This window comes from Paramisgurnus dabryanus, chromosome 2 (genome assembly GCF_030506205.2).
Source record: "Paramisgurnus dabryanus chromosome 2, PD_genome_1.1, whole genome shotgun sequence".
NCBI lineage: Eukaryota > Metazoa > Chordata > Actinopteri > Cypriniformes > Cobitidae > Paramisgurnus > Paramisgurnus dabryanus.
The window spans coordinates 8,684,328-8,828,506 of record NC_133338.1 but is presented as its reverse complement, the minus strand read 5'-3'; the positions used below and the strand labels follow the sequence as shown (position 1 = coordinate 8,828,506).

Genomic DNA, 144,179 nt, shown 5'->3' with positions numbered 1-144,179 from the left:
CTTGTTAGAAATGTCATATTTGTTTGCATAAGTGGTTATTTTGGGGTAATTTGTGAAATTATAGGTAATCATATTTTAAATGAACGAAAAGAACGAAATGATTCAAAAAAAGATTCGTTCATTTTGATGAACGAGATTCAAAGATCAGAATCAGAAAAATTATCCGAACTTCCCATCACTAATGGTTTCACAGCTAAAGTGACACAGATATGCCTATATCAAAGAGAATAGGCCTATTTCACAATATGGCGGCAAAGCAAAACAAAACGGAATTAAGCAAAACAACGTTTAATTGGGTCTGAGTCCAAAGTGTGCACATTTGGAAAAATACTTACACATTTTACTAATTTTTTAGACTGAATAATTATTTATTTTCCAATTCCAAAGTATGCGACCTGATGATCTAATCATGGTGTGTGCTATTTCTTGATTGCTTGCATGCATTGCTTTACTTGCTTGCTGCGTTTAAAGTATCACTGCATGAAAAGTGGGATTTTCGTCACCCGTAAGCGCCTGTAGGCTCCCGAAAATCTCCCTAATTTTTCGGCAGCTTTCCTCAATTTATAGGCAGCAAGCATCGCGTTTGTCTGTGTCAAAAATTGTCGTAAACAAACCATGACGTAGGTGGAGAGCCCCGCGCGGGTGCGATGCCTCTATTTAGCATATGAATAGCAACGAAACCTCTGCCGGCCAGGTAGAGCGTCTCTGGCCTAGGTTAGCATGTGTATAGCAGCGAAACTAGAGTAACGGCCCACTTGAATGTAATCACTCAGTATTGGCTGAAGCCACAACTTTTAAACAAGTAAAATCCCCCGTGAATGGTTGGCAGATCACTTCAAACCAATCACAAGGGATTTTTCTTGTTTAAAAGTAGTGGCTTCAGCCAATACCTAGCGATTAAATTATAGTCGGGCCGTTACTCTAACCACGGATTTCCACCTACTGCGGAACGGCTGTGGATCCGCTGCGGAACGGCGGCAGAGTCAATCGGTTTCCATTCAAGTCAATGTGTGTATTTCCACTGACTGCGCTCCGAATCCGTCACAGCTCCGGCCATCCGCAGCCCTCTATGGGATTTAAATCCTGCCAGGATTCAAAACTGAAAATAAAGCTCTGAAAGGTTGAAAGTTAGTGTTCAAAAACTCAAAATCTTAAAAAAAAAGTTTTGCAACATCGAAAAATAAGATTTGCAAGCTTGCAAAATGTAAAAAAATAAAAATATATCTGCAAACATTATGTTGTTTTTGAGATTTCCTTTTTCGGAACCGCAACATCTTTTTTACGATGTTGCGCAAACAATTTGTTTCAAATTTGTCAGTGTTCTCCCACTGTATAGTTTGTTTTCCAGGTTTGAAACCTTGTAAATGGTGATCTGAAAACTGGTGTGCAAATAGGTTAAAAAAAAGTTTTGAAACTCTGAAAACTGAGGTTTGAAAGGGCGAAACGTATTACATTACATTACATTTGCACTCCTTTGCAGACATTTTTTTCAGAGCTAAGTTTACAACACCCACTTTGCGGAGATACGCCCACAAAGTTGCGAGCTTGCGACTCACGTGATTTGTGGCAGCGTTGTCACGCAGCTCTGCTCTGAAACTCTGAAACTCAGACTTAGCGAAAATGACCCCTCGCAACCTCACAACTTAAAAAAAAAGCGTGGAGGGAGGGCCTTCTGCTCTTGGCCAATGCTTTGCTGTCTGCTGACGTACACAAGTCGTATTTACTGGAAAGGTGGGATTGACCGACTTCTCCGCCAATGATGAAAGCGCACAGGATACGCAAACAGGATGCACGGCTCTCTGGCCACAAATCGGTCAATTAACGCCACTAAACAAACCAATAAACCCATTTTCTTCAATTTCTATATTAAATAATAAGATTTTAAACATCTGTTTACTCTTGTATTTGTAACTGTGTTGAACTGTGTACCGCTGGTTGTGGTAGCCGAACGGACTGCGTACGTGAGCCGCGAAAGCAGCGCGTTAAAGTAACTAAAGGCTTGAGCCCCGACAATACATTTCCGCTCTTTTGTATCATTATTCTAAGGTATGTTCTTTCAATTTGGGAAAACTAATATGTTGCTGATAACCGATGAATTAAAAGGAAATCCGTATTGCTTTAATACATCATGTAACAGCTGAGCTAAGCCTGCTTGCTGTACTGTGGCCATTGTGGATGCGTTTTTGATTGTTAATTAAACAAGATTGCCCATACGATTATTTTACTTATACTGTTTACCCTGCACTTGCATGCTAGCCTAGACTATTTTTATAATAGAAAAATTGACCTTATTCTTTTAACCAAAGAAAGGAATGCTGAATGAATGCTTAGGTTCCCTTTTCAAAAGTAGATAGATAGAGATCCAGCCTCTTATGAAGACCTTAGATGAGCCATCACCTGGGGAGAGATGACGCCAGCCAAGACGAGAACTCAAGATGAGCGCGGATCTGGCCCATATAACTGTCATATTAATAGACATCTTTTTAATCACACAGTAATTACTTTAAAATGCACATTAATTCTGGTAACCGTATGGTATATTTTATGTACTGTGTAACGGCATCATCTTTTTGGCAAGCCTTAAACATTTAGCGATTTTAACCCTAAAACATAAGGCAAATGCTAAATCCCTTTAACAGTAAAATTTTTAAAAATTATACATTAATTCCTAAAATTGTATGTTGTTTTTTTCACAGGTCATGCATTGCCCCAGAAATAGAAGAAATTAGACATTTTTTGAAGGTTTCCTGCATACTTTTGCACTTTGTCAAATAAAGTATCATTATTTATCACTCTTGTTAGAACTCAATTACTACTGCTGATACTGGTTCAGATTGCCCCCAGCTTAATGTGTTTCTTTTGTTATATTTGTTTATGCCATAAGTCCTAAAGGTGTCTTTACATATTACGTACTATGGTGTCATTTTCATTTGTAATCATTAACACAGATAACATTTCCTAAAGTAAAACTTTATTTGGTCACACAGAAGAACTATATACATAACTGCACATATCCCTATTTAAAAAGTTTGAGCAGCTATGCCTGTCTAGGAATAAATCCCCTGTACTGGCCATTAGGGTCTGGGAAACGGTCCCTTATGGCCCACACAACGCGGCTTGGAATCACCACCCTATTCCCAGCACCCAGAGTCCCACACTGCCAAGCAACATCTTCTCCCTCCTCTGGGACATCTGCAACTGCACGGAGGTCATTCAAAATGGTTTGGGACAGGCGCAACACCCTCTCCTGCAAAATATATTGTTCCATTTGAGGTAATGTGGAGATACACATGTCGGGCTGTTGGTTGCAGCATTTCATCTCTACAAGCGTGGCCATTGCTCTGCACCTGGTGCAGATGCACCAAGTTGGTTGCCCAGAGACTGAAGGTAAAGGGTGAGGGGTAGGGCTGAACGATACATCAAATTTTCATTGTCGTCGCGATATGAACTCACACGATGAACACATCGCAACAGACAGCCTTGACGCGATGAATGAAGGGAAAACGGTAAGCACATGTAATGAACGTTTGACCCATCAGGTTTAGTCCTGAAGACATTCCCTGCGTCCCAAACCATATACTTCCATACTATATAGTAGGCGAAAAGCACTACTTCTTAGGCCTGTCGCGATAAACGATAAATCGATTAATCGCACGGTCAATAAAATGAGCTCGATCATTTTTTTAGGCCACGATAATTCACATTTGCATGCTTGTTTGTTTTCCTTGTCTCTCTCTCTCTCTACCAAAGAGACTGGATGACCGCTCCGTGCAACGAGTGACAAGGAGTGAACCCTCGTCAGTCATTTGTCAGTCGCATGATCTGTGTGGGGAGGGGGGACTCCTGGCGTAGCCTATCACAGTAGGAGTACTGAGGAGGATGAGAGCCGCGTGAGAAGTGTAGCAGGAGAAAACACTAGTTAAGACGAGAGTTGGAGAAAAAGATGGATTTACTAGAGGCTGTTTACACTTGTCATTAACATGCGTTTTTATCGATCGGATCACAATGTTTTACGTCTTTTCTGACTTTTCTGACACAAGGTGAACAGTGCTATTTTAGCCTTTCATTGATAAACTAAAGCGGGTGATCTCCGCAGTTTCATTTTGCAAGCGTGTGAAAGTTGCGCGATCTTATTTCATCAATTGCGCTGAAAATTCAGAGAAAGCTCTAACATATAAACGTACAAAATACTGTGCAGGATGTATACTTGCTAAACAAGCAGCGGACTCCGACATAATATTAGTTTGCGTCCATATAAACTCATAATTACTCCCGCTGGCGTTCAAATGACAGCGGAGAGACTCGCCCACCGTCTCACGGACCGTCCCCTCACAGTATTCAGCACAGAAGCGGTCGAAAGTGGACAAAAGAGACGGATTTAAATACCAGGTGTAAATGTGATATGTCTCTCTCGTCCACTTGTGATCTGATCAAAAACACATCTTGATACCAAGTGTAAACAGCCAAGTTTCAAAACCAAACGCTACAGCTGCAGTGTGGGAGTACTTTGGATTTAAACCTAATGACCGAGGTGAACCACTAAACCTGAACGAGCCGTTATGTCGCATTTGTGGTAATAACGTAGCACTTAAAAGTGGCAACACGACAAACATGCATATGCACCTAAAACGCAATCATCCTGTTATTTTGTTCATTTCTTGTGGATATTTAAAATGTCTTCCAGTTCCAGTATTACTTATTGTTTAGAAATAAAAGTTTATAGATCTTTGAAAAGGTGTATCTGCATTATTATAATGGTCCCGGAGCATCAATGTTATCGCCTATCGCGATAAATTCCGAGGCAATTTATCGCCTAGCAAAATTGTTATCGTGACAGGCCTACTACTTCTCGTACTCTTGGCTTATTATTTAGTATGGAAGTAGGCAGTTTGGGACGCACGGATGGTTTGCGCGTTCATGCTATTAGGCCAATCAGGGGAACCCCCAAGTCAGCTACGCTCAGATTGATTTGTGAGATGTCAGTTGCGACGCTGTGCCTGTTAGCAAAAATGATGGCGAGGAAGGAGAGAAGAGTGAGGAAAATGTGTTGTCAGACGAAGACCTTGTGGTGAAAAGGAACAGCACTTCAGCTGGAATTATTTTGAATTTAGGAGAGATGACGCCGCAAACACAGGTACTATGGAAGGGGTGATTCACATTTTGCGTCTATTGCGCGCTCAAGTTCATTATTTCAAATGTATGTGCGCTCTGGAAGCGCCGTGATCGCGAATCGCACGTGGTGCGACACGCTCATTATTTCCAGGTATTTCAAAAACATTTAAACTTTTCAGAATGACACAAGCGCAGCGTGCAGGTCATGTGACAACAACCTACGTGTCTAGCGTTTTACACGCATTTTTAGGCGCGACATGCGAATGGCCCCAAAAAAATGAATTTTTTTTTTATCGCAACTTACATCGTCATCGCAACATTAAACAATGTCATCGCACATCGCAACTTTTCCTCACATCGTGCAGCCCTAGTGAGCGGCAGCAGGTAATTGGCCCATCACATCAAATATGAGGCTGGGGTACCGTGTTAAGCACCTCTCCAACACTTTTTGTGCCTGCACTGGGGTCAGTCATTGAATTTGAGCCTAAAAATAACAGTATGGAGGGAGAACAAAAATAAACAAGTAAAATGTGTATGATGTTGAATCAGTTGCTATGTGTTTAGAGATAAACATTAATGCTTATATGGTTTAACCCTCCACTCAAGTGAAACACAAAATTTGTTAGTCTTTGACTTATAACTACTATGTGTGTTTTAGAAATAAATATTACCTTATTTTTATGGGTTTCCCCATAAAAAAGTATTTTTGACTCTGCAAAAATGTTATTACATACATTATATTTTAAAATATTTAAAAAAGTATGGGGAGACCCATAGAAGTAATATTTGCTAAAACACACAGTAGTAATTAGTCAAAGACTTTTACTACACTTACATGTTCAAATTCTATTCTTTGCAATCGCAAGCAATTGACCCGAGCCACTTTCTCCTTGTCCAGGTTTGCTTGGTTATATCTTAATCGTCGCCGTCTGCCTGGTCCACCGCTACCTCCAGCAGCACCTCCGCGGCTATGGCTATTGCCTTGATCCGTCCGCTGGATAGTAGTGTTTACTCCACTGCAATAGAATTGAGCACTGCTTCTGCTGACTTGCCTGAAAGTAAACATCATACAATACTACAAAAACAATCCAAAATCAACAGTTATTTTTTTAAATCGTCTTATTACTTACTTATTACTTATTAGATTTGTTTTGACACCATGCCACACATCGAGGGAATGATGTACTCCTGCATCTCTCAATTGTCCCTTGTCTGAATCTGAAATAAAAATAAATGCTTAGAATTTATTATTTATTTATTGAGCTGACGATTTTGTCCAAAACGACTTACAATTGCTATATATGTCAGAGGTCACACGCATCTGGAACAACTAGAGGTTAAGTGTCTTGCTCAGGGACACAATGGTGTGTCACAGTGGATTCGAACCCGGGTCTCTCAAACCAAAGGCGTGTGTCTTATCCGCTGCCCATCACCATTTGAAAACAAGCATAATTGTAAATTGCAATCAAATTGTAATACAGTGATATGTTTTGGCGTGTTTATGCAACATTGTTAGCTGTACAGTGAATATTAGAAGTACTTACTGAAAAGTGCTGAAATCTGGTTATGTGCATCAGTGCACATTTCCGTCAGCTTGACCTCGCGTTGTATGGTATGAAATGTTCTGAGAAAACATTCCTTTTCCATGATAATCAAATTTCGTGCAGTCTCCCTTTGTCGATGTTTGTTATGTAAATGATTTTCTTTGTATCATTCTCCATGGCTGTATAAGTGCAATATTTAGCACAAAATCCCGGACTGTCTATCCGACCATCACATGTGTGGACAGATTTTTAAAAATGCATATAATAAACTTTCTGTATATTGTTCGATAGCACCAATCCTCTGTGTCACACAACTAATGGAATGCATTTGTCACAGGAGTGACGATCTGTTAGGCGGAACCAAAAATCAGGAAAGTTTGGTTCCGCCCGGATGTTTCCGCCCAGACCGGTAAGAGAAAACACCGGACATCCGGTAGCGTCGCGGACGCTGAAATCAGCCAAATTACACACAGCTGGGAGTTATTAAGAGGAGCGCCGGGTGATTGGACGAAAGGGACATCAGGAGAGTATTTTAGAACGATGTAAATCATAGGTTGGTGGTTACGGTGTGTTGTTGTGTATCGTAGTGCCGAGTTGGGCTCGCCAGATACGCTGTTTGGATTGCTGTATTGCTCTCTCTCTCGCTTGGATCATTGATCTATACGAAGGAAGATATCGACGACCTTATAGGTGGAATATTAGACAGACACTGACGTTGGATGAAAGAAACGGAGGAAGAGGAAACCTTACTGTTGTGAGTACACACCTGTGGAAAAGTGGTGTTGGTGGCTGGAAAACGCCTCGTTTATGCAACTGGAGTCATTACAGCGTGAAGTCCACCTAGGACGAAGGGAGACCGAAGTTGTGAGTAAATACATCAATTGAAGTAGGTGTTTTATATGCAGTTGATTTCTACAATCGTTTTGGAGTGTTTTCAAGAGAGAACGAGTGGCCCTACCCCTGTATCAGCGTGGTGGGTGAGCCGAAGGGTTTTTGTGTAAACAGCTACAGTGACGACAATAAACAAACACTAGGCCGTTTACCATCTCCCTATTCTCGCCCAGAGCAAAGTGGAAGAAGGCGGGTGTCATTGTGTGCACTGAGCGTGGTGGGTGAATCTTTTGGATGTAGACATTTTCACTTGAAGTGGTGCTGTGTAATGCTGTGTTTTGCAGTGAGAGTGCTGTGTCTTGTCTAACGTAACCCTGCCTTCAGTCACTTGTCCCGGGACGACGAAGAGACGGCGCTAGAGAACATCTGTGAAATTATGCTGTAGCGTGTTTCAGTCTGACAGTATTACAGAGTGGCGGTGAAGAATCGTACGATTGGCGGTGTGTGTGAGTATTACATTACGGTGGTTGCTTTACCTGTGCTTTTCTTTGCATCACTACAGAGTAGAGGCAAACGAGATCCGCCGGCCCGAGGTCTCGACGAAAGGGCGCCCCAGTCCAGTTTTCGATTGACCAACGGGTCTCGAGGAAAGGGCAGCGTTCGACCCGGTGTGCCGGCGTGACGTTCTCGCTCCTCTGTCAACCAACACGAACGCCGAGTGGGCTTTGGTCCCCAGCGTCCCATAGTAAACCACCGTCCAATCGACGCTTCGCATAGCCAGCCAGCGTTAAGCCCGCCACCCGTAGCCGTCTCTGAGATATTGAGCTGTGGAAAGAGAGCTATACCTACCGAAAAGCTGTAATCAGCACAGAGGTGAGAGTAAACCTTGAAGTCGATTCACTGTGTCCTTATATCCCAGCAGCCGCCTGTGGAGAGAAAGAGAGCCAGCGTGAGCACTGAGATATTGAGCTGTGGAAAGAGAGCTATACCTACCGAGAAGCTGTAATCAGCACAGAGGTGAGAGTAAACCTTGAAGTCGATTCACTGTGTCCTTGTATCCCAGCAGTCGCCTGTGGAAGGAAAGAGAGCCAGCGTGAGCACAGAGATATTGAGCTGTGGAGAGAGCCATACCTACCTAGAAGCTGTAACTCGCATAGAGGTGAGAGAAAACCTTGGAAACGATCCACTGTGCCCCTGTGTCCCAGCAGAGTCTGTGGAGAGAGAGAGAATAAAGAAGAAGAGTGAGTCAACGAGCAAGGAGCTGTGGGAGATAGGCGGCGAAACGCCGTGCGCTGTTAAAGGTACACTGACTAGAAAAGCCCATACCAACACTCATCGTGATTTTATTCTGCCTCCAGGGAGGAAGAGGAGCGCGCCACGGGCCGAGGGAACCAGAGGCAGGAGCCCGTTCCCCGACGCAAACCCCCCCCCTTGGAGGACAGATCCTGACTTTAGTTTTAATTTCCCTTTCCCCAAGCCCCCATATATTTTAACTATTTAAATAAATAAAGAATATTTTTTATACTTACCTGTACTCGCTGTTGTCTGGTCATTGGGTTGGTTTTGGGGACCTCCTCTAGGTGGAAGTTTAGAAGGGGCGTGGCTTAAACACTAGCAGCCAGCCCCTGGCTTGTGACAGATTTACTGTAAAATATTTAGGAAACTAAATGTACTAAACAAACATGTTGATGTTGAAAATGCAAGCTTACACAGAACAACAACACTGTCTTTAGACTGAAGCTGGTGAATGCTTCCTTCTCTTTTATTATCCCAGAATTTTTAAATTGAATCCACGCAGAAGTGGTCCTGTATCTTGAAGAATAATGTCCTGCTAACCATTTTCATGTTGTTCTATTTGTGACCAGTCACGGAAAGTAGTGACACAAGTCAGATCTGGGGCATTTTGAGTTATTCACAGATTCTGAAAGTACAGTTTCTAAGCTTTACAATGATGTGTAACACATGAAAATCTGATAAGATTTTGAGAAGTTGTGGCCATTTGAATGTAACACATTCAAAAAAGAGAAAGCCGAGAAAATAGAGAAAGAAAGATATACTTTTCCCTGCCGGGAGAGACAATAGGGCTCATTTACATCTCATTTAGCTAAGCCATACCCCCTGTAAAGCCGTTTTGAGAAACAGATGTTCTAGCATCATATTTAGTATTTTGTGAAACAAGTCCGGGTGACAAAATGCAAAAAAAAGTTTTTACCTTTGTGGGTATCACAAGTCGAATCCAGTCTGTTTTGGATGTGTGAATCATCCAATGACCATTTTTGTCCACAAATGCGTATAATCCGTGAAATATAGATGTATAGTCCAGGGACGTGCACAGACATTTTGAGGGGCAGGGGCTCAAGTGAAATAAAGGGCACTTCTCATAATTATGTATATATTTTTCTTTTTTTAAACAAAAAGTATATATTAACGCAATTCTGACTTCCTTAAAAAAAAAAAAGATTAAAAAAGTTAATTAATTTTATCTTCCTCAAACTAACGCAATTGTTTAATTTTCAAAATATGTCTACAAAATAATCAGTTCACACAGACACCATGGTCTCCTTAGTAGTCTAGGTTTATAGAGCAGCAAAGGAAGCCAATGTGCATGTTTTGAAAACATTAAATTACACATTAATTACAAATTTGTTAAAATGCTAAAAACAAAATTACACATTAATTACAAATTTGTTAAAATGCTAAAAACAAAGTTGTGACTGCTGAGTTAGCGGTACATTCCAATAAATGCTATATCATATGCTAGCGTTTAGCTGATTAGTTGTTAGTTGTTACTCAAAATGTATTTTTGTCAAAATGTTTTTTTGTTTGTTTTTCTAATAAGGGCTCAAAATATAAGGTCTGTTTACTAATGTGAGCTGGCATGAGCCTCAGAGCAGAGCAATCAGAGCAGAGCTCAACATTATTATTCATGACACTTTCAAATAGGGCAAAAATAGACCATTTAATTAAAATGACAAATTCTAGGGTTGTAAATAGACATGTAAAAACGTTTCTGGATAATTTTTGCACTTAATAAAGCAACATACATTCTATGTAATTGTCAAAGAACAATTTAACATATTATGACAACACATCCTATGGCACCTTTAATCTGAGGTTTCATATTTATTAGGGTTACACATGTCAGAAACATAGATTAGGCCTATTTTATTTGTATTTTATATTTTACTTTTTTGTGATGTCAGTGAAAATTCAGACTGGGCAAGTAAAATACTGAACCATCAGATTTCTTCCCAATCTACTCCAGCTCTCCACTATATAACACATTATACTTATTTAACAGCCATTACAAAAAACGCAAACAAAAAAAGCTTACTACTGCAGTTAGCAATTATATTATTGTTTGTGCTTTATTATTTTATGAGCAGTCTGTTTAAACTACATACACTTTACCGATACAAGTTTGCAACTCTTCAGGTTAATATGGGATTGCCATGGAAAACAATGTCCCTGAATCGTTATGTGTAACAACGTGTCCCATATATTGTGCATAAAACTGTTAATATAAGAATGCTTTCTTCCTCACACACTTACCGGTAGCCTGCCTGCATAATCATGCACATGATCGCGTCTCGTTCAGGCTGAGCTTTGTCGCTTGAAGCGCGAAAGATGCAGCACGAGTGTTGACAAACCAATCATAAAGCGAAATAAGTTAGAGAGGCGGGACTAAGGAAAGGTAAAGCCAATCATATTAGCGATGTGAATTTTGGAGGCGGGACTCATCTGTTAACAGTTTGTGTGCCACAAATAGCGCTAATTTTCTTTATATAAGAGTTTAAATCTCATTTAAATGATTCCTGAATAAATTCATGTAAATTTAAATAAGCAACAAGTAAAAAACACAAGAAACAGACAGACATCAGTTGTTATATGAATAAAGATCATATTATAATTTTTTTTTTAAAAAGCACCCCAGAAAAAGGGCACTTTCTCTCCAGAAATAAAAAGGGCAGGTGCTCAAGCCCCCTTTGATGTCTATGTGTGCACTAGCCTGGTATAGTCTGTTGTTTACATCGGATTTGGCATAAACGTCTGGTAATAGAATATAATACACAATCTGAAGACTATTTACATCATAACATGTAAGGGTATATGAGATTACACTCCGGTAATTTACGTTCCATTAAACACATGAACCCGCCTTCAAAGTTTGTATTTAAAATAGGGCGGTAGTAAAATAGGTAATCCAAACAGCGCCGTCGAAAACGTGATGTCCTTTAGAGATGTTACCAATAGCTCGCTCGCTCGCAATAAATGACTTCATTGAAAATATTGATAGACAAAACATGTAGCCAATTATATAAAGAATTCAATGATCTCTGTGTACTTATATGTGTTTGACTTCATGCTGCGCTGCAAGAACTGACAGTTCAGTCTAGTGAACCCACGTAAGGATGCCACCATGTTAGCGCCTCTATCTGTGACAAAAACAATTTTCTTTCCCAAAAGCGAACAATCAATTCCAAAGACTCTTAAGTTCTGAAATAATAATGCCTGGATAATTTCACCTGTCTTTGAAGTGCATTCTTCAAATGGGGCAGAAAATAGCACTAAATTGTAGTCTGAATCAATGTAATGTATGGTGGCTGACAGGAAAGAGGTTTTGGGATATGTTTCCGTCCAAATATTAGTTGTCAAAGCACATCCATATTTCTCAATTGTCTCAGTCATGTCATCGACAACAGCCCGTCTAAATCTGTGTGCCCTGTCATCTACATGGCGTGACACAGTTGTTGGATAAGGCAGAATATCTCTGACATCATATCTGCCTATTGTGGCTGCCGTGTCTACCAAATGTTGCATCAATTCAATGAATCCCTTACCAGCAATGCTGTCATATGGACGGAGGTCAGCAGAAACAAAGTTCACACATTTGTCTATTGTCTTCTCCTTTAGAGCACTCGACACTTTCGAGGTGTTTCTCCTGAACTCCAACAATCTTTGTCCTTTCAACACTGTACATACATGACGCTTCAAGCCTGATGTTCCAGATTTGTGTCCGTTGTATGTTAACACCTTTTGGCATTTATCGCAACAGGTAGTTGCTTCCCCTCTTCATCATGCACAACCGAAAAAGACTGCCAAATGTCTGATTTGAGGTTTCGTGATTTTTTGTAGTAAATGTACCTTTCTTTAGAGAAGTACTTACATCTGCAGCACTTATGCCTATATCTGAAGCACTAGATGAGCTCTGTTGCTCTTCCATGCTGTCTGTTTTCGAAGCTTTGTTTCGAACACGACAGAGCAGCGGGAAAGAATTGTTTCTAAACACGTGTGCGTGAGATACCCCAACTTTCGCAAGTTTAGGCTGCTTAAAAGTTTTTATTGCTACCCAACAGAATCTCCCTTCAGAACTACAAATTATTCACACTACTTTAATTATTTAATAAATTTTACTTTACACTGTAAGGGTCCAAATATGGCCCAATCCATCCGTTTGGCCCAACGACGGAATCCAAACGGCATGGCCGGTTTATAGCGCATTTGGTCTTTTCCGGTGCTTGTGGATGACGTTTTAACATTACGCAACTTACATCTGACTCCAAAGATATAAAACTTATTGTAATATGAATCAAATTGATATAGATATAGAATTTGGATAAACGTTTGATCATTCTATTTAACTCATCGTTATATTGACTCGTTCAAGTGGATCTCAATTGTCGCTTAGAATCCTTGCATCAGCTGCTGCAGGTTCACGATCACAAACTCGACCATATAACTAATCAAGAGTTAAGAAGTTCGTCATACCTTATAATTAAAGGCAGTCGATTCGTCGATGCTTAACCTTGTAGTTAAAATTAAGTGGTTCGTCAGACCAAAGGCAGACGATGCGCCAAACTTTACTCTATTGATAAAGAGTAAGTAGTTCGTCAGACCAACATAGTAAAAGGCAGACGATACGCCAAACTTAACCCTATTAAGAGTAAGTGGTTCATCAGACCAAAATAGTAAAAGGCAGACGATACGCCAAACTTAACCCTATTAAGAGTAAGTGGTTCGTCAGACCAAATAACCAAAATACAAAATGGCAGACAATACGCCTACTTAATCCTGGTCGTAGATTTGCGGTAACAAAGGATACATTAATTTACTTGTAGTCAATAATTCAGAGTTAGGCAGAATAAATGCAAAACGTTACAATTTATTAACCAGGTAGGTAAAACATAATTCAGAAGCCAATTTACAATCCAATTGAGATATGAAAGAATAAAAAGAAAAACCATTGCATACCTGGTAAGAGTGAAGATCTGTTTACAGATTCCTCAAAGTAAAATGAAATACATGATGCTATATCAAAGATACAGCATCATGGGGGTGCATTTCTAGATATTGAAAGTCCCGCCTGAGTCTTCTACACATCTCCTTAAATAACCAGAAAACAAAGCATATAGGAGTTTGGTACCGATTGGTTGTTCTAAAAATCAGGGGTGTAGCCTAATATACATACAGTGGGTGATTGGTCAACATGTCTAAGTTAGGAGTTGTCTCCCAACATTAGGTTAAGTTTACTTATTTATTGTCACAGATTAACATTGAATCCTGTTGTCATATTAATAAACCCAAATGTACCACTTGCATTAAAACACTTCATATAACACCAAACAAGACCAGTTTCAGATACATGTGTTTGCAGAATGTAGCATTCCATATACAGTTGGCTTGAGAACATGAGGAGAGGGGGATGAGAAAGTGTGGTAGGGTGTCCCACACCATGGGGTAACTGTCTTGGGGGGTAGATGTGAATTCTTTGAGAAAGGTTTCAGATGATAATTCAACAGGAATTAGGAAGCGATTCCCTGTGGATTCAGCCATTTGCTGCTGGCTTCAGGAAATACCTTTTGTCAGGGTTTGGCACCACCTTACAACACTAATATTTAATTTGCGGGAGTTCAGCGTATCATCCCTCCCGCCCGCACCCGCAAGTGCATCTCTATCATCCCGCCCGCTCCCGCAATGACCATTCAAAATTTGTCCCGCGCCGCACTGTTTTGCATCGCGACCCGCGGAGTGCAGACCTCTAATGGTGACATACAAATTTATGTTTAAGACAAAAGTGATTGTAACTATGTATATTCCCAGAGATATCCATCATGTCCAGTATGGAAAGAATGTTGTATTGAAACCAGTTCCTATAAAATAAAGATTTGTTAATACAAGTTTTGTGTGGACTGAAGTTGTGGGAAAATGATAATTTCCAACAAAGGAGAACTTGCTGATGGAATGCTGATACTTTAAGAGGTAATTTGGAACTCAAAATCACATCTCATCAAAAACTCTAAGCCACCTATTTTCTCAAAAATGGAAGTAGAAACAATAAACCACAAGCTGTTTGTATTATGAAGGAATGATCTTAACCATTGGGTTTTTAAAACCCTATTCATTATTTCTAAATCAATATCATTTAAACCTCCTTCTTCATAACTATGTACCAAATAATTTTTGTTAATATAGTGATGTCTATTTTTCCAGATAAAATTGAAAATTGCAGTGTTACATTCTTTTATTAAATCCGGAGGGATAGCTAGAGATGAAGCTGGGTAAACAAATCTAGAGAGTAATTCAATTTTGGTTAACAGGACTCTTCCAAAGATCGAGATATCTCTTTGTATGCAACTGTTAAGAATAGTTTTTCCTTTTAAGAGTTTCTTTACAAAGTTTTCTTGGATACTTTGATTGCTGTCTTTAGTAATAGTTATTCCCAGGAATTTTACAGAAGTTTTAATTGGTATATTGTACAATGAATCCAGCTCACTATCATGAATTGCTATTAGTTCACATTTATTTATGTTTAAGTAAAGGCCTGATGCTTTAAAGAAGAGATCACATAGATGAATTGCTTTGTCAATTTGATATTGTTTCTTTAAAAAAAATACTGTATCATCAGTATCATAATTTTTCAAAGCTGTTGTTTTTGTCTATTAATATAGCCAGCATTTCTGTTGCTAAGATAAATAGAAAAGGGGAGATAGGGCATCCTTGTCTTGTTCCTCAAGATATATTAAATCTTTGGGATGTCCCAGATGAAAGCGAGATAGATCTATTAATATCTGTATACAGAACTTTTATAAAAGAAATGAATCTTTGGCCAAAACCAATTTTTTTGAGGGATTTGAAAATGAAATTATGTTCAATTGTTTCAAACGCTTTCCTAAAGTCTAAAAAAGGAATATAGCCGTCATCTATATAAACTAAGATAAGAGTTGAGGAGTGTGATTGGGCGGTGAACGTGATTTCACCAGGTAAGATGTGATCCTGGATCAACACCATTGTTGGTCCTGGATCAACATTTTCATTAACCAATCAGATTGCAGGATTAGTGTGTATGTTAGATTTAGGTTAAGAATTGGGTTAGGGGCTTTTAAGAAATACTCCTCAAACTATTATTTCACACTAATTTAAGGGTTTAAAAATGGTAAGGGGTTTGAGTTAAGGGTAGGTTGGGGTATCTTTGATTAAAACATTGATCCAGGATCAACAAAAAATGTTGATCCAGGATCACATCTTACTTGGTGAAATCACTGCAACCGTGATCGGGCGAAGGTTATCTATATGTCTTGCATCTTTACCTGGTTTAGGGATAAGGGTAATTAAACCCTGTTTCATGGTTGAAGTAAATTAATTATTTTGAATACACTCAAAAAAGGTATGAAACAATAATTCTCTCAAATCATTTTTTAAAAACTATAAAATTCTGTGGTGAGGACATCAGGTCCTGGGGATTTCCCTAAAGATAAACTAGGGTGACCACCCGTCCCGCGTAGCGTGTGCGGGTACAGCGTTTGAAGCCCAATTCATGCGTCCCGCAAATTGAGACCGTGTCACGCATAATCAATGCTTGCTCAAAAAAAGTTGGTCGCTCTATATCCTTGAGCCCCATGCAGCCAAACGAACATTACTTGACAGTTCAGGCTCACTCGCCACTCGCACGCTACTGTTGCCCCTCAACTGAACTGCTGACTAGGCTGTTGTCAACTTTTCGTTGTTGTCATGACAGCGAAGTCCGCACGCAGCCACGCATGTGCATAACTTTTAGGTCCGCGCTTTCCAATTCGAAAAATAGAGAAAGAGACTGAGTCTGACTCTGCACCGCCATCATCGATTAAAAAGAGAAGGTGTGGGTACAAGAAAGACTGGGAAAATAAATATTTTTGTGGCTAAAGGTGTCTCCAGAACACTGAACAGTTTTTTTTCCTGCGCCTGCCTTTACTAGTTCACCATCCTTCCTCCCCCTTCTCGTTCCGTGAACCTCTGGAGTTGTGAGTTAAGACTTTTTTTTAACTGTTCCTGTGTTATTGAGCAACTTCAATTCCTGTTAATTCTATAATTTTATATTATAATTTATTTAAAGTGAATAAATTGTAATGAAAAAATAAATTAAATAGCTAAAGTAAATCGTAAGTGGAAGTGCATCTGTCAGTTCATTGAATGTTCAAAATATTATGAATCTTTATTTAAAAAAATAAAATACACATTGGTTGCCCTATATTCATGAGCATACATCAGCAATTACACATGTTTAGGGGAATAGGGCATTATAAATATGCCATGTATACTGCAAAAAATGATTTTCAAGAAAAAAAATCTTAGTATTTTTGTCTTGTTTTCAGTTTTATCCAAATGTGTGCATAAAACAAGCAAAAAATCTACCAATGGGGTAGGCAATTTTTTCTTGAATTTGGTGTTTAAGAAAAATGTTCAAGATTTTTTTGCTTACCCCATTGGCAGGATTTTTTGCTTGTTTTGGGCACAAAATCACTAAAATTTGATATTTTTGGTCTACATTTTTGGACTTATTTTCTTGGGTTGTTTTGCTCATCAAGAAAAAACATCTTAATTTAAGAATTTTTAGATATTTTTACTGAAAACAAGACAAAAATACTAAGAAACTTTTTCTAGAAAATAATTTTTGTACAGTGTAAGGTGTTATGTGCTAAACATGGGTAAACCACTATCAATAAGTCTGCCTGTGGGATGGGTGCCTCGCCGGGCCATGGAGTGTCCCACATTGTCCCTCGGAAACACACCCCTTGTCCCCTCTTGGGCTTATTAGCAGGTGGTCACCCTAAGATAAACTATCTATTGATTTGTCTAATTCCTCTATCACAATGTTGGCTTCGCATAAGTCTTTGAATTCCTTATCTAGTTGTAGTATCTTAAAATGCATATAATTAAAAAATGTGTTATAATCTGATACAGAAAAGGATGACTTATATAAGGAACTGTAGAATTCAAAAATCTCTGAGAAAATAGCTCTAGGGCATGTAGTTATAACTCCATTTACATAAAGAGAATTTATTGAGTTTTTCTCCTGTCTCCTTTTCTCAAGTCTACAGAAATAATTATTACTCCCCCCCCCCTTTTTTCTATCCATCTTGCTCTAGATCTTATATATGCTCCTTTAGCTTTTTGGGTGTATAATTCATCAATTTTGAATTGTGAGGATTGAATTTGTAATTTAGTTTCGTTGTCTATTTCACTTATATTACTTAAATGATTTAATTATTTTGTTAGTTCCAACTCTAATTAAGATCTGGCCTTACTTAGATTTTTACTCAATTGTATAGAAAAATCTCTAATTTGATGTTTTAAATACTCCCATTTACTTACAAAAGAGGAAAGGTCTTTAGAAGATGATACATTTTTAACTATGGATCTAATTTGTGAACAAAAGTTTTCATGCTTTAGAAGTAACGCATTAAACTTCCAATATCCATTGCTATGCAATTTTTGTTCACCTGAATGAAAGGATATAGAAATACAACAGTGGTCCGTCAAAGGTGCTGCAGATATTGAAGTGTCTTTAATGAAGTTCATTAGGTTGGGTGAGGTTAACCAGTAGTCAATTCTTGATTTGGAAGTCCCGTTAGGCTTAAACCAGGAAAACTGTCTGAGATTCGGATTCCCAGATCTCCATGCATCCACTAGATAAGAATATGCAGACAAAAATTTTGCAGAGTGAGGTTTGGATGCAAAGTTTCAGAGAGCAATTTGCAATGTAGGGGAGTGCTGTTGCATCCATATACATTGAATATGATGAATAGAACCTCCTCTATGTTTAGAATGACTGCAATCCAGTGGCCATTTTAATCTGTTTTTTACTTTTACAATTTTCCCAGGTAGATTGTTAATTAATATTGCAACTCCTGCAGAATCTGTAGAGGCATGATTGAAGAATATTTGTCCCCCCATTGATTTGTCCAGAATTTCAGATCATCAGGAGTGGAATGCGTTTCTTGCAAAAAAAGTACAGTGCACATTTTTGTTTTTGCAAAAAATGAAAAAGGCTTTTCTTTTAATAGAGTTACGGAGACCCCTTGCATTTAATGAAATACAGGGAAAAGGGTGTTTTACCAGAAACATTAAAATACACGAGACTTTGGTGGAACGCCAGAATTCGCCGTTTTTTATGAGCGCCGCATTGTTTACGCAGAGACGCGAGTTTGCGCACATGGTTGCCATATGCGATTGTGTTTTTAAAGTTCATACGCGCTTACAAAAACGCGTTAAAAACAGAAGCTATGAAGTGGAAAAACATATTCACACTTTTTGGACATAAAGTTATATGGTAACATGAGCCACATTAGCAGCTCTGTTGTTTATCAGTTTCTTAGTTTATACAAGTTAAGTTTTTGAATAGGGTTTGTTTTTTTCTGCATGAACACTTAAAATGAATTGCATTAAATAGTTTGCCACCGTTTGCCACTGAACCTGCATTAACGACGACAGTGGGGCTTCCGGCCTTAGTCAAACGGTTTGGCACGTATGGTTGGGTTGCGATTTTGGTGCTTTCGTGTGTCTTGTGAATAGTATGCCATACCGACCCGTTTGCCACTGAACCTGCATTAACGACGACAGTGGGGCCTCCAGCCTTAGTCAAACGCGTTGGCACGTATGGTCGGGTTGCGATTTTGGCACTATCGTAAGTCTTGTGAATAGGATGCCATACAGACCCGTTTGCCACTGAACCTGCATTAACGACGACAGTGGGGCCTCCAGCCTTAGTCAAAAGGGTTGGTATGTATGGTCGGGTTGCGTTTTTCGCGCTTTCGTGTGTCTTGTGAATAGTATGCCATACATACCCGTTTGCCACTGAACCTGCATTAACGACAACAGTGGGGCTTCCGGCCTTAGTCAAACGGGTTAGCACGTATGGTCGGGTTGCGATGTTTTGGCGTTTTCTCGTGGTCCTGTAAATGATATACAATATAGACCCGTTTGCCACTGAACCTGCATTAACAACGACAGTGGGGGTTTAGGTCTTAGTCAAACGGGTCATCAGGTTTCATTCCCTAAAAAAAAAATCCCGTCCACACATGCTCGTTTTAAATTAAATATCCATCCACACGATAAAGCAAAAGCACGCTATCAAGCACTGTCAAGAGCATGCCACACCAGCAGGCGGGGATATAACCCAAATCGTGTCCCGCAATATAGTGAGATAACTGAGCATCTATCTTTATACATGTTAGAAGCCTTGTTAGCATAGTTATTATTAGCAAGATACGTCCGCCATTGCACAGAATCATCAACAAAGCAGTCAGCGAAGCACAATCTTGACATCAAACACAGTGGATAATGGCGCACACTCTGATGTCGCAAGGCAAAGCTGGCGCTGGCTGGCAACTTTTTAAAAAAAATGCTGGCGGGGAAAGAGTTGAGGAAAGAGAAAAAACTCTAGACTACTAGATTCTGTTTAGAAAAGTCTTGTTAAAACATGTTTAGTATGGGTTTTGTGGACTTATAGCAGTGACTTAAAATTTAGCTTTTTCAAAAACCTTGCATAAACATTTTTCTCTCAAAAATACAAACATGTACATACATGTTGCTCACATAATATTGTAGCCCAGTTTGTGATGAACGCAGTGTTATGAGAAACTTGCCATTATTATGTTTTAAAGCAACTGAAAAAAGACCATATGTAAGAGCATGTCATAAACTCTGCCAGTGTCCCAAAATGGTCGGACCCCAGAGGGTTAACTAATGAACCTTATGCCTAGTCCACACGGACACAGGTATATTTATAACCAGAGTTTTCCCTAAAAAAAATCCCGTCCACACATGCTCGGTTTAAATTAAATATCCATCCACACGATAAAGCAAAAGCACGCTATCAAGCACTGTCAAGAGCATGCCACACCAGCAGGCGGGGATATAACCCAAATCGTGTTCCGCAATATAGTGAGATAACTGAGCATCTTTATACATGTTAGAAGCCTTGTTAGCACAGTTATTATTAGCAAGATACGTCCGCCATTGCACAGAATCCTCAACAAAGCAGTCAGCGAAGCACAATCTTGACGTCAAACACAGTGGATAATGGCGCACACTCTGACGTCGCAAGGCAAACCCCCCGGTTTAACTCTCTACACGACACCACTGTAACCGGGGTTTCTTAAAAAGCTCACCCTGGCCGGGGTTTTCAAATATGCTCGGTTTCAGTGCCCTGATAATGCGGTTTTGTGTGGACGAACGGCCGAACTGCGTGAAAACTCTCGGATATATAAATACCCGTGTCCGTGTGGACTAGGCCTTACTATAAAGTGTTACCAAATTCTTTAAGTTTAGATTTAAATTTTGTTTAGAAGTTTTATTAAATCTATTTGCGGTATCTTCCAGAGAAAGCATGCTTCGCAGTACAGGAAGACTAAAACCCTGGATGAGCCGTCTGTATCAGGGGCAAGCACTTCCAGTGATGTTCAAAATGAAGGACCCTCTGAGCCTAAACAAACTAAACTGGATCACACAAGCATATTTATGCATCATCATACATCACAAGCAAAACTGAATTCCCTGGTTTTTAAGTTCATTGTAGAGGATCTACAGTCATTTTCAGTTCTTGAGCAACCAACATTTAGGAAGTTGATTGAAGTGTTAAGTGGAGGGAAAAGGGTCATGAGCAGAAAGACTTTTGTTGCGAGACTTGAATCAACATATGATCGAATGAAGGATGATCTTAAAGTAAAACTTGACACTGTGCATTCAGTATGTACAACCGCTGATTTATGGTCATCGCACAACAGAAGCTATTTTTGAATGACTTGTCACTGGCTTGAGGACAATCTTGAGAGAAAGTCTGCTGCTCTTGCCTGTACAATAGTCCGTGGCAGACACACATATGAAACAATTGCACCTAAAATTCATGAAATTCATGCTTCCTACAACATTGAATGCAAGGTTCGACCTAGCCTGCCCTGAAACAGTGCTTTTCAGTGTTATCAATCTCTACCAAAATTAATTTTAGGTTATCATATACAGTAGTTCATAATTTCATTCGGTAGTTTGCTTATCATTTCCAAACTGAAGCAATTGAGTATTATTTGACTGACACAAATGAAACATTTCTAACTCTAGATTGTTATGTTTACATCTGGAAAATTCTGACTAGTGCTCACACTTACTTACAAATTGAGTAGCCTATAGCACACACACAAATCAGTCAAATGACATTTCAAAGACATGCATTTTTTTTTATAGATGGATATATATCATGATATTTTAAGAATTTTTGCGGTAATGATATTTATGAAGGTATAAAAAATTATGGAAACAGAAGGGCAATTTCCATCCAATGAGCTGTCATTGATGACAGACTACCTAATTCAAAGTGTAAATCCATTGTCAGAAATAGCATTAAAGTGCAAAATTAGTGACAGGATCACACAGCATGAGTTAAATTTAAACAAAGTACAAACTAGAGATGAAATGGTATGAACATTTTACATCACTATGACACTACCACAGATTTTCAGTAATCTTCACAGATCCCAGTAACTTAAGTCATTAGCCAACTATTTAAAATGTTGATTTCAAAATAATTTTACATGTAAGTGCATTTTTGTTTGCATAAACATCAAATAAATAACATTAAGATTAATCATGGCACATTTGGGTTTGTGAGATAAATGCTCATGTTGTTCAGATAAAAATCAAGTGAATAAATCTGATTTTCATATAAACACAGAAGAAATCAGCAAGGCATCTGTGTCTTGGAGAAATTGGGTGTACTTTAGGACCCAGGAGTTGACCATGCGCCTTGCGGCACTCGCTGAAAACACAAACAGGGCTAAACGAAGCTTTAAACACCTTGTCGAGACTGTTGTGGGAGACGCGTGCGCGAAGTCTTGCCATGCGGAACAAGGCGTGAGTAAAGCAAGCAGAGACACAGGCTGCGCGTGTGCTTTAAATTGAAACCCCTTGTCACTTTAGGAGAAGCACTGTTTTGGTTGACATGCCTTTCATGGAGACAACACGGCCATACTTGCGCTAATTCTATTGGTAAGACAACTGTCACAAAGCCTTTCTGTATATTTCTCATATTGCAACCTTTCTACACTTGTGTTGGGTGACTGTCTGCGAGTTGGACTGCAAGTATTTTCAGAAATCCTCCCCGTCAGGTGGTGGTGGACAGCCAATTGCCGGCGCTTTAGGTCCTTACACGCAAGTACAGGCTCACACAGACACCGCCGCTTGGCTTTTGGAATCGAAATTTGGCACCGAAAGATAAATCATTTTTAGAATCTCAGAGTATCTGAGTTTTTCGTTCGATACCATAAAAGTATCAACGTTCAGTACCCAGCCCTAGATGTGACAATGTCGCTATAGTTTAAGACCAGTGGTGTACACTCATAATACAAACTGATTTAACCAGATATGTCTTCTGAAGTGGAACGATGGGTTTTTCTAACCAAAACATTTCACCAAAATTATAAACTATAACTACTGGTTTCCTGGCAATGGCAGTATGTGCATTCTGCTTGAGTGTTGAGTTCTGGTGGAAGGCTGACCTCTGGATAGTTTATAATTGCCATTGTTACACACGTAAAGACACTTACTGTAATTGACTCTTAAGGCATAATAAAGAGAAATTATACAGTAAACCTTTCTGGATAATACAGCTTTATGATGTTAATGCAATGTTATGTTATGTGTATTCCACAGAACACTTTGCTCTGAAAGCACTCCACAAAGCCAACGAACATGGTCACTAAGAATAGTGTTCGTGAATGACCCATTCATGGATGTGTATCATTCAAAACATGGTATTTTCAATATTATTTTCAATTGTAAGGTGTATAAGCTTACCCAGTGTGTCCATATTTGGTTTGTGCAGAAGGTACTGTTGGTCGGGGGTTCCTCAAATTTTGTCCTGGGGGCTCAAAGGATAGTAAAGTGTCCATTGAATGCACACTTCAAAATCTTGACAAAAGTAGTAGGTCATCTGTATAATTTTCGCCCACTGTTTTTCTATACTATGAATTTTAATTCTATGAATTCGAACTACTGGCCTCTCCTACTGCTCCTACTTACTTTATTGTTACATGATTTTGGACGCAGCGTCTTGAGTGTGTCAGGTAAGAGAGGCTGCATTTGAAATTGCCTACTTTTATACTATAAATTAGTATGGGTCATAAATAGTATGTCCAAAAGCTCAGTATGCAAAATTGGTGAGGAATAGCCAGATGGTTCACTGCTTCTGCTGAGATTTGGAAATGGGCATTGGATGGACACTATTCTATACCATGATGCCTCAGGAGCTCAGGAGAATTTAAAAAGTTTAAAAATGACAAATAGCTGGAAACTTTAAGGAAAGTGGCTCTTTTGAGGACAGTCTTATAGATTTGCCTGCTTTTGAGAGAAGCCTTGTCCACTCCCATCCTACTGAGGACAGTCCTGCACATTTGCCTGCTTCTGAGAGAAGCCCTGTCCACTCACATCCTTCTGAGGTCAGACTTGTGGATTTGCTTGCTCCTGTAAGAAGCCCTGTCTACTTCCATCTTAGTGAGGACAGTCCTGTCCGCCCACATATTCAAGAAAGTTTGGATATTGTTCATGTTCCTGATGCAAATTCATCTACTGACATTGGTGACATAATTAAAAGAGTTCAGGGACAAGTATTAAGAGAGCCACCACGGGCAAATATAATAAATGTTTATAGAGAGGATGTGTTAGATTATGCACTATGGGCCTTCCAAAGGCAAAGGTTTAATGCAGAGACCCGGGTGGATGTAACGTTTGTTGATGTCGAAGGCAAGGGGGAGGGATCTGTAGACAAGGGTGGGCCCAGACGCGAGTTCCTGAGTCTTCTGATGCAGGAAGTTCAACACTGCAGGATATTTGAGGGACCAGAAGAATCACGGTCATTAGCCCTCCATGGTGATGGTACTGTATGTTATTTTTAAAGTTAATCTGTACAAATGTACTCAATAGTATAGAATTTAGACAAAGCTGGTTTTGTTTATGAATGGTTTAATTAAAACACCTTTTCCTTCATAGCAGTTCAAAAAGGACTGTATAGGACCATTGGGAAAATTATTTCGATGGCTGTGGTTCAGGGAGGGTTGCCCATCAATTTTTTTTTCAGTGAGGCTGTATTGCCAAATTAGTGCCAGTCGGTATACATTGGAAGAAGTAACAGACCTTGACATCTGTAGTCAAATGGAGAAAGTAAGTATTTATGTTAGATTTGAATAATGTAATCACAAATGATTAAAATTACTACATGCAGGAAACGTTTAGAAATGTAAATTTTATGATGTGTTCATGATTTTTTTCTAAGGTTGTACGGCATTAATGTTATGTCCATTTTTACCAGACGTAATATAATCCCCAGGTGTGCCTAGTATGTCTGTGAAGTTCCAGCTCAGAATACCCTGCAGATCATTTATAATAGCATGTCCAAAAGAACCTATTTCAGAATGAGCTGTTTTCATGTACAGTGAGAAAAATAAGTATTTGAAAACCCTGCTATTTTGCAAGTTCTCCCACTTAGAAATCATGGAGGGGTCTGAAATTGTCATCGTAGATGCATGTTCACTGAGACAGATAATCTAAAAAAAAAAAAATCCAGAAATCACAATGTATGATTTTTTTAAACTATTTATATCTATGATTATCAAGCCTTTTATACGGATGAGCTTGTTTCAACAGCTAAATTGGAGTGGAATCTGTGTCAAGGCAGACTATAAATTCTTACACATTGTAGGGTCGTTGTGTTCACACACTGCAAACACACAATTATGTCCAAACACCTTTTGCATAAAAATTTGCATGCTTATTGATTCTGAGTTTAGGAAGCAAATGGAAAAAAAATTGTCATTAATTAATTTTTTTTATAATGCATTTCATTTTTCTGTAAACATTAAAGATGCTTTTATTGGGGGCTGCCAGGCCCGGATTAAGAATTTGGAGGCCCCTGGGCACAATGTCTTGTAGCCACCCCAAGCACACAATCAAATTCTATATAAATATTATATGGTTCTTTTTGTTAGAAACACTTCTACTTTTACAGGATTTACACTGACACATTACAGCCGGTGATCACTACCTGTAGGACAATATCAATACATGTAGATATTTTTGTCGCAACCAGGGACCTGCACAGAGACCTGCACAGGGGGCAGATGCTCAAGTGAAAAAAGGGCACTTCTCTTAGGCCTAATTATTTTTTAACAAAAGATGAAATATATTGACACAACTTCCTTACCAGTTTATTACCAACCAAGGAGAGGGTAGACAGTTTCACTAGAGTTGTGACGTTCGCGAACGAACCGATTCTTTTGAACGGCTCACAAACATGAACGATGGGAGCCGAGTCGCGGCTGGAGGGGAGCCGTTCTTTCTGTCGTTCTTTTTTCCTATGCGTGTTTCACACAGATGCACACAAATTAGCTCCTCCGCGAGACAGAACAGTTATAGGGGGAGGGGCGCACCCAGCGGAGGGGTTGTTCATTTAAGACTTGAAGGGGCTGATGTCCTATTTGCAAAGTTTACATTAGTAATAGTAGTAATATTGGACTGTATGTAGACATTTCCAATTTATTTATTCTAAATTGTGGAAGTGTTTGTAGTAAAAGCTATTTTGCACAGAAATTCATTGCAGCAGGCTTTGTTTTGATATTTATTTGTGAGCAGGTATTGTATGAATAACATAAGACAACGTAGCTTTACACTTTGTACTAAAGATAAATCCAAAATAGTGATGTCACTGTCTAATGTTGTGAAACCCTATGGAATATAGTCTACACACGACAAATGAGGTAATGATCAATATTTCAGAATAATTCAAACTCAGATATTGGTGTGTGATATCTGAGTTTTAATGATTTGACTACAAATCTAACCTCATCATTCCTCCCAGTGATTATTTACAGTTTTACAGGATAAACTGAGATGCCCCCAAGCTGGCTTCTTAAAACTGACTAAATATTTAAAAAGAGCCAAATGAGCCGTTCTTTTGAACGGCTCTTTGAAAGGAACGGATCGCCAAGATCCGGATCCCCTGAAAGAGCCATAAATCCCATCACTAAGTTTCACTAATAATGTGTTTGTTTATTTTGCACGTGGTAGTAGATCTTTTTAATTCTTTTGGTGTTAAAATAACACATCTTGACACTAAACTAAAAAAGGAGGGTTGCTGTTATATTGTTAATTTCATAGGAAAAATGCTGCAAAAAATAGTGGGAAAAAACACTACAGATAGATTGACAAAATAAAAAAATAAAGCAACTGAAACTGTTCAAAAAGTATTGAACTTTAAACTAAAATATGTTACTATTGGCTTATCTACACTTTAGAAAACGTATTATGAGTCATGTTAGCAAGACAAAAATTGTCTTTTGGACGAGCTCCTGCCTACTTGTCTGTCTGTTGGCGATGTGTGTTCCACTGTTGCGCACAGATGCAGAGGAGGAAGGGCAAATACGACAAACTTTCCGCGTCTGTCTTTGGTTGTGGCCCAATTCAAAGGCTGCGACCTTCTAAGGACGTATTTTAAGACTGATTGCGTCACAGCAGCCCGACTTTAGGCCAGTAAGGCTGTCCCAATTCAAAGTATGCTTAGAATGAAGCCTCAAAATGCGTCCTCATTTCTCCGTGCTGTTAAGGATCGAACGAATGGATCCTCAAGCCGAGGATATCCCAAGAGTCATTGCGCATCTGCAACGGCTGCATATAATAGCTGGATTTTCAAAAATAAAACCTTTATTAAATAAAAGTGTATTTATCAGAAAACATTTTATAAGTTATGTTTTGTGTTAATATTATTCTGTTTATGTTGCGTATATATCTGAGAATGATTAATTTGATATACTGTTGAATAGTTTAATCTACAATTACTAAAAATAATAAAAAGTAATAAACCCATCATTCAAGCAGCGCTTTATGGAGAAGTAGCCGGTTGCTCTGCTTGCGACTGGTGGGTTCTGTGAGAATTACCTGCGCACATTGACTCAAGCACTTAATTAAACCAGCTGTTGCACTCGCATTGCACGCAAATTCATACGTGATTATATCCGTACATTTAAACCACGGTAAAGCAGCGGTGCCGCTCTGATTACGTCAAACATCGGTTACGTCGGCTTTTACTGGGTGCCATGGCTACAGCGTCACATGTGAATAAAAAAAAAACTTGTTTTATTTTCGGAGAAGGAATACTCTAATTAAATCTAAAATGAAATAAAAAAAACTAAACGAATGGTTTAAGTTTAAAATGCGTTTTTAAAGTAGCAAATGCACACATTAATCAATCACAGAAATTAATGCACTTGAAGTGGATGCGGGTCCGGATCAAATTCACTCCGGGTCCGGACCGGAGTCCGGACTTTGAGAACCCCTGCACTAGGCTATGACTGTGTATCAAAAACTCCAGGATTGAATTAATTTTTGTGTTGAGATTAAAATAATGTCAGAGTGATATTGGGGTCAATTAGTGTTTGACATATTGAACATTCTGATGCTGTTGAATAAAACTGTTTCTTAGTATTCACGTCCTGTAGCTTACACTTCTGTATGTATTGCTAGAAGATATAGTTGGAAACACTCTGCTAAGGGGACAATTGGGCATTTTAACAATGGATGGAACCGGCTCTTTTCTGGACTGGTGACTTGCAGGAAGGGTAGTGGTGTTCATCTCAGCAGTCTTTATCCCTCTCTACAGGCTTTAGCAGTTCTTTACTATGGTGCTACCATATTACACTATGCATACAGTATGATCAAGATGCTCTCAATGCAATAACAGGTACTTTAGCTTTCCTAAAAGACTGACAAAATAATTATGTTAAATCTCATTTACCAGTCCAGAGAATAGGGCTAAAGCAGAAGGCAGGAGACGTAATCATTGTAAAAATAAACAAAGCATTTACTTAATAATCTGAACAGTTTGTACTCCATGCAAAGTTAATGGACAATTACTGAACTTTATGGTCCCATGACATAAAAGACTTTGAAACCATTTGTAAAAAGCATGTAGCACACAATATAAAAGAAAAGAGTTTGACACATAATAAAAGGGTTTATAAAAGAGGTTACAGTCGTGGCCAAAAATATTAGCACCCTTGGTAAATATGATCAAATAAGGCTGTAAAAAATTCATCTGCATTGTTAATCCTTTTGATTTTTTATTTAAAAAATTCACAAAAATGTATCCTTTCATTGGATAATAGGAATTTAAAATGGAGGGGAAATATCATTATGAAATAAATGTTTTTCTCAAATACACGTTGGACACCATTAATAGCACCCCTAGAAATTCTAATTGGTAAAATATCTCTGAAGTATATTCCCATTCATTTTCACAATTTTCAGAACTCCAGCATGATTGTAAACACAAAATCGTTCAGCTCTGGCTTCTGTTTCACAAAAATATAAAGAGGAGGGGAAACAAAGCCTAATTTCCCTTAATCATCCATCACAATGAGAAAAACCAAAGAATATATTTCTGATGTGCAGCAAAAGATAATTGATCTTCACAAATTGGTAAAGTGGCTTTAAGAAAAGAGCTAGAGCAGTGAAAATGAGCATTTCCATAATCAGGGCAATAATTAAGAATTTCCAACCATCAGAAAATGTTACAAAACTGCCTGAAAGAGAACCTATGCCTATATCGTCCTAATGTGCGGTGAGAAGGAGAGTTTGAGTAGCTAAAGACTCTCCTAGGGTCACAGCTGAAGAATTGCAGAAAATTGTTGAGTCTCTGTTTCAGAAAACCTTTTAAAAAATTGTCAAACAGAACCTACATCAACACATGTGGGAGGGTTACAAGAAAAATTCTCCTAGCTCATTCAAAAACAAACTAAAGCATATTCAGTTATCAGCCATGACTGGAACTTTAAATGGGAATGGCTTCTATGGTCAGATGAAACTAAAAAAATGAGCTTTTAGCAGCAAACACTCAAGATGGGTTTGGTAAACACAGAGAAAAAAGTACCCCATGTGTACAATGAAATATACTGCTGTGTTTTTGATGTTGTGGGCCTATATTTCTGCTGGAGGTTCTGGACATCTTGGTAAAATACATGGCATCATGGATTCTATCAAATACCAACAGATAAAAAATCCGTAAGTGACTGACTCTGTTAGAATTCTTATAATGGGCCATGTTTGGATCCTCTAAGTGTACAATAACCAAAACACAAACCTCAAAAACAACACAAATATGGGTCACTGAGCTCAAACCAAGCTTCTGCTAAAGCTATTCCACTCTTCTGACCTGAACCCCACAGAAAATGAGAGAAGTGAACTGAAGAGGAGAAGCACCAACATGTAGCTGGGAATCTAAAAGGTCTGGAGTGATTCTGGATGTAGGAATGGTCTCTGATCTCTTGTTAGGTGATTTCTTACCTCATCAGGCATTATAGGAGAAAATTTAGACCTGTTAAACTGGCAAATGGAGGTTTTAAAAACTATTGAATAAAAGGGTGCTAATAATTTTGGACAATGTGTATTAGAGAAAAACATTTATTTCATAATCATATTTCCCCCCATTTTAAATTCTTATTATCCAATAAAAGAATACATTTTTGTGATTTTTTTTAATGAAAAATCAAAAGGATTAACAATGCAGATGAATTTTCACAGCCTTATTTGATCATATTTACCAAGGGTGCTAATATTTTTGGCCACGACTGTATATAAAAATGATAAATGTGTAAATAAAATATGAAAAACAACATGAATTAACACTATTATATGCCCAGTATGTTTGCCCACTGAAAATAAAACACAAACACACACATACAGTCTCTTAACAGCTTGGCTCCTCACTGGTTAAAAAAAATGCTAATTTTAAGGCATTGACGTCACGTTGACATTTGAGTTGTTGCGTTCGCCTACAAATAGTATGAGAGGAACTCTCAACCAAACTAACAAACTAGCCAATCAGAAGTAGAAAAGGGCTGGTCTTTAAAAGTGTGGTTGAGATCCAGCTGCAGATGCCGAACGGAGACAGGAGATGCCATGTTGCAAGTAAACGTAGTCCGCAGGATGGAAAGTAAGTTTATAAAGCATAGGAAAGATATGACCTAATTGATAAAGGACTTAAATCAGTGGCGCTGGGCATGAATAGAAGGAATAAGCTGAGACGGGCAGCATTTCAGCTGGTGTAAGAAATTAAAAGAAGCAGGTGCTGCTTTGACAAAACTGTCCATTTCAAATGCTGTCTCTCTATATCACAGTTGCGTTTGTGTCAAAATGTTTTGCTTGCATTATAATATTCTGTAATCACATGCGTTAACGCATCCACGTGAACCAGATCCGACTTCATCCTGACGAACACAAGCATTCACTGATGGTTTGGGAATCTGGTTTGCGTGTGTGTGCGTTAACGCATGCGATTACAGAATAATATAATGACAAACACACACACATTCATAGATCTGGTTTGCCTGCATGTGTGTGTGAAACGTGTAGCTCTTGACTGTTATGCTTTGCCAAAAGACAAATGCACTTGACTAAATTCCTAAGTGTCTGAAAAGTTGCTTGGTGTTCAGTAATAAATCTATTAAATGCCACCACTAATTATTAAACATGTTTTGACTAATGGTATAACTCATTTGTGTGCCCTATTATTACCATGCATATAACCAAAGATTTTTAATAACATAAAATTCCACATAATCTATGTCACTTATTTTTACTCTCAAAGTGAACCACATTGATGTATTTACCTTTAAACGCACAAAGTGACTAAATTTGTTAAGTCTGATCATGGTTTACTATGTGGCATATAGTAATAGATGACGAAAAATTTAACAAAAAGTATTTAGTTTGCGCCATATTTTAGTGAGTAACCTATATATTGGTGTTTCAAATAGCCCATCCTAATCTGTAGTTTGAATCTGTCAGGTGCTAATGGCCATTGCAGATACATTACTAGTTAGTTTCAACTATGTTTTCAACAACGTGTCTGCCCCCCCCAAAAGTTTCAGGCTCAGGAATTTTTTTGCTTTAACCCCTGGGACAAGGTAACAGGTCCCAAACAAATAAAATTGTCATATTACCCCCAAGAACAGTTTGGTTCACAGAAAAGGTCCTTTTAGTCAAGTTGGTTCCAAAATGTTATGTTGCTAGAATACTCCCAAAAAAGCAGCATTCTGCTTTGCATGTCGAGTATTTGGTAGAAACCTGAAAAAGGATATGTTTGTGCATGTTGGCTTTAAAAACTGGAAAAAAAGCTTTGATTGCATTTCATAAACATGAATCAACACAATCACATAAGGACAATTTAGTTTACTGGCAGAGCTATAAGGCAAGTGCATCTCAAGGAAGCGTCATACAGCAGTTAGAAATAGCAAATGTAGAGGAGAGTAAGAAGGGAGTACGTGCGGTGTATTGTAACTGTAACCTGCATGTTGGGGAAACAAGGGATACCTTTTAGAGGTCACGATGAAAAAGAGGACAGTGATAATAAAGGTAACTTCCTTGAGTGTATGTCCTTGTTGACTCAATTTGACACTTTTTGCAGAGGTATGCAGCCCCATCAAACACTACTTACCTCTCAGAATGAGATGATCACTTGCTGTTCACAAGAAGTGACTGCAACAATAGTTAGAGAAATGCTAGAATCAAATATGTATGCCATTATGGCCTGGCTCCGCCCTCCTACGTGCTTCCGCTTAATTTTCATTTCGCTTCAGTACAACATCTGGGACTGCAGGTCCAATCAGCGAACAGAGGGGTGTGGCCAAGAACGATGACGTTGAGGTTGTGCGTCAGTTTGAGTTGTAGTTCAGTAATGGCAGCGGAAAAAGACATGAGAAAAGCTATTCGGTCCGTTGTTGCAAAACTGCAGAATATACAGAAGTTAAAGCTGAAGCAAGAACAGGGCTGGGTACCGAACGTCGATACTTTTATGGTATCGAACCAAAAACTTCGATACTATGAATATCGAAAAAATTTATTTCGATTTTCGCCAAATTTCGGTTAAAAAAAGCCAAGCGGCTGTGTCTGTGTGCCTGTAGCATACTTTCATGTGAGGACCTAAAGCGCCGGCAATTGGCTGTCCACCACCACGTGACGCGGAGGATCTCTGACCAGCAGTCTCGCAGACTCGCAGTCACACAACACACGTGTTGATGTTTTTTTTCTCATGTGTTCTACCACGTCGTTTTACAATGCCAAAGAGGTCTTAAGTGTGGCTACACTTTATAAAAGTGGATGCCGAGTCGGCTAAGTGCAACATATGCGATAAGAAGATTGCAACCAAAGGCGGCAATACCACCAATTTAATGAAGCACTTGACCATGCATGGGATAAATTTTAAGGCAGAAAGTTGCACTGTTTTCGACTGTAAAAAGATGGAACCAGAAAAGCCTTTCACCTCATCGCAGACAGACCCGCTCCCGTCAACATCATCTGGCATTTCTGGGATTGTAGCAGGTAAGAAAGATAACCTTTTTAGCGAACAGAAGTTAAAGAGACTGTTTACGCTAACGCGAGTGGTTGAATGTGTGAATGCAACTCTCCGTTGCGATGTGCTTTTACAACGTTATTCTTTGACCAGGCAGGCAACATCTTTGTTTTTCCAACGTAACGTTAAAGTTACACATTTTAGAAGTACTTGACAGAGATAAGTGTAATTTCACTACTTAAAGTGGTAGTCAACGGTATGGGTATGCATTCGATTTATGTATGTTAGCTTTTGCTGCTGGTAGTCGGTTGCTGTAGCGTTAGTTCTGTCTATTTCACCTTTCACATTAGCCTCTGCACCGGTCAACCCTGATGTTAGGAATAGGAAGACAATACAAGAAAGTGTCAATCCATTCACACTGGCAGCAAGAGGGAAAATGTCCAAGGAAAGACGAGATCAGTGCCACAGAGCAGTCACAGGGTTTATTGTTAAAGGTTTGCTACCTTTTTCGTCAGTGGAGGCCCCATGGTGGAGGTGAGCAAGCTATCAATATAAAGGGTTTTTTTTTTTAAGTAGTTTAGGTATATATAGATTGACACATATATATATATATATATATATATATATATATATATAAGATTGACACATATATATATATATATATATATATATATATATATATATATATATATATATATATATATATATATATATATATATATATATATATATATATATATATATATATATATATTAGGGCTGTACGATTTGGGTGATTTTTCCCATCGTGGTTATTGATGCTAAAATTGCGGTGTGCGATTATACTAAATGGTATCATGAGTCAACTTGATGGGTTTTAAAGAAAATCCACACACAGTTTAGCTAAAATTTGTATTTGTAAAACTAGAAATGTTTTCGTATTGCCACGTGATGTAGCAACTGCTCAGTGTCAGTAATCCTAAATCCAAAATACCGCCATACAACAGACATAGAGTTTTTTTTTAGCTACCAGATCACTGTCAACCTCCTCTGCATCCATCTTCGCTCTGGTATAAGTGACGAAGCACACCACACACGTGCATGCCACACGTGCACTGCCGTTTTTGTTCATTTTTCTTTCTTTTTTTAAACAGCAAGGAAAATCATCAAACTGTTATCAGAAAGTTTGTGTTAACAAGTCCACACATTTATTTATTTAATATAATTGCAACATTTTGCTGTCATATAAATGCACAGGCTGACATCGCGATTGCGATGCGATTAATTGTGCAGCACTAATATATATATATATATATATATATATACATATATATATATGAAGAGTTTGGTTCCAAAACGCAATAAATCCATTTTGACAAATTTCGGTAAAAACGTGTTTTCTATACCAAGAAAGTGACAAGATGAAAACCACTATTTTCTGTTACAAACCTTCACATAGCATCTTTAGGTTATAAAAACATAAGAAATTCAAATCCATAACTTGATTTTCAAAGATTTATTATAAAAACTAATTATTTTTTCCACAAAATGCAATAAATCCATGACAGTTTTTTATTTCAAAATGCTATAAATCTATTAAATCAATGTATAAATGTGCATTCATCTTTACCATTTTATATTTATTTAGTTGACTAGTCGTATACAATGATTAAAAAATAAACATTAATGGCATTAACCAAAACACTTACTTTGTTATATTAAGAACACATTGCTGCGGTTATATTTGACGTCGTCTCTATACATTTTCACAGCGATCAGCTGTAAAATGTTTTGGTCCCGCTCGATTTTCGTTGACTTTGAGTAAAATAATGTAAAGTTTTCATAAGATCCTCTGGGGTCAATGTTTTAGCATGAGAAGCTTGATGCTGTCTGGAGAACAAGCAGCCGAGTGCCTCTCGCGGAAATTATTAGATGTTGATGGCTTACGTTTCTTTCCCGTCACAGAAAACCATCACAGGTTTAGCAATGCTATTAAAGTATTATTTTGTTTTGTTTGTTGATCACGAAGTACAAAGTAGATGAGGAAAATTAGGATTCCGTGTACTCAGCGCGCCGCCATGTTTGTTTACATTGCGTGAATGGTCCGCTGTAATATCAGGAATGGATTTATTGCGTTCTGTAAAAAAGGAGGAGTGGCGTTTGTCGCATTTTGGGAACAAAGGGAGAAAAGATGACAGAATATCATGGCGGGTATTGGATTTTGCGTAAAATTAATTATTTACTTTTAACTACTGACCTGATATAATACTGATTTTGGCAGTAACTCATTTTTTTCAAAAATGGCGTTTATTGCGTTTTGGAACCAAACTCTTCATATATATATATATATATATATATATATATATATATATATATATATATATATATATATATATATATATATATATATATATAGATGATAGGCACCTTAAACCCCCAGTATCAGTCCCCCAGCAGATACCTGCTGTCAAATACACTTATTCCTGCATGGTATGCAGTAGAAATAGGAAATCTAAAAAGAAAGTTGCAAGATGTGGCTGATGTGGCGGTGACTGCTGATGGGTGGACCAGTGTGGCTCAAGACTACTATTTGACTGTTACAGTCCACTATGTAAAAGAAGGTTCCATGAAGGAGAATGTACTCCATGCAAGGGCAGTCTACACGTCCCAGACAGGGGAAGTCATAGCAGAGGAAATAGGAGACATTCTGGATGAATTTGAAATAAAGCGCAAAGTTGTAGCCATCACTGTAGACAATGCAGCAAACATGGATGTGGCAGTGAAAAAGATGAGCATAATAAAAATTGGCTGCTTTGCTCACACACTAAACATTGCTGCTCAAAAACTGTACAATGTGCCCTCCGTTTCAAGGTGGGCAGGAAGGATCCGTGCAATGGTCGTCTGGTTGAAGAGGTCTAGGCTGGCTAAACCTGTCTTAAAGGAAAAGCAGAACTTCTTGGTAAGTAAAAATCAATATATGCTAAACTTAAATTGTCTTTATTAAATTGTTTATTAAAATGTTTCCCAAAATGGATAACCAGTTTGACCCATCTGTCTCTCTCTGTAGGCCTTCCAAGTGAGTATCATAATCCTATTGATTTGTCAATTGTTTTCATAAGGTATACTCAGAAACCTAACTTCTATACTATATTCTTGTCTTGCAGGAGGAGGGCATTCAGCAGTTAATGGGTAGCCTGACTTAAACATGCATATTCATTTTCTTATGAAAATGAATATACATGTTTGAGTCAGGCTACCCATTAATGTTGCCTTATTTTGTTTTTATCTTTTCTGTTTGTAGAAGCGGGCAAAGCTTTCTGCCCTTGAGGAGATTTTTGCAGAGGAAGACATGGCAATATAAGTAAGAGCCAAGAGCATGACCAGCTCCTCAGAGAAGATTCAGGAGGAGATACAGCTCTACAAAGGTTTGCCGTGTACACTCTCCAATGTGAATCCAATGACTTGGTGGTGGAGTATGAAGGACACACTGCCAATGCTATCCAGCTTGGCAGCCAGGTACCTCTGTGTGCAAGCCTCATCGACGCACTCAGAACGTACATTTTCCACTGCTGGGGACACCATTAGCCAGGAGCGGGCCTGTCTGTTGCCAGAAAAAGCCAACATGTTGATCTTTCTAAAGAAAAACTGCTGAGCGGTTAATCACACATGCAGTTTGATTTTGCACTAAGAAGTTTATTCGTTTGCTTTTTAGTTTGTTCAATATTAGCCTGTTCACAATGTCATTTGTTTATTTATTTATTATTTATAACATGTTCTTGTTATGGAAAAAACAGTTCTATTAAAATGTTACCCTGAGTTATAAGCATTACCAGAAGTTGTCTTAATTAAGCTGAAAAGTTTTGTGTTTAATGTATTTATGTTGATGTTTAAATGGATTTTAAAACATATGGTATCGGAAAAAAGTTTTGTTAGGAACCGGAATCGAAACTCAGGTATCGAAATTGGCACCGGATCGAAATTTTTTAAACGATACCCAGCCCTAAGCAAGAACCAGGTTTGCTAAGTTTTGTTGGTCTGATTATTCGGACTATTTGTTTCCGGGCGGTTTCGGCGCATGATATACTTCACAACCACATGTTAGGGATCGCCAATGGCAGATCCTGAATGACTCGGGGCAGATCCAATAGTTTTAAACTTCAACAGAGGACCCTCCTTAACGGAAGTAACGCTTTGCAGTGGAGCGTGGCCAGACTCTCTATACAAATGAAATGAATGTACGAGAGTCTGGTTGGACCAGGCTAGGCAGATGAGGCAAGAACAGGGAAATCTGAACAATTGGCATTAGGTGTCAAATATGTCACAACTGAGGGTACTGTAAAAGAAAGGCTCTAGGCCTTAACAGAAATGACTAATTTTGATGCTGTGTCAATAAGTGCTGCAATAGAAAAGGAACTCCAAGATAAAGGAATAGGCCATTTAAGATGTGTGGCACAAACCTATGACGGAGCTGCAGTCATGAGTGGGGTGACTGGGGGTGTTTAATCCCACTTTAGTAAGCGACACCCTGAAGCAATTTATGTGCATTGCTATTGTGGGCGACAATCCGAAATCCAAATTTGTCGGCCGAGAGGCTGAGCCGGGGAAACTTTTGCCAGACGCGCTTCCTGATCTTCAATGATAATGAATCCAAAGAGTTAGTTGTATAGATTTATTTTTGCGTGAGAAACAAACAAGGTTATGTATCCAATACATTCCATAATTATTTCACTTGCATATGAAATCGTGCCCGAACAGCATTAGATTGCGTTTGTACAGCGGTCAACAAAAATAAAACTTCCCCAGTCACCCCCTCTCTCCCTCTAGTGAACTACACAGGTGAACAGATGATATGCTTTACCTCTTCCGCCACCACCAGGTGCTTTAATTACCGTAAGTGACCAAAAAGGTGTTGAGAATAATAAAACCCACTCCTAGCGCTTACAGCTATGCTGATGAGTTAAATCTAGTTTTGTGTCACACATGTAGAGCTGTAACTGAGGCCACAGAGTTTTTTGAGCTGTTGGAAAGCCTTTATTCATTTTTTGCAGCTGTGAACGGTCATTCAGTGCACTACGTCGCCTCCACACTTGGCTCAGGGGAACAATGGGTCGAAACAGGCTCCATCACCTGCCTGTGATGTCAGTTGAAAGAGATGTCTTTAATTCCAAAGATCAGGAGAAACTTATTGACCGTTTTGCCTCCATTAAAGATAGGAGATACAGCTTAGATACAGCTTTGCAGTAAATTTTTTTACAATCTAAAAATTAACTGCAAAGAATTTTCACAAATCCAGGGAATTTGGCCCTCATGAGGTTGTACAATGTTATGCTATTTGTGTTCAAATTGTTTGCAAGGCTGTGTTTTGTCTGTTACTCCCACAAAAGTATGTTTTTGAAAACAAAACGAAACACATGAAAACATATTTCTATAAGCCTACCATAGTAGTTTTCATTATTTAATTGGAGACATTTCTTTTCAAATGTATGTATGTATTTTATATTATCCGACAAGTAAATGCCAAGGAGTTGTTGCACGGATAATAGTACCAACAGAGCCAGTGCTGGATGCCTGATGTTAACATACCAGTAGATGCGACTACATTACTAGCCTAACATTGTAATTCATACATGTTTCAAAGTAACACTGCAAAAATAAAGACAGAAAAACAGATCCAACTAAAATCAAGATTTATTTATATACAAACAATAAAGAACGCTTCAATAATTAAGGTTGTTGCAGTAGTGGACCAGCTCACCAATCGGTTTTTCTGCCTCCTGCATGCGTGCGCACCCTGTAATGTTTATAAACCGGCAACCCGTCTATAGAGGCCTAGTGAACTTCATGTATAGAGATTTGTGTGTGGCTATAGTGGGATCTCCAAAACGTCGCTCGCGAGCTACTGGTAGGTTGTGTCTTAATTGCAGGTAGCTTTGTTGTGTTGAGCTGTGTAGACCGGCGTATGACATCAGTAATTTAACATATGATTCAAAAACAAAGCAGTAACCGGCCGATCCGCGCACCGCTGAAGCCGAACACACCTCGAGTTGAGGCACTATGGTTAAAAGGATGCCGTGATTTTCGGATTCACTTTTGGTAAAAGGAAAATACAGTCGTCGTCACAAGTTCAATGGGTTATCATCTCATATTTAAACATCAAATGTCAACAGATAGGCTACCAGAGAGCCATACGAGCAATACATCTTGACTGAGAACAGGTGAGAGGACGACATGACCCACAGCTAACGTTAATCGCTAAAATGATAGCAAAAGACTTAAAGCTGCTTAATATTATGAAACTTGTGCTTTGACTAGACGTGTTTAAAAGCAGGCTGATGATGCGCATCCACAACAGGAGTTAAACTTTCTGTTCAGTACAGTTTAACTTTTTAAGTTTAAGTCTTGCATTTTGTGCAGATGCACGTTGTATAATACATTTGTTATATCAGGGCTTAATATCATGTAGAGTGCGTCACTTCATCACCCAGCTTTTCCTGTTAGAGGTACTGTTAAAAAACATTAATAATCTAGAAGGTGTTCATTTTTCTTTCTTAGTTTCTTCAAAATTAAGTTTTGAGTGTTTTAATAAAAATATTTTCATTTTCTTAATGATGCCCTTTTCATTGCCCCGCCCTCAGTTAATCCAGGGCTGCGTTCAGCACCAACAAAACGTTGCACAAAGTTTATTAAACAGAAACAGTGATGCGTTGAACACCCTGTTGTGATGACGCAAGAGTTGCAACTACGGTAGCTGAGAGGGCATTCTTTGTGTTCTTTTTAAAATGTTTCCTGCGCCTAATGAAATCGTTATAACTATGTGTTTAATACTGTAAAATACGCTCAATGTTAAAGTCACTTCACTGAAATGAAAGAATGAAAGACAACCTTCCAACTTAAACCTATTGTATGAGCTGTCTCTTTAGTACTGCGTGGTTTATTTACATATGGCTTGTAAGGAGTCCGAATATGACCCCATCCATCCGCTTGGCCCAACGACGGAATCCAAACGGCATGGACGGTTCATAGCGCATTCTGTCTTTTCCGGTGCTTCCGGTTTTAACATTACGCAACTTATTATCTGACTCCAAAGATATGAAACGTATTGTAATATGAATCAAATTGATGTAATTTTGGAATTTGGATAAACATTTGACCATTCTATTTACTCATGTTAACATTGGACTCATTCATTCGATTACCAATATCATATCAGCCCACACCGGCCGTTGTGCGGGTTCTGAAACATAAAACTCAACCACACCAGAGGTCCTGACTTATATATAGCCCTCGAATAATCATTACAATTACCCTCAACTTAGTTAGGGTTAAATAATTAAACTTAACCGCACCAGAGGTCCTGACTTATATAGTCCTCGAATAATCATTACAATTACCCACAACTTAGTTAGGGTTAAATAATTAGTCTATCCGTGTAACCAGAGGAAATGGTTGAAGCAACTGCCCCATGCTGGCGTGCCCTTAATTATCATTAGAAAATATTATGCAACCCAGCCAACTATATCCAACTTAATACAGAACTCAAAACTATAATTATAGTAGAGATACTGATCAGAGGTCCTGACTTATCATCTGATAGTCCACATATAGTAAAGTAATGGCTGAACCTCTAAGTTCATCGGTATAGACAATTAGCATGAATTTATACCCCGGTCGTAGATTTATGGTGATAAAGGATCTCGTAATACTTATAGTAACTTAGAATAGTCAATGAAACAGAGAAGATAGAATGAATGCAAATGTAACAATTTATTTACCAGGTAAGAAAAACATAATTCAGAAGCCAATTTACATTCCAATTCAAATACGAAATAAACAAATACCGTTTCATACCTGGTAAGGAGATGGAGATCTGGTTACAGATTCCTCAAAGTAAAATGACAATACATGATGCTGTGCCAGGACAGCATCATGGGGGTACATTTCTCGATATTGAAAGTCCCGCCTAAATCTTCTACACATCTCCTTAAATAGCCAGAGAACAAAGCATATAGGAATTTTGTACTGATTGGTTGTTGTAAAAACTAAAGGCTGTCCTTAATCTGTATACAGTGGGTGATTGGTTTATGCTTAGAATGGGAGGTGTCTATCAACATTGAATGAATTTTCACATATACTTTAACATTGAATTCTGTTGTTATATGGGTGAGACCATTGTAACCACTTGCGATGAGACATTTCAATAGAAAACAAATAAGATACAGATTTTAGATTCTTTGTGCATGTAGCATTTCATATACAGTTTGCTTTGAGAGAAAAGAATACAAATGTATGACACCCTAAAGGTGTGTCTTTGAAACCCAAATGTGTCTCAGTGGGAAGTCCACTGTGAATCGTGGAGAGTGGCTTTTCCCGCGCACTCACTTTGCCCCCATGCAGTGTCCTTTGGGGAGGTGCTATCTTATTTAGGAAATTGTCTTACAGGCTGCTGATTGGACTGTGGTTCTGACACACCCACTAAACAAGAGAAAAGGCATCTCAAACCCTGTTGCACATCAGTGCACACCGTTTACAGGAAACATGCCGTTCAACCCGGAAACCGTAGCGACACGTGCACCGTTTCGATCTTGAACGTGCCCCAGTACTTGTTTTTCAGGATTTAAGCAACACCAAAGAGTTTTTTACCTTTTTTACCCAACCCCCACCCCCAAATCCTTCTTGTCGTTTATTGGCTGGAACACTTTGCTATGTTTCGTGGTGCTAGATTTGGCCACTGTGTTTTTATTGCAGTTTGTGGAGCCTGGGCTGTCTATAGAGATCACGTTTTTTACAGTTTGATCAGCGAACAGGCAGCAAGCAGATAGTGAGGAGATGTTTGCTGTATGTAACAAAACTTTTTTATGGTCTAAAATGCGTGAATTCGCTTAGAGCACCTTTAATTGAAATGAAAGCAAAAGCAGTAAATACTCTGTATGTGTGTATGTTTGGATCATCTTTCTAAATCTGATATTTAACAAATGATTTTTTTATTCAAAATGTGGTATTTTTAGAAGAATTCTACCAATATCTAAGAGGTGATAAAAAAGTATAAATAAAGACAACATGAAAGTTTTTTTGTTGTTGTTTAAAAGGATCTGTTCTTTCATTTAATGTATTGTATGTTTATGTTTAAAGAAAATTATTTTGTGAAAAATATAAAAAAAATAGCTGGCACTGGCTGGCAACAAAAAAAAAAATGCTGGTGGGGAAAGAGTTCAAATCACAGTGAGTTAATAGACAGGTGTCGATCGACTAGTGTTGCTTTCGTCAACGAAAAGTATGACGAAATATCCTCGTCAACGAACCTTTATCACGTGACGAAAACGAGACTAGACGCAACGTAAATGCTGGTCATGTGACGAAAACTATAATAAAATGTATAATACAATATTGTTGACGAATAAAAACGAGACTAAAAGTGGTTTACTAAATAAAACTATGCTAAAATGTGTCTTCATTTTCGTTGACCAAAACGAGACGAGACGAAATGGTATAACGTTATTTCGTCTAGCCATCTCCTGGCACCCCGCCACCTGACTGCAAATGATCATGTGTGTTCAATGGCGCTCTGCAAATCGATCCGCAAAAATACGTAAACGTACCGCGAGAGCGATTAGAAAGCATGCAGAGCAGTGTGTTCTCGCGATGCTTTGATATCATACGCAATCCGTTTGCGCAGTAAAACGCGACACGTCACGTTTGATGGCCAGCTGCGCCCGCGAATACACCACCGCATCACGTCTTCAAATGGAAACGAAAAGTCCAAAATGAAACCCGTGCGTCGTTTTCAGGTGAGTTCACAAGTCTGTTAATATGTATAGCGTTGACTGCTGGCACCGCAAACTCATCTGTGTGATTTAAATAATATAACAGTGTACCAGTTTGCATCTTCAATCGTTTAAATGACATGTGCTGCGTTGTGTTTTGAAGCATGGTAAATATATATATGCTAAAGACGTTGTTTTATAACTTATATGCTAACAACAAGGGTCTGTGTCCTTATTTATTATTTTAATTAACTAAACTTGCTTAACTGAATGCTTGAGTGTTAAATCAATCAAACAGCTGTATTATTAAGAACATAACCATACATACAAACTTTTGCTTTTGTTAATAGACATCTGATGTTTCTTAAAGCTGGCTTTTAATTTACTTACAAGAAGGATATTTAGTAATTCTCCAAAATTGCTTGGATTTATACTGACACGTAAAATTAGCTTTGTCACATTATAGTGCCATTAGCACACAGATATACTATATTGCATATTTGTATAATTGTAGTTTGTGTTGCTGTCAAAATACAATTATAAATGATAACAATAGCATTTTAATAAAGTGCTACTCTCACACATAGCCTACTATAGTTGTGATTTTGTTGTTGTTTTTTAACTAAAGGTGGCACCACCGTAAAAGTCAGCTTATGGCACCCATCTGACCAGCAGTGGCCCTGTGTGTGTGTTTCTGCTTAGACTACTCTGTTTGTAGACTTTAATGTAGACTCTTTACCTACAGTCAAGTCACTCAGAGGTTAAATAAAATTAAGTAAAATATATATCTTCAAATCAAGTAAATTCCAATCAGAGCATCTTTCATGTCTGAAATGGATGTATTCTTATAGACGGTTTCATCGTACGCACGTGATACACGTCTGGATCCGAACCTTACTTCCGGTTTGTTTTTTTAATGGTCTGACTAGTTGCTAAACTGATCTCTTGAACAAATGCCTCGTCGAAAATAACAAATGTTTTGGTTTCCTAGGTAATCTATGTGTTGTTTTTTTTCTTGTTATATAAATAAACTACGTTTAAAGAACTTTGTTGTTATTTATTCTTAGCGGAGTTTACCGGAAGTTACGTGCGGACCGCGACAGCCGCTTGTTTATGTTGTGACTGCTGAAACGGTCTATATCTATAAGATATAATATAACAACATAACTTTTTTTTAATGGATTTGGCTAAAAGAAAATTTTGGTTTTGTCTATACTACTGCTAGGTACTTATACTATATTGACTGGGTCTAACACTACGATCGACTCACTAATTTAGGTATTACGTGACTCAAGTAGCTCTCGACAAATTATATTTTTTAGAAACTAGCACTCCAATGAAAAAAGGTTGGAGACCCCCTGTACAATACTGTGTTGACATAAAGAAATCAGTTATACTAATACCAGTGAAATTTCACTAATTAATACTGATAGTGCAAACAAAATATTAATGCAACCAATCCATTCAATACTAAATAAAAATAACATTTATTGATTTGGTCTTTGTCTTGTAATTTTATTTATTAATGACTGGATTCATTTGACATACTGTTAATAGAGAATGCCCACAAAAAATAAATTTGTCTGTGAATACAGTACATGTGTTTTGACCCAAGACTTGCATCTTTATATCATGCATACAATTTTGTTGTCCATTTTTGCCATTTTAAAGTATACCATAACTTTTGGCTTACTATTTAGTCATATAATATATTATATAACTATAACTAGTCTTGTTTTAAATTCTCACTGATGGCTAAGCCCCCCTAAAGATGAAATCCTAGATCCGCCCCTGTGAATCACGACAAACTTACTTGACTTTCTAACAGACTAAACTTGATTTTAGCAACTAGTACTTATGTTATAAGACAATTTAAAAGCATAACCTCATTAGAAACAAGCTTACTTCAGAATTGCTGATGTACCGTGAAAAGTTGTCCATGAAAAATAAAAGGGATGACCTTATCTTAGCTTTTGAATGCTGATTGGTCAAAAGACGCGATGATGATGGAGACAGGGTGCGTCAGCTTGAAGTATGGTCTCATTTTAGTCTATGATCTTATAATTTCTGACTGACTGACCGACCCCACCCCTCACAAAAAAACTCTTCATATCTACACGATTCAAATAAATGACATATTTTGATTCAAAACAGTGAATTTCGCCAAAAAGCGACTAGTTTGCAGGTATATTGATTACTTCAAAATATCTAGTGGATGCCATCTCCAAGGGTCTTGTACGCCGAATACACAACAGTGCATTTGCAAAATGTGCAGCAATATGGAACAAAGCCCATTGCTCTACTGTTGCTGCTGATGCAGTAGAGTCCATTGCAGACATGAAACTAATTGTTCCTTGTGTGACTCAGTGAAACTCTGAATATTTAGCTGTTCAGAATATAGTGTCACTCACTGATTCCCAGCACACAGAACTCCAAGTCTTGTTAAATCTCCCACATTTCATGTTGATGTTCAGAAACCAGTGGCTACTGCACTTGACATTTTGCAGGGAGAACAGAAATGTTACCTTGGCATGGTGATACCCACATTGTTAACACTTTCACGAGTTCGCATTAACATGTAATCAATAGGGAATGAGATAAAGCATATTTGGCGTGCTGTCCGAGGAGAGGGCTCCGAGTTCGGAATTTTTGCCCGAACCCAGACTACTCCCCTCTCTTTAACTGTGATGAATGAATCTAGATGAGAGTGAGGTGATGGGGTGGAGGAGGGATGCTGCAAAAAATCTGTCACGGGACAGAGGTGAGGGACTGCCATTTATAGGCACCTCTTTGCACTGATTGGTTGGATCACATGACCATGCTCCTCCCGAACTTAGTTAAATAAACTTCATTTCACGAGTTCGCATTAACATGTAATCGATAGGGAATGAGATAAAGAATATTTGGCGTGCTGTCCGAGGAGAGGGCTCCGAGCTCGGAATTTTAGCCCGAACCCAGAGTACTCCCCAAAAATGCCACATTAATGACAGACAGCAGCCAGAAAAAACATCCCCAAAAGTGTAAGCGTAAAGACCTATAGAAAGCGGTGGGAAAACTAGTGGTTTGACTGGGAGGGCTCTCGCAGCATCCGACGGGGGCATTGTCTGAGATGCTCGCAGCATCGGACGGGAAAGCCCCGCCAGCAGTCAAATGGGGAGCGCACTTGCGAACTAGAACAAGGTGCGGAATTAAACGAGTTAAGGCCAATTCACTGGAAGGCCGCTGCAGTGTCCAACGAGAGCTTTGGTTGAGATGCTAGCAGCATCGAACGAGACGTCTCCACATGCAGAGGGGAAATGCTGGTGAGGACGGTGAGAAATTTAATAAGCGAGACAAGCAAAATTCGAATTAGGCGTTTGACCGGGAAGACCCTTGCAGCATCTGACGGGGGCTTTGGCTGAGGTGCTCACAGCATCAGACGGGAAGTTCCTGCCAGCAGTCAAATGGGAATGCTTTACGATACATTTTTTAAATAAGCAAAATTAAGCGTCCAACCGGAGGACCCTCGCTGCATCCGAAGGGAGCTTGAGCGAAGATGCTCGCTGCATCGGATGGGTAGGTCCCACCTGTATTAAAAAGGAAATGCTTGATATAAGGTTTAAAAAGCAAAAATTTTGGTGTTCGACCGGGAGAACCCTCGCAGCATCCGAAGGGAGCTTTAACGGAGATACTCACAGCATCGAACGGGTAGGTCCCGCCTGCAGTCAAACAGGAAGGCTCTAGAATAGGGTTAAAAAGGCAAAAATTTGGTGTCCGACCAGGAGGACCCTCGCAGCATCCAAAGGGAGCTTTTGGCGGAGATGCTCACAGCATTGGATGGGTATGTCCTGTTGCAAATTCAACATGAAAATATAAAGGTAAGAAAATTATGAGTGATGAGGCTCGACCAGCGATTTGAAGGGGCGAAACTTAAATTGGTGGAAGAAAATCCCGCACTGCCTACAAACGGGGAGCCCATACGACGACGTGCACGGTAGAGTGCAACTGTGTGTGAAAAAAAAAAATGCAGGGAAAAAATATATATGAATACTGTACATACAGTGTATTCTCACAAGTATAAACGCATGCAGATAAATATACATATAATTATTTACTCATTTTAATGAATGTGCAGGTGAAGCAAACAAAACAAACTAGGCGTACACAAGATTTTCTGATATGCAAGTGGTTAAATCTAATGTAGAATTTGAATGATTCTGACATCCGGCAACTGAGGGCCTAAGTTTGTTGATTAGAGAGGCCGTTTGGAGCGGGAGTGGTTGGGGCACTGATGCTGAATGAATTAGCTGAATGAAAATTTAATTGCTTGGATATCAGACTGGATTAAAACAATTTTTACCAAAATTTTGTAGCCAATTAAATTCGGTTGTCGATGAAAAGAGGATCAAAACAAGTTTCGACCAGGATCGTCTGTACTGCAGGTAATTTAGTAGCGAATTATATAATTGGATGGGGTTCGGTAAACTGAAAATAGAAAGTGCCCCTTCTTAAATTTGAAAGTCTTACTTTGTTTGAAGAAAAACGAGATTGTATCAAGGTTTTGGAACTTTTTTAATCAGAAGTTGTAGGGTAGATGACTGGACTGAAATTTTAGATGACTGCAAATCCTGAACAGTGAAAAAAGCAAAAAACACAAAATGAACACTGCGTCCAGCATGCGGGCAGTATAGATGGAGTGGTAGAGGGAGTGGTGACTGAGCCGAAAGGCGGAAAGGCACCTAGACATTAAGTCAATTGTAATGGGCGGCATGGAGTTTGGGCGAATGGGCTTATTTCTAAATATAGTTTTGATGACGGGTGAGAGTTTTAGAGTTGTTTATAGCTGATGAAGGTTTGCCAAAGATTAGTTTATAAAAATTAATGCCACTTAATTACCCTGAATGACTTAACTGTTGAATAAATGAGATGCCCAGCAAAGAAAAATCCGGAAACGGACCTGAAATGCCCATGTCATCGGAGAGGTAGACCCCATATGCAGTCGAAACAAGAGTGCATATATTAAAAGGCGTGAATTTTTTGGAGCAAAACTGGGCATCGTGTTTGACAGGGAGGACCCTCGCAGCGTCTGCGGGAGCTTTAGCTGGAATGCTCACAGCACCAGACGGGTAGGTCCCACCTGCGGTCGAATGGGGCTCACCCAGCACTTTGAAGGGGCAAGACGAATAAACAGAAGAAATAAAAACCTTTGCATAGTTTCTGATTGGGGGAAATGTGCAGTAATGCAAATAGCAGAGCTTAAAAAGAAAACTATTGTTATTTAATGACAATATAATGAGGTTTAGACAAGCAGCAAATGCTGATAGAAATTTACGTGAAATAAGCGCTGAGCAATTAGAAAAAACACGATTGAATTGGCATGTGAACATGCGAATGTGATTGGTAACAGCGGGAATGCTCAGGTGTTGGAAACGAGCAAATGAATTAGTTCCAGGTGTGGTTTCCTTACACTGTAAAAATCCAATTAATGAAATGTTGGACGGGCAAAAAAAAAAAAAAATATATATATATATATATATATATATAAGTTAAACCAATTTTCTTAGTTACTAAAAAATAATTAATTGGGCCAACAATTTGATTTTTACAGTATAGAGAAAAGAGTTCATGGTTAAATGATTTACCGTTGAATAATACCTTTGGAGGATAGGGTAAATGTCTCCGAATATAAATCGAGGTATCAAGATTTTACCTGGTGACATTGTAAAAACGGTTTTGTATGATGACTGGATGGACTTGCATCCAGTTCTGATGCCGGCAGGCTAACTACCGGTGATGGGGAAAAAAAATTAATAAGATTTTGCTCCCTGGCACATGCGTGGCAGTTAAATTTGATTCCGAAGACCATCGTAAAAGCATAGCGAGGGGGCGCAGTGTTTCGTTGACAAATTTAGAAAATTTGAGCGTTTTCAATTTTATTTAGAATGCTACCAGAGCAGCATGTAGGACAGAACAAAATTTTAGATGAGAGGAGTTTACATTTAAAACAAAACTGGCTAAGGAGATTAAATACGACAACGCTCTATAATCGAAATATAGCTTAAAACCCAGAAACCCGAAGGAGGTGGATGGGTCCCATGATTTGCACTCAGCAATGCCAAAATGCCAGGATCTTTAAAACTTTTTGAACTGTGAGGGACATCTGCTGGAAAAGCATCGGGTGGTTAGATTGAGATTTTTCCGCGAATATGGGAATTGCATAGTTACATTAAATAAAACCGAAAACCCAACTTTTTTGCGACTGATTTCCCCACAAGTTAAATAAACCGTGATGCGGAATTGAATGCGGTAGCCTATATTACGCCAGCGGGCGTTAAATGAATGCTGCGAATCAGGGTATTAGACTAACGTCAACTTTCCCATGGTCTATACTTGCAGGTTTTTATTTTACGGGCTGGTTAAAAATAGGAAAAAACGCTTAAAGGAAGATTAAGAGATTACCTTGTGCGGCATATGATTTAAACAGCTCGGGATCTGCAGAGGCAGATTGGAATAAAATATTTCGAGTATGCAGGGATCCTGGGACAGAATTAAGCAATGATTAATGTCAGACATCATTTAAATGGTAAAATCAGCGTCATAGCTCCACCATCGACAACAAAAGAACGAATCGACTGGCAGGTGACGAATATAGAGTTAGATTTTGAAATAAATAACCCCTTAACGTGAGGGAAACATGCGGAGCGCGCTGCTGCGGGTGCTGAAAAACCTTGGTAAGCTGACGCGAACAAGGAACAGCTTTTAACGTCGTCGGCAAGGATGGAGCTAGTTAGTGCACTTCTTAGGGAACAAAACACCGTCCTGTAGAAGGACATACGAGCCGACACTTTAACGCCGGGCACGATAGAGGCACGGTGTCGGCAGTAAATGATCGTCTTAATAGCGGGAAAAACCAGTAAAGTAAGTTCGTATTGGGGGTCTGTGACGAGAAAACGCAATATATTCTAAAATAGTGTGTAATAAGCGAGTTAGGTCCACCTGGTAGCATATCACCAGCAGCTGGAGACGCTGCTTCTAGATAACTTACATAATGGCAAATGTGAGATCGCACGACTCGAAAAACTACAGAACTGACTGACAGATTTGATTTAAAAGTATGATTCGGGCCGGTGGTGATAGCGCAAAAGTCTGCCGTTGTGATGAAAGCGTGAGCGGTTAGGTTTGCAACAAGAGGGAAAAGCAGAGCAAATTATTTCTGTACAGTAGCTAAATCAATACAAAACGAAGGATGTAAGTACAATACTTTAAGAGTAACGTGGAAAGAAAAATCAACACGGTCTACATTGAGATCGAGAAGTCCGAGTTGCGGAGGAAAATATCGATAAAAAGAGAAAGCATATATTATATCGATTAAAAACCAATGACTATTTTGTGTCCCTGTGTTAATAATCCGTGCGTTTCAAAACGATTGCATGGGGAGGTACTGAATAAATAAGGATCGGTGGTCTGCGGAGGCAATTTCCCGTTATATTTGGTGATATTTAGAACAGGTTGAACTACAAACAGAGGAATGAGAGATAATAGCGTCAGGGCTTGAGCCGCTAGCGGAGGCAGCCTCAAGCTAGGAAGCACCTGAAGTTAACATCCTATGGACAAAAATACAGATGAGGGAAACGGATTGCGACGCTGGCGGATATAACAGAAATATTTGGTGAAATGGAAGCGGGAGCCACTGTTATGCGGGCGAGGGAACTGATTGAAACCGGCGCTCTAGGACGCGGCCCGGACCTGCCGAGCGCCTGCCACCGGTGGTGAGAGGCATTAGGAAAAAACCCGGTACTCGGTGGAGTAGGGTGGAAGGTGGAGGGCGCGAAATTTGGGCCCGGTGGCCTTGCTTGCTAGATGAGTACGAGAGGCTCAATGGGAAATGGTTAGTAGTCTGAAAGGAGACATTTAGTCATAGCGTTAAACCTGCGCGAAAGATTTAGTTCAATAGTGATTGTTTCGAGGCTTTTATCAGTCCCTGTTTAATGATTCGGCTTGATTGGGCCGGATAGGAACCGAGGCGAAAAAAAAATGGCGGAGGTCTCGCTGGCAGGGGCGAGAGTAGGATTCGGCGTCCTGGTGTGAAGTGGAAAGTGTCGGTTAATATCCCCAAATTTTCAGGTAGAAAGAAATTAATCCTTGCTGGGTAAGTAGTGGCGGGCCGAGAAAGCATGTCGTCGCAAAACAACGCTCGAAACCGGATATGACGACACATGGGCGGGGCCAAATGCTGCAAAAAATCTGTCACGGGACAGAGGTGAGGGACTGCCATTTATAGGCACCTCTTTGCACTGATTGGTTGGATCACATGACCATGCTCCTCCCGAACTTAGTTAAATAAACTTCATTAAAAGAAAACTCCAGATGACGACAAATACACAGTATTTCTCTGATGTCATTGACACAACTGTCAAGGCTGTTTGAGGGTATTCATGCAAAATTAGCCACAACAACAGTTCCACAATTTTGACTCTGGTGGTTACCAGAAAGTGAAAGGGAATCTCTACGAGCAAAACTAATTGATGAGGTTTCTGAGTTAAATCATCACACTGAAATCCTTGCTCCATCTGAGAACACTGGAGAAACTGCTGTTGATGATGAATTCTTTTCATTTGGACCTCAAAGGTCTGGCAGAGATGGAACACAGGAAGCAGTTCAAGAGGTAAAAAAGTACCTTGATGGCACAAACAAAGAGCTGACATGCCTAAATGAGTGAAAAAAATCTTCATAATATTTAATGCAACTCTGCTGTCGAGTGCCCCAGTGGAACAATTGTTCAGCCCTGGTGGGAATATCCTGACATCAAAGAGTAGTCGTCTTTCTGATGAACATTTTGAGCAGATGCTACTTTTACGTTAAAATAGTAACATTGGTACTTCTGCTTTTAAATAGATATGAACCACACTTAAAGGGAACGTAAAAAAATTCTGTCATCATTTACTCTTATGTTGTTCTAAACCTGTATGAGTTTTATTTCTTGTGGACTAAAGATATTTGGAAGAATGTTGGAAACCAAACAGTTGGCGGTAACCATAGAGTTCCATGGTAGTTTTTTCTACATTATGCAGAGAGACGCGTCTTTTTTTCTGCGCTCTGATCTCCTTCTCCTGCGCTGGGCGCTGCTCCGTCTTCACGCGGGTTCTCCGCATCCATCGCGTCCTGGATCATTTCTCGTGCGCGTTGCTTTATTTCCGCATCCAAGTAATGGTCTTTATAACGTGGATCAAGTACAGTCGCTTCTGCAAGTGTTGGATCCCACTTATGTTATTCCTACTCTAAAGTTATGTAATTAATGAAGTGGTTCAGTACAAGTTCAGTATGTAAAATAAAGACTAAATTTATTTCTATCCACAGGCTTTGAAGGGCATGGTTGAAAATAAATACAGGGAGACTAAGGAGAGGACAAGAGAGCAGTTGCAGAAAGTTGTGTCTGTAATCCTTACATCTGACATGTGGACATCACTACACATGGATGCATACCTAGCAGTAACCTGCCATTTTATCGATGAAGAGGACATTTTCTGCACCACTTTATTAGATGTACAACATTTCCCTAAGTGTCATACCGCAGAGAACTTGGCTACTGGACATATGAAGATCATGGAGGAGTGAGGCATAAAAGATAAAGTAAAGTGTCTGGTTACTGATGCTGCAGCCAACATGATAGCATGTGTACGAACATTAAATGTTAGGCATGCAATATGCATTGCACATGCACTTAATTTAATTGTAAAGAAGTCTTTTGATGACATCAGTAGCTTCAATGAAATTCGCACTTAATGTAAAAAACTTGTGAGTGACATTTTTTCGAACAAGCACTACTGCAAAAGAGAGACTGGCCCAAGTACAGAAACAGATGGGAAGACCAGTTCTTAAGTTGGTTATTGAAGTGGACACTCGCTGGAACAGCACTTATAACATACTGGAACGACTCCATCAGTTGAGAGAACCATTGGGGGCAGCCCTGGCCTCTCTAAGGACTGACATTACCCCTCCCACAGCACTGGAGTATGAGGCAGTTCAAGATGCTCTCCATGTTCTTGCCCCTTTCCACCAGGCTACAGTAGAGCTTTCTGGAGAGAAAAGAGTTTCTGCCTCCAAAGTGATACCTTTGATGAAGATGCTACATCACAACATTACAAACAAGTCTGAAGGCCTCAACACAAATTGCGCAAGGCAGCTAGGTGACAGCCTGGTTCAGAGGGTCAGGGAAAAGGCTGTACATTTAGAAACATTAAGTGTGATGACTATATCCACATTACTGGATCCCAGATAAAAAAAATTGGATTTTTAAGTCAAGGAAAAATGCAAGAAGCTATAACAAGATTAAAATCTGAATGTGCTACTGTCATCAGAAGTGCTGGTGTTAATTCTGTTTCCAGCAATACCCCCCAGCTCAGCTGCCAGCCTCTTCAGAAGCAGGCCAATCTTCAAACCACAGTAAGTAGAATATTTTTGGGAGGTGTATATTTTCACATTTCTGATTAGTACATTGTTAAAGCAACACTATGTAATTTTTTTACCTTTAAATAATGTCTCTAAAATTATTTCAGTGATAGAACAACTTTTAACTGGACAAATTGTACTGTTGCCGCAACCTGAGCAGCCTCCTAGCTGCTACAAGCACACTCTGAAAGTGGGGGTGGAGGGTAGGAAGCACAGCCCCGGCCCTCCCCCTGCCTGCAGAAGAGTGTCTGATACCAGGCACTGTTGCGCTTTTCAACCACATGGGGGAACTGTAAGTCATTTTTACATGAAAACTACATAGTGTTGCTTTAATGGAGATTTTTTCTTTGTACTATTACTTTTAGGTGACCTTTGGCACCTGCTGGATAGCACGGTTGATCTAAGTAGAAGGAGCTCGAGTGCAACCGCAGATGCCACTGTTGAAGTGGACCGATACTTATCTGAAGTGAATGTCACAAGAACGGAGGACCCATTAGTATATTGGGCTCAACACAAACATCAGTACCCACACTTATACCAGCTGGCATTGGCATTTTTATGTTGCCCTGCATCTTCCAATCCATGTGAAAGGATCTTTTCCAAGGCTGGAGAGGTTTTATCTAAAAAGAGGAATAGTCTTAATCCCAACACACTACAAAAAAATTATGTTACTTAATAAAAATTAATAATACATTCCAAAATGATGTGTCGGAATTTTTTTCATTGTACCCTCAGTCCCAAAAGCACTATACAGCACTAAAACTACTAATGGTTCCACCTTTCACACACCCACCCACACATTTTATTTTTATATTCTTCTCACCCCAGACTACTGTACAAAACAAAAATTTCAAACAATTAAACTAATAATTAACTGGGTGTGTTACATCTCAAGAAAATTCACACAGACAAATAGTTTTTTTTATTATATAACCAGAAAATGAACAAATTTCTGCTTAGGTCAGTGCATAAAATGTATTTTATGCATCTGATATTTCTTTTAAACGTCGCTAGATGTCACTAGGGAGCACTGTTTAATGAAGCTTCGGGTAATGAACCTTTAGGTGAAGCAATGGGCTGTGAAGCGTCAGTGGTTCAGGAAGCCTCCTTTTGCCATCACTAACAGGCACTACTAAACTCAGTTAGCCACCGCTAACTCACAACTACTGTCTTTGAATGTCAAAACATAACCACAGCATTCAATCTGGAGCAGGGGAGAAGTGTGTCTGCCTCTGCAAACATTGGACTGCACTTTTATACTCTCCGTCTCAGGAAAACTCACAAATGAGTTACAGGTGTTGATCATTAGGCCTGAGAGTGAGTAGAGAGAGAGAGAGAGAGAGAGAGAGAGAGAGACAGAGAGAGAGAGCGAGAAAGCAGGCAAACAAAAACACAGGGCACACAACCACGCCCACACTTTCATAAATAAAGTAGCCTACGTTAAAAAGGTTCAGGAGAACATAATCATCATAATACCATAAAATTTAGAAAAATATGTCCTGGGACGTAACAAGCAACAAAGTGTTTCTCAATGCTTCTGGGGTGACATCTTTGACGACAGCAATGTTTGTTATTGCTGTGAATTTCATGTTCTTTAATGTTCCATTTTTTTGTTATGTTGTTGTTTGATAGATTTTTTATTACAGTCTATGCAAGTCTTATGTGATGAAATATGTGACTTAGAAATGTTATTGTTGTGAATTTCATGTTTTTTTTTAAAATCACCTTTGTAATGTTGCTATTGTTTGATGTATTTCATTGACACTGTCAAATGCACTTCAGTTTTATTTATAAGGTGAATGTTAGACCTAGCAGTGTAATTGCTGTAAATATCTTTATCACTTTTGTGTAATGTTGCTATTGTTTGATGTATTTCATTGACACTGTCAAATGCACTTCAGTTATATTTATAAGGTGAAATGTTAGACCTAGCAGTGTAATTGCTGTAAATATCTTTATCACTTTTGTGTAATGTTGCTATTGTTTGATGTATTTCATTGACACTGTCAAATGCACTTCAGTTATATTTATAAGGTGAAATGTTAGACCTAGCAGTGTAATTGCTGTAAATATCTTTATTACTTTTGTGTAATGTTGCTATTGTTTGATGTATTTCATTGATACTGTCATATGCACTTCAGTTTTATTTGTGAGGTGAAATTTTTGATTCTATTGTCTTGTTGCAGTGATTTTTTTTTTTGTTATTCAATATTGTTCTTGCAATGTTGCTGTTTTTGTTTTATTTACTTAAAACCAGGTACAAATGGCAACTTTAATTTCTTTCACAAGCAGCACACAGAAACAACTTTCTGATAAGGTGACCAAAACTGTCTTTCAAGTGATGAACGAATTCAAAACTGACGATGCATTTATACATATATATATGTATATGTTTTAATTTTTTTTTTTTATGTAAAATGTAAGGTAACATTTGTTTCATTATTCCTCATAACATTTAAAGCCACGATCTACAGAACATCACACAAAAAACATTTTGATAACTACACCTAAAAAAATAACAAAGGGGATCCTGCCTTGGAAACTCCGGCTACAATTCAGTGTTTTTGTTTAATTTGGAGATTTAGCGCGTCAAAGCAGTCATGACAAAAAAAACGACAAATGAGAAATGACAAATAAATTGTGATTGTTACTGTAAATGATAAAAACTAAGCATTTTAGTCGGAGCCGATGGTGTAGTGGACAGTGCTCCGACATATGGTGCGGACGCATTTCCGGCGACCCGAGTTCGAATCCCGGCTCGAGGTCCTTTGCCGATCCCATACCCCTCTCTTCACCCTGTACTTTCCTGTAGCCTCTCAATCACTTACTGTCTATCAATAAAGGCAAAATGGGCCAAAAAAAATAGTATATAAAAAAAAAAAAAACAACTAAGCATTTTATACAATTCATTAAACGTTAATTTATAACAACAAAAACACTGAAATTAATGATTTTATAGACACTTCGCGTTATTATTTAGCACAGAAATACCTGCTTCCTTGCTTTGACTTTGATCATCTCTTTATTCACTTTAGATACAGAAAGACCTGATGATATTATTTATTTCAGGAATCTCTTTGCTATCATTTGAATGTGAACACCGACCATAATCATAATATTAAATCACAAGAAAGACAGTCGTGTCAGGCATAAATATAGGTTTGGTGCAGATATTTTCCGTTTCAGCACCGAAATTTAAAGAAATGGCTTACCTGTTTTGTAGTTTAACTTTTGACAAGATAACAAGTCTGTTTTAAATACATTTTAAAAACGTATACCCGTCGAAAAACATCCGTTTTTTAATGTTTAGTTTGATGAACTCCTAAATATGAGACGCAGAGCACCTAGCCCGTTCGGCTAAATTGCATGCGCAAGCATGGCTATCACGCAATAGCGCAACATCGATACAACGAAAAGCAATCCAAAATGTACAGACTTAAATTAGATCAGAATTTACGTTTATAATAAATACAATTTTTTTTATAAAATAAGGTCAGAAGTAACAAAGTGCAGAACAAATGTGCAAAATGCCTCAAGTGCACGGAAACAAAACACAAGCCAAATAGATAAATCAGATAACCCAAAATGATTTATAAATATAATAAAGTAAAGAAATTATTAAAAGAACGAAAGTATAACCAGAATTGCCAGCTTTGTCTTTTAATGTAGAAACAAAGAGGCAATGGTTTATAAACGAAACCTCTTATGGACGTGTAGACCAGTCACAGGGGTTGTTGGATTTATTAACGCATTTTAAAAATATTTATTGAAAGCTGCTACTTCACATATTATTTGCAGCATTATAATAATATGCTATATATTAATGTATTGGGAGAAAGCTGTTATATGTGAAATCAAATAACGTGTGCACCCATACGGCCAAAATTTAATGATGTGTAGCAGTGTTAGCAACGTCCGCCATGGTTGTTGTTTATCTTATCGTTCTTGCCTAATTCAATGCAGAATTATGACGTTTGTAGCGTATCAATGACGTACGGGTCGGATCCATGTGGCCTGGACGTTCAGACGAAGGCCGCATTTCAAAAGATCGGATACGTATAGGATTCAGGACCACATACCCAAGTGGCCTGGGTCACATTTGAAAAGATCGGATCTGTGTCATTCAGACTGTCATGAAAAGATCAGATACAGGTCGCATTGGGGCAAAAAATCCGAATTGGGTCGTTTCAGACTGCAGTATGAACGTAGCCTTTGTGTTCTAATGTATTACTAACTGTCCGTACATGTAAAAATTAGCTTGTTGGTGAAAAAGAACTGAAAATATTACCTCTTTATATGTTTGAAATGAAACAAGTAGATAAGATTTGTCAAAAGTAATCTAAATATAATCAAAAAGTGGTCAGATTACGTTACAAACAATGTGTAATCTAAGAGATTATATTACTGACTACAAATTTTGTCATATGAATTAGGGCTGTCACTTTTGAGAAAAATCAAATTCGAACGGATTTCGAATATCATACAATGTATCCGAATATATTCGAATATCTAGCAACCCCCCCCCCCCGCGCATATAAAAAACACCGTAATAGATATCACAAAATTATTAACAGTGACAGTCATAAACAGGGTTGTCTGGATTACTTTTTTACTTAATGTTTGACAGCAGGTTATCAGCAGGTTATCAACTTATGAATAACAAACTTATATATATATATAAAAAAAACGATTCAGAACAGTTACAAACAAAGCCAGACCCAAACGGAATTCGCGCCCGCAGATTTCGGCAGAAAACTCCGCGGAATTCGATGGATTTAATGCCCGTCATTGACAAGCACACATATCCCGCGCTTGAGCGTGTTTGTGAGAAGTAATCTCATTGACAACAACCAAACATACAGCCTATAACCCGCGCGTTTGTGAGCCGTCATTGACAAGTGCATTATCTCTGCGCGTGCTGTTTGCTTGACCGTTTTTAATGATAGAGAGCACAAACCCTTTGATACTTGAGATGAAATTAAACTTATAGATGAGTTAAGCAGATCTCACTTGACTCTGTCGTCTATGTGACGCGCGACAGTCAACTCATCATCATTTCAAATCCGTTTACAAGACAAATGCTGTTGTTGAATATAAAGTTTACATTGCATTGTAAAAATGATGAAATTATCTTCATACATGCTAATTTCACAATGCGAACGTATTAACACAAGCTTTTTATTCTGCTATAATATTTAACACTATCAACAATATGCCATTTTATATACAAACTACAATTCTATCTTGACATGCACATGAGGTTCATTTTGGTCCCATTTGATTCCCTCTCTTGCGCACAGTTGCTGTCGTCGGTCTCACTCTCAGCCTCCTTACTATTACGAGGTGTTACTGTAAAAAATGCGCCACACATGGCATTTAAAAAACTGGATGGTTTATTTATAGTTCGAATACGGATATTTCACTTCATGTTCGAATGCATATTCGAATATCGAACAAAAAGTGACAGCCCTAATATGAATTGTAATCCGTTACTGATTACGAATTACAAGTAATCTACCCAGGTCTGTGTATATACATACATACATATAAAGGAGGTAAAACTCTTTTGTGATGCTCTTTATAGGTTTGTGGGTGGCTCTTAAAAGAGCCAATGTGGGGAAGTCATGAGTAGGACTTCAAACACTACTCTGTCCGCTACCACGCTACTGCTTCCTCCGCCGAGAAGTGTGCCATGAACACATCCCTCACCCGGACTGCCCCTCTGGAGTAGTTGTTTGACACAACCCGACCCAAACCTGGCTTCGGGTCCTCTCCAGGACAGCAGATGCTTCTCTCCACTCCGAACACCTCATGAAGTTGTGGAAGACACACGTCACCTTCACACACTTCTCTGCAACTTCAGGGTGGAGCTCGATAAGTCACTGGTACATCCTCCACTGTGAGGAGAGGATGCCAAAGGCGTTCTCCACCACCAGCCAGGCTCTGGAGAGACAGTAATTAAAGACACGCCTCCCTGGAGGAAGGGAGCGTCCAGGGAAGGGCCGCATGAGGTTCCTTCGCAGCGGGAATGCCCTATCAGTCACGAAGACATGGGGCTGGGGTCCTAGTGTGCCAGCCTGGAGAGCCTGTCCAAAGGCGGAGTTTGCCAGAATCCCACCGTCACTGGTCCTGCCATACCCCCCAACATTGATTACCCGGAAGCAATACTTTGCATCCCCAACTGCAAGGAGAACGATGGAGAAGGTTCCCCCTGAATTGTGAAACTGGGATCCTGAGTTGGGGGGTGCCTTTATTACCACATGCTTCCCATCCACTGCTCCATAGCACAGAGGGAAGTTCCACCACTCCTGTAATCCCTCTGCAATGGACCTCCAGGTATCAGTGGTGGGCACAGCCATGTAGTCCTCCACAAGGCAGTCCCAGATGGCAGTCACTACCTGGGGGACAATCTTGCACACCGTGGAGACCCCAACCCTGTAGCTGGACACTATGGTCCTGAATGAGTCCCCAGTGGCAAGAAACCTAGAAACATTGTTAAAAATATTATTATAATAATATGTTGTTATTAGAATATTATTATAAGTACACTGCAGTAGTACCACTTTATTGAATTTAAAGGAAGCCTAAATCAAAAAATTTACAAGGATTAAACTGTGACTGAAAAACCAGGACTACATTAGGACAACACAGGACAAAAGAAGGTCTCAACCAGGACCAAGATTATACCAGAACAAAATCTAAATAAAGGTTTAGACCAACAGTGCCCTTACGAAAATTAACCATGATTTTATTGTGGTAAAAGTGCAGTAATCATGTTTTTTTTTGGTGTATTGATTACTATAAGCAAAACCATGGTTATTTTTTGGTTACCATAGTTTTACTACAGTTACCATGGTTTTACTACACTAGCCATAGTTATTTTGTGGTTAACATGGTTTTACTACAGTAACCATTTTTTTTTTGTTTAAACTGTAGTAGGACCATGATTAATTTGGTAAATGTAGTTTGAGAAACATTGATAGCATAGCGTATATAAACATACTGTATTTAATATATATAATATACTGTATTTAAAATACATATAATAATAATATAATAATAATAACTTTATTTTTAATATAGCGCTTTTAAAGTAGCTTCTCAAGGCGCTTTACATAACAAAAAATAAGAAACAACGCACACAAAATGAGGCAAGTAATGCATACATACATGTATGAATAAAACAAGTAAATGCATACGTACATGTAAAGATGAGACAAGTAATGCATACATACATGTAAGAACACACAACAAATAAAAGGGTCATTAAAAGGCTATCCTAAAAAAGTGAGTCTTTAAAAGAGATTTAAAACTACTAAAGTTCTGTGCGTCTCTGATGTGAGGAGGGAGTGCATTCCAGAGTCTAGGTGCGTACGACGAAAAAGCCCTATCCCCTACTGAGCGCAGCCGTGACTGTGGGACTGCTAATAGTCGTGCCTGTGAGGAGCGCAAGTGACGCGTGGGTGTATAAAAAGTTAAAAGTGCTGACAGATACTGGGGGGCAAGACCATGCAGTGCCTTGTATGCAAGCATGAGGACTTTAAAATCAACTCGGAACCTGACCGGAAGCCAGTGCAGGGACTTGAGAATTGGTGTAATGTGATCATTTTGCCTGGCTCCAGTCAGGATCCTAGCAGCTGAATTTTGCACATATTGTATTTTATTCAGTGTGGTTTTAGGAACTCCAATCAGAAGTGCATTACAATAGTCAATGCGAGAAAACACAAAAGTGTTAATAAGCCTTTCAGTCACAGAGCGGGACAGCATAGGACGAAGTCTAGCGATATTTCTGAGATGAAAAAATTAGTTCTTAACGGTGTAACGAACATGGGGGTCAAAAGACAAACCAGAATCAAAAATTACTCCTAGGTTCTTTAATTTGGTTTGTGCTTCCAGAACAGAGCCATCTATGTTTAAAGATAGTGAGCCAGCTTTGCGAAGCTGGTGAGGAGTGCCAAGAAGCAAGACCTCCGTCTTATCACTATTGAGGCACAAAAAGTTTTGAGACATCCATGATTTTATCTCAGCAATACAGTGAGTCAAACGAGAAAGGTCCAGATTATGATTAGTCTTAGAGTGAATATAAATCTGAGTGTCGTCCGCATAGAAGTGATAGTTTAGCCCAAGTGATCTTAAAAGCAATCCAAATGGAAATGTGTAAATACTAAAAAGTAAGGGGCCTAAGATGGATCCTTGAGGAACACCCGTACAGACATAACCAGTGACGGACCGGAATCCACTCATAGATACAAACTGTTGACGATCAGAAAGATATGATCTAAACCAAGTTAAAACAGTCCCAGAAACACCAAAGACAGTTTTCAAACGCTCGAGTAGCAGCTTGTGGTTAACCGTGTCGAAAGCGGCACTAAGATCTAGGAGGATCAGGATGGAGAGAGATCCAGAATCTGAGGCTAATAACAGGTCGTTGGTGACCTTGACCAAGGCTGTCTCAGTACTATGAAATTTTCTAAAACCAGACTGAAGGGGTTCAAAAAGATTGTTAACTGTGAGGTGACTATGTAGCTGCAAAGCCACCAAACGTTCCAAAATTTTGGCGAGAAACGGTAAGTTTGAAATGGGGCGATAATTGTTAAAGTTGTCCAAGTCACCGTTATGTTTTTTTAGAACAGGTGTTACAGCAGCAGTTTTCAATGCTGCTGGCACAACACCAGTATGCAGGGAATCATTTACAATATTGAGAACTGCAGGACACAATGCATTAAAACAGGATTTAAACAGGCTTGTGGGGAGGGGATCAAGTACGCAAGTGGTAACTTTCATACGTGACATCTCCCTAGTGAGCAGCTCATTGTCAATTTGTGAAAAGGTAGAGAAGGGTATACCAGAAAAACTAGGTGAACAAAATGGGGATGAAGATACAGGTGCAGCATGAATAAGTTTGTAAACATTGTCAATTTTAGAGCTGAAGAAATTAAGAAAATCATTACACAACTGATTTGAAACAGGTAGAGAAGAGCCAACGTTAACTTTGAGGAGTCGGTTTATGGTGTGAAAAAGATGTCTTGGATTCCTTTGATTGCTGTCGATGATCTGGGAGAAATATGCAGATCTCACAGACTCAATTTCAGCTCTATATTCCCCCAAAGTGTCCTTCCAGGACTGATAGAAGACAGTCAGACCTGAGTCACGCCACTTGTGCTCCAATTTACGACAAGCAGTCTTCTTAGCACGCAGGTCCTCATTGTACCAAGGGGCAGAGCGAGCAAAAGAGACACTGCGAGACTTTAAGGGAGCAAAAAGCTCCAAGTTAGATGCCAGAACAGTGTTCAGTTTTAGGATCTTGTCATCAAGTGGAGCCAAGTGAAGATCACTGAGGGAGGGAACTACAGAGCCAGCAAAATCTGCCGGGTGTATTGATTTCCATTTACGGAAATTAACAGTATGTGAAGGTGATGCACATGGAAGATGCAATTCCAGATTAAAAAAAATTGCCAGATGATCAGAAAGACCAATGTCAGCAGAAGACAGCTGAGAAACAATTGCATTATTTGCAATCACAAGGTCCAAAGTGTGACCTTTATTGTGGGTTGGGCCACTTATAAACTGTTTAAGATTAAAACAATCCAACAGGAATAAAAAATCCTTTGTTATCAAGCTGTCATTTGCATCAATGTGAATATTAAAGTCCCCTAAGATGAGGATGTTCTTAAATTTAAAACACAGCATTGACAACAGGTCAGCAAACTCAGATATAAAAACATCATTAGCCTTAGGTGGTCTATAAACAGTAGCAATAGTAATTGCCATAGGAGCAGAAATAGATAACACCAGGCATTCAAATGAAGAGTACTGTGAAATACACACAGTGCTGATGGTAAATTGCAGTTTGTGAACCACAATAATTCCCCCACCTCGACCAGTAAGTCGCGGTAGATCGACCAGTCCGTACCCCTCAGGAGTAAGCTGATTAAAGATGAGCCCATCATTTTGTTTATGCCATGTTTCTGTTAAAAACAACAAGTCTAGATTTTGATCTGCAATGATGTCCGATAAAAGCAGGGCTTTGTTGTTTACTGAGCGTGCATTGAACAGAGCAGCATTGACTGGGCTCTGCGATACCGAAGGTAACTCCAATCGAACGAGCGAGGATAAGTTTTCGAAGACCGCACCAGATTGTTGATACGTTCTTTTAGTCAGACACCGGCTCAAAGGCACGCGGATGTTGTTAGAAATGCTGTAGCTGCGTCCTGAGCGTCGATGTATATACCGTCTTTGCCTCAACAGGCCGGTATTACAACATAACTCGTAGGTATCTTTGTGTAACCTGTAATTCTGTTTTAAGTTGTGCAACTGGTGTGCGGAATACCTCAAAACCATAATCCGTGAGGCTAGGACCACAACCGATCCACGACAACAACAGGATAGAGATGGACTCCTCCGATGCAGCTCCAGTGCCCTCCAGAGAACGCAGACAAATAAAAGAAGTAATCCAGAGAGTGTGAAGGGGACCCGCGACATTACTAAAATATGTTATAATCAGCAGGTCATTTACTAACTGAAGACAGATAGATAGGTGCTTCGCAGCTCAATTGTCAAAATATGATTAAAATCTCATTTGTTGTTATCTATGAATTAAAAATGGGAACAAAACCTTTTTTGAATGTTTTTGTCTTTTTATTGTTGTGGGTTTACTGCAACAACAACAACAACAACAAAAAGACTTTCTTACTTAGTATTTGTGTCTTGTTTTCAGTACAAATATCTTAAAATTCTTAAATCAAGATGCAAATTCACATAAGAAAAAAATCTAGCTTTAAGACCAAAATATCAAATGTAAGTGAATTTGTGCTTAAAACAAGCAAAATAAACTGCCAGTGAAATTGTTTCTTGAATTAAGTTTTGGCAGATATTTTTGCTTGTTTTAAGCATAAATGTAATATTTTTGGACTTATTTTCTTATGTCAGTTTGCTCATCAAGAAAATGCATCTTGATTTAAGAATTTTTTTATATTTTACTGAAAACAATAAAAAATACTAAGTAAAAATTTCATTTTTTGCAGAGTTTCTAATTCAATGAATTATTATTGTTTCTTTTATACAATGCCCAGATATGACATACCGTTACCTCATCAAAGTTACTTCAAGTACTACTTCAGCTGATTTTATAGCATTGTAAACGTGAAGAACAGAAGGAATAATAACAAATGCTCAGTACCATGCTGTACCATCAGTTCACTTCATTGGTTTTATTACTTTAATTTAACATAAGTAGTTACTTTAGTACCTTAACCCCGATAACTTTATAATATCTTATGATAACTTGATTGATGATAACTTCATGAAGTTTTCTCATGTCTCGTAGTAAATTCAAGTGAAGCTTGCGACCCCCTCTGCTGGTGAAAATAATCATACGGGCTAACTTAAGTTACATGACGTGTTTTCCGAGGACAGCTCCAGTCGGGGACAGAACACCAAAAAACGGGACTATCCCCGGAAAACGGGAACGTCAGGTGATGGCAGAACACGGTTTTCTTGTTTGTTTCCAATTATTTCCAGACATAAGGTTAGTGTAGCTGTGCTAACGGTAAAGTCGCTGGTTCAGTCCAAAATGGCGACAGTGGCGCCATCTAGCGATTGTTGTAATTCTTCATTTGGCGTTTACTACCGCAAGGCATCCGTAAATCTGGAGCGCGTGCCTCCACGTCATCTTAAAGCTGATTGGCCAGCATCTTGACTACGGAAATCGGTGTGCTGCGTTTGGCTGCTGTTTTAGCGTTCATGGATATGAATGCTGTAAACATGTGGTAATTTTTGCATATTTCATAGCGACACAATAAAGCAATTAAAAAAGTCTACAGCTTTTTCAAAATGGAAGCAGATGGTGGTGCCAATGTGAGAGATGAAGATGTGCCTCTTCAAAACCAAGACCTGAGTGTTGTGCTGACGTCAGGTATGTAAACATTAGCCAGAGCTTTCAGCTGTTTATGAGTTTTATCATTTGTTAAAACATGAGGTAATGTAGTCATTTAGTTTGATATCATCGCTATGCGTACGAGTCATTAAAATGCTCGGCTTGAAAATGTTGACATAAACATCACTTTGGTACAGTGCTCATAATCAACAGGGCATGACATCCGCAAAAAACTGGTAACAGATTGTTATGTCCTTAATACGTTCGTAATCGAAATGTTTCATGTAACTTAGTTCTTACTTTAATGAAAGTGCGTAACGTTAGGTGTTCAAATTCCTTGTACGTTTTATAACAATTTATTATAACGTTACATAGAAATTCTGCCTTTCAATCTATCTCTATCAGTACCCATCAATCTATATAGTTCCTATGTACTTTTTACAAGGTACTTGTTGGGTACTTAACCTTCACTATGGAGTCCATAGGTTTATTTGTTTAATAAAAATAAGTGTTTCTTTTCCTAAATGAATTGGAAGATAGGTATATATGTATTATGTTGTTAATACGCTATTTTTATTGGCATCTGGATTGTTTGTGTAGTCTAAATTAGGGCTGAATAACGATTAATTGTGACTAATCGTTTACAGAATAAATGTTTTTGTTTACATCATATATATGTTTGTGTATAATAATTAGGTATATATCAAACACATGCATGTATAATTTTAAGAATAAGAAAAAAAACACACACATGCGTGTCTTTTTATATATACTTAATTATTATACACCGTACACACACATATATGATGTAAAAACAAAACTTTTATCCTCCAAACAATGTGTCACAATTAAGCGTTATGCAGCCCTACATGCAGACTTCTTTCTAAAATATGCATTTACTGCACTTTACTGTGCATATTTTTAAACATCAGAATATTGTTTAAAAAGATTATATCCTAGCAATCAAAATGGGTGGGAAAATGCATCAGAGCTCATCCTGATAGATTTTTTTGGTTGGGTCATAATGTTAACACACTTGCATTTTGTATGCCTTGCACTTCTATGATTTCCTGACATAATAATAAAAAAGGCAAAGATATTGGTATCGGTGAATGTCATTCTAAATAATCAAATATTGGCAATGGTACAGAAAGTTTGTATATGTGCATCCCTACTTATTTTGTATTATTACTTTTCTCCCAACAGTTACTGAGGTTCTGTCTGACTATGGCTGGTATCTTTTGTTTCTCTGTGTGGGAGTCTACCTCCTTATCCAGCATCTCAGTAAGAAGCGATCCATTCTGAATCAGAGCCAACCTGGCGCAGTGGTGAACCAAGGTCAGAATAAGCAATGTTTGAAAATTAAAATGCATTGTAAGTATTTCAGATATAAAAATGTGTGCGTTACATCTGCAGACCCAGTATCTGTGGTGAGACGTCAGGAATCCCTTGAGGCATCGAGGCAGAGAATGCAGGAAGAACTCAATGCCAGAGCTGAAGAATTTAAAGAGAGGCAAAAAAGGGTGAGCTGCTCCTGGTGGCACATTACAGTTGGGCATGCGTTTGGCTGAGATCTTATTAGCTGTATTCATGCTGGTTCATTTGATCTATAGGTTGAGGAGGAGAAAAGAAGACAGAAAATTGAGATGTGGGAGAGTATGAAGGATGGAAAGAGTTACAAAGGAAATGCAAAAGTTGCACAAGTAAGACCTTTGGCAGTGTTTGGAGACCGAAATCTTCATGCCTCAGATATCAAGTGGTATTTACATATTTTTCTTATTTCCTGCAGAACACTGAAGAAGCCACTTCCTCCACCGTTTTGAAACCAAAGACAGATAAAAAGCTCCGTAGTGGTGGTATGCCTTTCCACAACCTTCTAATAACTCATATGACTATGTTTGCATTTCTGTATAGCTTAGTGGGGGTACATTGGCTCAGTGGGTAGTACTACAGGTCCCCAGTTGGAGCCCTGTATTGTATCAGCAGTGTCAAAGTTCATGGGTTTGAATCCAGAGAACGCATACTGAAAAAATCTATACCTTGTATACACAGTGTAATGCACTGTAAGTCACTTAGGATAAAATTGTCTAATAAATGCATACATGTAAATAGTAACATGCGAGTTGACGATGAAGCTGTTGTAAAATATTTGATGTATAAACAGCAAGAGGTATTGTGCCTGCTGATAGCCAAGCAAATGTATGTATTTTAACTACTTCGATACCAAATTAGCAGGCCTGTGTTTCTCTTTCAGAATAGTCCAACATTTCACAGGGGAAGGTTCCTGACAGTTACTAAATTGAGTTTGATGTATCTATTCAGTCATGACCCGAATAGAAAACTATCTTAGGCTTTAGTTGGGCAGCCTTGTGCTTATTATCCAACCTTGTGTTGGTTTTACATGCATTACTGCCTGTTGAATGAAACATATTTATTTTTGCAGGATATAATCCTCTTGCAGGAGATGGAGGAGGAACTTGCTCCTGGAGACCAGGCAGGAGAGGGCCTTCCGCTGGTGGATGAGGTTAAATGAGGGTCAGACTGATCCTCTGACCCTTTGACATAGGAACACACAAATAGTAACTGAATGAAGCTGTCTGCAGTCTTTATAGTACATATGGTTATTGTTTTTATTTTCGCATAGTAGGCTGGGATCTCAATAGTTTGGCTGGCTCCCAATACACATAGTATGTAATGCAGTTTGGGTGTTTTTTTAAGAGATAAGAAGTAAGATCATCAGTAAAAAGTAAATAAAGTAATATTTTAAAAGATACAGTACAGTAAACAACTATACCTAAAGTTTACACAATTAAGTCATAGTTATAAGTTGTTCTAAAACCATGTGCTGTTATATTTTCTGTTGAAAACAAAGGAAGAAATTGCGGAGAGAAAGAGACACGACAAACAAGTAGACTATGACTGCATTTCAAGTCTAAACTGATCTAAATTTATTTTGGTGGTTATTACTGATTTTCTCCATGCTTTAAGAATTTATTATCTATATATGATTGACAGCTTCTAATGATGCCTCCTCATCAAAGGTATTAATACTTGTGGGGAAGGCTGATGACTTTCAGTTATGAAACATGTTCCTGTGTTCAACCCTTAACCTTTTTAAATGCTGTGCTATATAGACATGCACCCTAAAAAAATGGCTGACCCATAATGAGTAACTATTGGACAGAACACATGCTGGGTTAAAAATTACCCAATGTTGGGTTGTTGTTATGCAACCATGGGATATAATAACCAAATAGTTGGGTTAAAACAACCCAGCATTGGGTCAATTATAAACCAGCGGTGTGATCTGTCCAATATTTACCCATTAAGCCATTTATAGAGTGTGTATAGTAATATATACAACGTGCTACATTTATATAATTTAAAGTGTTTGTATTCTGTTACAAGTCAGTTTTACTACTAATCAAATCATGCACTTAAAAAATATGTTGTACATGGAAGGAGCTTTTTGATGTTTTCTGAATAATTTGTGTAGAAAATAAAGTTAAGGAATTCATTCTGTGTTCTATGTCTTGGTTTCCCTTGAATAAAAAGCATTTCTTGCTTAGTTTTGTCCTTATCACGGCAATAAACATCAGGTTATCAGTTATTTCCAGACATATATTATGCAACAAACGTTTAAACACGTTTGTACTCTGATCGCAATCAACTGGACATTTGTAAAGATTTATAAGATAATAATCAATGATATGCTTAAAATATAATGCTACAAATGATAATTTCTTTACCATTTTAAAATTTATACATTTACTTCTAATGGCAATGCTACAACATTTAAGCTACATAAAACTTCAATCATTCTAATGTGATACTTTGTGGACCTTTCTTATTAAGTCATGAATAACAGCATATGTTCATTTAATTTTTATTGAAAGGACAGTAATATGATTTCTATCTGTAAAAACTGAGCAATATTTTATGCTTTACACTGAGATATTGGCTAATGAAATATGCATGAGAAAAACCAGACGGAATTTCAAACTGTAGTCACATCAAAAGCCACTAGGTGGCGAGATTAGAACGTGATTTGGCACGTATTATAGTTTACCAGGGGAGAGTTCTTTTTAGAAGAAAATTAGGATCAAATACTTCATTTTCAAATTGAAAGTTGTTTTAAATTAAGTTTAAGTAAACGTGCAGTATTTAAATAGTGTCTTAAAATCTACCTGATTTGCTTTTTAACGTCTGTTTTTCAAGTCTCTAGATATTAAAAAAAAATAAGTGTATATTTATATTTATTTTGTTTATACGCATGCACAGAGAAATAAACTATTATCGAACACACGATGTTTATTATTACATATTAAATTACATTTTTTCCTTCTTGCATACCCATAAGGCATGCCTAGTAGTAGGTCTAAAGACAAATACATTGATTTTGGCATCCCTTCGCTGTAATAAATAAAACCCAACCATTTGACGAAAAAAATATATTTAGATTTAGTTTTATTAGTTAATATGTTTAAAGTTAATCACACTATGTTCGTTTTTATCGTGAAGAAAAACGCCACACTTTGTTTCGTGCATGAAACGTCACCAACTAACGGTACTCGGCCAATCAGAAATGAGGTACGGCGCTTGCAGTGGGTCAAAAAACCTCTCACAGTTAAGCCGCAGACTCGTTTCGAGCATTTTGTTCACAGTTACAATGGCGAGATAGTCGGCGAGATTGAGGATGCAGCCGCGGTCGCGTACACATCAGACTGTTTATTTCTCGTGATTAACAAGTGATTTGGGCTTGAAAGCGACGGAGAGATCTTGATAAAGCCAGCCATGATTCATGAGAAGCGGATAAATGGTGTTTAGATGGCAGTGGGTGGTGATATATGGGGACTGGAGTGGTGCAACGTATACAGACAGCGGCAGTAAACGGTGATTGGCAGCGGTGACCATGCTCGGACCCAAACCCAGTGTTCTGGACGGGACTGCTGCTGCTGCTGGCGTTTAAAAGAGGCTTGAAGAAAGACTAATAATAACAACCCAGGACTCGGTTTTCTTGGGTGTAAAGGTGTGAACATGGCAGGAAGAAGTCGGAGATCGTGGTTTAGTGTGCTGTTGGGTCTGGTGGTCGGGTTCACCCTGGCGTCCAGGCTCATCTTGCCCCGGGCCAACGAGCTGAAGAAAGCGGGACAGAAGCGGCGGGCGAGCGGCGGCACGGGCAGCTGCGGAGGCGGAGGAGGGATGATGGAGATGAGAAACGAGTACGGAGGGCTGCACGTTCCCACCACGGAGAAGCCGGCGGTGCCCCAGTCCAGCAGATTCCTGTTCGTGGGCGTCATGACCGCTCAGAAGTACCTGAATAACCGCGCCGTTGCCGCTTATAGGTAAATTTAACAATATAATATTACCATGGTAACTGTAGCGTCGGCCCAAATCTCACACTTTTACTACACTAAATTACTTGTGTGATCTCATAATAAACGAATACGTGGTCTTATTCAAACGGAGCAAGAAACATTAAACATCTAAAAGTAATTTTTTAAGGCAGTGGTGGCTAATACCTAGATTACGTACCAAAATCCATTTTGGCACTTTGGCGGAAGCTTTGGTTGTCATGGCAAATTGTGTAAGGATGGAGTGAGGGCAGGGTTCTGCTGAGCAATGCGTTTTATTTTGGTAGTAGTTCCTTGCCAGAGACTTTATATTTGGTGGGCTGCCAGCTGGAATTAGCCAGATTTTCACAGAATTGTTTTTGGTGTATGATACACTTTGTTCATGTAATGCAGCCTAGAAGCTGTTTGAACAAACAAAGCATCTTGAATTTAGATTTGAGTTTGGCAGACTTGTTATACATACTAGAAACGCATATAAATAACCCCTATATAGATCTGAAATATTATGTTTGTCAAATGATATGTAAAGAAGTTATGTGAAACCAGTACCATAAGTAACATACATTGACTTAAAGCACGTTGATAATGCATGTTTGAGCTGTCTTAATTAAAAATAAATAGATTACATATCCTAAAATATCAGGGCCATTGTTTTGTCTCAAGTAATGTTTTTGTAAGGTATGTTTGTAAAAACTACTAGTATGTCCTAATATAACTAAGGCCTAAACCCTGTTTGGTAAACCACCCCTAGATGATTTCCCATAGCAGAGTTAAGTTTAGCTGTGTCTTTTACACATGTGACAAACAATATTTCAGATTATAAAAGATATCAAAGATGTTCTGGTGTTATACGTATAACAGTTATATTTCCAAAAGTTATACATGTTTAACATTCAAAAATATATTTATAAAAAAAATGTATCCTGTGCCAGCTTAACTCTTTCACCGCCAGCGTTTTTAAAAAAAGTTGCCAGCCAGCGCCAGCGTTTTTCATGATTTTCACCAAAGTTTAATGCCTTCCAGAAAATGTTCTTCTTTAAATATATAAACATACAATATACCAAATGAAAGAACAGACCCTCTGCTTTCAAACAAAAAAAAACCGTTTCATCCTACCTTTAGTGGTTCTTTTGCAATCAGCTTTTGAATATGGGTAGGTTTTTGCAAAAACATCATATTTTGAGCAAAAAGCAGAGATAATTCCATTTTTATGACGGACTTTTCATAGAGATCCCATTCAGAGCGATCTTTGAAACAGACACGGACATGCAGCCGCTTGCCATAGGGCAATACTTCCGGTTTTAAAACGTTGCGGAAGGGCGCCACCTGGTGGATAATAGCGGTATTGCGGAAAGACGGAAAATCTCGTCATTGGCGGGGAAGCGTTTTCTCTTAATTGACGAGATATCTCGTCAATGGCGGGGAAAGAGTTAATAATACAGTATGTAAAAACAACTAAGCCACTCATTTTTGTAGCGTAAACACTGTGGCTCTGTGGCGCTTATTTAATCATCTCAACATAAGTACATTGGCTGAACTAAATGGCTTTACATTGGGAGTGGCATCTGTTTATCCAACCCATGGAAGACCGGGGTATTGTTAGTAAACCTTTTTTAAGGCAGTCGTTACTTTTGCAATTTCAATTATTGATGCTAGTGGTGCAGAAATTACACACTTCACCTTTAACAAAGAATTACAGCAGTATTACTCACCCTGGTTTGCAGTGCCAGAATCTGTCCCATTAAAGTGCACTAATTAAATTGCACGGGTGACTAAGAAATGCTGAATGGAGATTGTCTCCAAGTCTTTGACTTGCAGAGATTGAATGGTGTTGTCTCTCTCTCTCACCAGAGCTTGGATATGCCTCTGCGAGTCTGTCAATGTCAGGTTGACACCATGTCTTAACAGCAGAAGTGTGCAAAAGGTTAACATGGATATCATTGGATACCCTTTTAGTTGCAGAGAGCAGGAAACAGGATTTTGGGTCATATTAGATGTTGGGAAATAAATAACAGACATTATCAGAACAAGCAATGCTGCTTTTTTACATGTTGTCATGTTACTTAGTTGTCTGGACAGGAATGTTGCATTAGAGGTGCAAAAACGTGCATTGAAATAATGTTAAATTTTTCTCTGATATCTACATAAAAGGTATGTGGCTTTATTAAGTGCAAAATTATCCAGAGAAGGTTTTACATGTCCATTTACAACCCTAGGATTTAGAATGAAGTGGTCTATTATTACCTTATTGGAAAGGGTCATGAATAATAATGGTAAGCTCTGCTCTGATTGGCTGTTTCACGGAGCAGCTCCTTCAGTAGCTCTGTGTGTGTGCAAACAGACCTTGTGTTTGAGCTTGTATTAGACGAAGATACGAAATTTGAGGAATAATCAATAGTTTGGAGATTGTTAATGGACGTTTCTGAGTGGTACGTTTTTTCAGTATGGACCTACAAAATGTAACTTTAATGCCAACAGTAGAAATTCAGCCTAAACTTAGCATATATTATTAACTAGCATAACAGTCACAATTTGTTTTTAGCATTGTAAAGGCATTGTACTTAATTTATTGTGTAATTTAACGTTGGGGCGAACATCTCGACTGTAACGTCACAGTTTTTGTTATGTTGAGATTGGCCTTATTATTATTCAGTTTCACATTCTATATGGTACCTTTAAATCAAATGCATCTTTAATGTGTCGCTGCCTGGAATAGGTTTTATTAAGTCTTATTCTTTAGATGTTGTGCCAAGAAAGAGCCATGGCAGCATGCGTGACATTTTATATTTTTATCTTTGTATCAGCTACATTTAGGTAATAGATTCTTTTTCAAATGTTTTTAGTGAATTAGCTTGTGACTTTGTTTTAAACCATAAGAAACATTTTCACAAAACAAGTTATGCCTTGTCTTGTAGTGGCTGAGGGCATTGTTCTAATCCAAAGTCGTAATTCATTGTCAATAGAAGTTCATGCTAAATTCTACACAGCAGGGTTGTCAGTATACCAGTGCAGATGTATACCTGTATAAGAATTTATTTGCAATATGTTATATAAGATTTATTCAAAACTGAATCAAGGTTGTCGGAAGATTGAAAATGACAGTGTAGAAAGGTCTACACGAGAACTAACACTTTTGTTAATTCAGCATAAAAGTAAACGTGTAATCTATAAAACAATCGCCATTTGAAGGATGTACACCTAAATGCATTCACACATGTTTTTTTTTTCATAGGACCTGGGCCAAGACAATTCCTGGCAAAGTAGAATTTTTTTCCAGCGAGGGTTCTGACAAATCGATCCCAATTCCCATTGTAGCGCTGCAGAACGTGGACGATTCATACCCTCCGCAGAAAAAGTCCTTCATGATGCTCAAGTACATGCATGACCACTACCTGGACCAGTTCGAGTGGTTCATGCGAGCTGACGACGACGTCTACATCAAAAGCGAAAAGCTTGAGAGCTTTCTGAGGAGTCTAAACAGCAGCGAGGCCATCTTTCTAGGCCAGACAGGCATGGGTGCCCGCGATGAACTGGGCAAGCTGGCTTTGGAACCTGGGGAAAACTTCTGCATGGGCGGCCCAGGCGTGATCATGAGCAGGGAGGTGCTGCGCAGGATGGTGCCCCACATCCGTCAGTGCCTGCAGGAGATGTACACAACCCATGAAGATGTGGAGGTGGGCCGCTGCGTGCGCCGTTTTGCCGGTGTGCAGTGTGTCTGGTCCTATGAGGTAAGACGGACGTTTTGAAGTTTACATCCAAACATAATGTATAAACTATACAGCTGTGGCCCTGGTTTAACAAGTTATAAACATATACAATGAAATAGGCATGTTATATACTTTTTAGAGCCGGGTTTTCACACTTTATCATGGGTAATTATGATGTAAACTATGCTGATTTCTCATGATCAAGAGAGAGCAGTGAACTTTTGCATAATTACAATGGTTCTACAGTGCCTGCAGCCCAGGTTTTAGGTTTATGATTCACATTGTAAAAGAGTCTTCAATGACCTCTCTAAGAGCTGCAATTTTCAGGTATTTGGAAAATTATAGGTTGGACGTAAGCAGTAAAGGGCTTTGATCCATAAAAAAGACTTCAGTGTTAGCTGATGAGGCACTGGAGCTGGACAATAGGGTAATAATATTGTGCGATTGAGTGCTGTCAAATAAGCATGGAGTCTGTGTCAGCTGTACAGGGACCTTTTTTTTCTAGAACAGCTTTTTATGAAGGCTATGTTGTAGTGACTCAAAGGAAATGAAGCTTTGCACGCTGACTTTTTGAAAAAGGTGACCTCTGACCTTAGAGAGATGAGTCACCACCCTCTCCAGCAGATGAAGCTCATCATAGTACTGACAGTCTCTTACCTCCTCCTCATGTGTTACTGTAAACACGTAGCTGAGAACTGTTTTTACAGAACAACCATTTGCATCTGACTAAATATCTCGAAAAACTGTCCAGGACATCGAAAGTAAGATAGTTAGCAAAAAGATGTTTTGCTTGAAGAACATTAGGCCTATTTTAGGACCATTGTGACATATATTTTTATTACAGTGTAGCACAAACTTTCATTACCATAGTGTGTGTGGAAACTTTTGTATAATTTCCATTTATCTTACTGATTCTCATTACTTTAATGCAGTAATACAAATTGATGATACAATGACTGTTATTTAATAAGTCTGTATAAATCTATATTAACTTAATTTTGGCAGTTCCTAAGGCACATACAGTACTGTGCAAAAGTTCTAGGCCACCACCAGCTCCATTGTTTCAAAATTATTTTTAATAAGATCCATATTTTTTGTCTTTTTATTAAAGGAAAACATCACCGTTTTTCAATATTTTACTATGTTCTTAACTTAACTTAGATAAATTAATACAGACCTATCTTTTTTCAATGCGTGCACTTAATCTTTATACAGCGCGTTGTGAATGTGTTAGGATTTGGCCTAGCCCCATTCATTCCTTAGGATCCATACAGGGATGAATTTAGAAGCCACCAAACACTTTCAACTAAATGCTATTATTATATCACAACTAAGTAAAAAAAATCACAGAGATATCAATCTTTCGGCCAATATTATTTAGCCTTAAGCTTATGCTAAATACTCAAAACTTAAAGCTAATCTGTTTTCACTACTGGAAATTTTTATTATTTACTGGATAGTAAGAATCGAATGAGATTAGTTGAGAATAGGCATGGGCCGGTTACCGGTTTCAAGGTATACCGAGGTTTTTAAGCAGTCAGGGTTTCAAAACCACTAAAATGTTCTGTGATACCGTCTCCAAGGTATGAGCTGTGTTTATACAAAACTCATTAAATCATTAAGTCATGTGATTGATTTGATATTTACATTTAATATACATTACGAAAATATTATATATATTTTGAAAGCATATTATAATTTAAAGGCTTTATTTTTACCTGGCATTTGAAAATAACACATTTTAGTGTTGCAATGGCAATACCACAACACAGTGAAACCGTGGTATTTTTGCTAAAGGTTATACTGCCAGAATTTTATACCGGCCTATGCCTAATTGAGAATAACACGAATTACAAAGAAACTTGGAGTAAAACATCTGGACGCATTGCATTGTTGTTAATTTGGGTGGTGTGCTCAACTGTCTTAAAATAAATGCCAAATTGCAAATCTTAATGACGCAATCCGATGAATAGGGTTCATTTAATTTTTTGAAAACGTTACATAATTTTTTCAAGATTGATTTCTTGATGAAATGGAACCCAGTGTTTTCTACTTTTAGAAATGTTTATGGAAAGGGGAGCGGAAACCATAGAAGAGGATTGATATTTTATTTGGATCTTTCTGCACTGTTTTATCTGGATTTAATTTTTATCTGGATTTGTCTGTTTGTAACATTTAGATTCAAGTGGTAGGAGTAAATCTGTGCTTTTTTTATTTTGTGTCAAAGAACTTTTGAAAAACCGTTTTTCTCTAATGTCTCAATATACTAAATGATACACAAAATAATTATTTAAGATCATCCATCAAGGCAAGTTTACTTCTCTTGTATCCTCTTCTCTTGAAGGAGCCATATGTGAAATTTTTCACCCTAAATTTGACATTGCTTTTTAGAGATGTGCAAAAATGGAACATTAAATAGGTTGGAAGGTTATCAGAGGTGCTCAATAAATCTTTTTTGGCCTTTGGAATGGGGCAAAATAGGAACCACTAAGTTTTAATGACTCCCCCCTATGACTGAGGCTGCTGGGATTTTAATGTGCATTTGATGTGTACTTTAATTACAGCCGTGTGGGATTAGCCAGATACGGCACAGCTGGGCAACCTGCTATTAATGTCGCCGCATTCTGCCTCTTGTTTCTTTATAGAAACGTCCAAGACCTACTGCACTGCAAGTCTGAACAAGTCCAGTAAGGGCTTCAGCCTTGTAAAGTGACCTCAAAGGCCTCACGGCTCAAAATGGCAGCCTGTTACTCTCTTAAATACTGATGTTAAACAATTTTGTCTATTTGGAGAAGTGTATGTGTCTGTGGTGCTGTACAAATTCTGTTTATGGTCTAAGTGCAAACAGTCTCATTTGAGCTCTTCTTTGGCTTCAGAGCGACATTTTCAAGTAACACGCTCGATATAGAGGTGGACAAAATGTTTTAAAACATTTAATGCTTACCTCAAGTTAAAAGATATTTTAAAAGGCTACTGAAACAAGACCTTTTTTTAGGACCCTATGAAATCCATTTTTTTTTTACGTTTTATTTATTATCAAATTCCTGGTCTTCCATTTGTATTTTTCTGGATTCTAGTTTAATGGTAAAATAAAATTTCAGTAATCAAAAAGCATATCTTATCAACTTAAAAATTAAATGAAAACTACAATTTATTGAAAGTCCTATTTAAAATTACATATAGGCGATGTATTTTTGCTGTCACTTCAACAATGCTCCTGACAAGCAACCAAATTAGTTTTTTCTTTTAATTATAAGACTATACTAATCTTGTTTACCTTTTCAGGCATATGTAAATATATTAGACATTTTCTTTTAACAATCTATGATTTAACATTAGCAATAAATGCAAATAAACATTGCACAGTCCTCACTGTATAAATAAAATGTGCAGCTGTAAAAGTTAAGTTGAGAGTAGTGAGTGATTTTCATTTTTGGTGTGTAATGAACATTCCTGAAACAGAAAGCAGCAGGCTCCTGTCACTTTAGACCCAAGACAGACTGCACGGTTTCAATATACTGAGAAACATCCAGCTGTTTATGTTCACTAACAAGAAAGAAAACTCAGTTAAGTGATCACGCGTGTGTTGACTGCCGGTGCTGATGCTCCTGTGTGCTTGCTTTGTGAGCCGAACATATACGAGCTATACACACTGGTAAATGGATGTCAAAAAATAGGCTGGAAACGCACAATCGTACAGTAAATTTACTGCAGTGGTGGTTCCACTACTTTTCTTCATCTTTTCTGAATTTGTGAATGTCCTGTTAATATACTTTCAAAGCTGCGCCGACTGTACGCTTGCAAGACAGAAGCGGAAAGAAAGTATACTATACCTTTTTCGTCTTTTGTGTTCCGGGCTTTGACGAAACCTGCGTGCGCTCTGATGAGGCAACGGTTGTCATTGTTTGCAAAGCATGATGAGAAACGAACGTACATTTCTTTCATCCAACGTTACACAAAAGGAAAATGTTTCTGTGCGTTTTCTTTCATTTCATTGCCGATTAATGAAACCACATCAAAAAAGCATTTGAATCAAAATATGCCAAATTCCGTGACATTCCGCGTTGTACAGTTAATTCCTTTTTTATGCTGGATTCCGTTCACTGAAATCATAGGGCCTTACTTATTACACTGGATAGATGCATTTTTTGTTTATTACAATGAAAACACTGCCTAACTACTTAAGCATCATGTGTGGTTTTCATAGTACTAAAGCCCTTTCATAGAAACCATTGTGCTTACTATATATGGAAATTGCCTGATATAAAGACATTGTTAGTCCAAATATTTTTCTATTCCTGAGGTAATTCACACATAAGGTTTGGTTTATACTTCTTATTTAACAGTGGCAGTTATGGTGCTATCCATACACAAGATATCAGTAAATGCTAGGCTTGCTTCTTTTTATTTAATTTCTTCTCTTTATATTTAATCCTCTGTGTACTACCAATTTTTTATGTTTGGGTTTAGTCCATTTGGTCTAAACCGTGCATCTCTTAATTTTTATTAAATATCATCTGCTTTAGACAAGAATCATTGCACATAGAATAATTCACAATAAAGCCATCGCTGAAGTGTTTGGGCACATCTCCTTTCAGTTTGGCTGGTTTTATGATCGGATTACTATTTGTCTCAAAGGCTAGGAGGGCATTTACACTTAGTCATTTTTTTTTAGATGACTTTCTTGTCCTTTTTAGTAAAACTAAAAACACTAGTGCAAATTACATTAAGAGGAAGTTCTTAAAGGTCTTAAAATCCCTTGTGGCATGCCATTGAATGCAGGCACGTTAAATGCAGAAGTTGTCTGCAAAATATAGTGACAGAGCTTTCTTTGTTTGAACAAGCGGTTCTTTACAGCGATTATTTTCGCACAGATGTTCTGTCTTAATGACATGTGGGAATTACAACTTAAAGAATAGCTGTCTTGGTTCTGAAAAATGTGACAATTAAGCGTGTGATAAAGTAGTAGTTTGGATAAAGTGGAGTATTGTCCTCAGAAGCAAGAACAAAGCAAGATGATCCTCCCCTGTTTTACATCAAAAGTCTTGTCACCTGTCATGTGACTCTGATAAACGCATTCTAATTGACTTTGACAAGCTGTTGTTCACCCATTATTCAGTTGTCAATCAATCTGTTTGCACTGAAAACAGCCGTAAATGACAATCAAAGAATGGAACCACAAAGTCAATATTGGGTTCCAGTTTTTCCCATCTGCCATTTGTTCATGTCATTAAACTGTCAAGAGTGTTGTTACTTGGTTCGTTTTTATTTGTTGTGTATTAGCCCACCCTCTAGTTTGCTGTTGTTAGCTGGTTTGAGATGGTGCCCTAGCTTGGCAAAGTAGTAACCACTATAACCAGCAAACTAAGACAAAATATGCTCGAACTGATTTTGCCAAGTGGTTGATGTCCTCCTCAGGGAAACACATTGTGTTGACCCAAGGACAACATTTTCCTAAAAAAAACCTAAACCCAACCCTAACCATAAAAAAACCCTAAAATCAGGGGGACATGATAAGTGAAAAACAATGGTCTAGAAGCAGCTAATCCTGGTTGTAAGCTTAAACTTAAATCAAACTTATTTTTGAAATCTGATTGGTTGATTGAAATGTTGGCCCAGGGTCAACATAATGTTGCCCTGAGGACATCAACCACTTGGCAAAATCAGGAGAGCCGACAAAATATATAGAAAAAAATTTTCTGCCTTTGAAATAATGCTCACTTTTTTTAACATGTAAATTGCATACATGTTTGTGATGTGTGAGTGGTGATGTGCATTCACAGGAAATTGCCTGTTTAGCTGTCAGCCAAGGCCGCAGGTCATTGTGGGTTCTGTCTCCATACTGGCTTCGCGCCACGTCTTTTTTTGCCTATGGTTCCAGTGTTGTCATATAAGAATTACGCATATCTATCAGTTCTCAGTTCTGGATGCTGTCAGATATGATTCAGTTCTCTGCACTTACTCAGCAGACAAGAAGTGAAACCTGTCTTTTCAAGTATGTGTGTTTTCTGGTACCACAGACATCTGTTGTGTTTGTGTCAGCATTTATCACCGCGTACTGATATACGGCCGCAACTACATGATTCTGAGCCATGACGTAGCTTTTGTACAATGGTTAATAACCAACAGGAAGTATAAAAATAAGTAGTAAAAAATTATGAAATGTGTTTTTAAGTGCTTTTTAGGGTTGTGCGATTTTGAAGGGGAAATGCGATATGTGATCGTATACACTGTAAAAAATTTCCCTGTAAAATAACAGTAAAGAGCTGGCAGCAGAGACGCCAGCAGTATACCGTTATTTTTACAGTATTCATATGTAAAATAAATTTACGGTAGTAGTCTGTAAACCAGAAATACAGAATACTTCTGTAGACACACTGTTAAATGATTTCACAGTCTAATACAGTAAAAAAATAAATACATATTTCTGTGATTTATTTGAAAACTAATTTTGTTTAGGTTAAAGTAACAACCTAAACAATATTATTGTAATTTCCAAATAATCACAGAAATATGCAGCATTTTTTACTATATTAGAAATAACAATGAACTTGCCAATAAATTCCCAGGGCTAAAGACAATTGCTTAAGATATGCATTATTGTGAATATTATGCAAAATAAGCAACAAAAACTTCCAAATCAAACACCTTTATTTCAAAGAGCAATGTCTATGTCAACATGAATACAAAAAAAGGAAAGAAAATAAATCCTGTTGGACAATGCTGAAAAGAGCTTTCAAGTAGTAAACAGAAACAGTAGTGTCTTGCTTTAGACTATGGCAATAAACGTACGTTCTTAAATTGCTCGTCAGAGACTGCCCCTAATCCTAACCAAATGTGAAGGGCATAACCTATAGTTTACTTTTTTATTTAAGACATAAGTTTGAAAACATACCTAAGGCCATTTTGAAACTATTATAGTACAGTAGAACATTTTGTCAGGATGTATCAATAATATGCATAAAACATTTAGGATGAAACCGTAGGGTAGGCACCTGTGCCACTGCAAGCTAGACTTGCAGGTTACCTCTTAAAATTGTCCTGTGAGGTAGGTTTGTGTTTTTACATCTTAGTTCTTGTGGATCCAGAAGAGACGATCATCACTTTGATAGCCGCTGTTTCTCTCTGCAGCATTATTCCAGTGCTGCCACTGTCAAAGAACAAAAAACAATTATACTCATAAATAAACTAAACAATCACGAATGTAAAGTATAAACTCCAAGCTAATGCTTATGAAGTAAAAAATACCAGTACTATTGTGGCTAATTGTGGCAATGCCAGACTGTCAAAACAATGAGAAAAAGATTACCGTATATACTCACAGATCTATATGAAGTTCCATTAAAAAGTCAAGGAGATTCTTCAGTAGCATGGCCAGGTGTGTATTTGACTGCAGAAGACGACTTCTGGACGATCACACCTTATATCATAGAGACAACCTTGCTTGATGATTTTGGCATTTGTCCCTCTCTCTGGATTTATATCAATGAAGCGCCTGAAATCAAAAGCAATTAATTGTTTTTTTTTTCTTTCTTCATTGCATAAATTGAGTGGATTTAATGACATCAAATGGAATTATAATAAAGTCTATACCCTGTATGTGTGTGTGTGTGTGTGTGTGTGTGTGTCTGTGTGTCTGTGTGTGCGCGTGTGTGCGTGTGTGTGTGTGTGTGTGTGTGTGTGTGTGTGTGTAGGTGTAGGTGTGTAAGTGTTGAGGCTTGAAATGTACAGTACTAATTCCATTTTATACATAAAATACAAACACATTAATTTTGAATTCCAGAGGGCAGGCTGCCTCATCTTGATACTGAAGGCTGAAAATGTAGTAGGTTGCAAACATAGCAGCAAGTCCAATTGCAAATGTTGGTGTTATGCCCATAGAGATTACACGGCCCTTAAAGGTGATCATCCAACCTTTAATTGTGACTTGCCTTGTTGCACTTGAAACTTAACAACATGGAAATACTTGTTACTTTGTTTAAACATTTGTAAACTCAAGATGAATGGCCGATAAGATATACAATGCGTCTATAAATGAATCTAAATTAAATGTATATTACCAGGTATCAGGCGAGGACTTGCAGGAAGACTGAGAGTTGTCTCAACGTCAACTGCAGTGGCAGACACCTGAAGGGAACAAATACATTATCCTTACCATAATAAGATTTTTAAGAAGAACATTTATAAAAAGGACAATAATTAGTAAACACTCGGTGGAATGTAACCAAGAGGTGAACGAGGTAGGCTTCTGAAGTACCTACAATCAAACTTCTAAATATATTTGACATCCAAAATTTAAAGGGTAACAATTTACATGCAGCATCCTTTAAACCACAAAATAATTTACACCTCTCTTTTTACATATGTAGTAATACTCCCACAAACTAGTACACACATTGCATTCACAAAGAGTCCAGAAAGACAATATTTTTACACCAATTTGGCGTTTAAAAAGAAAAATGCAAAGCCTTGACTATTCAACTTTAACCAAACTACAATTAGCTTTATTTTCTTGTTAACTGTTTGTAAAATACTTTTCATTAAAAGTCGACACAAACAAAATAAAACTCACCAAAACCATCTCGGATAGTCGATGTTCATATAATCCTATGGTTTGATTGAAATAAATTCTTTAATAAGTGTTGTTTCTCAAATTAAGAAGTAGCCTATGGCTAACGTTACCAAAATTAAACAAAATACCACCCAAAAGTAATATTGTTATGGCTATTCAAATCTAAGCCTCACTGTTAGATGACACGTTTAAATCCCTAGCAAGATAAGCTTCTATCAGTTGATATCAAGCATTCTTGGCAATATGAATAAGATTTGAATTACCGTTTCATTTGTAGATGCAAGACCCGATGAATTTGATGAAGAACACTTGAAAATGTGCAGCACGTCATCTAAATTGTACGTCCTCTTCTGGAAAATCTCCTATCCAAATAATGGTTTCCGAAATTCCATCCAGGAGTTAATGGCAAATTATTTCTGTATTTTTTTTAAAGAAAATTGACCAAAAGCAATAGGCTAGCCTCAATTTATAAGACATTGCTTAGCTTCTGACCGTGCTCCAAATTCCCCAGTCAACACGCATTTTCAAAAAAATACTGTATTGTCCTGTAATTTAAAACATCAACTTACTGTTGAGGGCCTCTGTCTTGTTGCTCCAATTTAAGCAGCCCACAATGCATTGCTAACTACAGTACTAAACTGTTTAACATGAAAACAGTATTTTAGTGTTGAAAATTGGCTGTTAATTTACAGCAATTGTTTACAGTGTACTAGAAAAAGCTACATTAGATATAAGAGAATATTTATTTTACTGTTGCCATTTTTAACAATGTAAACAAACAAATGAAAATAAATATTTATGATATCACGCCCAGTTGCACACGCACATATATCCCTGCTATCATAAGCGTGCAAGATATTATATTATCTACATTAACCTAAAACTTTGACGATACGTGAATTTTTTGAAGTATCAAGATAAAATTCGCTCATTTATCGCAAATCATTGTTATATTGAGCCATGCATGTGTGATGTGATAATCTTGTTATATCGTGCAACCCTAGTGCTTTTTTATACAGCAGATTAAAAACTTAACTAATTTATACTGCTAAATGTAGGTTAAAATTGTATCACTCTGCTCGATGGCTTTCTTCCACACATTATCGACATTTCTGTTTTTGTTTTCGTATGCAATTGTAATCCATGTTTGCAAAATTAATTTGCACTTTGTTTCATATTTATGCCTAGGCCAAACTTATCACTTCAACCTGATTTGTGATATCAGCATCAGGTTTTTCATCCTTCCTCTTCTGTGACTTCGACAACGTGTAAATAGGATTTACATTTTTTTTATCAGACTTCTACAGGAACTCAAACTCCCACACACCTATTCGATTCTTCGAGCCTCACAAACAAAGCCTGTAGTTGTGTCTATTTATTGCCACACAGCAAAGCCAGAAATTATACCCTTAGTGCAGTCCTGTATTTTGTGGATATTTTCTTTGAAACTTTTTTGGAGATTTATGCATTATCTGTTATAGACTCTATTATAGTGTTTTGACACAACACTCCGAAATGTAAAACTTTTCTTAAAACCACACATAGTTTTTGCCAGCTCTGTATTTTGCTTCAATGTTTGTCCAACATAATGGTAAAACAATTTTTAGATTATTGTACATTTTTATGTGTTGTTGTGGCATTGTAACAGTGAAAGGACTTAAAAAGATAGTTTGTTCAAAAAAGAAAATTACCCCATGATTTACTCGCCCTCAAGCCATCCCTGATACATGTCCATCATCTTTCAGACAAACACAATTTTTTTTTTTTTTTTTAGAAAATGTCCTAGCTTTTCCAAGCTGTGCATCTATCCTTCACAAAAGTAATACACACGGCTCCAGGGGGGTAAATAAAGGCCTTCTGATGGGGCTTTTGCACAGGACGTGGTGTGAGCTGCGAAACACATTCATTTCAATAGCTTGCGCCACATGAGGACGGTTTGTTGTTGCGTCCAGCAAAGTGCGAGCTTATCGATAGTTTAACTATATAGTTTATACATATATTTATAGCAAAATAGTTTAACTTTTGCGTTGCGCATGTGTGTTTTAAATCAGGTAGCTTGTTGTAGGTAGGCAGTTTAAGTTAAGTGAATTGGAGACGGGCAACAGCAGCGTTCGTATTCCTCCTCCTACTTAACCTAAATAACAATACTGTAGTACTAATTTTAAAGCAATAAGCTGGGATAATTGCATTTTTGTAAAGGACTTTTGTTAGAGATCAGATTCAGAGTGATGATCAAAACATACACACAGTTTTTAATGTTTTTGAATCAGTGGATGCTTCAGTGTTAAAAGTTAGGTAAGAGCGCCACCTAGTGGATAATAGCGAAAATATGGATTGCCGTACAACTCGTCATTGGCAGGGAAGTCACTATGCCACTACATTACTACGCATCCTACAAACAAACTCGTGAATGCAGAGGAGTCCAAGATGGCATCATTTTCAAAAGCTAGTTCTTTTCATTTGTAAAGTTTTACATATGGATATTTTTCTTACAAAATCGCATTAATTACCCTTATTACTTCTGTGAAGGATGGATGCACTTTTTTGGGCTTCAAAATGAGAAGTTGTTCCCTGGCCTCTGTTCACTACTGTTATAAAGCTTGGAAGAGCCAGGACATACACTAAAATAACTCTGATGCATACATACACTAAAATAACAAGATGATGGACATGTGTATCTCGGATGGCTTGAGGGTGAGTAAATCATGGGGTTATTTTTATTTTTCACTGAACATTCCCCTTTAAAATTGTCTTTTATATAATCTCTGTCCTAAAGCTACAGCATTTTATGGCAGTACAGATGTGACTTCCTTCCAATATTATGAGCATCGCATAAGGCAATCACAGAATGCACGGCAATTGAAAAATATTGACTATATAGGCCAAATTTAAATTATAATTATTTAAAAAAATGATCTAATTTAATAATAAACAAAATCAATTGCAAACTCTTCTGTTGTTTAAATTAGGAGTGTTACACTGTAAGAAAAAAATACCTAAAGACTTAATTTTAGTGCCTCAGAGATATAAATTAGTATTTCAAAGGTGCATATTGGTACTAAATATACACATACCTGTACCTAATGGTACATATTTGGATATTTTGAAGGGGTACTGCCCCAGTGACAGCTGGGGTACATATCTTGACCATTTTTTGTGTGTGTATTTGTGTGGCGTATGAAGTTGAAGTCTAGAGTGTTCCAAATCTGTCACCTCTGACCTATGAAGCCTTAGGTAGCTGCCCATGTAGACAGCAAAGCAGCCCACCAGGGCCTAAAACTGAGCAATTGAGTGAGAGTTTTTACATGGCTGAATTGATTCACAATTGACCTTGGCAGCCAAGCATATCGCAATGTTTCCCAATTATTTGCTGCTTTGTGTGTAGTTTTTAATTTGGCCTCTGTAGCCTTTTAAAGTAACCGTGTCACCAATCCATAGCATTGGTTGTTTCGGGTTCCATATTAGTTTTTAGTAGGTGGACTAATCCACCATAGCTCATTCCCTGGCTCTATTTAAGGACTGAATGGGTTCAACGGAGGTCCTGACTGCTTTTTCGCAACTACAACCGAGTCGTGACCTGGATTATTTACTCTGTAATTAGGTTTTACAAGTTTTGATGGTATCTTTCTCCAGACGGTTTACCAAGGCATGTGTTTGTGCAGCCTCCAGCGTTTTTTGCCCGACTTAATTTGCTTGTTTAATGAGGAGGAGCTAAATGTGACACCAGAGGATCTTCGCTTTCAGATTGAGAGGACTGAGGGTGGCTTTTTCTTCCACTTTTTTGAACATTCTTTGTAGCACAGCAGCAGACTGCCATGTATGTGGCGAACCTCATGTATTTTCAGACATCCTGTGGCAGCTGGACTTCTGTATGTGTTATTCTGTTTCTCCCCGGCGCTCCCTAGTAAGATACTAAAATTATAGTCGCACTGAGCAAATAAATGTTAACTAGCTTTATTCAAGAATAAATACAAATAGAGGTTAAAGGCTTTTCTGCATATAAATAAGAAGAACACTTGAAATGCATTTTTTTGTGTTGGAGAAGTGTAACCATAAATATATCTCCAGCTGCTAGCGCGGCTGTTTACGGTTGCACAAGTAATTGCTTTTTTAAAAATTTTGCGTTTGGAAAAATGCTTTATAGGTTTATCGGTTGCGTCTTTTTCATTAACCAATATGACTTCTAGGTCTGCATGGCATATTAAATGATAAAATGCTAAAGAAACTAGAACTAAAAGTAAATTTAAATGAAACTAAAATATTATTTCACTGATATTGTCTTCACGATTAATATTCTTTATTTCCACATTGCTATTCCTCAAAAGAGCATCACAAAGAGTCCTAACACACAATAGTTGATCAGAAACTGCATAATACCTAAAAATACACACATACAAGTACAATGAACTTGTCATTGCCACAATTTTTAGTTGGCATTTTTGTAATTTTTAGCTTTCGATAATGAACTTGACATGTTCAGTCACATCTGTTTGAGGAGTATTTGTTTTGACATTTACACCAGGAAACAGTCTCAGTGTGTCCTTGCCCCCACTGGGTACACCGGACGCTTTTGGTTTACTGATGGATTCAAGCTGTGTCTTCACTCAGAGGTCTTGCCTGTGGGGTTATCATTCAGTACATTATCATTTTCTTTGGGAAACCAACTAAAGGGTCTTTGACGTGTTTCCCAAATTTTGCTGTCTTCTGCTTTCTTTTTGTCTTTCTTGTGTCGTGCAGTAAAGAGCCCTTCATCTATCATTATAGATGATGCTCTTTCATGTCATGTTATCTTTCCTCACCACATTTTCTCTCTGGTCAAACCTTTAGATGATTTACTTTTATGTTTATTAAATAAATCTACTGATTGATGAAATTAGTTGAAAATGAAAATTGACTCCTATTATTCTTAGTCTTACTGTGCATGATTCATTATAAAAAACAAACAATTGTTTGGCTTTTTAAACTTCAAATTGCTTAACTTCTGAAATGTATTTTCGCTTTATATAACTCTTACCTTTTCAACCCCTCCTCCTCTTCTTGTAGCACGATCACTTCATTACAATCCAGTTAAATAAGAACAATTCCTAATTTTTGTACTTTTTTTTAAATAAGTATAACTTTCTTTAGACTCTGGACCAGTGATGTGGCTTAGGTAAATATCTTGGTAACCTAAAGTTGTATGTTTAATCTAAGTATGACCTACAAGCTAAAGTAGCTTAAAGTGAACAGAATTTCCTACCATTTTTGTAATTTGATGTTTTAAGTGTAAAACACAGTACTAAACCATTTGGAAATGCAGAATTGAGGTCTTTTTTGTGGAGAGAATGAAGAATGTGTCATAGGAATCCGCCCATATGTATTTGAGCCTGGAAACTGAGTGGTGACCAGGACGTGGAGGCTGAAGGTCAAGTTCACTCTTCAGAGCACTGAATAGTCGTCACTATAAAATATATATATAAATGGTTCTTGCTTAATGAAGTTAAGGTGCTTTTTGTTGTCTGATATTGATTTGACATTATAGACAACTGCAGGTCTGTAAGCATGTATACTTCAGGACTTAATGAATAGATAAAATTTTTTAGCACGTCTTTTTTTCCAGACTGTTTGCATTCAAAGCCAAACAGTTTTTACACTAAAACTTGTCAAGAAAGGCGTTCTGACTATTTTTGAAGTGTATTTGGCCGTCCAGACACCTGTCTGAAAGCATCCTGTAAGTTCTGCCTCGCGGCTTTGTTGCACTTTTAGTAACTCTTTCAATAACAAGCGTATCCTGCTCTGTATTTTCTCTTTCATCCATGGTTCTTTGTTGTGATCTTGTGTCAGAAACTTCAAACAGTCAGTCATGCCTGCTGAAAGCTGTGCACTTATATTTACACACTGCAATATAAACAATACATCTAAATCGCTTTAGTGTTTAATGACGTCACCATATAAATCATCATATTGCAAGCCTGAGCATTTTTTTTATTCAGTTTAAACACCGCACCTTTAACAACTGCAGATCTGCGTCTGTATTTTAGTAAATCAAAAGTCATGAGTTTGGCCCCATCAAATCAAAAATCCCCAAACTAGACCTCTCTTCTTTCTTTGGTGGTCCCTTGGCTCCTTTTCTCCATTTTCCCTCCCACGGCGAGTTCAATGTGTGCCACTTCAGGAATGCTGAGGGGAAGTGAGTTGATCGCTGTTAGCTGTTGGCTGATTGCCCTGATGGTTTAAAATCCCCTAACCATACTTCCTCAATTAAACGCTCATGTTTGACACTGCTCTGATAAGGGCAAACTACACAAAGATCCTTAAAGGGATAGTTCGGCCAAAAACGATATTAAACCCATGATTTACTCACCCCCAAGCTGTCCGAGTTGCATATGTCCATCGTTTTTCAGACAAACACATTTTCGGATATTTTAGAAAATATTTTAGATCTTTCTGTTCATTAAATGTAATGTTACGGGGTCCAGCAATAGTCCACGACCTTCAAGTCCAAAAAAGTGCGTCCATCCTTCACAAATTAAATCCAAACGGCTCCAGGATGATAAACAAAGGTCTTCTGTGGGTAATCCGTGCGGTGTTGTTGTAGAAATATCCATATTTAAAATGTTATTAACGTTATAAACTACCTTCCGGTAGCGCCGCCATCTTAGACTCAGGAGAGAGTATTAGCGTAGTGTACGCACTTTTCTTAGTGACGTATGACAAATTCGGAGGGCGGGGGCACAGAGCAGCAGCAGAGAAACTCTGTACGCTGCGTAAGCTCTCATCCTGAATGCGGATCACTCCAAGATGGCGGCGCTACCGGAAGGTAGTTTATAACGTTAATAACATTTTAAATATGGATATTTCTACAACAACACCGCACGGATTACCCACAGAAGACCTTTGTTTATCATCCTGGGGCCGTTTGGATTTAATTTGTGAAGGATGGACGCACTTTTTTGGACTTGAAGGTCGTGGACTATTGCTGGACCCCGTAACATTACATTTAATGAACAGAAAGATCTAAAATATTTTCTAAAATATCTGAAAATGTGTTTGTCTGAAAAACGATGGACATATGCAGCTCAGACAGCTTGGGGGTGAGTAAATCATGGGTTTAATATCGTTTTTGGCCGAACTATCCCTTTAAAGGGATAGTTTGCCCAAAAATGAAATCTTTCATCATTTACTCACTTTCATGTTGTTCTGAACCAGTATGAGTTTCTTTATTCTGTTGAACACAAAAGAAGATATTCTGATAATAAATGATGATAACCACACAGTTGCCAGGACCCCTCGACTTTCATAGTCAGAAAAAAACACTGTGAAAGTCATTTGGTGCTGGCACCATTTTTAAAATTGGCACAAATTAACAAAAGATTCAAAATTCTTTTTATTATTAAATGCACTGTAAAAAGTAAAAAGTTGTATCAATTGGTAACCCCTAAAAATGTAAGATTTTTCAACTTACATTTTCACCTAGTGTTTTTCACTTAAACATATTTAAAACGACTTAATTTTTTAGTATTAACCAATTTAAGTATTTTTTTAAAGTTGATCCAACTTTTACTTTTTACAGTGTGTAGAAAATTGTGTAATGGGCATTGTGTAGTTTTGTAGGCATTGTGTAGTAGAACATGTAGTTTGTTTTGAACGGTCTTCAAAGCGCAGGCTTCAAATTATTGCCTATGTCTGAGAGGAAGTATCAGTAATGCTACTGAGTGAGAAAACTTCAGTACAGCTCATATCACTAAAACATTAGAGTTCACTGCATTGTCCTGTTGGGTGTAGTTAACACTTTAATTGCATGGTGATACAATCTTTTTATTAATACCTATGCAAAAAAGTTGCATCTCTTCTCTGGTGCTTTGTATGCATTGCTTTGGTAAGTAAAATTAAGAAAGTTAAGGTCCTCTTGTTTAACATCTAATCTTACATATTACCATGTTGTCAGGGATAAATAGCAAGCGATAACTTCATTAGTAGTCTGTTTATCATTTTCATTTCTGTGGGTGGTTTGTTGGCCTTGTTCACAGGCATTTGTCGCTGTTTGACACTTTCGTTTAGAGGAAGTCCATTAACGTGCCATTTGAACCCCTCATTTCCACTACCAGGCTTATTAAGAGCCCTGCTGCTCTCTCCTAAGGCAATCCAGGAGATGCCTTTTCCTGTTTGGGTTGTTTTCTTCCCTTTGTTGCTTTCTCTCTCTTTTTGGTTTGATTTGTCCAGTCAGATGTAGACCAAACTCATTTGCCTTAAAGCAAATCTGCATCACATATTATGCATTAATTTTGTGTTTGGGTATTGTTTAAAATCTTTCGATCCGTTGGCAATTTCGATACCTCAGTTTCGATACCGGTTCCTAACGATACTTTTCCCAATACCATTAAAATCCATTTAAACATCAGCAAAAATACATTAAACACACAACTTTTTAACTCAGGGTAATATTATTTATAAAACTGGTGGTGCTTTTTGGATAGGGGTGCGCCAGCAGACACACTTTCCTTTTTTTTTTATGAAAATAAGGAAACAAAAATAAAAAATAAGAATATAATTAACACTGCTTTATTTTATAAAATATAAAATGGTCTTTAGCTTGGACTAACAGTATTTAAATAAGTGGGTTCATTATAGCTGCAACTTTGACAAAAATGTAAAATATTTAAATGGGTGACTGAGTTTATTTAGGTGGAAGATTTGTATGCATGTGTGTTTTTTTGTAAACAAAGAACTGTAATACTCAACTTCATAATTATCAAAATATTAAAATATATTTGGGATTTTTAAAATGAGTAGAAAATGCGTTCAATGTCATTTCATTTAAGTGAAATTAGCAAACCAGTTAAATGGAATTTTAGTTTGTTTTAAATAACGAGACGCGTTTTAAATAACGATCTGAGTTTTTCGTTCGATATCATAAAAGTATCGGCGTTCGGTAGCCAGCCCTATACGTGTTTGACCAAAGACATGAATTACTACCAAATAAATTATATTAAAAGACTGCAATATTCATTTATAGGTATTTTAGTCCACTTACAACTAACACTAAGCATTTGTAGGGTTGGAAATTTTTTGTTTTGGAATCTAAACTGCTAAATGATGCCCTATCTTTCTCTTGTATATTCATTTATTCACAACTATTGAACTACTTTTAGCCAAAGATATTTAATATTAACAAGATGTGTCACTGGTATTAATAAGATACCAATAAGTGTGTAGTAGTAGGGGAGAACCGGGGTGAAAGTAATGCAGGACAAATGTAACAGAGCGATTTTCTCAGTTCCCTGACCAGATTTGAATTTCAAACTATGACGGCATGTTCAACATGTAACCCTTGACGGAGCATCTTGTAGAAACTTAGGTTCAAAGGGAAATTATACTGAAGTTATTTTAAATTTGTATAAATTCCACCTGGTATTGATAGACCTCACTTGTGAGTTATTGACCACATCAAAAATATATCTGTCCACATTATCTTTTTTTTAATTGTTTTTTTTGAAAATGTTTTACTTTCCCTCCCACTTTGTCACATTTTATATGCTTTTCCGTCACTTTTTTGTCATTTCCTTCCTTCAAACTACAAACATGTTCATATACTTAAAAGAATTGCTAACTAATATATTTTAGTGGAATATGAGTAATTGAAAATACAACACAGTTAGATGTTTGTTAATGAGCTCTACTGAGCTTGTGAAACCTTCCTGTCCTAAGGCCCAGCACTGGGCTATTTTGATCACGTCGGTCCCGTTAAGGACCAGACAGGATCTGTCATCCCTGTCAGACAGGAATGTGAACAAAATGAAGATCAGGGAGACTGAGGCAGTTTAAAGAAACTCAAAAGAAGAAAAACGCACAGGAAATAGAAATGAGAGGAAGAGTGTTGTCACTCTGGACAGGTGAGAAAGAAAATCACAGAGTAATTTAAAGGAGATCAGAAAGAAGCTGAAGGATCTTGAAGCAGAAAAGGGGAGAAAGACATGGCAGAGATGCTGATGTCAGCACGTCTCGGCTTTGGCCATGTTTAGAGAGCAGTATGCTCCCGGTCACACCCTTTTCCTCTTTTAGAAATCGGCCCTGTCTCCACCAGAATGCCAGCGCTTCTCTTTTATCTGGCTTTGCTCTGCCTGTGGCTGCAAGAGCAAATGGGAATTGTTAGTGCTTAACTGTTAACCTTTCCAATGTGCTGTGTTGAACTTGCTTTTCTGGTTTTATAGTTCACCCCAAAATCACTTCTGTTATGTTTTCGCAATATTGATCTTTTTCTTAATGACTTAACATCTGTCAAGCTTTTAAAATAACAAATAGGTAAAATTGTGACACACAACTATAATGCAAGTCATTATTAGAAGATCCTGTATCTCAGTTTGTACAGAGATATTGGATTTAAGAAGATTGAGACACTCCTTCTGTAATCTTATTATAAATAGTGAACAATGCAACGCTCAATATCGCCGTTCTGGAGATGGGAGTCCCGCCTTCCAGTTAAAAGAACCAATCTTCAATCGATAAATACTGATGGTTCTCTGGGGGATATAAAATATATTAAATAAAATATTATATATTATAGTCTTGCATGATGGAAGTAACTACCCAGAGGTGTTGCAAACATGGGGGCGTGCCGTGTTCACCACAGCGTGTTAAAACGCGACTGAAACGCCAGCTATAGGCATTTGTTAATTTTTTTTAATTGAGCGTTTTGGTTGCTATGTACTTTAGATTTCTTTATCCGTTTGTTAACCGATGCAGCATTGGTTGTTGTAATATTTGTCCCAACCCTCCCCCACTGTGATTGGACGGCCTAGTGAAAAGTGACATTGACAAGCTGAGAGTTTTACCCAAATTTGAAAATTTGCTGTTTTTGTTTTTAAAAACAATTGAAAATAACGATTTGGTGTGCACGCTACCTAAGTTCGAAGGTTCGATTTCCATGCAACACACATGCTTATTAAATGTTTAGCTTGAGCTCACTGTAAGTCACTTTATATTAAAGCATGCAAAATATACATGCACTTAAGTGAGCTGGTAACTTGAGAATCAGCGATGAGGTAAATAATACACAACATTCAATAAAGCATTGGTATTATAATTAAATTCCATTTTGTCTTTCATAGATGATTGTTGACAAAATCTTTTGCCTTAACAAAACTGTTGGTTTGGCATTCATGCCAGGACAGCTGCTTTGAAATTTCTCAGCTTTTCATTAGATTAGCAGCGTTTGATATAACACTCTCTGTGCGGGATATCAGCAATGTGTCAGACCTTTCCTGCTGCTTCACAGATCCAGTGAAAACTGCAGATGCTTTGAAATTCACACCGTATTCCAAGAAATTTAAAACTTAAATATCCCTGATTGAAATTGGAAAGAATGTAATTGGCATGTGCCTACATGGGATGATTGATCGGAATAATGCCATCCACCCAGCCTTGAAGGAGGACGTTAGAGCAGTGTAAGCTTTTAAATTGAGCCATCCCATATTTCCGAATTGATGGCTGTCATGTTTGGTAAGATGGAAATTTGCAGCCCGTTTGTATTTGAAGGTTTTACGGGTGTCGTCTTGCCTGGAAGTGTTTAAGCTGGTAAGGGGATCTTGGATTAATTTATTAAGGGTAAAATGAAGCTTGGTGATGGTTTAGATGCATTCATACTGTATCTCCATTAAATACAGTCTGTCTGTTGCTGCATGGAAGTTGTGCTGTCATGTTTCACAATGGTAGGGTTGGGGAACGGCATGGTTTAGATATGCTTTAAAGGCCACAAAGCCTCAGGAAATAGCAGCCCAACTTGGATTACTCCTAAATCTAATGTGCCTCTTGGCGCGCTTTGCTATTACAGAACTGTACAGCTATACTAATCACATTGACTCACTTTGCCAGTTCGCTCTAAACTTTACCCTGTCGGGTCATTCCCACGCCAGGGATAAACCTGAGTTTGTTTTTGCATGTTTTTCTTTGTCCATGACAAACATTTGGACAAAGACCCTCGAGAGAATTTCCATGCCTGCCTTATTCTCAACTCTCAAGTGTCCCACTTTCTACAAAACCTGCACATTACAGTTAAAATTTATTTGAAGTAGGTGAAATGTCTATTTGTTGGGGATTAAATATTCTTAGGTGTGGAGCCGGTCCATACCAATGCTGTCTGGCTGACTGTGCAAAAGTTATTTTTCTAACATAAAGATAAATTTGTTCAGCGTTTATTTTGGGTTCTCAAATGATCTTTTCCTTAAAACCACATGTATCAGATGTGCCGCATTGTCCAACCAGTTTGGATGATTATGCCTTGAATAAATTGTCTCAGTGATCGTCCTGTATTTTTGGAAGTTTCACTGGCAGAAGCTCTGACTATCATGTAATATAGCTGACTCAGTCTTTAAGGTCATGGATTTTCCAAATTACTCATTTTGGTTATCTTTTCTTGGGCTGCTGTAACAGTCTCCTCTCATTCCTAGGCAGCCTTGTTAGGAGTATGTGTAGGAGTTGCAGAAGAAGGACCAGTGGCTTTTCTTCCCTGGCACCCAAAGAGCTTGGCCATGACTGGCTGGCAGAGCCAGCATGTCTTGGCACCTCTTTGTGTCTCTGAGACGGGCATATTACTGGCACATCCCTCCTTTCTCCCGTCCTCCATTGCGTATGCCCTTTCTTCTTAGCTTAGCTGGCAGAAATTTACTTTATTGCACACAAGAGAAAGATGACGAAGAAATGCCCTTAATGCCCCAAGAAATGCACTACTTCTCCATATAATTGTTTTATTTGCACAATGGAATTATTCATGATTGCATTCAATTTGATGTGATGCTGGAAACGTCTGAAAACTTTTAACACAACCATGTTTTTAGCCATTCAAATATTTTAAGACATGCCATGCCGAGTGCAGGCAGGCTATATTAAATAATGAATTTTCATCAGAAACTATTATCTGTTTTTGCATAAAGAATAAAAGCCAAAAATATAAACCAAAAATAATTGGCGCTCTGCTTCTCAGACTTCAGTCTCACTGCAGCCGTTATCACAGCGCTACACGGCAAAGCGTGATCATGACAGATGTGTGAAAATACACAAGTTCTTTGTGGTGTTCCACTGCCTTTGGTCGTTTTAATGTGTCCCTAACATCGGAGATCATGCGTTTTATATGTTTTTAAGTTGCAGCAGTACTTTACTACTGTTTTGTATATAATAGTTTTCTAAAACTTTACATTATTTAAATATAAAGCTGTTAAATTGGATTCTGTTGCATACTAAATGAAGAATATTTAGTTTTGTTTACTTTCAAAAAAGTTTCATAATTTTATTGGTTTGAGGTCCAACTCAGATAAATTAAATTCAGGAAACTAAAAAGTCTAATTTATTTAAAAATTATATATAATTGTAAGTAATTTTCGTTTTTCTGCCAAGTGCATTCAGAATTTTTAGTATCCGTTTCTGCCCAAAATTTTTATTTTGGTGCATCACTATTATATTGAGGCATTAAAGTTACGGTGTAATTTACGTAGCGATTAGATTAGTCATTGTGACTGCATTATGATATAGCCTAATGTTTTGGAGCATATTGTTTAAAATTTAAAGCGATAGTTCACCAAAAAATGAATACTCTGTCATTATTTTCTTATCCTCATGTTGCTCTACATCTGTATGAATTTATTTTTTCTGATGAACACAAAATATATTTTGATAAGCAACTGATTGTAACCACTGACTTCCATAGTAGGAAAATAACATGGAATTCAATGGGTACCATTAGCTGTGTGCTTGCCATCATTTATCACAATACCATGGAAGTCAGTGGTTAAAATTGCCTGTTTATTGAGTGATTTCTTGCTAGCTCAGCAGGTTTCTGCAGAATTTTTACGCCACTCATTCACAAAGTTTTAGCTGACTGCTTAGTGAAAGCTGGTTGTATAGATTCTGTGTACAGATTATTTGCCATTATTATTTTTTATTAAATAAAATTATATTACATTATTGCTATTATTGTAGTTACAGATTTGTTGTGTTAGCCTTAGGCATGCTGTATCAACACTGGTCATTGAAATCCTTTATCATAAGATCTTTAACCGCTAGACCCCCTTTAGGTGTTTAGTATAGTAGTTTTATATAGTATGCAGAATTCGATATCACTTTAGTATATGCACCAAATCTCACTTTTAACTAAATGGCTGTTTGCGTGCCTATTAATAGCATACTGGCTGTTTATTAGTACTTATAAATAGTCATAAAACTTTCCACAGAAATGACTCTGGAGTTTATGATAACCGTGGCACACAGATAAAGATTAATGATGATGTTGAGAAAAGTAATGCTTTTATATGGTACAGTTTGTATGATAATTTCCTTTAATCCTTTAAGTTTCCAACTTGGAATATTTCCCAAATCCCAACTTTGCAACCTTACTTATAAAGCACATATTAATGTCTTGTATAATTGGACAATAATTTACTGCAGCATGCATAAAGAAGCAAGCTTTCTTCCTGCTGTCTGGTGACTAACTGCAAATCAGTCCCATACTGAGATCATCAATAGCACAAGCTCTAAAATGCAAATGTGGCGCATTCTGTGCCATTTCCCGGTGGGAGCATTACACGCCTGTGTCCACCTGCTTCGTGATCTAATAGGCAGAGATTGTTCCGTTTAAATCTGTCGTTGACGGGTCGAGCGTTAGCCGAGCAGTGGCAGTGATGGACGGGGCTGACTGCTCGGTCAATCTGTACATCTGTGGGACAATTCTGCAAGTCAGGAAACATCTGGCACCTGGTGGCGGCAGACAAACATGCCGATGAGGGGCTGTGCTGTCAGTCGTTGTGTGTATGTATGTGTGGTGCCATCTGTGTCTATGTTGGCACACGCATACACAGGTGAAGGGTAACAAAGTCGGTCCTTCAGGCTCTGCATTCGAGCTACCGCTCGGAGGAGATTGAATTAGAGAGTGGTGACATCCTGGTCAGGTTTCCTTTCAGCTGTGTGTATATGTGTACGACTCTGATGCTCCTCCCTAAACCAGACAGGGGGTCTTTTAAGACTAATGATGTTCAGAAAGTGCACTCACGCTTCGCCAGCATAGCCTTGAGAGCCTTTGTTCTTGTAAATCGTATTTCTCTTTTTCTCTTCCCACTGTTTTAGTCTCCTTATTCCTCTCTTGTCTCCATCTCTCATATGTGTTGCTGTTGGACAAACAAGAAAGAGATCAATTCTTGTGGATAAAGACACCGGATGCTCATTAGAATAAACCAAGAAAGCTCTTTGTACTGTCCCCCTATCATAGTTCCCCTTGATGTATTTTTAATGTTTAAATAACGTAATGTTCTCACCAATTTATAAAATATATAAGTATACTATATAAATATATAGTATATAAAGTTTACATCAAAATGTAATGCCTAGGGGTTTGTACAAATGTATAAACCCAAATATGAGAAATTGTAGTAGTGATTCGTGCCTTTGCAAAAACAAAGCGACTCATTATTGCATATCCTTGTGTGGTTTTCACACCTTCAAAGTTAACTTTTGTTTTTGTGCTGCTATTGGTTCTTAGCTATGTCTTAGCGGTTGGTGCACAGCTCATGGAGAACAAAAAACAAAAACACTCTTGTAATGAATATTTGCAGACATTCATACAGAAAACCAACAGGAACATGATTTTTGCATCTAATCTTATTAGCATCGACAGTTATAAGATTGAGAGACCACGAAGGCTCCCCATAATCTTAAAATGAATGTTTTATTACTGCATGGAACCTAGAAGACTGCAACATTTTCTTTAATAATAAACAGTTGAGTCTTTGCTTCATTGCTGGCCTGCATTTGTACCATCACTCACATGATCCCAAGTGGCTATATACAGAATATAAAGGCAGGCTTGTCTACAGTCTCCGTGGGAGTGCATAATTCAGTTATGAAGAGGAAGAACCTTAAACAAATTGTGATTCTAGGTGACTGATTTTATCTCTGGCCTTTGAAACACATTCATCATCTGTAATACTTTCTGTTTTTACTCTTTGTAATTGAGTCCGATGATATCTTTAGGAAAATACAGCCAGGTTTTATAATCTGTAATTAATACATCTAATGGACACCAATTTGGTTTTAACATTTTCATTCCAAACAACCTCTTTGGGGGGTTTTCACAGAGTCCGATGATATCTTTAGGAAAATACAGCCAGGTTTTATAATCTGTAATTAATACATCTAATGGACACCAATTTGGTTTTAACATTTTCATTCCAAAGCAGCCTCTTTGGGGGTTTTCACAGTCCCACATAAAAGGTTCAAGAATTGGCGAGCTTTGCTAGAAGCAGATTGGTATACCGACCCCACAGAACTGCCTGAAGTTAAGCAGATGACTTGTATAGCTATGTAGACCAGTCTGGTTGAGCAATATAAACAAATTATATGTAGCATCTGTGACCATTTTATTCAGTGTAGCCTCTACTGTGACCCTCACTTCAAACACTTATGAGTACAGCTGGCTATTTCTTATTTAAACTTAATGTTTTGGTGTTTTGGAAATTGAAGGGCGGTCTGCGGGAACAATGTGGCATCTTCGCTGCATATATTATGGGACTTCCTTGAAATACCTACTTAATGGCATGTGAAAAATTTGCATTCCTCAAGGATGTGTTTAAATGGAATTTTGAAGACAAGCTTTGAGAAAACTGTAATTACTCAAATACAAGTGTGAATTCTTCAAGGCAGCTATGGGATTTTTGAGAATTTTTACCACTTCAAAATTTTTGCAACAGGGTTTGCTTGCAGTTAATTATAATTACACTACTGTAGAATTGCATCTGATTCAGGGTTTTTGAAAGTGTGGCCTGTAATAACTAACATATGGATTTGTCTCTTGCTCCCATGATATCATCCTCCCCTCACGTCTGTCGGTTTATAGATTTATGATATGGTGTTTTACATGGCTGCTAAGGTGCTGCTGTGTGCATTCTGGATTATTGAAAAGGGGGTTGCAATGTGGGTACGGTTGTGTTCTGAGTGGTCATTGGGAAGTTTTCTGCACTAGGACTGTGACTGTTGCGGCATGCGGTGGTGTGCACGTCACAAACTATGAAAGATATAAAGTACAGTCTCGTCCAGAGAGTTGTCTTCAAGTTCGTGTGAATGCAAACAGCCAGCAGATTCAGAGTTTGAGCGCTATTTGCAAGGGGAGGCAACTGATATCAGTAATGACCCGCTGACGTGGGGTCTGGAACAATGAGGCAAACTATTCTCTCTTGGTCACTCATGGTATATCCGTGCGATACTAGTACACCATCAGAAAGTATATCTGTGCAATACTAGTACACCATCAGAATGTGTTTTCAGCGTGGCTGGAAACATTATAACCTAAGGTCCTCACTTGTTTTGTGGATGAATGTGCTACAATAAACGCACACATAGGCGGCGATCCTGTGGGTGCTCAGGGGCTTGGTTCAAGAACCCACCGAAATGGCCAAGCATACATGCTCAATTGTTTCACATATACTTTACATTTTGCATCTAAAACCACGCCTCTTCAAAGCATTTGAGCGCTCCAGAGCATCTGACGTTGCTAAGTAACCTAAGCATTGTTTGACGTGGTGATGAGCCGGCGGAAAAAGAAATGAAAATGCACGTTTGTTAAGAAATGTATATATGATCCTTGTTTACATTTTTGTATTTCGAAAAATATGTATGCATTATATTTAAGTCTATATGCATCAATGTGCGTGTACACATGCCCCCACACACATTCTAAAACCACTACACCAACGCGGTGAATTGGTGCATTATTGGTGCATTATGTTTGAGAGGACCGTCCAGGTCCTGGAGTGCCAAATAGGGCTGTGACGAAAGAAGTTGTGGTAACAATTAATTAATATTCCATATGTTTTAATTACACAATGACACAAGGTATGTTAAACCATCACACAACAATTTTCTCAAGTTGGCATCGCAGAGCTATACAAAAAATGTAAGGCAGAAATTAATTCCTCTCAGAGTAATGCTGTGATGTCATACAGTATTTTCTCATATCCAAGTATACACAGCGAAAAAAACTTAAATCCCTAAATTTAATTTCCCCCAATATCATGCAAGGCTACTACACAAAATGAAAATAGCAAGGCTGATCCTTTAGAGTAATATCACACTTCCCTTTAACAAGCTACAAGATGTATAACATTCTCAAGCACAAATGATGTAAGAAAATGTTAATACTTCACATCTGTCTACAGGTTTGGGAACAAGACAAGGTCGACCTTGCCGGTCAGTCTATCGAAGTAAATTTTTGGCTGTCCTTTGACGTCAGACAGCTTAATCACACAGCCTCTCTCTCCTCCTGCATGTTACTTCCACCTGTCACTGCTGTGTGAGTCTCAACACTGTAATTAACCCAATAGCAGGATAAACACAAGCCAGTGGCAGCATTGTTCCACCTTTCTGCCGAATGTCCCATACCCTGCAGCAGCATTTGTCTGGGGGAGGAGGAGGTGTATTGACTTCTCATTCCCTTATTTGGCATGGGGACAGATAGGCACTCCAATGTCCTGCCGCAAAATATGCTTCAACCAAGTGCCAGTTCTTTCAGCTATGAACATCAGATACTTTTTTTAGTGAACAAAGGCCATTTTATTCTCTCTTTTTTGGTTGCAGTGTAGCTAAAATGCTCGCTTAAGTGCTACAGTTTAACTTTAATCGAATTAGAGGCAAAAACGGTTAACTTGCTTGGTGGGAGAACATCAATGTCACCAGTAAATTACCTCCCTAATGAGCTAAAGTCAATTCCTCACAGCACAGATTTTTCCAGCTCATAAGCCCGTTTGAGTAGATATAGTGACCCTTTGATGGCCCTTATCTTGAGCTTTGCTCATCTACAACATCTAGGCCTTATTTATTTATTTATTTCATCACTGACTGTTTATTTTCAATGAGCTTGAGTTTTGTTTTTTGTCTTCTTTCTCATGCTTGTTTTTGTGTGATATTGATATTGGTAATAAGAATTTTGAAATGTAATAACATAAAAGCCTAATGGAAAGATAAAGAAAACTTTCCCGTGATGCATATCGTTATAAAGATATGAAACGAATCATATTGTAAAATAAAATAGCCATATCGCCCACACCTAATGTGTTACCACCATTCAAAGGTTGCCACAATGGTTTTTAATGTACGACCAGTTACTGAGAGCATTCATTTACCAACACAATTTTGCTCAGCTATGACATTCATCAGTGGCAATCACTGTGCAACGATTAAACGCTCTATCCTATTAAACAGGATTAGGCCGTAAGAGTTTTACAGCAAAGGGAGTCTGTTGACCAGGTGTCCACAGTGCAGGAACCGGTCAAAATAATTTCATCCCATTAGCCTTATTGCCGTGCAAAGCACACAGCTCTATTAAGGTCTCTATGCTTCAATTGACGTTTTGGTTCAGTTGGCCGACCGTTGATCGTCCAAGAGTAAAAGGATGCATCCTTTGTTTTCAAACATGCAGTCAAGCATGTAAGAGCAAACGTGGAAAACGTCTTTAGCATTCCGATACACTCTGAGAGCTACTGGAAAAGTCTGGCACAGATTTAGCACTCTTTTAGCAAGGCTACTAAAAACAATCCTTAGTCATTGGAAACGTGAATTATAAAAGATTTTTAATAGTTTTAATATTAGCCTAGTTGTCTTGATATTAAGTCATGTGATTTAAGCGCTGTCCCTTGGTATCTCCAACAATACCATAGACATTTGCAATACATGTCATAATCCATGCAATACATCATAATTCACAATACATAATGATGTCATAATTAAATCACAATTCAATCTGCACCAAATGTAAAAGCAGGTCCGTATCACAAATTCAAATTAAGCTTCGTCACACAGGAAAGTACCAGGAAATTAAATCTACAGTATGAATTGATCAAATCAAGGATATAAAGTATGAAAATAATATATTAAATGTATTGTGTAATGTAAATGTATCGCTTCAGAGGTAATGTCTCCATTAGGATGTGGTAGGTCTGCTGTCATTGTGGGTGGTTTGTAGGGACAAATGAAAGGAAAGGCCATGGTGCTGTTTGTGTACCTTCCCAGGGTTTTCTTTGTTGTCTTAACTTTTGACCCCTTCGTTCCATCTGTATCTTCACACTTGTAACACAGAAGGGACAATACATGCCCGAGTTTCCTCAATAGCTCTTTACGATGAACTCTCCGACACAACAGCACAAGGCTTGCTTGCTTGAAGTCGGCTTGTATCAAAAGGATGGACAAAGAAAAGGCAAACCTCAGGAATACTGAATCAGTCGCCAGGCCCAAACCTGAAAAATAACCTAAGTCATTCTTTTTTATCATTAATCAGATATGTTTACACTGGCTTATAGATGTTTTGAATGTTTGACGCAAAGTAAACTGCAGATGTGGAGCCTAAACTTTACTTTTATTTCATTTTCTGTAGTCTGGAAGAGTGAGTAGAAGTGGTAATAAATTTGGGAATTCTGTCAATTATTACTCAAAATAAATGAGACACTGAAACTGAACTTAAATCTTTGATGTATTATAAAGGATAATTGACAGTTTTGGTTGATAATTATTAAAATCATAATATTTTAGTTACATAATATTTTCTTTGTCTTTGGTCATTTTTTGACTTGCTTTCTAAATGTTGAGATTAGATTTCACTAGCATTGATTGTTTTTCCCAGCCTATTAGTTGCAGGGACCGTAGCATTCCCTGCTGTGAAGAGACTCTCAAAGTCCCTGTTTATCCCTTAATTCCTGTTTTAGATTACCTTCAGCTTTATCAGAGCCGACGCTTGGATAACCTTGTCTGGAAAGAAAGATGTGTGTGTGTGTTAGTGACAGAGTGGCAACACAGCATGGTGTCACCCTCTTACGACAAACCATTTTAATTGGAATCGTTGCTAATGGGTTTGGTAATGGAATAATCAGTTATTTGTCTGAACCTGAGTTCATGCATGTGTTAATTACAACTTCAAAACAAACAGTTTAAAAATAAAGATTTAATTTCGAAAACAGATGCTGTATTTTATCCGTTCAGGGAGATGTTTTTCCAAAAGAAATAATGTCATTTCACTTCCCCAGTGGTCTGCACTCACACAAAACTGCGTCATAAAAAATCTATTTATCAATTTACTCCAAATTATGTATGAAGATGAATTAAATTCAGGCATGCACAATTCTGCGAAAATTTTATTTATATTGCAGAGCGTAAGTAGTTAAAAATTTGATTGTTGTGAATAAAACTGGAAAATATGGAAGATGAAGTTCATTGTAATTATAGGTTTATGGCTTATTACTCTAGGTGCGTTAGGTTTGAAATCATGCATGTTGTGCAGATCGTTTGGCACTTGCCATTGAAGTAACATGAATGATTGGAGAGCAGTCTGTTCCTAATAGGCTTTAAAATCTTACTCGCAGTTATTTCATATCATAAACCATGATGTGAACCGTATCAGAGAACAGCTTTAGTGTATCGCACCCTGGTACTGTACAGAACGATCACACTAGCCAAGCGAAACAATATTTTAGGAGTCAAACGAGGTCAAACGTACTCTGAGAACGATATGGTGCGTATAGTAAGAGTACGTCCTGAAAAAGCGAGTTGCGCCTATTAACCTCCTAAGACCTGAATGTCCACATATCTGGACATGACATTTTTTTTATGTCTGCACTATAATACTTAATTCTGTGTAACTGGAACTTGTTGTAAACAAACATGGACAAATACACTGCTTTATGTTCTTAGAAAACATATTTGGTTATTATATTTATTGGTTTTTCCTAACCCCAAAATAGCTGGTAGAAATCTGAAAAAAGACAAACCAAAACCCGGGTCTTAGGAGGTTAATGCGAAATTTAAAAGGGTATTTCTGTTTCTTGTTTCAAATGTCGTCAGTGATATCTGGAAGGATGTACGACATCTGTTTACTTGATATCAACTCGCGCTGATCGAGATTTTCAGCTTTGTGCTTTATTGCCAGCCAAACTGAAGGGCACATGAATGGCAGTTGCGTTTTACGTGACAAATTTGTTATTGATGTACTAGTGATGTTCATTATGTTGTCTGTCTCCTTCTCCTCAATGGCATTGAGCAGATTCATCAAACTTTCTTACTGTCACTCAACAAAAGACTCTTTATTTCAGAATGTGTCACGAGGAAAAGGCAGCCTTTTTTCAGGCTTTAAGCCTTTGCCGGTATGCCACATGGTTTGTCTGCTGCTACTGCAAAAAAAAAGAAAACACCCTTCCATGTAATAAAAGCAATTTCCTTCAGACTGTAAAATACACTCACAGTTCATCAAGGTTAATAAATTTACGTGTCTGGCTGCTTCAGACGCGGTGAAATATTAACATCATCCGGGCGGCTGTATATTTAAATAATTAAAGGGTCTTGTGAGCCACTGGAACCGGTGTGTCATGTTTTCTGGAGTGCCAGCATGGCACCTGCTGCACACTGGATTTGGAAAAAGCAGTGGGAAGAGCCTCGGCCCTTTCTCACTTTTTCCAGCCTTTTCTCATCTGCCTTGTTGGAAAGTGCCGTCTCACCATATCCCACTGGATGTAATGTTGCGCTCGATACTCGAAACCGTCTAAGAATTTAGGGCATTCCATGTTATAATTTCCTTGATATACTTTTGGGAGAGCTGCTAATCCTGGGCTATTAAAGAGGCAGGTTGCATGGAAACATTTAATACACAGAGTAAGAAAAGTACAATAGCTTTTTGTAATGTCATTCTCTATCTTAAGCTACTCTTTAAAAAGAAAAGGATGTAAAACATGGTTATTATAATTGAAATAATGTTGATGTTTTACTCTAAGGGGCCAATCAAACCAAACGCATTTATGGCAGTTGCAAGCGCCTTTTTTAAATAATCTTCTGTGAGCAATGAGCGTTATGCGCACATAAACCGCTTTTGTTGAAGCACTGAGTGCGGAAAAACGTCCAACATCATCCGCGTTTTTCCGTTGTTCTATCGAATGAGGGGAAAGGTGGGCTTTCTGTTGTGGTTACAGAAGCTTACAGTTGCTAAGAACAACTGGACCACACTCACTCACTTGGTCAAGGTCAAGAGCAAACTTCCTCTTATTAAAGTTTCTGCATATATGTCAGTTAAAGGGACATTCAAATTTTTTTGAAAATATGCTCATTTTCCAGCTCCCCTAGAGTTTGGTTTTGGAATCCATTCAGCTGATCTCCAGGTCTGGCGCTAGCACTTTTTGCATAGCTAAGCACAGTCCATTGAATCTGATTAGACCATTAGCATCGCGCAAAAAAATAACCAAAGCGTTTCGCCTGAAAATAGTCCCCTGCTATTGAAAGTAACCAAGGGGACTATTTTCGGGCAGTGCGTAATATCACTACGCCTGCTGCAGTCATGTTACAGCAGTCCTTGATTATTATGCTAGTTTGAGATTATAGTTCCTACCATATCTGCCTAGAAAATCGCAACTTTTAATTTTCCGTCGGTCTAAGTACACGATGTAAGTACAGTTTTAATTTAAGTTTTAAATAGGAAAAATATTGAAGCTTTTTGGTTAGTTTTTAGCACGATGCTAATAGGAAAAATCAGATTCAATGGATTGTGCTAAGCTATGCTATAAGTGCTACCGCCAGGCCCGGAGATCAGCTAAATTGATTCCGAAACGGCAACATTCAAATGTTTAACTCCAGGGAATAGCTGTCCTTGTGGTTGCCTCGCAATTTAAAAAAACGTGCCGCATTGCTGTTTTTTGGAGTGCCTTGTGTTTCCACGCATTTAAAATTCGTTTGGTGTGATTGGCCCCTTATGGCATTTTTCCACTGCATGGTATGGCTCACCTTGGGGGGGGGGGGGGGGTTTCCACTGTGTACAGTACTTGGTACTTTTTAGTACCTCGGTTGAGGTTCCAGGCTAAACAGTAACGTTTAAGCACTAGAGATCACTTTTTGTTCAGAGAGGATCGTCCCTACCAGCATCATTGCCACCTACAAGATTAGCTTACCCTCATGCACATTCGAGCAAACCAAGTGATGTTATCTGCACTTTGTTTTGTACGAGTTTCCAAAAAACATGCCCAGAATGAAGTACACCATTCCATCGATATGGTCCAGTTTTCCTTTGTTGTGCGTTTGTTTGTGTTGCATTTATGGACTTTAAAGCTCTGTACAAAACTGCAGTGGAAACGCAAACTGAGCCAAAGTAAAGCGAGCCGAATCATGCCAGGCCTAGACGTGCAACCCACTGGAAATGTTCTGTAAGAGTTAAAACCTATATATACTTTGGGCACATACAACTATATTTTGATTATACTTTAAGGTTAAAGTTTGGGCAAAATTTCATTTTTAAGGCTTATATTTAACAAAAATAAGATGCTTTGGGAAGTCTGTATTTATGACTGTATCACAAGCTATAGTGATTGCATCCTTTCAACGCGTACTACCACAAATCTATGACTCATAATAGGCTAAATTCATTCCTCTCCTATATGTAGGAAAGTGTTTTTTTAAGAGGTTATCAAAGCATTTAAAAAAAAACATAAATGCATCGTAATGTGCATCTGCTTCTACATCAAAAGCAGCAAGTTTTTCGGGTTCCCTGTAATCTTGATGTTCACCAGCAGAATCTGTTTACTGTGGTATTTTGATAGTCTAACATTTTGCGATTTGTGATCTGTACGTCTTTTTCAGTGGACTTTAAATTTAACTGCTTACTGACAGAGTAGTGCCCAATGATAATGATGTATCCTAAATATTTATTCCTTCATGCTTTGCTTTTTATTTTAAGCAGAGTATAATTTTGTGCTTTGAGGTAAAAACAGTAAATAGAAGTAGCAGTCAACCCCCCCCCCCCCCCTTTATTTTATGTTTGGTCACCCTTCTCTCAATTGTCCAGTTTATGGTTGACACATGATGCATCATGTGGACTGCGGAGACATTGGTTTTCTTTTTCTGTTTTTGAATCACTGTTGAAAATGCCTAGAAGTAGAGCAAAATGACTTCGAACACATTCATGGCACCACTGATGCATTCTGTGACTTTATTTTAAAAATTTAACGCCTTTGGCAACTTCAAAGTATATTCCAGCACTGTCTGAGACTGTGTTTTTGGAAGATGTGATGTGAATCATACTGGTTTCAGGCTAAAGACCTTTTCATAAAGGATGTGTTCTTGTGCTATTATTTTTATTATTATTATTATTACTATAATTTTTTGTTTTTCTATTTACAAAATCTTTGGCCTTCTCTCACCACATGTTTTTTAGTGTCTAGTGTGAGTGCCACGTTAAACAGTTTAAAATAATTAGCATTTTGACTGCAGCACAATAAATGGCTTTAACCCTTTAACCCCCTCTTTGAGTTTTGAATTACACGATTGAAGACCCGGCATGAGATATATATATATATATGTAGCGCTTAAAACTGTAATTATATAAAAACATAGATATATGTTAGACGTAAGTTGTAATAGTGTTAATTGTTAATGCAAATAGTACGTGGCAGTACACCATATAGAATAATTAAGAATAATTAAAGAATAATTAAGTGTGTAACATTTACAATTTTAAATGGGTATTAACATAATCCATGTAAATGCTCTCCAAAATGTAAGAAATGGGTTTTTATTCATAAATGTCATGTATATTATGTGCAGCAGTTTGAATACTTTATTTTCTATGTATAAGATTAGTCATGTTTTCAAACCTCTGCTCTATCAAAATTTTTAGATCTTGTTACATCTAGTTTTGTGTTTTCCTCTGATTAAATAACAGTCTTAGGGTTCATTTACTCAACAATGTTTTTAACCAAAGACTGTAAAATTGTAAGCGTTTTTTGCTATTCCTTTACAGGACAAATGTGTTTTGGGGTCCTATGCAAACTTTCAAAGTGCGTGTTTTTGAAAACGGCATCTTGTTGTCTCTGTGTAAACTATGTAAAAGTGTCTCTGTAGTAAAGGGGATGCGCATTAGGCATGCACAGAATGTTCGGCAACCGAAATAATTTGTCAGAAAATGGCAAAACAATTAATTTTCGGTATTCGTCCGAACAAGTGAACAGACCGAATAAATTTTACCAAACAATGAGGTCTTTCAAGACATGATTGAAATGCAGCTAGCATGGTGAAAACATTTTAAAGTGTCCTACAAGTTTCCTTGATCATTCAAAATCAAGACACCTTGTACACCATACAGCGTACGAGAAAGACATGACGGCCACGATCCTGGGTATCTGTCTGCTGAATGCACAAGCATTGAGAACTAGAGACTTTAGGTTTTCATCTTATGTCTTAAATTTCAGATAGCTATCTGATCAGGGAAGTGACCAGGTGTGAAAAGGCCCTATAATGACTGCTGGAATGTAAAAAAATTTGAAGCAATTGCGCAATCGTGAGAAATTACATGTTCGGCATTCCACCTTTGGCTGTTTCATTTTATTCGGCTTTGCCCAAGAATTTTTTTTCGGTGCATCCCTTATGCGCATGTGTTATTTCAGTCTATAGGCACACTCGAGTATAATCAAAACAACAATGGTGGCCTACAGGACTGTGTTTGTACTGCTCAATGTACCGAATTTATTGATGCTTCTCCAACTAAGTTGAACAAATTTTGCCGCTTTATAGTCTAGTGTAACTTGTATTAAATTCCTACTCCATCGACTGTCTAAACAAAACTGCTTGATGCTTCTGCCGTATTGGTTGTTTGTTTGTTTGCTCCAAAGAAGAATGCGTATGTGCGCAGGTGTGCATTGTTTCTTTACCAAGTTACATCGCCATCTACTGGCCTGGCCCATATAATGCAGTGTTTTAGTCATTTTGCAGCCCCGATGTTTTTTGGTAGTGTTGTCACGTGTAAGTGAGTGTAAAGGAAAACCATTTTTTGTTTTACTAGATAGTTGTCATGTAAAGGCAGGCTTACACATGGTATCTTGTGGCTTAAGGAAGAAAGTCTGAGCCCAGTGTAATTTGCTATCAATGTAAAGACACTTATCTTTTTCCAGACTAACAGATTTGGTTTATCTTAGGCTTTGGGATAAAACTGTGACAGTGTGGAATGTTCTGGGCTGTGATGAGAAAATACAGATAGGAAATGATCACAAGAGAGTATATGAAGTATTTAGTTTTACTGTTAAAGAGGAATTGTGTCATTTGTGAAAAGCATAAGTTAACATGCATACAATAATTTCACTTAAAAATTGTTAACATGTTTTTTTAAAGCAATATCTTGAATCTGTGCTGAGAGTTTAGGTTTGTACTGCCTGTTGGATCAGTAGCACATGGAGTGTCAAAATGCAGCAATAACAGACTGCGATAAAACCGTAGTCCCGGTTGTTTTACCCTTGGCCTACTGGTTAGCACATGTGCTTTGACATTTTGATTTGTTGAGTTTGGATCCAGCTTGTGACATTTCCTCAACTCTCCATCCCGTTTTCATCACTTTCTATCCTCTGACTGATCCTATTTAGAACAATTTTGAAGAGAAAGTTATCATGTGATTGAATTGTCAGTACACAATGTTAGAATTTTAAGACCGTGTATGAAGAAATGGCCGTTCTTTCATATATATATATAATGGTACAGGTGCCCCCTCTGTCTTTGAGACTAGTCACGTTATTTGATTTCACCTGCTCGTGGTGTCTGTGTCCTGACAGCAAGATGGATGTCTGATGCTCGTCCACCTCTCCTGGGCTGCATCCAAATGGGTTTTTGCTCAGTTAGAGAGTGGTAACCCAGACAGATTGAGAGAGGTACAACGGGTCTCTCGGCTAATTCATGGCATGCATCTAGTGAGGCAGTACCGGTTTTGAATTGCTTGAGCTTTTTGGCAAACCGTTTACTAAGATTAGTGTGTGCCAAGTAGATTCCGCAAGTGTATCTCCGAGGGCACAAGAAGGATGTTTATGATGTTTTTAACTCGAGCCTTGATATCATATTAAAGCTAGTAACCGCTTTGGCACAAGATGATATTCGCCTACGTCTAGGTTCTGAATTCGAAGGTCAGCCCACCTCCTAATGCCTGTTATTTCTTAATTCACGCCAGGTTGACATCTCTCCAAGTAAGACAAGTATGTACAAGAGGTTTCCAAGGGCAGCAGGCACTCGAAGCTTGCCTTCTGTTAGGGATGGGTAAGGACGTCCACCAACCATCTGGTCGTTTAGTTGATAAATTAAGCAACGCAACTTCTCAAGGAGGAATTATGCGTGCTGAGTGCGTATTATGCTTATCGGCCCTTCGATTTTCAGCACAGTACTATCTAGGATAAGTTACGTCTTTAAATTCTTCTTCTTCAAAGCATCACCACTATTTCCATGAAAGCTCTGGGTATAAATTTTAGACTTGCTGTCGGCCTCCAGATAGCCTGCTGTGACCAATTTTCTTGCTGTTATGCGTAATCCAATGATCTCTTTTTTGTGCATACTATAAAAGTTTTGTGCATTCAATAATAATACATATTTATTCAGCTTTGTGAGAAGCTAAAAATAAGGTCTGATTGCGGTATGTTGGATAAATCTGTCAGTATATCAGCCCATTATTTCTTTCCGTACGTTATAAAGTATTTTCTAAGGCACATCTTTATTTTTTCTGTCAGACGCTTCAAGGTAATTCAGCCATGTTTCCATTACACTTGGTTACTTAAGCATGTCTGACTTCTCACTCGCTAACGATTCCTTTCCTTTCTCGTGGTCTGGGACTCGGAGTACCCTTTTTGGAAACTCTTTTGGAAATGGTTTGGGAACTGTTTAAAATACGAGAAGGCTTGCATCCGGCTGTGTCTGATGATGACATACAGCTGTCCCCAAAATTCCAGGGTTACGCTGGCCAACTATGCCGCTGTGATCAGCTCTTAAAATTTACCGGCCTCTGTTACAACGAATTAAATTTGCAATTAACCTTCTCGGGAGGTGAGACAACGGCAGGCGGAAAGGAAAGCAGCTTATCGCACCTTGTGCCAAGACCATTGCTGCTGGTTCATCAGACACAGCCAGGGGCGCATTGTGCCGCTTACCGCCGAGGTTCACGTGAACGCAGATAAACGAGATTAATTAGGATTTGCTTTTCCATCGCAAGCACCTGTGGCGCACCGTCAGTCGTGTTCCTTTTCATCTTGCTAAATAAATGCATTCATCTTTACTATGAGAATTATTACTTTTGCAGGAACCCTGTAGCCATTTTTATGTCTGTATTTTCTAGCATCTAAAAATAATGGACTTTCAAAATATTACTTTCCGAACATGCTCATTACACGGTGGTGGTTTGCGCCTTTTGGCATTGGAATTGGGCCCAAACTGTGGTGCCGCAAGCTTTGTAATGATTCAACGGTGAAAGCCTGTTGTCTTTCTGTTTTAGTCCGTCATACAGAACGATGACCCACTTATTCAAATAAGTTTGAGCAAACGGTTCATATGCATGCAATGTAATGCATGTTTTGCATAGTGCCACAGTTTTGCATATTGCATTGACTATAACATTTTGGTGAGACGGTGACAGAATGCATTTGTGTGTGGAACATCGTATAAATCCTCCCCTGATGGCTAGTTCTCCATGTCCTCATCTACCACTATTACCGTCACCAGTTATAACAGCTGCCACCATCTGTATACTTTCCCAAAAATGTCTTTCTCTTCCTGTGAAATCAACATTTACATTGAATCGTCTAACCTTTCTGTTTTGGTCTTCATTTTACTGAATATTTTATGGTGATTAATGAGGAACAGACTGATGAGGCTAACAAACTCTTCTTACAGAGTTGTCAGTGACACCTGGACAGCTGTTTATCTATTCAGCAGCTGTTTGCCTTCCTTTCTTCCGCCTGGCCTGTTTCAGCCGCAGGGAGGATGACAACACAGGGTTGGTTGTTCCATTGCCAACAGTCCTGTCTCCAGTGGTTAAAAAACAAAACCTTTGACATCCCAACAGCCACCTTCCTTTCTCATTGGTGGTTTATGTTACTGCCCTCTCACCTGTGCATTATTCTGGTTCTATAGTTGTACATAGGGCTGCAACAACTAATTTGTAAAAATGATAATGAAATTTGTTGTCAACTGCGCAAACCAACTTGTTTTAAAGCAAGACAGTGTTGCCAGGTACTCTGCCTTTAGGCGGAGTTCTGAATTGGGCTACATTTAGTTTGTTTCTCCAGGTTGATGCGGGTTGGAAATTGAAGGATTTTGTTCATTAGTTATTGGTATTTGGGCTGTAAATAGTCATTTGGATGCTTTTGGACTAATCTTGAATGGCCATTGGGCTGGATTTGTTATGCGGATCTGGCAACCTGTACAGGACAATGACAGAAGCAAAAACGCAACGAATGCTATAATAAAGGTTTAATTTCTAGAATTGAGTTTGTATTTGTTTAATTGTTGTAAAGTAAAAAAATTGTATTGAACCACAAACTTAATCCAGGTTTTATTAGTGTAACAATGCATGTATATCACTTTAATATCATAATGGCATATTCATTTAGTTAAAAACTAATAATGTTATTCTCATCAAGGTGTAAAGTTAAAGATTAAAATTAGTTTATTAATCTTTGGCAAAATTTCCTCACAAGCACATCCCTGAAAACTCAATTTGTTTATGTTTTGACATTTAAAGATGTTTTACTATTAGGGTTAAATTATCAAAAAGGCTATATTAGTACAACTCTATAGTAGTGTGTGGCTTTTGCACACTTCTACAAGTCAATACCTTAATTTAGTGCCTTTATTTAGCTATAAGTGAAAAATCGAATTAAGTAATATTTATGTTTTTATCCGATTAGTCAAAAAAATAACCGCAGATTAATCGATTATAAAAATAATCGTTAGTTGCAGCTCTAGTTGCACAACATATGCAGGGTTGATGGTTTTGAAGAAAACTGTTCCTTTGTTGAGAAAAGTTAGGCCTGTTTACATGCCGTATGCTACATCTGTGGCACATACTGTGAAGTGTGCATTAATCTTCTGTACTAGTAGTGTACTGCATTCACATTGCAAAACATTGCAAGTTTCGCCTCCTGAGTCTGTATTGTTTTCGGGTAGCATACTGACATTTATAAACATAACATTTTGCAATAAAGTCTAGGCTTTTAAGAAACAAAACAAAATAATGTGGTAAACTACTCAGCCATTGTTTGAGAAGAGCCGTCTGTCAGACTTAAATGAGAAACAAGTGCAAACGCAGCATTTTCTGTTCAGTAAGCCTGATTGAATCCACAAGACTGCTTTGGGGTTTAAGTGAATTAATTGCAATTTAGGGGTAAATGTGGTCCCCATCCTCATGTGATCAGGTCTATAATAATTCCCAATAGCCAATTCTCAAGAATTTATAGCTATTATCAAAGGAAAAACTCAATGTGGCAACCTGATTGTCTTTTATAGAGTGTCAGCTGTGTTACGCAGCACAAAAGCTGCCCGTGTGAAAGCATAACACAAGCCTGCTGCATGTGGCCTATGTACACTTTGCAGATGCAGGATGTGTTATACAGACCTTACTCTTCAGAATGTGTGACATCTGCTGGTATTTGGGTTTGTTTGCTGAATTACACGAGCGCGTATTCATGGTCTCAATTAAACCTTTTTTATTACGCACAGACCTAGTAAGTATGCAGGCATTGTGGAATTTAATGTTAATCTTTCTTGTAATTTTAAACAGAAAAGCTGCAGCATAATCCCTAGTGCCCCAATGAATGTGGGTCGAAAAGTAAACGTCTTCTTATATAAAATGTGTATTATTATTATTATTGATCTAGCTGGGGGGTTGCTTGCATAAAAGAAACTTTTGTAACAGCTACCTACATTTTTTTTATCTCAGAATAGTTGTGCACTATGGGGCGCTCTATGGTAGACAACAGTAGCTGTTACTTGTTTACCTATAATGTGCCATTTATTGGTTTAGGTGCTTATAGGATTACTCAGTTTCATAAAAAATTCTGATAATTTACTCACCTCCATGTCATCCAAGATGTTTATGTCAGTCTTTATTCAGTCGATTTGAGGAAAACATTCCAAAACGGCTAGTTGAAAGGCAAACTATTACTAATTAATTTAATTTTAATTATAAACCATTTATTCAATTCAATTTTATTCATATAGCGCTTTTCACAATTGTTAATTGTTTCAAATCAGCTTTACCTGAATAGATGTAGGGGAAAACACAGAAATATCCATAGATTATATAAGAAGAAGACAGCAGCGGCTAAGAATAAACTGTACAAGCGAGCGTAGTAATAATGTAACGTATACAGGTAAGTGCCAATGTTGGCTGACTGTAAAGGGGGATTTAAAAAAAACCCTAGGAGAAAAACCCTGTGGGAAAACTCCTAGGAGGAGAAAAACCCTTGAGAGAGATACATAAATATTTATAAATATAAACACGATAGGGATATGAAACGGGTAAGCGGAGTAAACTGGTTCAGCCGGTGGTCGTTGGTCAGGCAGTGGTGTGATGACCTTCACAGCAGCAGGAACTGGCTCTGTTTGTCTCATTGTCCTAGTGGTCGAGGACGAGACAGGGGGAGAGAAATTCTATTAGCATAGGGGCCGTTCACATGTAATGCAAGTGTCATACAGTGTTGTGGTTTAAAATCCGCTTGGTTCCAGACAGGCTAACTATTGCGGCATAAGTATATTACCCAGATGAGTTATGTGAATGCTTTGTTCTGGAAAAACTAACTATTGCAGGATAGGTACATTTGCTTGACATTTTATGTGAATGCTTTGTTAAAGAAGAATGTCTTAAGTGTAGACTTCGTGATCGAATGTGTCTGATTCTCGAACATTATTTGGTAAATCATTCCAGAGCTTAGGGGCTAGATATGAAAAGGATCTACCACTTTTAGACACTTTTGATATTCTAGGGATAATTAATTGGACCGAATTTTGTTATTGTAGTGTACGTGATGGATTGTATTCTGACAGTAATTCTTTAATATACAAGGGTGCAAGGCCATTTAAGGCTTTGTAGGTGATTAGTAATATTTTAAATTGTATGCGATATTTAACTGGTAGCCAGTGTAAAGATGCCAAAATTGGACTTATGTGGTCATACTTTTTAGATCGAGAAAGCACTCTTGCGGCGTTTTGAACGGAGTTACAAAAGTTAATTCTAGCGGACATAAAAGCGTGGATAAGCTTCTGTAATCTAAATTGTTTCTAATTTTAAAATGCAATGCACATGATGTGAGACACAATACAGCCAGATATGATGTGAAGTATAGTGGGAACGCTGCATTTATCCTTTGTGTATGCCTTCTCAAAACAGTTATTTTCCAGGAAAAGTATGAAACCTGTTTGCGAGAGAAACAATTACATTTGCACTTCCATTTTCTTTTTAATAAAGGATTTACAGTTTGTTGAAGGGAGCATACACCACAAGCTTGATGAAACTGAGCCCCCGAGGGGGTTGCGAAAATTAAGGCTGCATTTTTGACAACTACGTTTTTGCCACTTTTTCACGCTTGAACAGACGCAGGTCTGAAAGTGACAAAGCTGTAATCATCCAGCTTTGTCCAGCTTGCAGCAACAAAAAGTTTCCATTTGTGGTGGTCCTCCCTTGGTTTACATTTAGACTTTATAAACTTAGTGCTTAGGGCTTTCCAAGAAAAAATAAAGCTGCATGATTGCGGGAGTAGTTTAAGTCAAAGACGCTCTTAAAGAGATTATATGCAATTGGGGCTCTTTTTTAAACTTCATTTCCCTCTTTGTTTCACTTTAATCATTTTAGGTCTCCCTGCAGCAGTTTCTGTCTCTCTCCTGCCCCTCCTTTCCCATGGGCGGCACCTCTCAAACTTAGCCAAACAGAGCACCAGTGTGCCACCAGCTCACCACAGCTTTCCCATAGACTGTAATTACTACTTTTAGTAAAAAAGGACAGACAGTATCAGCTAACTTGAACATTTAGATGTTTAAGGGCGGCTTTTGAATCCTGGTCTTTTTTGAAGCAAGGTTTGATTTGGGTTTTATTTGTATATAACGCCCCAACTATAAAAGCAGACGAAACATTGTATAAACTTCTATAGGTTTCTCATGCTCTGAAGTTTTAGTCCTGGATGGTGAGTGCACTGTTGTACAGACATCTGTTGTATTAAACACAGTATGCATGTTAAATGTTGTAATAAAATATATGAAGAGTTTGGTTCCATAACGCAATAAATCCATTTTGACAAATTTCGGTAAAACATGTTTTCTATACCAAGAAAGTGACAAGATGAAAACCACTATTTTCTGTAAGAAAACTTTCACATAGCATCTTTAGGTTATAAAAACATAAACAATTCAAATCCATAACTTTGATTTTCAAAGATTTATTATAAAAACGAATATTTTTTCCACAAAATGCAATAAATCCATGACAAGTTGACAAATTCCATGATCGATTTCATTGATTAGTTGTTGCAGCCCTATATAAAATACGTAACCGACAGGATTTTTACTGTCTATCTTTAGACTACATATTACAAACCTTAAAATTCTCCATTTGGAGGCAACTCCTAATGAAAAGTTATTGTAAACTGCACAACGCACCTGTAGATTCACATGTATTCGGCATATAGCAAGACATATCGCACCTTGTTTCCTCATTTTTGGGTGATTAGAGCAGTGTGTATGTTATTAGTAGTAGGAAAGTTTGTGAATTATTACAGAAGGAACAAAACCTGATATTGCTTTATTGCTTTGCGGCATCCTTCACCCAACACTGTACGATTGGTCTCACTGAGATTCCGATTGATAATACCAATCTTGCTCAAACATTTCAGAGGAGCCACAACAAAAGGTTAATGCATCATATATTACACTCAGGTGTGTTCTGTGGGTTTATGGGTTTGTCTAAAGCATTTAACATCTAGAGAGGACAAAAGGGATTTTCTTGTTATTGAATAACCTGTCTTTGTACATCGGGCGTAGGGGTTTTAAAAATTTTAAGCAGGCATTCGCAAGCTTGTAATGGAGTACAGAACGTATACCTCTGAAGACTCGAATGTGGTTTAGTTTATTGCAATGCTCATTGTAATTCAAGTTCAGGAAGGAAGGAGCCCTGAACAACAAATCTCTTCTCAAGTTAAGAGAAAATGGTGACTTTGGGAGCTCTTCAGCAACCGTGATGGTTTCATTTGCAGTTCAACATGTTTGGTTCATTTTTCTTTTGCTTGACATAAAAATCTTGTTGGTTTGGCACTCAAGCTTAGATTCAAAATGAACAAGCGAGGAGTGGTGATGTGTAAAATTTTGTGAATGACTTATAAATTAGGTGACAACATCAATAATTTTTTGAATCAGCGAACAAAGTTTGAGTTCTTGTATACACTCACATTCTGAATATAAAAGTTTCCCTTTCTTATATCGCGTGGTTTGCAAATCCGTCTTCCCAGGTAACCATGTTGGTCTTGTTTTCCTGCATCACGTTCCTTGCTTTAGATTAATCGTGGGATTTTTTTTTCTTCTAATTTTTCGCTCAAGTTAAAATATTTTAAGATGCAAATAGACGCAAACTCAATGCGAATGTCGGGAATTGGGAAAGCCCTGCACGAGTTTGCGCCTATTTGCATCTTTGCATTAGCTTTGCATGTAATCTACTCGCACAAATCGTTAAAGGTGACATAGAATGATTGCACGGGGTATTTATCCTTGTTCTGTGATGTGACATGTAGACAAAAACTTTTTGGTTTGGGTCTGTTATGCCTTAGAAGCTTCCTAAAAACCTCTCTCAGATAGCTCTATTAGGGTGGGGGATTTTAAAGAGTAACTAAACCCCAAACCAACTTTTTTTAGTTAATGATCTGTAAGAATGATGCTTTATTAGTGCTGTTCATTGATTTTAGTAAGTTTTTTGACATTTGGATATAAAGTGTTTCAATACTACAATATATGGTGTAAAAACGTCTGAGTGCTGCCCTCTTGAGGTTGAACGGTGGCTACTGCAGTTGAATTTTCCTATTGGATGTTGGGTCCAAGAAATGACTCATGACGTAAGCAGGTTCAAGCTCACCACGCCCTTGTTACGATCTCACCACACACTTGATACGAGCTTAGTTCGTCCCCTCTATCTCCGTTGGGATCTGCCCACTTTTCTTGCATTTTTCAAATATTGCAGTGGGTGGAGTCAGCCTCTGACCAGGGGTTTAGTTACGCTTTAAACAAGTGTTTTTGCATCTATTTGGCTCCCCCTACTGGCTTAACTTGCAATCTTATTACTGATTGGCTGACTTTGCTGCCACTCTAAAAATGTAGCCAATTATTTTAAAGTGGAGGGGCAGTGAGATGCCTGTGATGTCATAAGCATACATTTTTCAGATTGGGCCGTTTTCTGGCTGACATTTCTAAAAGAGGAATTTCTATGAGACTGAGATGTTTAGCATGTCTACAACTTTTTGTATGTTTGTGAATGCGGGTAGACTACCATTATTCAAAAAGACAAGGTAAAAATGGTTTTTAATTCTCTGTCCCCTTTAAATGTGGTGTGTACACCCTATAAGCCTCCATGAAGGGAAACTTCAGGACTCTCCTGCATGAGGGCCAGTGCAGAATGTTCTCAATTTGTTCCTCTTGGAGCAGAGGTGTCATTTCATAAATTAACACGCTTAGGCTAAACGACAAATACAGATTCAGCTTTACAAAACGTTCATGTGTACGATTTAAAAAAAAGGGAGGGAGTTGTTACCGAACATACATTTTATTTGATCTGTGGTGTTTATTGCGCATCGCTTCACCCCACCATGAAATGAAGAATGTAATCTTCCATTCTGCACCGTTATCTGATTTCCTTACCCAGCTTTCTCTGTGGTTTAATGTGTCCATATTGCACTGAATCATAAATGATTGGCTATTTAAGTAATTTCTTATAGCTTAAGGGTAGCTTGCTTCATGCAATTTTTATCCTTATTTTCTCTTCTCATGGTCAGATACACTCATTCAAACATCATTTCCTGTCAGATTTCACATGTTTGAGTTACAAGCCTCTTTGCATTCCAAACCTCTGTGACTAACAAGCGTGTGTTCTTTCTGTTCCCCAAGCTGATTTCTTGATTTTATCTGACAACCGTTTCCTTTTAGATTTTAAGAAATAGCTCATTCAGAAATAGAAATTTTAGAGATGTACAACATCCAAGCTTCTGTTTTCATACAAAGATGGACAAAATTTGTACTAATAAAAATATATAAAATATAAAAACTAATAAAAATATATGAAAGTATAACAACTAATAAAAAAGGCTAATGTGTGATGTTTTTTTGAGAAAAAAATTATTATCAAAAAAGTATTTCAATGTCATTTGTGTGTTCAATAAAAAATGGTGATTTACACTCATCATGCCAGATTTTATGGCATTGTCAATCGCACCAAATGCAGTTTGGTGTTCAATTTTGAGTCACGACACAAACACATTTAAACGCATAACGCATTTAAATTTCAGCTACTCACATGAGAGTTATTTCATTATTCTCAGTCTCTCAGATTTTACTTTTATTTACATTGTGCCTTAATAATGATTTATTCTCTACTAGCTTTTATGTGGTCGAAGACAGTGGACTATCGACCACTCTGTTTTACAACATGTACAATTGTTTTTGCCTGTAATTTTTATTACACTAAGCTTGGCAGCTGGTATATTATCTACAAGCATAAACCCAATGCTGCACTTGTTCTCATACATAAAGCATTGATATCTATTAAAGCAATAAGCTACACGAGGCCTACAGTTGCAGTAGTCTGAACAACGCTAAGGCCGTAACATTTTAGGAGCTTCTCCTGTGCTTTATTGCTTATTTTTCTCAACAGGAACAACAGTATCATAAAATACACCAATATTTGGTAAATTATTATTATTCATAACAAACACTTAAAGGGTTAGAATACCCCAAAATTATGTATTTTTTTATTTACCCCTGTGTCGTTCTAAACCACCTTCGAGTCTTCAGAACACATTTTTAGATATTTTGTGACTGTCCCATAGACTGCAGTTTGATTTTCCCAATCAAGGCCAGGAAAAGAATGAAAGCCATCGCCTAAAATGTCCTTGTTCCATCAGTAGTTCAAAAATGATATTCTGAAGTGACGAGAACACTTTTTTGTGCGCAAAGAAAAATCTATTTTATTTAACAATCTGTTCTCCTCCTTGGTCCTTCAGTGCTAGTTTACGAGCAGACTATGGCGCATACTGCTGACGTCATCTGCTGACGTAATTGCCAAAGTTTTCTTTTCTTTCTTTTTTTAAGAAATTATGCAAACATTGTAAACTATACTTAAACAGTTTGTATAAATGCACAAATTTCTTGCCAGCATATTCTGTGTCTGTATGCTGGCAACTTCGTCAACTACGATTTATGATAAAAATTTAATTTTGGGGTGAACTAACTGTTTAACAGCCTATACTTAATTAATATTATACTGTGTATAGTTACCAGGTGACTGCATTTCTGAGTAAAACAGATATTCAATTAAAATTTTTGACTTTATTTATTTCTCAGAAATGTATTGGATTATTGGTGTTGTAGAATGGAGGCAGGTAGAAGTCAAGGGTTAAAACGTAAGAGAGATTTGTGATGAAAAATTGGACATCACAGTTCATGTGTATTGTCACAGGTGTACATATTAGATTTTAGCTTGATAAATTTATTCAAATTGAATAATATAGCGCTTTTTTCCATAATGTTAAATTTTTTCAAAGCAGCTTTACCTTGAAAAAAAATCACAGAAACTGGGAAAATTAGTTATTAAATTTTATATATATACTAATTGTTTATATACTAAACAGAGATGGCAATAAAGGCATTTGTTTGGATGCAGCGGAAAGCTTAAGGCAAATGTTCATACTTTTATATTCGTTTTAAAAAACGGTCCGGTCCATTGGTGGTGGTTGAGGAGATTCCCCCGTTCATATGTAAAGCGCTTTGAGTACTGAGAAAAGCGCTATATAAATGTAAGGAATTATTATTATTATTATTATTATTCATTACTGATACTGATTTACTGATACAGCGTTACTGATAGCTGCTTTAACATCAAGCTGCTGTTACAAAGAAAAACAATTGAAGGGCTCAGATACTAAACGCCACCTACGTCAAAATTTGATAATGATATTGACCGAATTCTTTAAGCACAATTTATACATTAATCAAATACTTTTGCTTTAAATTAACTTAATCCTATTCACAAATACTGCTTTATTTGCAGAATCCATTAATTCTTTCGCCGCCAGCGTTTTTTATGATTTTCACAAAAGTTTAATGCCTTCCAGAAAATGTTCTTCTTTAAATATATAAACATACAATATACCAAATGAAAGAACAAACCCTCTGCTTTCAAAAAAAAAAAAAAACCGTTTCATCCTACCTTCAGTAGTTCTTTTGTAATCAGCTTTTGAATATGGGTAGGTTTCTGCAAAAACACCACATTTTGAGCAAAAAGTTGAGATAATTCCATTTTTGTGACGGACTTTTTATAGAGATCCCATTCAGAGCGATCTTTAAAACAGACACGGACATGCAGCCGCTTGCCATAGGGCAATACTTCCAGGTTTAAAAAGTTGCGGAAGCGGTATTTAGGAAAGCCGGAAATACTCGTCATTGGCAGGGAAGCGTTTTCTCTTGATTGACGAGATATCTCAGCGAAAGAGTTAAGAGGCTTTTTAAAAAATGCTAATTTACAAGAAAACATGTCAGACGCACTTGGAGGGTTTTGCATCTGAGCGTTTCAATTTGTTATATCAATATTTATATCTATTATTATCGTGTATACTAGATTTTTTTGGTTTTCATGCTGATTTGCTTGTTCAACAGCTGTTGCTAGGATGCGTTTTTTTAACACCATTGACTTTGGATGGAAATCACTTTGAATAGAGATGAAAGATGAGAGCTTTTGATGCATGTCCACCAAGATTGAGCAGGTGCACCTTTGCAGAAGCCGTTTTCTTGAATCCTTTGAGGATTCGGATGCTTCAACTCTTTTGTGTAGCTGCTGCTTCAATGCTTTAAGGTGGGCTGGTATTTTCAGAGCGCGCTTATCACAAGATTTGCATGTTCTTTGCCATTTCACCGTCTGAAGATAGACTATAAAGACATCACTGAAATGTGCCATGCATCAAATTATTCAAGTTGCCTTTTCTTTTGTCCATATAAGTCACTATGAGATCAAAATTGACCTATTCACTTTCTGCACAGTTTATCTGTACATGTTCCAAATAAAAGAAAAGTAATTCTTTATAATCTTTTATTAAATATATTAACTTATTTCATCTCTGAAATGACTTGCCTCTTTTATGGAAATACATCAGATTAAACAAAGTGCCTTTTTCCGCATTGCAGTCATCATAAATCACTGATCTTGGCAGCTCTGCTGTTCAAACGTACTGCTTTTCTTTGTTTTGATATGGCTCAGATGATTCATTGTTTGATGCTTTGAAATCCACACCAGGCACGAGTTTATTTTCTTTATTCACTTTCCGACTCCTGACTGTTTTGGACGCTTTCGGTCACCACAAAGCAGGTAGCTTTTTCACTTCCTGGCCTTCTTGCGGTTTGATCCCAGCCTTGTGTTGATATGGAATTTCCTCTTTTCTCTCTTCACAAGTCAGATTTTCCAAAGTTGTGCTTTTTATTGTTTTTTAATCTCTTCTTGCTTTACTCCCTCGGTCTGTAAGATTTAGTGTTACTTCTGCAAAGCCTGTGACTGCCAGGGGTATAACAGTCTGACTTTGTTCCTTGGTGGGATGGTGCATTTTATCATACCCCTACAAATAAAGAGATGGTCATTGCGAATTAAATAGGTTTGTAACTTGGTTCTCATGACAAAAACCAGAACCAGGCCGAGTATACATTCTATCAGATGACACAATCATATGCAGTTTTTGAACGGTCATTTTGGAATTGGTACGTGCCGCAGATACAATTTCAGCAGAAAATGAAAAGCCTTCATCAAGGCGAGTAATGCAGAAAAATAAAACAAACCTGAAATTCTTTTTATCTTTCACATGATGATATACGTGTAGTTGCCCACTGATTTATTTGCCACTGAAGTTATCTACACGGGTTTAAACGTTGGCCTATATACCACAGTAACACTCATCCCTACTGATCATATGTTACTACTCTATATCAAGACAGCCCTTGTCTAAAGTATGGGCTGACCACCACCACTAATCATATGACTGGGCCCTCTTCGCAATTCAGAATAGCAGGCCTTTGTGATTGTGTGTTTTGTTTGGACGTCATAGTTCCCTGTTTAAATTTCCTATCTGTACGAGTTCAGTCGTGCCCATGGTTATCAGTGCAGTTAGCCAACAGGACACTTAGGCCAAGTGGTAAGAAGATCTCATAGGCTGCCAAGCGGCCCGTGAATGGTGGGGACCAGAGCTCTTCAGTGGAGCCAGGTGACTCTTCTCATTGGTGCTTATCTTGTTCTTTGGAGCTTATCGAAAGTTTACAATGAGTAAAATACTCCAGCTATCTCTAAAGATAGAAGTCGGATTGAATTTATTTTCCTATTTGTCAAACCCACGTCTGGCCGTAGCGTACACAGACAGCTTCTGTGTCTGTGTTTAGAATGGCATCTGCTGTTTTTGTTCTGGTCTCTACCTTCAGTTTTAGTATAGATTTTAACAGATTGTAAGAGAGTTGAAAATGACCTCAGAAATGCAGAGTGAAAATCAGCAATTAGGCAAACTTCCAATAAACGTTGCTTGTGTTGTTTAAACTGATAAAATACTGCTCTGTTTTGCATGTCCTCTTAGATCAATGCACACAATTTTAAGAATTACAAATGCTTTTACTTTATAAATAATTTTATCGCATTGCAAAATGGAAAGAAGTGGTACTTCTTGCTTTCCTCTTATAACGCTATTTAGATTTATATTGTAACTGTAACCCAATTTATATAAATAGAAATTAAGAAATAAACATTCAAATTGCTATACGTAAATTTTTGTCAGGTCACTAACTATTTCATGGATCCATGTTTTTTTGTTTACAGACACCAGATACCAAGATGTTGCACTGGTTATATATCATTGTTTCAGGAATTCACGTACTTCCATGTTGCGTTGCTTTGATTGCGCAGTTTAATGACATTGGTGCTGCAGTTTGACGAATTGGACTGCATCGTGTGTGTTATGCAATCACTTTGTCTATACAAGTCTTGTATACTGCCTAGCAGTAACTGACCGTGTAAAACAACAGATTTTTTCCTAATGCTTGAGTGTTTGACTACAGTATTTATTTATTTTGCCCTAGACTAGTTTATCCCCACTTTAACACACAAGTCAAGGAAGGTCACACCAATACGCCCATCTGAAATCTCAACAGTAGCCACATTTGATTTGTGTCCGAGCAGATGTTAACGGTAAGACCTTGACTGCCAACCTACCCTACAAGAATCCATACCTATTACCGTCACGCGCCACTGCTCTTTCCTAACCGCATGGGGCCGTTTAGTTGACAGGTGTTGGATGAGGCCATCAATTGTCAGACCAGCATATCTTTGACAGTGCCCATGAATTGATTCAATAAAGAGGGCAGTGACAGATTCGTCCACCTCTGCTGGGCATTTCTTCATCACCATTCATTATTTCATGAGACTGTCCTTTGTGAATAGTACTGGACCCTGTCAATATGGCTGATTATTGGCTGGAATAATCCAATCCAATTTTTGCTAAAAGCCAGTCTGTGTCTTGATACTGTAACATGAGATCATTGACAGAAGAATTTCAGGTTTTGTGGTCCATAAGCGTTTTTCTTTATGTAACTTGGTCATAAAGGGGTTATTGCTGACATTTGACAGTAAAGGTTAAGTGTGTTATTTCTCTGGCTTTTATTGGACAGAGCACATGCTGGGTTACAATTCACCCAATGTTGGGTTGTTGTTGTTGTTGTTGTTGTGCAACCATGTTTTATAAAAATGCAGCAGTTGGGTTAAAACAACCCAGCATTGGGTCGATTTTAACCCAGCAGTGTGTTCTGTCTAATATTTACCCAACATGGTTTTACAATAACCCAGCTATTTTTAGAGTGTGAGTTGCACAAAAATTGGTGCAAAGACTATGACTATTTAAATTAGTTTGTAAGTATTTTAACATTTAATAAAATTGTCCATATAAACAAACCTCTCTCTCTCTCTCTCTCTCTCTCTCTCTCTCTCTCTCTCTTTTGCTCTCTGGATAAGGAAGGACATGTTTTGTTTCCAATTAACAAACCTTTTATGCAGGGAAAGCTGCATCATGTACCATGTTTGCGTCATTACAGATGTTGCATAACGTTGGTTTTTAATGTGGCATGCCAACATGTTTTCACGAGACGTTACAAAGCGCAAGAAAAAGCATGTCAAACATTCTCCACCAAAGTCATTGATCACACAATGACAGGAGCTGCGAGATCATCTGAATTTGTGACCCGTGCTGGCAAAATCTGTCAGAATGAGCACATTTTCAAAAATGAGTTATTTTGACATTCTCTATTAAAAAAAAAAAACTTCAAAGGGATGTATGATTTGTGGGAATCTGACAAAAATGACAGGGTTACATGTGTTTGAAGTTGACAGAGTTAAGGAAGAGAGGGTTCAAAATCACCCCATCCATACCGTATAATCACTGCTAAAACTAATAGATTTAGCAAACACACAAAAGTCAAAAACAATGCTATAGGAAAAATATATTTTTAACTTTTTTCTTTCTTTTATTACTTGTTTGTCTTTGTGGAAGTTTTGGATCAGCGTAAGGAACATCGTTTTCTTGTCTTATTGCTCTTAATAACTTTTTTAACATCGTCAGGTTCCGAACTTTATCTCTCTAAATAGCTATTTTAACATCAAGCAAATCCTGCACTAATCTAAAAGTTTATATTAGATTAAGCATTTAGGACAGTACACCTCTTAGAAAATGTACAAATAAAGATAATTTTAAATGTGTAATGACTATTTCAAGCATTAAGATCGCTAGACTAGGGCTTTGAATGTACTTTGTTTTATGAAAACCTAAATTTCAACCAAAATCGACATTTATACTTTCTTTTGCATCTAGCTCAAAATGAAACCGAGCCATATTTAACAAACAGGACAGTTCACAGAACAGCTACAAACAGGATGACGCAGAATAGCTGGCAACGATATTATTGAGAACCAATTAAAAAAACTTGGCATAGTTCTATATATAGAATAAAATTGCGTGCGTCTTATCGATTCATCAATTGTTGTTCTTTTGGAACCGGTTCTAAAATGGAACTGGTTCTCGATACCCAACCCTACTCATCATGCATCAGGTATTTTTATGTTCACCAGAAATGTAAGGTTGTAGGTCATCAAATAATTTATGACGCATGTTTAACATCAGAAGTAATGGCTTTCAATTAAAGAGTGGAAAGATTTAGCATTGTTTCACTACACAGTCCTTTGAGTTAAAGCAACACCAAAGAGTTTTGGCTCTTTGCTCCCCCTACAGGTTAGAAGCGTAATTGTCCATTACCCACTGTCATAAATACTGAGGCATAGCTGGCTCTGATTGGATTGTAGGTCTGCCGTAAAGCAAGTTTTTGTAGTATTCACTCGGACTACAGGACCACTACCCGACGGTTGGAAACTTCTTTAGTGCGGTTTTGGCCGATAGATGGCTGCAAAGCGAATGTGAAAGTGCCATTCACCCTGTTTAGAGTAGATGAACCACTGAAACTTTTTTGGAAGCGTTATTTTAAGGTAAAAAAACTCTTTGGTGTTGCTTTAACAAACTTGGCAAACGTTCCTGCTTGTTTGGATGTTTCGAAATCTCTGTCAGGGATCTTTTCTTGGATAGGGAAGTTGTTTTATCAGAAATATATTTAACTTTTTGTTGCTTCTGTATTATACACAGATGGCTGTGCTGTGATGTTGCTTATTCATCAGCAGATAAATCCTCATGTAGTTCCATTTGCTCTGGCATTTTTAAGACCCTACCCAGTCAAACGCACATTTGCTAATAAATTGCATTACAGCGCTGTTGTGAGACCAGTGATTAATATGATCACCCGGCGGTTGACTTGCGATAAGACAGACTTTGTATTTCTCCTTGTGAATGTTAATAGAGTTTTACAAAGACAAACCGATAAACACTTTTTTAATATAATGATTCTGAAGGGGTTGTTTAAATCTAAAAGTTTCAATGAAGTTGATTGAACGATGCTTCTTTGTTTGCTATTAAAGTATTTTCACCTTTCGAGTTGGAGTGGATAATGGGATAAGAGTTGCTCAGGGAAAAATTCTGTTCTCCAAGCAAATCAAAGTAATAACTGCATAACAAATATGTAGGTATGTAGTGCTATTTTGTATAAATGTGTTTAAATAATAACAGTTTTCAACCTAAATGTATGCAAGAAATTATAGCATTAAAGTGATAGTTCCCCAAAAAATAAAGAAATTGGGAGATATTTTAAGCACTGTAACCAAACAGTTTTGAATCATCATTAACTTCCATAGTGAGAATGAAAATACTACAGAATTGAATGGTGCTCATGCATTATGTTTTATTAAAAATACTGCCACAGGTTTAGAACAACTTGAAGGTTTAGTAATTAATGACAATATTTTCATTTTTGGGTGAACTATCCCTTTACATACAAATAATAAAGAGAAGAAGAATATATTTATTTATTGGGATATGTGTATGTATGTATTGCTATTATTTAAGATGCATTTACACCATAGTGTCACACATTTATTTAATAATATTTATCAGTACTAATGCTTTTAAAGCAACACTATGTAGTTTTTTTACCTTTAAATAATGTCTCTAAAATTATTTCAGTGATAGAACAACTTTTAACTGGACAAATTGTACTGTTGCTGCAACCTAAGCAGCCTCCTAGCTGCTACAAGCACACTCTGAAAGTGGCGGTGGAGGGTAGGAAACACAGCCCCGCCCCTCCCCCTGCCTGCAGAAGAGTGTCTGATACCAGGCACTGTTGCGCTTTTCAACCACATGGGGGAGCTGTACGTCATTTTTACATGGAAACTACATAGTGTTGCTTTAATTCTTCTGTACACTGATATGGTTAACATACCGTATTTCTTGAAAATTATACACTGTATGTCATTAAAATAATTATAATAAAATAAAAAGTGCTCTATGTTTCCTTTAATTAAAAACATTAACATTATAATGTCACAAAGGTAAATATATATGATTTGCTTGTTTACTTTTTAAACATAACTGCATAACCAGAGCTCATTTTAAGTACATAAATGTAGATGATAAATTCTTTATGTAACCTATTATAATTTCAAAGTGGCAGTCTAAAAGTCAGTTTATAGTTAAAATATGACATAAACATGAATTCAAATGTAAAAAAAAAATCATAATTGTATGTATAATGATGATGATAATGGAGAACTTTATTTAATTCTATGTATCGTCCTGTGCGTCAAGAACTAATTCATTCAATATTGACTCATTCACTGCCAGGCTTTTTTTTTTAAAGTTGCCTACCATTGATTTTCACAAAAGTTTCACAAAATGCCTTCCGGGAAAATTTTCTTCTATAAACATACAAATATATCAAATGAAAGAAAAGAGCCTCTGCTTTCAAACAAACAAACATAACAGGAAAAACGTTGTGTGTGTTTTCGAATAAATAATAAATGTGTATAGCTTTTACATTATATAAAGAGTTATTTAGAAACCAATTTTTAAGGAAGTATTAAATCTTATCTGACGCAAGTTAAAACCAGGAACTACTGTTACTGTCTGCCTTAACGGTCTCAAATTACAGTTATCTGAGCTGTACTCGGTTGGAATGAATTGAATCCGAGGTGTAATCTTGCATCACATGCCTGAGTTGCAGGATGTGCTTCTCCATGTCAGATTTCACTCGCCGTTGATTCCCACACTAATTACCCAACGCTGCCGAGCAGTGGTCTGTCATAACACATCTTCATGGTTCCTGTGGAGCCTTTGGATACCATCCTAGCAAAGGCAGGCTTGTGAGAATCAATTACACGCAAAAGCAGTCAATGCTTTGTTAACTGTGTATGTTACATGAAAGGCCATTTATTGCTCATTGCACTTCTGTTATCTAGACTAGAAAAGAAGATAATAATTTAATTTAATTGTTTTTATGCATTACTAATTAACGGATAATGAAAAGTGGGTGTTGTGTACAGTAGTAGTACAGTAGTAGAATGAAGCCAGGTTCCTCGGAGACAAGAGGTTAAATGTGTATTAAGTCCATAAAAATGATTTTTTGCTGTAGAAATAAATTTGATTTGCATTGAATTGATTTTAGCATAGTTTGTTTTATGCTGCTACCATTCAGAGCAAATCCCCCCAGTGCGGATTAAAGGGGTAACTGAGTATACCGGCCTTTCCCAGGATAAGCAATACATGTTTTCCCTTTAGATACAGCACGTCTGAGCTGATTAACTCCGATTCAGTGTGACTGTCGCCGCCAGACATTGTTGCGACATTGTTCACAAAAATAGAGCGTGACCTAATCTGTCACCGCAACAGTTTATCTGATATATTTATTTATTTATTCATGTCAACAAACTTGAATGCATAAAAACTGAAAGCGTTATATGCATCTCATGGCGAGGACTCTCCTTTTTGATATATGAATACTGTGATTTAGGTAGTAAACAGTATTATAGTACAGTACTGTACAGCCCAATGGTAGAGCATTGCATAAGCAGCGCAAAAGCTCATTGGTTCGAAGGGATTAAAGTAAATGTATACTTTATGATGAACCATATGTTGTTCCAATGTCAAATATTTTTTTCTCTTCCATTGAACACAAAAAAACTGATATGCCCGGGTTTGATCAGCCATATTCTGGCAATGAATATAAATACAATTTCAAAGCTGAAATATTTACTGAATAACCAGTTTCAGTCTGTACTCAACATTTTTTGACTTAAAAGGGTCATTGGACGTTGCAGAAACAAACATTATTTTGCATATTTGGTGTAATGCAACGTGTTTACATGCTTTAAGGTTAAAAACACATTATTTTCCACATAGCGTACATTATTGTTGCTCCTCTATGCCTAATTGATGATGAAATTTGTTGTCAACGATTTTTTATGAAGTTTATTTAACTAAATTCGTGAGGAGAATGGTCATGTGATTCAACCAATCAGTTTTTTTGCAGCATCCCTCCTCCACCACATCACCTCAATCTCAGCTAGTTTCATCTTTCCCAGTTTGGGAAGGGAACTCTGGGTTTGGGCTAAAATTCCGAACATGGAGCCCTCCCCACGGAAAGCACGCCAAATATGCTTTATCTCATTTTCTGTCGATTACATTTTAATGCGAACTCGTGAATTATCGATTTTTATTGATTTGTTTTTGCAGTCCTAGTGGTCGAGCCTTCACTTTTAGAAATAATATCTCTGAAACTGAGGGCGCACTCACACTATCCAAACCAAACCGCGCTCGGGCGCGTTTGACCCCCAAAGCCTGGTTTGTTTGACTAGTGTGAGTTCTCTGTTCCGCGCCCTGGCACGGATTGGTTAATCGCGCCGCGGCCGGGTTGCAGAGGTGGGCCGGAGCGCGGTTCACTTGGGCTCAGGCGCGGAAGGCTGTGGTGTGAGCGCAATCGCGCCTGAGAGCGATTCAAAAGGTGAAGACGTCAGTTGCGCGACCACTCACCTTCATCTGCCTCCGTAAAAACAATCAAAACAATCACATCTTAATGACGAAAGCGCGCCCGGACTCGGATCGATAAAAGTACAGTGTGAGTGCGTGCACCTGGGGGAGTAGAGAGGGGTGACATTCGCGCTGGGGCATGGTTTGGTTTGGTTTGGATAATGTGAGTTCGCCCTCAAGTTTGCAATGTCGTGAGTTTTTGGACAAACTATTCCTTTAAGGTTTTTAAATACATTTAATCAAAAATAACATGTTTTAAACTTTCTCACATTAAACTTACCTAATGGAAAACTGCCTTCCCTTGACAAAAAGCAGACCGATGTTGCCGCACACCCGTGGGAATTTATACTGTCTTATCTGTTACAAAGTGATTGTGTCTTGTTGTAATGCATTTATTTAAGCTCAGGGCTGTCGGATGACATTGCTATCACAGCGGCAGCACATTTGCTCCATGACGCGCTGGTAATTCATGGCCAGCTTGAGTTCATTTCTCTGGCATCTTTATTACAGAGACAAGTCTGGTATCCGAATGTCAGCGTAGTCTAAATGTTTTCATTAGTGTCAACTGCATGATGCTGCGCTTTCGTTGGGAAAATCATTCTATAGCATACTAAAGAAATTAAGTATGTTAATCCATCTCATGGCCTAATAGGGCGTTTGCTTCATTGGGTAAAGATTTGAGATGGTATCAGTAGGTTTGTAGGTTCCAACCTTCTTTGGCTACTTTACAACAGGGTATAATCAACATCTTGAGATCTAGTGTTCTGTGAAATTTTGGTCCATCCTTAGTCTAAAAAAGCTCATTGAAGTTTTTAGGATTACTTGAAATTTACAGACGGGTGTGTTTGTTTAGATTTGGAACTAAACTGTGGGAAAATGGTCCTTCAGGACTGCAGTCGACTTGCTGGGAACTTTGTCCTTGTTTGGCAATTCCTTGTCCCAAAAGCATAAATGTCATTCTGCACTGGTTGAAAGGGTTCAACGTTTTGATCCCAAATGCATAAGTCTTCAGCTTTATTGTATTTTGAGAGTTGTATATGTAGTACAGGACTTAAAGGGATAGTTCACCCAAAAATGAAAATTCTGTCATCATTTGCTCAACCCCATGTTGTTTCTTAACCTCAATGAGTTTCTTCTGTTGAACACAAAATAAGATATTGAGTAAATAATGGTGTGCAAACAGTTGACGATACCCATTGACTTCTATAGTTTTTGTTTATCCTACTATGGAAGTCAATGTACACTGTAGATTGTCACTTTGGATAAAAGCATCTGCTGAAATGCTGATTGTAAGTAGTGGCTTGGGGGCACGAAGAAGCTCCTGTAATTCTGTTAATAGCACCGATGCTACTTGTCATGGCATGTGAAACCCAATTTTGAGTTGGAACTATTAGCTCCCGTTTCCAAGCTCTTAGTTTGACTTCACTGTTTGGCTACACCTCTAATACTCCTGTCTCTGTTTAAATGCCATTTAATGACTTGCAATTTTAATGAACAGCCTGATCACATCAATGTCTGTGGTGGAGTTTTTATAATGAGTCATAAAGTGGCTTAAGAATAAAGAAGAGACCTGGGGTATGGTTAATTAGGGGTTGTTAATGATGTAGTGACTACCACAGAGATCTCAGCAGGAGCGAGGCTTTCCCAGGTCAGCCTAACCTTGATCAGGGGCAATGTGTTCCCCCACACCCCATTGTTTTCGGCTAGAGCTAATAGAGCATGTTTTTTGCCTTCGGTGATTACAAGTTATTACTTGGTTGAGCAATTAATAGGCAGCCCTGAACGACATTAAAGGTGCTTGTAGAATGTAAAACTGTATTTACCTAGGCATAATGAATGTTAAGAGTTTTGCACATGGCAATGACAAACACTATTGTTTCCTCCTTACTGTATGTAAACCTCATGCATACAAATGAACAGTGGAAAAAAAAGGCTATCTTAACATAACACTGACTGTGACGTTACAGTCGAGATGTACGCCCTAACATTAAATTTCACATTAAATTAATTACAACGTTGTCAGAATCCTAAAAACTATATTCTATATGCTAGTTAATGCTATATGCTAGCATTTAGGCGGAAGTTCTACTATGGACGCTTTGTAAGAGTTACTCAAAACATTTTCGGTACTATAATGAAATTGAATTCGCGCATAACCTATATTTAGGTGTTGGTATCTTTTAATCTATATCAGGCATCAACCACTATCATTATAATTTTTGGCATTGGCCATCAAACAATCCATATTGTTCAACCACTAGGTATGCCAAACACGCAACTGTTGCATCATTTCAATTCTGTTGTATATCATTGTAGAGTCTTAATTAATCATTGAGATTTTAGACTTTCTGTTCTTTTTTTCTTAATTGAACTTTGTTATAGCTTTTGGTCTTTCGCCTTTGTATGTGTGTGCTTGAACCACTAAATCAGCATAGAAATAGGTTAGTCAGGTCCTGTGACTATTTGTTAGTGAGTGTATCACCTTCCAAAGTTCTCAGACAGGCCTGTAATTCTACACATATCACTGTATCACGTTTGATTCAATGATTGGCCTTGTGGCCACTTTCCAACCTTCTTCTTTGTCTTAGGGCAGACTTGCTTTTTGCATCATGTTTGGCACTTTGATAAAGCAATAAGCCCAAAAGCACTAAAGGATACTGCATATTTAAAATATTAAGGACACACATTAATAACTATATTTTCATAAAGTGGCCATTATCAAAATGGCCAAATATTGGTTGATTCGTTATCGTGGCTGATTTATCGTAGAAAGTAAAGAATGTACTAATCAATACTCTTTTTGTCCTCTTTATTTTTCCAGATGCAGCAACTGTTTTATGAAAACTACGAGCCAAACAAGAAGGGCTACATCCGTGATCTCCACAATAGTAAAATACACAGGGCCATAACTCTTCATCCCAACAAGAACCCACCATACCAGTATCGACTACATAGCTACATGTTGAGCCGCAAGATCGCTGAACTACGCCACCGCACCATCCAGCTCCACCGTGAGATTGTTCAGATGAGTCGATACAGTAACACTGAGGTGCACAAGGAAGACCTTGAACTGGGGATGCCTCCTTCTTTCATGCGCTTCCATCCCCATCAACGAGAGGAGGTCCTAGAATGGGAGTTCCTTACAGGGAAGTACATTTTCTCGTCTTCAGACGGACAACCTCCACGTCGTGGAATTGACTCTTCGCAGAAGATGGCGCTGGACGACATCATCATGCAGGTTATGGAGATGATAAACGCCAATGCCAAGACGCGAGGTAGAGTCATTGACTTTAAAGAAATCCAGTACGGATATCGAAGAGTGAACCCCATGTACGGGGCAGAGTACGTACTTGATCTGCTTCTGCTTTACAAAAAGCACAAGGGCAAGACCATGACTGTGCCAGTAAGGAGACATGCCTATCTTCAGCAGACGTTCAGCAAGATTCAGTTCCTAGAGGAGGAGGAAATGGACGCTAGAGTGCTGGCTGCCAGGATCAACCAGGACTCGGACTCGCTCTCTTTCCTGTCTAACTCTCTCAAGATGCTTGTTCCATTCAAGCTTAGCGGTCCAGGTGTAGAACAGCACGAACCCAAAGAGAAGAAGATCAACATTCTTGTACCGCTGGCGGGACGCTACGAGATCTTTGTTCGCTTTATGGCCAACTTCGAGAAGATCTGCCTCATTCCCAATCAGAACGTCAAGCTTTTGATTCTGCTTTTTAGCACGGACAACAACACAGAGCGTATCAAGCAGATCGAGCTTATGAGGGAGTATCACATGAAGTATCCAAAAACCGATATGGAGATCAAGCCAGTTTCTGGCCCTTTCTCTCGTGCTCTGGCCCTGGAGGTCGGCTCGGCCCACTTCACCAATGATTCCTTACTCTTCTACTGTGATGTGGACTTACTGTTTACTCCTGACTTCTTGAACAGATGTCGTGGAAACACCATACTTGGGGAACAGACATACTTTCCCATCATCTTTAGCCAGTATGACCCAAAGGTTGTCTACGCGGGTAAGGTCCCCAGTGACAACCACTACGTGTTCACATCCAAAACAGGCTTGTGGAGACACTATGGTTTTGGTATCGTCTGTGTATACAAAGGAGACTTGATCAAAGCAGGTGGCTTTGATACCTCGATCCAAGGTTGGGGACTAGAGGATGTGGACCTCTTCAACAAATTTGTCCAGTCTGGGATTAAGCTGTTCCGTAGCACGGACACTGGTATCGTGCACGTCCATCACCCTGTTGTTTGCGACCCAAACCTAGATCCCAAACAGTACAAAATGTGCCTAGGTTCCAAAGCGTCCTCCCATGGCTCGACGCAGCAACTGGCAGAACTGTGGTTGGAAAAGAACGACCACGGATTCCGAAGGATCTCGAACTCTAATAACGGATCAACGAGGACAGAATAGACCCAACAAGTGCATATCTGTCTGTCTTCCTCTTTATGATGTTTTTTAACTACCTTATTTATTTTTTACAGAAAAGACTGTGGATATATTTTGAAATAACTCGTTTTGTAAAGTACACAGGAGCAGAGCAAAACCTGAAAATTCAGACTCAAAGTTTTTTAGCAATGTTGCAAATTGTAAAAGTAAGGAACTTCGGAGTATGGCGTAACATTTGAAGAGATCTATTTTACAAATCCAAAATGAGCATTATATTTATGGCACCTCATGTAAAGACTGCTGTGTACCTCGTTGATCTGCGCACCTGTCAATGCATCGCAAGAGTTTCGATTAAGATGCGAGGATGTGGTCCCTGGCAAAATGGTTAATGTTTATTTGTGAATGTTTACAGAAAGCTATGAACAAGCGATTTGAACTCTGGAAAGGTGATCTACGTAACAATCTTAATTGTGACAATTAAGGGCCATTGATCAAAATGTTAATGTTTTTGTTTATTTAGTTTATTTCCAGTAGATTCTTCTGGGGGTTGCATTGTTTTTTTTTATTCGTTAGGTTTTTTTTAAGATAACACTGTTTTGTTTTCATCAAGTTTTTGTTTTTATTATTGATCTCTGTGAATTAAACTGCTGGATGTAGATCTTTCCAACTCATTCCCACTGTCTAATTTATTGAACATTAAGTCATGTACGATATCAGACTGAGGTTATGTATATTAGAGATTGTATAACCTTCTCAGTCAAGGGTAGTGTTTTTGTTCCTGTTTGGTCTCCTCTTTCTATTTCAAGTTACTTTAATTACCAAAGACTTTTTTGCACAGTTGCTGTAGGTAATATTTGTTGAAAGTGCGTGTGTGTGGATGTTCTGGATGTTGTGTGTGTGTGTGTGTGTGTGTGTGTCTGAACCTAAAGCGGTCGAGCAGGACATAAATTGTACTGTAGGATAGAGGTACCTATGATCAGATATCTATACTACACCGCTCTGTAAACGTAAATAAGCAACAATCCACGACAAAATGAAGACAATTATTTTCTCATGTAATTTGATCAACGTCGTTTGATCCTGTTTGTTATTGAATTTTTGTAAGGATACGTACAGGCCGTTCACCTGGGATTGAGCCATGCACTCCATGAGGTTGATCAGCCTAATCTGCTTCTTCACCTTCTGATATAAAGACCGATCTCCCACAGTACCTTTTATTTGTTTTGGGGGTTTTTTGTGCAGTTTTCATACATCTGTTCTCTGTTAGCTTCAATACAACTGGGAAAAAGTTTTATATTTAATAAAATAAGAAAATGTTTATCAAAATGTGTTGTGTGATGCTATATTCCACTGCTTCCATTTAGTTTTTCAAAGTTAAAACATTTCGATTTATTCTAGTTTGTTTTATGTTTATTTAATATCCAAAGGGATGATACGTTTTGAAAACGTGTTATGTTTTTTTGATGGAATTTACGAGCTGATTACCAAATAATATATTTATAATATATACATGTACACATCGTATTTTTGATAAAGCACTTGTATTATTTCTTCAGTTCCATGTGTGCTGTGACTATTTTTCTAGCTTCATTAAAATGTTTACCTATTTATCTAGATGCTTTTATTTACAGCAGTGCATTTAAGGTACATGACTTATGCAGTTCTATCACATTAGTCTTAAGTCACATTAGTTTCACAAATGAATTGCAATGTTAACGTATGTTACCAAATATTGCATAATTTGAATGGTGCAATGTATAGTATAGACTCCCATTGAAAGTGCATCACCCCAAAGGCAAACTTTGCTTTTTACAAACTGATAGATGATAGGGCTGTACAATTTATCGTTTTTGATTTTCAATTTTTGAGTCAAGCAATTACAAAAACAAGATAATCGAGTCAAAACAATTATTGTGCATTAAAATATAAATTGCATACTGCTGATATGTTTGTAAGGCACTTCAAAGGCACCACTGCTTTGACACGTGTAGCTTATTGCAACACTTAGGAGGAGTGGGGCACAACCTAACGCTTTTTTACTTTGTTGGTTGTGTAAAAAATTATTGATCTAACTTAAATATTTTTTTAATGATAGAGCCACACACATTTCTGCTACAAATGAACACTTAAAGTTTGTTTGACCTACCGTTATCGTACAATTTCACAGAAAGTGACAGTGCAAACGTGACAACTTACCCCTTAAGTGGGGTTAATTGTAACAGAGGGTACCTGCTAGAAAATTTTAACACAATTAATTCAATAAAATTCTGTCTATACTAAAGGTGAATATTATGATTAAAATAATATAAGGTTGGATTTGGTGACTTACACACTCAACTCAGAAATCGAAAAAAAAAAAACACTGTAAGATGAAGAAATTTACTTTCATGCCTCCAAAACACTCTTTGTTCAATATCTTAATCAAAATACATCAAAACTTTTCACAAATTCACAGGAGATCATCTTCTGACAGTAAGAGAAAAAGACCAAAAGCACAGATTACTCGGCCCTGTATAAAAATGTCAAGTAGCTGCGTTATAATTAACCCTGTGTTAGTTAGTGACTTTAAAAACAATCATTTATTTAACCTTTTTATTAAATAGGGGTGAGCGGGGCACAGAGTATTCATGTAAAATAATTGCGATAATGATTTTTACCAAAATAATCTTGATTATGATTTCGCCCGTAATCCAGCAGCCCTAACAGGTGAGTCAGATCATTTTTAAAGGTAATCCATAGCATGTCCCAGTTGACTTTATTAACTTAGTTCTTAAGAGCCCCTTTGTTTTTACTAGTTCTTTTACTGTCCCTTAAATTGTTTCATAATTCTAATGGTTTAGTAAACTTCCAAGTTGTTGCAAGGAATTAGTGTAGAGTCGGAAAAAAATGGAGTAGATGGTGACCGGCTAACATTCCAGAAAATTAAGGAAGGCCCCATAGCTGCAGCTGGCAACAAGCATTACCTTCATGAAGTCGTCTTAAAATCTCTCCATCAGCTGACACGTGTGGTTGTAAGGCTACGTGTGTAAACATTAGAAATTGGAGAACTCCCATGTAAAAGGTAAAGCCTATTTCTTTGGCTGAGACACATGCCTGTTGATTATTTAAAACAAATAAGCTGCCTTTTATTAGCCTAGATATCTACTTTTTAAAATGAATACACATCAAAATCTTCAAAATACTATAAAGATATCTCGGCGAGGTGACAAAATTAAAATAAATAAACACCCTCCCTCATCAAAGTTCCTGCAGCAGGCATGAAACCTGGTAGTAAGACAATATATGTGTACTATAACAAAAGAAATAATGGCTTACATCACTTTTTTAACCAAAGGTACACTGTAAAACCATTTAAGTAAACTGGTTGCATTAGACCATTTAAGTTTTAAAACGCATACATTTAAGTACTGTGAACTTAAATATAAGTGCATAATTGCACATGACTCAAGTAGTGTGAACTTAAACAAATTGTGTCATGCAGTTATGCACTTATACATTTGAGTACTGTGAACTTAAATATGTGTTTTAAAACTAATGCAACCGGTTTACTTAAATGGTTTGAGTTGAGTTAACTTTGAGGGTTTACAGTGTATAATGCATTCCAAAAAAGTTAGACTTGTGCTAATTTTTTGGGTGTTTTATATAAATACACATATGTAAGACATCTTACTAACTATAAAAGGTTATTTCAATATGTAGGAATAAACAATTAGGCATCTCAATAGGTTTTGGCACACAACCAGTGTCTTTTTCTCAAGTATTCTGGGAATGGTTTCTTATCTGCTTTGTGGTTTTCAATCTTCTACTGAAATCTGAGTCATGTTTATGCAATGGCCCTGTGTGATTGTGTAATTTCTATTCAGAGTCGACTCTGATTCAGCACATAATCTCCCAATGTTTGATTTCAATTGACCCACTTCACTTAATATTGTTCCTCCGGTGCCCTGCTTACGCACACGGGGAGTGTTATTTTAAAGGTGTGTGCAGGAAACGAACAGGTTTAGAGAGTTTATCAGAGAACTGAGAGGAGTTCTTGTCTGTACTTGAAATTTCTGTGGTTTTCAAACAGAGTCAAACGTACCACTTTAAAATCATTTACTTTCATTCGTGACATTTGACTTATCCAAACACATTAATACCATATTAATAGTACTAACAGTGTCTCATGAAGAGGACATTGGTATTAATGTGGTATTAATTACTGTACTATTATGTTTAAATGAGAATGGTAACACAAGCATTTTTGTCAAATCAACATAAATCAATTTGTCAAATCACACTTAAATGGTAACACAAGCATTTTTGTCAAATCAACATAAAAACAAGTAACAAAAAAATAAGTAATCTTAAGTAAAAAAAATCTAATTTATGTCAACTTATGCAAACCTTCATTCTGCATTTTCTTCCAGTGTAGGTTAAAAAAGCATTAGAAATCTCTTAGCTGGAGTTAAACATTATATTAATTAAAGGCACAATATGTAGGATTTTCCACATTTTCAAAATGATAACAAAGGCAAAGCTTAATGACGTTATAAAGGAGAGTGGACAAAGTGTGTTACATTCTACAAGATAAATATAAAACTTTTGAGGAGAAATGGTGAACATTTTTAAATATGAGGAATTTAATTTTTCAATGCATTGAGAAAGGTGGTGTTAACCCATGCATAGACTGTAAAACACTGACCCAATTCACATTTTACAGTTCACATTTTTTTTATTAAGGTTTTTCAAATAATACAAACATCAAAAATGAAGACAAACAAACAAACCCCAAGCGCTGCAAGTTGATTAAAATGTACAATATACAAATCTGTCTATTTACAAAAAACATAAGTCAAAAATAAAAAAACTAACTTCTCAAAATAAAACAGTTCAATATTTTTGTAGAAAGGATTGGAGAGGATCCAAAAGACTCCTGAATATATCCTGTTTGTGGTTGAGATCATAAGTTAGTTTCTCCAAAGGAAGAAAGGCTGACAGCTGAGAAATCCACATAGAAATAGTAGGGACCTGAGGTGTAGACCATTTTAATAATATACATTTCTTAGCCAGAAATATAAGGGTTGTAAGCAGAGGTTTGAAGTCTGAGTCAAGTAGGTCTTTAGGAATGTCATTCAGCAAAAAAAATGAGGGGATAAAATAAAACGTCTTCCTGTTATTTGCTGGATTGCAGAGTGAATCCCTCTCCAAAATGGTTGGATGTGAACACAGGACCAAAATACATGAAAAAATGTGCCCTTCCAAGACTTGCATTTATAACAAAGGTCGGAACATCCTGGGAACATCTTATGCAAGCGAACAGGTGTAAAAAAGACTGTGGAAGAATTACACTTTTTGTTCATGAATGGAGATTTAGGTGCATTTTGGAAAAATACCACCACAGTTCCTTGACCAATCCCGCAAAGGTTTCAGAGAATCATAAACTGAGGAATCAGAATGAGCTAGTAAGGTATAAAATATGGAAATAAGCCCCTTGGAGGAATTAACTGACAATATGGTTTCTTCTTACAGTTCACATTTAACCACTTTTATTTGTTTTTATTTATTAATTATTATTATTTTTAATGTATTTTCATTGTGCCTTATTGTCATTGTCTTTATTTTATTTTATTTATTTATTTTTGTTGGTCCTTTTTTGTTTTATCTTGTTGGTCGTAAGGTTTATGTATATATAAATGTTAAATAAATCAATAAAAAATAAAAGATAAAGCTGAAGTGCAGTGTTGGCCAAATCTCAGCCACCTTTTTGTCTCATCCTATAGACAGTCTCTGTCTGGAGGGCCCAAGAGATTTCACTGGCCAATCTTTCTGACCTATGGTCTGCACTCCAATTCATTTTAGCAGCTTGAGTAAAGGTCTTAGACTTTCAAATAAATTCTATAGCAATAAGGAACCAGTGAAAGAGAAACACCGGTGAAAAGCATAGCATGTAAGACATGAGTATCTAAGCTTTTTTGTAATTGAAGTTTTTATTTATTTTTAACATTTTTAACAAAACAAAACCAAACACCCATAAAAAAAGAAAGCTTTAAAACACATCAGGGCTCCAGACTAACTTTTTTCACTAGGATCACAGTGGCCCCCAACTGAACATTTTAGGAGCGCAACCAGAAAATTTAGGTGCACACACCAAAAATCAACATGCTAACCAAAAACTGTATTACTAATAAATACTTTAATGACAGATGCAGAAAGTACAATGTGCCGTTTAAAATTCAGTGTCACATCACAAAAAAAGGTCAGATTTACTGGTCGCACATGTGCGACTGGATGTAAAATTCAGTGGCACTCTCTCAAATTTTGGTGGCAAAACGCGACCAATTGGGGGCAGTCTGGAGCCCTGCACATGATTAATTCACATTTACATATTTTTGGCCCATTATTAATAACCTTTACAGACTGACTTAAAGAGATACAATAAAATCACATTATAAAGTGCCTATACATGTAACGCCACAAATTAATAGACTTAATCCATCAATCTCAGTCAAAAAAAGATTTGTCAAATCCCTCCGTATCATCTTCAATCCTGGCTAAGAATTTTACATATGGTGAGTATCTAAGTTTAAAAATTGCGACAGATGGATTTTTTTTTTAAGTCCTTTAAAGAGAGAAAAGATTATTTAGTTTTGGCCAGAACTTGGAGGTGACAACTAGATTTGACAACAGTGCCCTTAAACAGCTCTATCAAAAACAACACCCAGATGGTTCACACATGTGGTTTCATAAAAGAGTACAAAGTGATCAAAGTTTATGTTGTGGTTTTATATGCTTCAGATATTATCGTCTCAGTTTTGCTGCCATAAATGTAGAAAAATTAATGGAGATCCAAGCTTTTACATCTGAGAGACAATCCAACAGTGAAACTTGGCTGCTCTTGTTCGGTCTCAGGAGCAGATAAATTGTCGTCTGCATGACAGTGAAAGGACAGACCACATTTCTTAAAACACAGAGCCTGGAGGAAGCGCGCATAAAGAAAATAAAATTGGAGCAAGAATTTAACCTTGGGGGACAGCACAAATCAGAAGAACAGCGGCGAAAAACTTATTTTGTTTCAATCTTATTCAGGAGATAGAAGAGCACGTCCTCGAATTCCAGCACGTTCCTCTAAACAGGAGATAAGAACAGGATGGTGAACTTTTTTATTGGATTAATCAAATCCAAGCGCCAAGAGGGGACTTCACCACCTTTTCATTTTAAAAGACCACCACAAGCCACTGGATTCGTTGCTGACCAGTAAAAAACAGACTGTTCTGATTCAATGTGTTTTGGTCCATATTTGACGAGCCAGGGGAGGTAAACTAGCACAAAAACAAATTCATAATAAAGGCTGGCTCTCATAATGGTCATGGTTGAGCACTGTTCAATTGGATTTTATGTAAAATAGTTCTGCACTGTCATCTGGCTTTCATAAAGACCAAGAAAATCAAATGACCAGCCATAATTTTTTCTTGCTTTTTGCTGGCAGCGGCCGCAGGAGTAGCTGTCTGAGAACATGCATGGCTGGTCCTCTTGGCTTATACATTCATAATGCTCAGCAAAAAACTGACCCTGCTGTTTTTAGCTGATGCTGCCAAGTAGTTAAAAGTCTGGGGCCTTCATTATAATGAATATAAACATCCTAATGTGAACATACGATATGTCTGAGCCATTGATTTATTGTGCAATGTGCCTTATCAAAAAAAATTTAATTCATTCTAGTGTGTAAAGAACTGGCTGATTGTACATAATCCCTGCATATTTCAGTTTGATTCAAATTAATTTATATAACACGTTTTAACAATGATGCACTCTTTTAAAGTAGCTTTACATAAATGAAAAAGAAAAAACAACAAAAAATGGGAAATTATTAAATATCTAGTATATTAAATAAATATATAGTATTATTGCAAATTTTATTGTCACTTATAAATAGATTTGAATCTGTTAAAGGGGTCATATGATGCGATTTCATGTTTTTATTTGTTTTTGTAGTGTTAACTCTTTCCCCGCCAGCATTTTTAAGAAAAGCTGTCAGCACCAGCATTTTTTCCACAAAAGTTTTACGCCTTCTAGAAAATTTTCCTTTTTAAATATATAAACATAAAATATATCAAATGAAAGAAAAGATCCTCTGCTTTAAAAAAAGTAATTGACAGGGAAGCTTTTTCTCTTAATTGACAAAATAGAAGGAAAGAGTTAAAAGTCGCAAATATTTAAGTCTCAAACTCAAAGGGCCCTATCATACAACCGGCTCAATGCGCAACTCAAGTGTCTTTTGGTAGTCAACTTGCCGCAATTATCATTTTCACGTTTAGCGCCACCTTGTTTAAATAGCAAATGCATTTGCAACCAATTTTGCACCCATGGCAGTTCTGGCCTGAAAAAGAGGTGTGTTCAAGTGCATGGTTGGCGTGTTGCTATTTTGAGGCACCTAAAATAGACTACAGTACGCCATTGAGCTCTATCTTACACCCGGCGCAATGCAGCGCAATGCGCGACGCT

The 144,179-nt window shown here is 37.7% G+C and overlaps 3 protein-coding genes across 3 annotated transcripts; 2 read left to right on the top strand and 1 right to left on the bottom strand.

Annotated features, from left to right (window-relative positions):
* Positions 1-58,854: 58,854 nt before the first annotated feature.
* Positions 58,855-64,830, bottom strand: LOC135783540 (uncharacterized). Its single transcript, XM_065294298.2, has 2 exons — positions 64,694-64,830; positions 58,855-59,783 (listed from the first exon to the last, which is right to left on the bottom strand). Coding segments are annotated over exons 1-2 (606 nt in total). The 5' UTR covers positions 64,696-64,830; the 3' UTR covers positions 58,855-59,179.
* A 165-nt stretch (positions 64,831-64,995) lies between these two features.
* selenos (selenoprotein S) lies at positions 64,996-68,692 on the top strand. Its single transcript, XM_065249409.2, has 6 exons — positions 64,996-65,214; positions 66,382-66,513; positions 66,592-66,698; positions 66,789-66,878; positions 66,965-67,031; positions 67,619-68,692. Exons 1-6 carry the CDS (start codon positions 65,133-65,135, stop codon positions 67,696-67,698), a joined length of 558 nt encoding a protein of 185 aa, XP_065105481.1. The 5' UTR covers positions 64,996-65,132; the 3' UTR covers positions 67,699-68,692.
* Positions 68,693-69,815: 1,123 nt separating this feature from the next.
* On the top strand, positions 69,816-136,366 carry chsy1 (chondroitin sulfate synthase 1). Its single transcript, XM_065294297.1, has 3 exons — positions 69,816-70,520; positions 73,762-74,257; positions 134,124-136,366. Exons 1-3 carry the CDS (start codon positions 70,213-70,215, stop codon positions 135,717-135,719), a joined length of 2,400 nt encoding a protein of 799 aa, XP_065150369.1. The 5' UTR covers positions 69,816-70,212; the 3' UTR covers positions 135,720-136,366.
* Positions 136,367-144,179: the final 7,813 nt, after the last annotated feature.

Coding starts and splice junctions, on each gene's coding strand:
- chsy1 (XM_065294297.1), top strand. CDS start 70,213: ATGGCAGGAAGAAGTCGGAGATCGTGGTTTAGTGTGCTGTTGGGTCTG. Junction 70,521..73,761: donor CGCGCCGTTGCCGCTTATAG/GTAAATTTAACA, acceptor TTTTTTTCATAG/GACCTGGGCCAAGACAATTC. Junction 74,258..134,123: donor AGTGTGTCTGGTCCTATGAG/GTAAGACGGACG, acceptor TTATTTTTCCAG/ATGCAGCAACTGTTTTATGA.
- selenos (XM_065249409.2), top strand. CDS start 65,133: ATGGAAGCAGATGGTGGTGCCAATGTGAGAGATGAAGATGTGCCTCTT. Junction 66,514..66,591: donor TGGCGCAGTGGTGAACCAAG/GTCAGAATAAGC, acceptor TTACATCTGCAG/ACCCAGTATCTGTGGTGAGA. Junction 67,032..67,618: donor TAAAAAGCTCCGTAGTGGTG/GTATGCCTTTCC, acceptor TTATTTTTGCAG/GATATAATCCTCTTGCAGGA.